This window comes from Cryptomeria japonica, chromosome 11 (assembly GCF_030272615.1).
Source record: "Cryptomeria japonica chromosome 11, Sugi_1.0, whole genome shotgun sequence".
Taxonomy (NCBI): domain Eukaryota; kingdom Viridiplantae; phylum Streptophyta; class Pinopsida; order Cupressales; family Cupressaceae; genus Cryptomeria; species Cryptomeria japonica.
The window spans coordinates 444,391,604-444,535,782 of record NC_081415.1 but is presented as its reverse complement, the minus strand read 5'-3'; the positions used below and the strand labels follow the sequence as shown (position 1 = coordinate 444,535,782).

General features: G+C 36.9%; 1 protein-coding gene across 3 annotated transcripts; it reads left to right on the top strand.

Moving 5' to 3' along the window:
- The first annotated feature begins 41,988 nt into the window (after positions 1–41,988).
- On the top strand, positions 41,989–106,113 carry LOC131041391 (uncharacterized). Of its 3 annotated transcripts, XM_057974446.2 has the most exons (7): positions 41,989–42,317; positions 42,664–42,871; positions 42,964–43,092; positions 43,744–43,879; positions 44,012–44,833; positions 54,877–55,081; positions 105,719–106,113. In XM_057974446.2, exons 3-7 carry the CDS (start codon positions 43,016–43,018, stop codon positions 105,742–105,744), a joined length of 1,266 nt encoding a protein of 421 aa, XP_057830429.2. In that variant the 5' UTR covers positions 41,989–42,317; positions 42,664–42,871; positions 42,964–43,015; the 3' UTR covers positions 105,745–106,113. The 3 variants fall into 3 exon arrangements, with proteins under 3 accessions (XP_057830429.2, XP_057830430.2, XP_059069839.1); XM_057974447.2 differs by lacking the exon at positions 42,664–42,871; XM_059213856.1 differs by having other exon boundaries at positions 42,664–43,092.
- The last annotated feature ends 38,066 nt before the right edge of the window (positions 106,114–144,179 follow it).

Sequence of the window (144,179 nt, the reverse complement as noted above, 5' to 3'; positions counted from 1 at the left end):
ATTTTGTTGATTTGCATTGTCTTAGGTAATCTTCATATGTTATGGTGGATCTTTGTTGTTGTTAGGCTAGGGTTTTGTGGTTGAATTCATTTAGTCTTTCAATATTGTTGTTTCCATTATCCACTTTTCGCCATACACACCTTCATCTTATATGTTGGTGGCAATACCCTTAATAATTTTGAAATAATCTCTTCCTCGCTTAGAGATCCACCACAACACTAAATTCCTAATACAATTTCATTTACCCTTTCTATGAATGCAGAAATTCTTTCATATTCCTCCATCTTCAAGCCTTCATATCTTACCCAGTAACATTCAAGTTTTACAATTTTAACAGTGGGATCACCTTCATTTAGAGTCTCCAACTTGTCCCATATAGCTTTTGTTGATGATTTATTTGATAATCCCATGATCTGCTGATCTGATAAGGCGCTTAAGAGGGATTCTCTAGCTTTGGAGTCATTTCAATGTTCTTTTCGAAGTCTGCCGATGCAGGATTGCCAGATGTTGGATCATGAGGAGTGTAACCTTTCTGAGTTATTTCCCAAATTTCCTTTCCAATGCATCTTAAATGAGTCTCCATCCAAATTCTCCATACTCCATTGTTTGTTCCATCAAGCCTAGGGTTGTCCTTCTGGTAAACAGTAGTTGAACTATTAGTTGCCATAGGATCTTCCTCAAGCGGTTAAGCTTTTGCAAAAAGAGGACCAGACTCTGATACCAATTGTTAGGATAACCGGTGGACAACTGAGAGGAGGGGGGTGAATTAGTTTTCAACAGATTATGTGAATTAAAGCACTTAAAACCTTTTACCGGAATATATGAAAACATATACTGGAATAACTGATAAAGCATTAAAGCATAATTGCAAACTAGAGAATCAATACCATGCAACCATAACACATAACACCATGATTTGTACATGGAAAAACCGGTAAAGGGAAAAACCACGGTGGGAAACCCTACCCACGATCAGATGATACTTCTGCAGAAAGTATATGATTACAATAGGGCCTTGCACATGCAGGAAGGCACACTGCCTAGAGTGCACTGTTGATCACAATCAAGTCTCATTGACTGCAAAAGAGGTCAACCACCTCAAAATATTTGGACAACAATCCAAAAAGAAGAACTCCTATGATAGCATCAAACATGCCAGATTACAGTTCCAGTTAAGCTCAATATCGGAGGTATAAAACCTCTTACATAAACCCAAATTAATCACCTATGATCAACCAAATCCTCTGTATAAATGATTATTATATTATTCGCTCCTTGCCCATACATATGATCTACAATGAGATCTTACATAACTTTTATACAAGCCCTGGAACTAAACAATTAGGTCGGTCACCCAAATGATAATTCAATAGATCCATTACATAATCCTGAAATAATATCATAAAATATGTCAACCTAAGGCCAAACAAACATCATACAATCAATAAAACATCCTAAAAGCGCATCAGAAGGATCCACCAACACGTTTCATGAAACCGGTCCCTAACCTAGATAGCACCAGACCTAAATTAGATCCACACACACCAAAGCAATGACACCAATTAGTTGAGGCACGAACACAATCACCATCAACATCCTAAATCCCTTCTAGAGGTTGCTCCAACACCACTTATGCATTACATCAAATATCTTCAATAAAGCTCTACCGATGAAACCCCTACCGGACCTATAAAGTAGGCTTACTAGAACATAAGATAGCATCCTATCATCAAATCAATACCAACTGACTGAAACATACTTCAAAAGCATATGAACCATTTATACAAACTTATTCCATCATCCAGATCATACTGGTGACAATCAATTAATAATCTTCCCAATCCAATCCTTCTACTAGAAGTCGGTAAAGAACCATAACAACTAGTGTTGACATCAATGACAAAACATCAATACAACACATAATCAATTCCTTCATATTGCCAACAGTCCCAGGGGTATAGGAGGTCATTTTAAAGCTTATGTACTCATTTTCTTTCAAAAATTATGTTGTCCCTTTCCAGTGTGTTTCGAAGAATTGTTTATATTGTCGATTAGTGAAGGTTAAGTCCAGGGGAGGTTACATCTACGGCCCTCCAAATCCTTTCTCAAAATGTCCAAAAAATTACTATCTAGAGTAGGGCCATTTCGTAATAAAAATAAATGATATCTTTCCTCATTAAATTGGTATTCAATACGTAACATGGGTGGGTGGAAACAATAGTGTGAATAATAGGGCAATTAGTCAACCAAAGTATGTTTAGAACAAAATGAATATGTAGGGACAAATTATGAGAAATGTAAATAGATATGGGTGAGATATATGGAAAGGTCAAATTACTTATCGCAATAGGTAATTAATTAATTAATTAATTGGCATTCAATACGCAACATGGGTGGGTGGGAACAATAGTGTGAATAGTAGGGAAATTATTCAACCAAAGTATGTTTGGAACAAAATGAATACGTAGGGACAATTATGAGACGTGTAAATAGATATGGGTTAGATATATGAAAAGGTCAAATTACTTATCCCAATAGGTACAAATTGTGAGACGTGTGAATTGCATCTTTATTTTATCCTCATTGCAAAATCTCACCATTCATTCCCGACACTAATTTGGGGCTTGAAGGGAAGGGAAGCAACAAATATGCTTTGCTTAGTAGGTGGAGGAAGAAAATTCATTTTATTTGAAAAAACAAACAAAAATACGATAAGAAGCAAGTTGTTATGTCTGTACATATAAGTATACACACACACACACATATGTGTGTGTGTGTGTGTGTGTGTGTACATACATACATATATATATATACATACATATATATATATATACATACATATATATATATATATATACATATATATATATATATATACATATATATATATATATATATATATATATGTATGTGTGTATGTGTATGTGTATGTGTATGTGTACGTGTACGTGTGTGTGTGTCTATATATGTGTGTGTGTGTATGTACGCATATACATATACATATGCATATATGCATATACATATACATATACATACATACATACATACATACATACATACATACATACATACATACATACATACATACATAGTAAAAGATACAAAAGTTAAAGATTTAACTGTGATAATTAAAAAATAGATATTGTTGGTGATTTACATGACTGATAAGATGCAAGATGCAGGTGAAAAAAATGTAGCTGACATGTGATTATAAAATGAGTGATGCTATTGTTAATATATTTGTACTCTAAGAATATTTGACTACAAACAATATATCAATTTAAGAAAACATGAATTAGCATCTAGGTACCAACCTAAACAACTCGTAATGTGCCTTTCTGAGCTCTAAATATTGCAAAGGATATTAAGTGAAAACAGGGAATAAGGGTACCTTTCTAAGCTCTGATAGTGCAAAGGATATTCGGTGAAAATAAAGGAGAATTTTTAATGAGAATATCTTTGGAAATTCCCTCTTAGTCTTTGATTTGTGGTAGTTGAATTTGAAATTTGAATATAAGTGGTAAACAGTCGATCATTTCATATTGCATCTACAATTAAATAGTCGATCATTTCATATTGCATCTGCAATTAATGTCTGATTTCTATGATGGCTTCATAAATTGAGTTTTATATTTTGTTTTATGTCTGAATCATATGATGACTTCAATGAATTCATTTTTGAATTTTATTTTATGATTTTTTTGGTTTATTGAGGAGCCTTACACCAATTGTTGCAAATGCAGGTACCAATGGATAGGGAAAAGACATGATGAGGTGAAAGGAAGTCTAGGCGAAAGTTCAGTCTAAATCCTAAAAAGATGATATTTATTTTATATATTGTGTCATATCATGTAGCAATAGTGGTGTACATGTAAATGTAAATTCAATGTATTTTGACATTTGAGCGAGTTGTTTTGAGTGGTAATTGTAAATATAATTTTTTTTAACAAATGAAAAAGTTACCTATTTTCTGCAACTTGTCTTGTATGGGAATAACAAATGTACCCATAGTGGTTTATTTTTTTCAATTTTTTTCGTCAACTACACATTATGTAGTGAACATGTATTGGTGTACATGATAATTTTTTGGGTTTTTTAAAAATTATGTAATGACTAAAAAATTTCTTTTATCGAGGGGTCAGATTGACAAAAACCTATCCACTATTGGTAAAATATCCACTACTGGTACTCTTCCCCTAGTTATTTCAGTGCCATTATGTGAGAATTTTATACATTGATGGTACATAGAGGGAACAACTTGCATTGCATGTATCCATGGTCTTCAAAGGAGGATGTTATAAGTTAAAGGAAGATCAAGAACTTGGAAAACCACATCCTTCACCACAGGCCCAACCTTCATTGGCAATGTAATTGATCCTTTGGATGAATGTTCCTCTTCATCATAGGATTTTATGGTAATATTTTTCTTTAGATCTATTTCATTTTCAAAGAACCCTAGTTCTTTAAGTAATTTAAAAGTACAAATATTTAGATCTGATCCTCCATCTATCAAAACTTGCTTGATCTTAATTTTGTGGATGAGAGCATCATTTTGTAACGACACATTACAAGGTTGTTGCATGGATTAATCATCATTTTTTATGAAAGTGAGTGTGAGAGGAGGCTATATGCCCCACCATAGCTTGGAAATTATCTACATGTAGGTCAGTGGGCAATGTAGTATTAGCAAGTGCTTTGTCAAGGATAGCTTTATGCTTAGGAGATATGCATAGAAGATCAAGTATATAAATTTGTGTGGGTGTCTTCCCTAAATGTTCTATAAGGTTATATCATGAAGTTGGTGTAGTGGGTTTAGAATTAGGACCTCAAAGGGTAATTGTGCCTCTACACGTGGTGAGATTGCATTTAGGTTCATTTCCTTTTATAATGAAAGTATTTGCATGATTATCTTCCTCGTTGATGTAATTTACGACATAGTCATATTGAGCATTGGTATAATTTAGACCATCACCATATTTAATGGCTTTTCCTTTATCCTTTTCATGCTTGGGGAAGGGATTTTTTAACATCTCATGTTCAAAGCTACCAAAAGGGGTGTGTTCATCAACTGTACTCTTTCCATCATCAATGAGGTCTTCTATCACATATCAGAGCCAATTGCAACTATTAGTTTTGTTCCCCTAATGATTATGATACTCACAAAAGTGATCATCATTCCACCATGGGGGTTTGACTTGTGGATTATACTCACATATTTTTAGTAGTATTATAAGATCATTTTCAAGAAGATCTTTCAGTGCTGACTCGAGTGAATATCGTAAAGGTGTAAAGTTTAATTTGGGAAAGCTCTTTTATTTTTCTCTCCCCTTGTTTGAAGATGAACCTTTAAGTTTATAAATGGGTGATGATATTTTAGCAATTTTTGCATCAATAACTCCATCATTAACCACATTCTTGTTTTTCGCCCAAAAGGGTGTCATATTGTTTGAATATTGCAAAGGATATTAAGTGAAAATAGGGAATAAGGTTACCTTTCTAAGCTCTGATAGTGCAAAGGATATTCGGTGAAAATAAAGGAGAATTTGTAATGAGAATATCTTTGGAAATTCCCTCTTATTCTTTGATTTGTGGTAGTTGAATTTGAAATTTGAATATAAGTGGTAAACAGTCGATCATTTTATATTGCATCTACAATTAAATAGTCGATCATTCCATATTGCATCTGCAATTAATGTCTGATTTCTAGGATCCCCTTTTCAACTATATTTATGTTTTTGGTATCTCCCAATGACTAGGAAAAGGTGGCATTGGAATACTTGGATAAAAAGGACATGGACATATATCCTTGATAAAAAAACTTGTGGGACGATGTCTTAATTTTCTTGAGAGTGTCCAACTCTTGTCTGAATGCTATAAAATATGATCATTGTTAGATGTTGTTGGCAACAACAATGAAGGAAAACTGAGAGGGGGGTGAATCAATTTTCACTGGATCAATAAACTCAACCACAAATACAAATCTGAGATAAGCAAAATGATAGCACAACACACAACACCAAGATTTTGATGTGGAAAATCTGGTTAAGGGAAAAGCCACAGTGGGAACCTACCCACAATAAGATGATACTCTGCAATAGTATGTGAAAATAATTACACTAGGGAATGCACCAACATTCAGGTACACTGCCTAGAGATTACAACTCAAAATATAATAACCCAGAAGGCTACAACCCTTAGGCAAGTCTGGTTGACTTACAGCAAGATTCAGACTACAGACCGAAAGGAATGAACTACAGTAATAGCATCTGCAAATGCCTGATGACAGTTCTGGTTAAGCACATTTGTTTGCTCTACATCAATCTCTACTTAATACACCACACTGAAAGATGGATCCCTTGTTCGCACATACACCATTCTCTAATAATGCAGACACAACATCAATACCTAAATTACATGACTATACCACCTATTTATACAATTCATCAACCTTGACAACAAGGTCGGCTAAACCCTCAACACCCAATTACAAAAATACATCACATGATAAAAAGATCTACCACCAGAACAATACATGATATAACATGGACCTAAATCAAATATTCAAATGTGCAACACCACCAGAAATCTCACCAAGGTCAACCGCAACATGCTACACCACCAAGAATACCGTATAACATGAAGAACATCATCGGTTCAACAAAATCACCAAGAACTTGCACAACAATCAATGCAGATCATCAAAACAGATAGGACACGATTAGGAAACACCAACAAGCACATTAGAATCATCTGTAACAACTACACCAGCACCACTTATAAAATCTTCATCAATCAACATCTGAAACTCAAGAGTACTCAAACAACAACAACTGTCAAGAAGAAAGATAACTTCCAGAGCACCAAATCATGAACCATCTGAAATGAAGATACATAAGAAAATCTTAAACAATATCCCAAAAACTCAGCTGAAGATCTAATCACACCGAAATATACTAGAGGAAATACCAAACCCTGCAAAACACTGATAAAAAAAAACAAACTGCAAACCGGATCATATGGTATGATCAATTTAGCTTCCCAGATCATCGAAACCAATACAACAAGATGTAATGACACTAGAAATACTCCATACACCAAACCATGATCCCAATCAACCAATCTGTAATCACCAGAGCAATAAATCACATGAATATGTTGACATCAATGACAACAACATATCCTAGTAGCAACAATGTCCAATAGTTGTTGGCTTCAGTGCCTTTGTATAACGTTTGTAACTTGGTTGTAAGTAAAAAGGTCTATGAACTTTTACTTTGTCATCATTGTTTGTTTTTGGTATGTTTAGATTCACTAGATATGTCATTTATTGTGAGAAATGATATGTCAACATTAGGGAGTATTTTGATTTCTTCATCAACAAGGGCTTTCAAATATTGTTGTGGATTACGTTTAACAACTTGTTTAAATAGTGTAGTAAATCTATGATCATGAAGTGCTTCCTCTACATGTTCTTGGGTTCCTCTTCATCGTTAGCTTCAATTTTTTGTTCTTCCTCATCCCCAACATTAATGTGTTCTTCATCATCAAGGTTTTTCTCCCAAGGTTTTTCTTCTTCTTGTTCCATTTCTCTTCTTTCTTATGCTCGTGCGTTAATGGGCATATGTGATTGTTTTGAATTTTGACCTAGGACTAGTGATATGACAATGTATGTGACTCAAGATTAGGAAGTGATGCAAATTCTAGAATGTGGAAGCAACTATAGAATGGGATTAGAATCTAAAAGAGGTTTAGAGACAAATTGCAAACTTGATATGATAAAGATAAATTTGCAATACTATCAAGGCAACTCTAGGTCTGAAAATAATTGTGTAGGTGAGGCTTTACTTGTGCTATGATGGATAGAGACAAGGACAAATGGTCGAGAGAGGATATGCTAATGTAGGAGATGATGGACTCCAAGCAAATTACCCTACTCAAATATGTTGATGTGCTCTCTAACTCAAGGATGATGGACCTTAATGGAAAGGATAATCAATAACCAATGTTTAATTCAAGACCTAAGGAGAGTAACCTAAGTGTAATTTAATGGTATTGTTTGACCAATGATGGATATGCAAGGACCAAATGGAATGATCTAAATATACAAGAACTGAATATTGAAACCTAAAAGATCAAAACTGAAGAATGATGCCCTAAGAGACTTGAAATGACTATGTTTTAATTTTTTTGTTTCAAAGGTGTAGGCTATGATGTCAAAAACACAGGTTCTATGTTGAAAACCACATGTTGAATGTTTAGTGATAGTTTTGCTTGTTTTTGCAATTTTGATCAAGTTTTTCTTTGTTGTATGTGACTTAGTGTGACAAGAAATCACTCAAGCACAAGAACACAATGTCTGAATGTACGATAGGAAGTAGTATAAAAGTAATGTGTATGTTTAGTAGCTCCTCAAGACCAATTCCCATAGGTATAAACACAATAAAAAACACTTGAAGACAAAACCTATCTACCTAAGGTCATTTGTATTACAATGCAAATGCGACTTTGACCACAACTTGGTATTTATTCACCTTGAATTCTTAGCACCTTAAGGAGTGTTTAACAATATTGGCATTGCGAGAGAGGATAGATAGGGGCCCCTAGGATTGGAGGCATATCCTAATCACCCTTTTTCTATAAAGTTATAAAAATCCTATACAAAGCCATAAATTTTATCTAATCTCAAGGAAATACATATGGTGAGTATCTTTGGGGGAAAACTAGCTATCCCCTTACACTGAAACTGTCGCACCAACTCAATCAAAGGGTGGGTTACTAACCTAGGTATTTAGTCAAAAGTTGGGGGGTCAACACCTTACGAGCATCCAACAAGCCACTTAAGGCTTTAATGAATCATATTCAGAGTATAATATACATTAATTACACATCCTTTCAAACTGGCACTGTATGGTAAGCGTTAATACCGGTCAGACTTGTCTTTCACCTTGTCCTTATTTTATATAGTGGACCGAATTGAAAGAACCTCTTGAGTTCATTCCCTTGGGATGAGTACCTCAATTCCCACCAATGTAGGCCACTCTAAAAACAATACTAAGAAGTTGTATTCCAAAACCCCAAAAAGTGGATAAAGAATACTTTTTTGCAATATTGTTAAGGTTCAACAAGAAAATAAATAAAAGAAGACGGGTCTAGTTTTTGATCACCCAGTTTGCACAAGGTGAGAGCATACACTTACCACCTTACAAACGCAACATGCAATGATTAATTAACCTCCTAATTAATCTACATTAAACTAACTAATGAAAACACTTGAAAAAGAAATCTAACTAATATAAAAACACTGTTAGTAATTTGATTTTCTATCTCGGACAGTCGAGACAAGCTGCACCAACTCATCAATCCATTAGATTTAGTCTAAACCAAAAATCAATTAAAAATAACTACTCAAACCAAACGCAAACTAAAAAACCAATCTAAACTAAAAACAAAAATAAAAACCAATCTAAACTAAACAAAAAACAAAAAATTAATCTAAACTATTAAAAAAAATTAAAAATATAATATAAACTAAAAAAAACTAATCTAAACTAAAAAAACATACATACAAAACAAAACACAAACTAATGAACAACCATTCAAAACAAAACATGATGGAATGCAATGGCTATTGCTTATGCATAAATGGAATTTTTGAATTGAGTTTATTGAATATTGTAGTTGTTACTGCTTTGGTCAACCTACATGCAAAACATGAAGCATAGACATGGCCTATGAATTGCTCTAAAGAATGCCTCAAAGAAAAATGATCGCATGAATGCCATGATTGAAAAGTATGTATGCGATGGGCATGCAAATTGTTTTAACATAATGCTTCAAAGAAATGTCAATGCAATGCAATACTTATAGGAAATGCAAAAAATAGATTTTTTGAAGCAACTTCAGAAATCATAAAAGATGTACATTGTTTGACAAAATGCATAAAAGAAATGTGGTCTTGTGGGTGGCAATTATTCCAGAAAATGAATTTGTTTAAAATGCTTTATAAACTTTCAAGCAATTGTATCATCGTATGTGAAGCCTACATTCATATGGAATATTGGAACAATGTCAGGACAATCATCAAAATGGAGAATGTTTGTCAGGTATTACACTTACAAATGCTCTAGTCGAGATGCATGCAATATGCAAAACAATTAACAAGGCACACAAACTATTTGTGCACAACACCTCAAAAATATATCATTGTGTGGTATGCAAAGATAGTATAGAATGGTTGTGTTTTAGAAGCTATTAAAAATTTCAAGTAAATACAACATGCAGGTGTAAAGTCAAATACCTTTGGTTGTGTTTTAGAAGCTATTAAAACTTTCAAGTAAATACAATATGCAGGTGTAAAGTCAAATACCTTTCCATTGCCCTGCTAGGCATGCATGTGAAATATGGAAGCATTTAACATGACACCTCAAAGATTTGTCATCTTAGTGAATGCATGATTGCAACATATACATGAGATAGATTTTTTTTTAAAGGCTCCAAAGAATTTCAAACAACGCAAGAAAATAACAAAAAGATGTGTTCAATACTTAATCTATGCATTTGAATGGTTTGTTTATGCATAAGATAATTGTATTTATGCATTTGCCTCTTTGTTTTCACCGTCTTTTGTTTTTAAGATGGTGAAAACAAAGAGGCAAATGTGTAAATACAATTATCTTATGCGTAAGTGAACCATTCAAATGCATATATTAAGTATTGAACACATCTTTCTGCCTACAAATTTAAAGAAACTACTTATACCAAGTGAAAACTAGATTAATAAATGGACCTATGTCCCACCAGGCATGCCAAATGTATGATGGTGGAATTGGAAAACTAATTATCAAACCTTTAAAATCCCAACCATGAGCAAAGATTCAAATGTTATTCTGACATCATATCAATGGAGCTCTTCCTCAAGAAATGCAAGTATAAACAAACATAAACATATAACTACAAGCATTCAAGAGACACTTGAATCCATTGCTCTCTAATCTACTAAGATCTTATACTCAACAATATTTTCTTTTAGTTTTGTAAGGACAATGCACAAGAGGCTATGGAAAATGGAGTTGGTTGTTTAATGCAAAAATAGTTGAAAAATGTGGAGATTGCTAGGATTGTCAAAGTATGCAAAAATGATCTCAAAATAACATGAAGACCATTAAATTTCAAAGAAGTGAGAGACTCAAAAATAAGGAGCATGGATTTATAGGCATCCTCATGGGTGGATCCAAGTTTGGGAAGGATGTGGGATAAAAGAATGAGATGGAGATATGTGTTATTTTTCCCACATTTGTTGGGTAGATGTGATTGGTGGGGATTGAAGGAGATAAAAAAGATGGGTTTATGCAATGATGAAAATTAGGGATTTATTATTAAAAATGGATTTATGCTGATTGAGTTTAATGAATTAGATAAATATGTAAATTAATGAATTAATAGAAGAACAAAATTAATGAATTAATTAAATAGACAATAATATCTATTTAATTAATAAAATAATTAGATTAATTATGAAGACTTTGAGAGATTAACCTTAAATTTTATTTTTCATCCAATCTCTTGAGGGGGCATCATACCTCCTTATCTTGGTCCTTCGGGGCATACCAGGGCATATTCCTCTGAATCTTTTCTTATTCATTGTGGTGATGCTTAGAATCGCATCACCTCAAAGAGGGGAAAAATGTTGACAGCAAAAATAAACCCTTCTTCTAATCACCAATTCTTTTCCATAATTTAATTTCCTTACTAATATTTGCTCACTGCAAACAAGACATGAATCTACCCTCTTTTCTGCCCCATTTTCATATTGTACCATCCATAAATTATCCATATGACCAAGTCTAATAGGTAATTTAGCAACTACTCTTGGATCAACAAACATTTTGTAGCTCCAATATCAATCAAAATAGAAACATCATGGCCATAGAGTTTACCCAAAAGTTGGATAGGCACAACTTGAAAATAAGGCTCACGATTGTCTACAACTGCACGAATCTAGTGTTGTGGTAGTCCTTGTTGATTCCTTCACCCAACTACACGCTGAGGACAATTATTGGCATAGTGTTCACCTCCACATACATAACATCCATCATGGGGTGCTTTGGGTCCCTTAGCTCTATCCTTTTTGTTATTGTTATTGTTGTTGGTCCTCTTATTACTCCCATTTTGGCTACCATCTAGCCTATCCTAGAAATTATTGCCTCTCTTCATGTTTTGAATATGTCGAGTGTTACCACCTTACTGGTTGTTACTCTTGTTCTTATTCTCAAGCATGGCTTGACGGTTTTTGCTTAGTTGCTTTCTCAAAAGCCTCATCCATTGTCTTTGGGTTAAGAATGTCCACCACTCCTCCAATCTATGGTTGCAATCCCAAGATGAATTTATGAACCTTGGATCATTCATCCATTTGGTACTACGACGCATACTTGAGCAAATGGGAGACCTTTTCCCAATATAGTGTCACTGTGATACAGTCTTGGATTAGGTTTTGAAATTCGGTCATCTTTTGGTCAAAGAAGAGTTGGGGTAACCACCTATTTCTAAATAGTTGGGGAAAAATATCCCAAGTGATCTCCTCTGGCAATAACTTCTTCTTAGCTTTCTCTTTATCCCACCAAGTTTTTGCATCTCCAGTAAGTTGATATGATCCCCACATTGCCTTGGTCTCATTGGACAAGTTTCGAAGGTCAAAATATTTCTCCATTTCAATAATCCATGCCTTAGCCCCATCTCTAATGTTCTTACCATCAAATTTGGGTGGAGTAACTTTCCTCAAGTCTTTTAGCAATTCCTTTGCAATCCTATCCTAATTGTTCTCATTGCTAGTTCGTTCTCTTGATTGCGTTCAATATCCCTTTGTTCCTCGATCCTTGGGTTCTCATTGCCGTGTCCCACATTCTGGTTCTAACCATCCCAAATTCCTCTTACCTCTTGCTCAAGGCCATCCATCCTAGCTCCTTTTTGGGTCAAAAGGTTGAGGATTTGGTCAAACCTCTCATTCTAATCATTGTTCAGCCCACTACTAGATGCACCATCCCTAGTGTTCACCATCGTTGATTGCGAAAAGACTTGTGTCAAGTTTACACCTTATCATAATGGACAAAGGCCCTAGTGTTAAACCTAGCACTCTGATACCAAAATGTAAGGAACACAATCCTTAAAATAAATCACAATTAAATAATTGTTCATAATTACAATAATATAAAAAATGATAGATAATATCTCAATGTCCACAATTGATTTCTTTACATCTCAATAAAGTAGAGTTTAATTCAGGTGTTAGCACATGTACAAGATAATTAATAATTACGTCACAGGCCCTCATGCCCAAGAGATAACTCAATACAAGAATATCATACACTATACTAGCATATACAAAAAATAATAAAGATATGAAAATTAATCATGTGCCTCTGAGTAACATTGACCACATCTATGCATCCTTTTTCCTATTGTGAATCATGCACAATTTCTTAAAAGGAATACCTCTTTTCATGCACAAGAGGATAAACTCAACTATCTAACTTTCATGCTTTTAAGGAATCTACATGGTTGTATATATTTAATCATTTATAAGAATAGCTTAATTTATCCATTCCTATATACATATGCCAATCAAATCCCATTAATACATGCATGTTAATTTTTATACCTATTGAAAAAAAAAATCGACTATAGAGCAACACAAACTGGTATGTGCTAAACAACATAAGTGTGCATATGCATATATATGGTTATGTGTATATATTTCACCTAAAATAAAATAAAGCATTCCACATGTCTTTATGCTCTTATCTACAATAAATAATCCATTTTTCCAAGCAATTTTGGTTTATAAAATATAGTCGCATAAATCTAAAAAATAAAAGTTTATGAGATTATTTTTCCTTTCATTGTATATAATTATAGATTTATAAGGAATTATGCATTTCATTATCCTTCATAATGCTTGAAGCATCAAGGGTGCTTAGTTTATTTTATGCACACATTTGTATATAGTCTTGTATATACAAATGTACATACTTCAATTTGAAAAAATACAAACTGATGAATATCTACCCATAATTTTAGTTTTCCTAATTCAAACCATATTTCCACTCCAAAATGAAATAAATTCAAGAAAATAATAAGAAACAAGGGGGAAATTAACTTCTTACGGATTTGATATTTGCTGGAAGAGTGCCTAGAAGTGATGTTTCAGCTCCTCCAAAAACCCCCCAAACAACTAGTAAATAGAACCCCAAAGCTGAAAAACTAAGACTCCTAATAAAAACCTTTCAAGAGTGCTTAAATATTTGATGTAAATAAACTCTAGAGAATGCTGAAAATTTTAAACATAACACTGATGTAAAATCCCCAATCTATCCTTCTAAACCCAATAAAAAAACTCTTTCTAAAATAATGGTTCTGCTATGTAAAAGAAATTTGATATTCTGTGTATTATCATGCCCAAAATTTTCTCTCCTCTAGTTTTAAACACTTATGAGACACTAATAATAAACCCCCCCAAAAAATATTGGTTGGATGCACACATGGGAGTTGATTTCTAATAAAGAAAGTGCTAATTCTTTTTCTTTTTCACACCTTAAGTGCTTCTCACACTTGAAATGTTGCTTTCTCGCGCTTAAAATACTTCTCTTCACACTTTAACTGTTGCTCACACAAAAAATATTTCCTCATACTATAAATGTTGTTCATGCACCAACCAAAAAGCCTAAAACTTTCATACAGTACCATATTAAAAAACAAAATACTTATTTTCTATGAGAATTCATTTACTTTTAAGAAAAAACTGCTTAAATCGTTTATATCAATGATTTTCTTATGAGGGCTTAACTTTTTTTTTTTTGAAATAATAACTAAAACTTTCAAAGTCAATTCATATTGACTTATTTTAACCCAAACTAAACTTCTAATAAAAAAATATCAATTCCATTCTAAAGGAAATAAAAGTATCCTTTATTGAGGAAGGATAATATTCTACCAAAATAATAGCCTTCCTTTTACCTTTTTGATTATCTTTATAATTTATTTTTTAAATATATTTATTTTACTAGCGCTTGCACCAACTAGAGGTGCAATGGTAAAACCGATAGTAATATATGATATAAGTTTACTAGTCTTAAATATAAGATATGATATTTGTATAATATAAAATGTGAATCATTATGTTTTTTGAGTTGGGTACATTTAATAAATTTACCTTTGGAGAGTAAATTATCATTGTTGGTTTCAATGCTGATCGTTTGAAAGATATGAATCGCTTTAATTTTGATAATTTTGTAGATGATCTTTCCTTGCAAAGAATTATAGACATGTATGCATTAAAAATACTCTCGAAAATATATACATATATAATAATATTTTATTTATACGTAACACCTTCCAAAAAAATTCTTCACATAAAGAACATGATATGAAACAAACCATTTCCAAATACTAAGCTGACCACATTCATATTATGGAAACTATAATTAATGTATATATTTCTATATTTCTAATAATATTTTATTTATACTATAAATTTAACACCTTCCAAAGTGCATAATATAGAATAGACCATTCCAAATACTAAGCTGACGACATTCATATTTTGGAGACTATATTTAATGTATGTAAGTCTTCACAATTTGCATTAAATATATTGATTGGTGTGCTTTAAAGACCAAAATGGAGGAAGATAGGGTGCAAGTGAGTTTAGTGTTAGTGAGGTAAGTGCAATTCCTAACAAAGTATTTAACGAAACGGTGATTAGTTGAGGGCAGAACATCTTTATAGCTTAAAGTTATTAGCCCTTTACAACACATAGTTTATACACTGCATCTCAAATTTCTCCACAGTTTAGTGCTAACACTAGTCCACCCTCATATGTTGAACTTACATTCTCTTTTGTACATTTTATACAATGTATTTTCCTCATATTTATGTCACTATGTTGGCTCTCTTTTCATGAACTTATATAAATTCGAAATTCCATTATTTCATTTTTCACAAAATTTAACAACAAAATTTGATAAATTAATATATATGTTGAAGCCATAATGGTAGTGGCTACCAGTGGTGTCTTCACACATAGCAAATAGCTGGGGTTAGAGTATTTCACATGTTAAATTTTTTACATTTTGTTCACAAATTTATACATCGTATATCTTTCTTTTTTTATTTTAAACAGCTTGAGCCCAGTTTTGTGCTATTAAGCCTGCATTTGAACCATTAAAATATATGAGGCCTAGTGACATAGGCAGCTCAGGATACAAATTTGAATATTTACAATCTCGAAGGGAGGATGAACAAAAAATTGCTTTTATTATAAACAATGCAAATGAACATTCTACGCATGAGTAGAAAAATAAACATGCGCATATAATGCTAAAAGGTAAATTCATACTCTAGACTATATGAAAGACATTCGTATAACAAGAATAAACCTTATGATCAAAGTTTCATACCTGATTTGGGTGAAATGTGTTAGGTTTGCAATAGCTTTTCCTTCTCTCAAAGCTCGTGCCTTAATCCTCAGCTAGCTCCTCCTCCCGTCGAATCTCTCACCATTCTTATTTTAACCGCTTTCCTCATATATTTTTCCAACTTTGGCGTTTAACTCCTAGTGGTGATTCATGGTGCTGAATAATGGAGAAGAGATAAAAATCAATCTAAATTTCTTTTGCCAAGATTTAGCATGTAAGCCCCAAATTAGATTCATTTTTACCTCTCTTAGCCATGAATGTAATTTCCTGCTCCTTCATTTTACTAAAGCAATATATCATTGTTGTTTCCCAATGGATATTCTACCACTCAGCAACTGCAGGATGCGTCAGGCGTGAGAATTAGGAAAATCTGTTCAAAAATTGGTGTGAAAAAAAAAACAATGAGCAAAAATAGCATGAAAATAAAATCCATGAAGAAGTAATTTTCTGGCGTGAGACACTTCAGGCAAGTCCCTTCCATGCCCGAGGCATGCTTAAAAGCGTACTACTCTGTTGCAGACCTTTTTGCTTTATTTAAAGTGGAAGAGCAACTTTGATTTTTGAAATAGTGGAAAATACTCTAAGAAAGATCCTGATTGAAATCACCTAGAGCCTATTGACAACTGAATACCATTTGCATTAATTGGTATTGGATCCACTACTGCCACAATATATGAAACAACTGGATTTGCTTCTACCATAGGTGCTCTTGCCTCTATTATTGCAATTCTGGGGGATATGTAACTGCACATGGGAGTGAAGAGCTTTCATCAGAATTTGATTTTCCCGGTGATGGCATCAAAATTTATCAGCGTGAGCTTTAATAAGAAATACCAACATGCAAATTTATATATTAAGTTTAGATTATTAAAATAAAAAGTATTATTTTTATAATACAATATGTATTTAGTTAAAAAAAATAAAAAATTCCTTTTTTTCTTGAATAATAAATAAAAATCATTTTTATGATTGTTTTATAATAGTATTTACTTTTAACAAAGAATTTTGTTATAAAATGATAAAATTTGTTTTATCTAATATTCAATGTATATATTTGCACTAAGTAAAAGTGAATATATACATATTTATTTCAATTTTGTAACTTTATAGAGAATAATTAAGATTATAAGTACTTGATTTCATACATAACAATAACATTAATGCATAAAAGTAGCAATTTAGTAATCATGCAAAATTATGACGTATTCTAAAGGTGGCAATTTTTTTATTCTACTATATAATTTCAAAACAAAACATAACGTAAACAAGGCATCTTCATAAATATCATTTGCATTCTATATTCAAGCTACACATCAAGATCACCAAGAATGCAAAATGCCATGAATACAAAACTTAAACATCCCAAATGCAATTATGAATATACTATGTGAGTGTGTGCAAGTATGTCGGGTTCCATCATGCTACTTACCAAGTAGCTAAGGCACTTCTACCTCAGCCAAGTTCTTGTCTTTGACATGTACTTGCACTAAATTGCACTCATGTTTGCATTAGTGGGTCAATATCATAAACCATATTCAAAGCATGTATAAGATATTAAGTTCATAATCATAATTTAACTTCATTTTAATTTCAATTTTATTACCATTTATTTGAATTTAATCATCTAATCTTACCAACCACAATCATGTTAAAATTCAAAATAACCAAACAACATGAATTATATCTAATAGTCTATCAATTATACTAATAATATTGTAAGCATATGATCGAGATGTGACAATGGTTCAAGTGTTCAAAGATAATCAAGATATAAGCCGGTCTTTCTCATTTTTATTAAAAGAAATCTATTTTTTTCATGATTTTGCGGATTTTTGAATATTGTGAGCATGTCTTCATTTCATGAAGACAAGTTTATCACCCTCTATTTCATGAAAATGTTGTCCATGTGCCTTCTTTCTTGCCATATCAAGTTGAACAAGTTGCTACCGTTAACCAAAATAACTCATTAATAGTGAGTTATTAGCAAGATCAATATGCTTACCACCCACTCACCCTTACTCAATCTTCTTGGCAACCAAATATTCTCAAATCCAATCCCAAGAAGGCTAATTTTCTCCAAATCAACATGCTTGTGTATCGTTGTAAATTGTACACCCTTGCTAGGGCGGTACAATTCCATGCTTGGTTTAGCACCCGCCTTAGTTTGTTTTGCATCTTGCATTTCTCATCTCCTTTAAGCATTTAATCAATTAATTTAATTAAATCTAAATTCATATTTCATCACTTCACACATTATAAAGTTGGTCCCTTTACCCTAAGTGTGCCCCTTTTCATCTCATTCCTTCAATTAATCATTTAATTAGAAACCCTAATTATCCATGCTTGGTTTGACTAAGGAAAAACCCTACATAGCCACCCAAAACCCTATTTTTCAGCTACAGGTGCAGATTCAAATTTGAGCGACGTTGCAAGTTTCAGGACCGACAGAGTGCGCAGAGACTGTTCCAGAGGGTTGAATTCATCAAAAACCCCTGGAATAGGGCGTGGCACCCTGGTACTTCCCAGGACAGGGGCGTGGCACCCTGGTCCTCCTTGTTTTCAGCAAGATTTGGCAGAGCAACAGGTTTCAGGTCTCATATTCCAGTTTTATAGGTACAACTTCAGGTCTACAGAATCAGGACAGTGGCGCAACACCCTGGTCCTGAACATTTTAGCCCAGATTTCTGACATAGGTGCACCTCTGAATTTGCCTCTTAATTTGTACTTTTCAGTAGCATATCAGTTATTCTCAATCCTGCATTTTCATATTAGGGTTATTTATATATATTTGCATCTTTCCTATCTCTCATTTGCAGCAAGGGAATAGAAAACCTAAGAGGTAATCCTCGACTCTCTCTTCCTCACAAGAAGTAGCTAAAGTGTGTTACCTCCCTAGGCTCTTTCGTATTCCATGAGTGTGTATGTAAGAGTGGGATTAGGGTTTGTTTGCCTAGTCTTACTTTTTCCCCTACACATCTTGCTTGTAAATCGAACCTCAAAATACTGAAGATGTGGAGCTTAGAAACATTAGATAGATGCAAATTATGTTACTAGAATTCACTAAGTAGTTGAATGACATTAAGAGGCAACAAGAGTTTAGTCTATAGCAGGAGGAGTTGGCTTACTAGACTCACTTCCATCAACAGGAGTTGGAGAGGCAAAGAAAGTAGTATGAGGAGGGTATTGCATAAGAAATGGTTGCAAAGGAGTAACACATGAAGTAGTTGCTTTCTAAAGTATAAAGGTTAGAAGATCAATCGATTTATTTTCCAAATCCATTATTTGTTGAAGAAGAACTCCTGGATACAAATTTCCTAGCTTCAAGCAAAGTAAGCTTCTCAAATCCTCAAGTAAGTGTGCTAAGTTTGAAATTCCTAGCTTTAAAGAATCTCATTCATTGCAAGATTTTATGGTCACACCAACTGAGCCTAACTTGTTTCTCAATAACAACCAACATTTATTCAAGAGACTTCTCAAATTTCCCAAGTTCCCCATCTAGAACAACCCCCTAGCCCTCTTGTTATTCACATTTATCTAGGTAGACCCATTGTGTATCAAGAAGATTGGTTCACTAAGCAAGCAAATGAAGATTTCTCAGGTAGAACAAGTTGAGTCTTTCGATGTTAATACACTTGTTCATGAGGTTGAAAATGACAAATCATACATGTTGCAAAAGAGTATCAAGAAAAACCAGTTGAAACACTAGGTTGAAGACCTTGTAAGAGGTGGCGAATAACAAGTTTTGACAAATTTGTTTGATGAACTACCTTGTTTTGTTGACAAGGAGGAAGAGGACACAAAAAAATTACCATCAATGCAATTTTTTTAGCAATTGGAAGACACAAATGAACATGGTAAGATGTTGGTTAATTAAGAGCGGAATGAAAAGTCTATAGTTTTGATTGATGAGATACCTTATTTTGTTGAATTTAGTGAAAAAAATATGGATGTGGTCTCACCAACATTAGGATTAAAAGATCAAGAGGGTGTGAATCATTGTGATGAGTTGGTCTCCCATGATGATAAATGCGAGAACACAACTTTGGTTTATGAAGAAGACCTCAATGATAATTCTTTGTTAGAGTTTAAAGAAGACTTTGAGGAAAATATGTTTTTGGATGAGTTGAAGGAAATTTTTTCAAACTTAGATTTCAAGCCAAAATCTCATAATTTTGAAAATTATAAGCAAATCGAACAAGAAGTTGTTTTCCAAGGTAAGGGTTTTAATATTTTTTCATATTCTCAAGAAAGTTGTTCTAAGGTTGAAATAGAAAATGCTATGCACGAGGAATCTAACAAGGAACTTGAGGATGATTGTTTTACCAACATCATCGAGGGTTTCTATTTGAGACTTGATGAGATTTCAACACTTCCTAAAGCCAAAGTTTGTAAGCAGCATAATCGGGTGGAGAAAGAAGCCATATTTCCATTTGTTCCACTTGAACCAAGTAATTTTAATCAAAGAAATGTAGTTGAAGGAGCATCTCATAAACAAGAAATAAGTATGAAGAGCTCAAAGTTTTTTCTTTTACGAGGATGCCCCATAAGGCATTTAGCTTGGTTGGAGGCTGATAAAGCATCACAAGCCAAACTTGCACCCAAGAATGAAGCTATAGTTAAACATGAAGTTGAAAGTGAAATTTCAACTGAACAAGGGCACTTTCAACTCACTTATCCACTTTAGAACAACAACATGTATGATCAATTTGGATAGGTAAGTGACCTTGCTTATGGCTTTCAAGAAGTTCTACGACAGTTCATTGAGTTTCTATTTGTGCTCCATCTCTTACCAATTGTCTTAAAGCATGAAAAACATTACAAATTGGGAAGAAAAAGGTAGCTATTTCAAAGTACCTATTAATGGTTTTGTTTAGTTGGTTTTGTCATTATTGGTTAGCGTAGGTTAGGATAGGTGTCCTTTCTAATAAGTGTTGTTGCACATAGTCTTGCCAAGTTTTCTTTCCTCCAAGTGTTGATGCACATTGTTTTTAGTTTGGGCCAATTATAAGTTAATTTCAGTTAGTTTCCTTGCTGATTAGAGGTCCTAAACAATAGTGGCAAGCAATGATCGCCAATAATCTCACCCATTTTTGTATTTCATGCCAATATGGATCTCATTCCATTTTATTTTTGTCATTATCACTAATTTATCTAATAGTCTTAACCTTTTTTTATGTTGAAAAGTGGGTATTTTCATTTAACAAGTGTGGTCAAACTTGGAAATTTAGTAAAGTTACCAACTAGCTCATGTCCCCTTTGTGTGGGCTTAATCATAGCCTTTAGCTTGGTTAAAGGAAAATAGTTTAGTATTTCAAGCTACAACAGGTTAAATAGTGTCATTAATTTCCTTATGAAAACCAAATGTTTCCTATTGTAGATAAACCACAAGCATTCTAGAAGAAATAAATTTGTCTTCAATTTGATCATGTAGCTAACATGTTAGAAGTTTGAGTTTTAAAACCCTTTTCCCTCTTCTTGCCATAATGTTGCAACCAATAATCAGTAACATGAACTCTTTGGCTTATGAACTGAAAAATAACATAAAAATATGATGCAAGAGCATCCCCAATTCGTGGATATCTTGCATCAACCAAAAATATTTTCTTTCTGTTTTGCAGTTTCAGCATTTCATTATGCATTTTCTGGCATTGGCTAACCGTATCTCGAGGAGTTGGATTTTGCTTGAGGACTTGATCATCTACCTTATTCCCAAACCATGGAGCATTTGGATCATTTTTCGACAAGTTATCGCTACTGGTTTCCATGACAGTTTTCTGGTACCGGTTGCTTGGACCTATTTGCATTTGTAATCTATCGGGATCTACCAGATCTCTTTCGTAGCTTGCAGAGCCCTGAGCATTGATTTCAATGTTCCTTGGTGTGTGGTCGACCTTCCCTTTGATCCGCACTTCATCCTTTGGATTTTTCGAAGTAATTTCTTTGGCGGAGGTCGACCTTGTTGTTTTTACACGTTAGGTCTTGTTCTTTGGCATTTGATCCTTTTTTGGCCGACTGGATCCCTTTAGATCATATAAATCATTGTAATTGAGCATTAGAATGCAGATGAGTTAAGATATAGAATACAATAGATCGATCTGAAGATTTGAGGTCCCGGTTGTGACTTGTTCTGTAATTAAGCATGTTTTAGCAAGCCAGTGAGCCGATTTCTATAACCTGGTTGTTACCGGTAGATTGTAATCAGTTTTTCATGATATAATTGTTCAATTATGCATTGCCTCCATCATATCCTTGTGTTTCTATTGTGTTTACTCTTTTTGACCGGTTCGGGATTGATCTCTTTGAGGTCCCTCCTAACCGGTGACTGCACCAAGTGGTATCCGAGAGAGCTTTCATTCCAGAGATTGCACTGTCTTGAGGAATTTTGTTGTAGGGTGGTGGACTATGGATCCAACCTACAGCTGTAGACGACTGGCGTGAAGATGGCGCAAAGAGGAAATAGGAATGGTGGAGCACATGGGAATGAAAAACCTATTGTGATGGAAATGTTGCGAGGAATTGTAGCCCGATTGGAAGTCATTGAGATAGCCCAAAGAAGAGGCTGACCTATTGAAGATGTAAGTGAAGATGAAGGAGAAGAAGCCCCGACAGAACAAGTAAACCCACCGATGATTAATCCAGACGAATAATGGTTTTTGAGTAGGGCGAATACTAAACCTCATTTTACGCCACTAGAATATGATGGAAAATTGGATTTAGATGAATTGATGGATTGGATCTCAAAGATGGAGAAATATTTTGATTTTGAGAAAACCGCAAAAGAAAGAAAGGTGAAATATGCCTATACTCGGTTGAAAGGTCATGCATCTCTTTGGTGGGAGCATTTGTAGGTTGATAGACAGAGAAGGGGTAAAGAGAAGATCAAGACATGGGATCAGATGGTTGCTAAGTTGAAATCAAAATTTATGCCAGCTGATTATCAAGTGAATCTATTTCGGAAGTTGCAAAATTTGAGGCGGAAGGAATCTAGTGTGAAGGAGTACACTGAAGCATTTTAAAAGCTGAATATCTAATCTAGACATCTTGATGATGAAGTTTAACAAGTTGCAAGATATTTGAATGGATTGCAGGTGTCTATACAAGATGAACTCGGTTTGATCAAATTGCAGAGTATTGAATAAGCTTACCAGTATGCCCTGAAAGCAAAAGAGAAGCTAAACAAAAGACATGACCAAAGATAGAGAGGTAGAGGTGGAAGGTTTTCTGGAGGAAGATTTGAAGGAGGAAGAGGATATACCGGAGGTAGAGGAAACTATACAGATCAGAGCAAGGATAAGGAAGTGAGCAAATAAGGTAATTCATACCGGAAAGATGATATACATTTTTACCAGAGGAGAGAACCAGATGGCTACTGAAATGAGAATTTTGGAAAAGATGATAGAACACAAGACAAGAGAGTGTTTAGAGGAACTTGCTATAAGTGTGGAGGAGAAGGACATCGTTCTTTCAAGTGTAAGAAGATAGAGAATAATGAAAGAGCAGTAGTGGTGGAAGAAAACCCCACCGGATCATCTAATAAACCAGAAGATGGAGAACTGTTGATGATGAGGAGAGCTTTGTGTCATAACGAAGGAGATGAAGAGCCCTTGCAGAGGAAGAATTTGTTCAAGATTAGGTGTAAGGTATTCGGTAAGTACTATAAAGTTGTTATTGATAGTGGTAGTTTGGATAATCTTGTTTCAGAAGATATGGTGAATAAGTTGAATTTGGAAAGATTGAAACACCCTAATCCTTATCAGATAGCATGAATTCAGGATGATCATAAGTTGTTAGTAAGTGAGCAATGTTTGGTGAAATTGAAAATTGGGAATTATCACGATGAAGTCTTGTATGATATTATGCCTATGGATATTTGTCACCTTTTGTTGGGTAGACCTTGGTAGTTTGATAGACATGCAATACATGATGGGAGGAAGAATACATACACTATTGTGGCCAATGGGATGAAACAAACCTTGTTGCCCTTGGAGGAGCCTTTGAAGAGCAAAGTTTGTACGAATGCTATAATTTGTTTGGTGGATGGAAGGAAATTCTTGGATGGAATGAGACATGAGAATGTGTGTTTTGCCTTAGTTCCTAAGACTACTGAGAATCCAGAGCATGAAGAAGAACAACTAGAAGAGATAAAAGAGTTGCTGACAAAGTATGAAGACATCATTCCAAAAAATGTGCCTAATGGATTACCGCCTGTGAGAAGTATCAGTCATTGCATGGACTTGATTCCTGGAGCTAGTTTACCAAACAAAGTTGCACACTAGATGACATCGACAGAGAATGAAGAGTTGAATAGACAAGTGCAGGAGTTGTTGAAGAAAGGTTTGATCAGAGAAAGTCTGAGTCCTTGTGCAGTACCAACAGTATTAGCACCTAAGAAGAATGAAGGATGTGTATTGATTCCAAAGCAATAAACAAGATCACAGTGAAATACTGGTTTCATTTGCCTATGATGGATGACATAATAGATTGTTTGAGTGGAGCCAAATACTTTACAAAGATAGACTTGAAGAGTGGATATCATCAGATCAAGATCAGAGAAGGAGATGCGTGGAAGCCAACATTGTAATGTTCCCTCCTTGATCATTATTTTATCCTAAATGAAACAATTACTATTATTAATTAATATATTTATCAATGAATGATTAATTGAAATTATTAACAATTTATTTATTTATTATTATTTAATTAATATTTATTTAAAAAATTATAATGATATTCTTGAAATATTCAAATAAAAATAAATTAATATTATATTAGAAACATAATTTGTATATGGTGAAAGTGAGATTGCAAGTGAAATTAAATCCCTGCTTAATCTGGACCACAGCCAGGCTAGGCAACGTGGTACTTTTAATCATTATTTCTAATGCCTCTTCTGCTTTTCTCAATGCAAGGTTAATTCAGAGGTAATGAGCATCTATATAGGTGTCTTATCATAATTGTCTGGCACGGATTCTGGGAGTTTTTACAGGGAATCCACAAAAACTAGAGAAGAGGTTTTGAAGCCGAGAGAAGGAATTTTAAGGAAAGTGCTGAAAAAATGGGAGGTAATAAGAAAAGATTCGAACCCACCTCTTTCTCAAACTGGAGAAAGAACAATGAAGTTTGGGATATCCTTCAACAGGGGGGTCTGAATGTGTTCATGGAGAGGCTAAGTGGGAAAGATCCCACTATTACCAACTATTTCATCAAGAACTGGAAAAATGGCAAAATCCTGGTGGGGTCCCAGATGATGAATGTTGATGAGGAGGTCATTGTTGAGGCTACGGGGATGATTATTGAGGGCATGAAATTTTATAGGGACCGTAGCATATCAGATAAAGCAACAGACAAGCTCCCAGTCACAGATGATGAGAGGAGAAAGATGGTGAAAATTAACAACTCCTACTATGCCCCAAAGAGGATTTGCAGGCCATGGAGGTTTGTTTTATTTGCTTCTATCACCTACATTACTTTGGATGGTAGGTTTACTAGAACCAATGGTCATCACTTTGTCTTGCTCAACCATTTCCGCCATGGGGAAAAGGTGAACTTGCCTTATTACCTAGCCTATTCTATGGACCACACTATCAAGGAGGTTCAGAAAGATCCCAAAGGTGACCATGCCCTCCACCAGGGGCTTATGGTTCTGGTTTATAAAATTCTTAAGGGAAAATGCATTGAAAAGCCTATTAAAGGAAAAAATGCAAGACATGAGACCACAGAGAGTGAAGCCAGCGGATTCAACTTTGATTCAGAGATTGAGGGAGATTCGGAAGAGACTAGCAAAAAAGGGAGGAATAAGGCTAAGAGGAAAAGGATTGTGGTGGATTTAGATATTTTGGAGTCTGAAACTGAATCCTTTGAGAAAAAAATTGTTAAAAAAAAAGAAAGGGAAAGCAATTGGAAAGCAGATTTAGAGGAAGAACACTAAAAAGGGTAACAATAAAGACATCAGCCATATTCTGGTTGATTCTGAGGAGGATGTTGAGGAGAACAATAAGGACGAGGGTCAGGATAAAGAGGGGGAGGAAAACCCGGTGATGGGCAACATTGAGGGTTTGAACACCATGAGTCTGCAAAAGGAGGATAAAGGGGATAAAAGTGGTATCGATGATAATGATACTACAAAAGCTTTATGTGATACCATTGGAACCATGGTGAGGGATATTAGCAGTTTGAAGACTGATACGAAGGCTATCACAAGAGTTACGGTTGGTGATAAGCCCCTGGCGGAACATGTTAAGGAACTGGTTGTTGTTCTTCACAATGAGGAAGCAATTGAATGTATGGTGGGTAAAATCATAGCAACGAAAAAAATGTCAATGAGATGGAAGATAACAAGGAGATTAAAGGAATTGAAAATAAAATGAACAGCTTGCGTAGCAGAATCGACAGACTCGAACTCAATGTTAAGAAGATTGCAGATCAAAATTTTCAGATCCTCAAAGCTTCGGTGGATAACATGAACATCCTGATCAATAGATTTGAGAACAATGCAGAGAAGGATGGTGATAAAGAGTAGCCGGACAAGAAGGGTCATGAAAAGAGGACCAGAGCGAATACAAAGATCAAGGGCGACATCAAAGGTCGTGAGCTGGAGGAATTAAAGACCTCGGTGAACAACATGAAACAAATGGTTGTTCATGCCGAGGAAATCATGAAAAATATTTTGGTCTCTGTCTTTGTTTCTGTAGGGGTCCTAGGTTCTGTCTTTTTGCTGTCGTTGTGCTATCTTTTCATTGTTTGTTTCTAGTTTTTTATGTTATGTAAGCTGATCCCTTTTTTCAAGTGGGATCTTTCTATTTTTTTGAAGTGATCAGGCAAGTTTCTTTCTTGTTCGTTTGATCTCCTGGCATGTACAAGGTTCAGGTACCTTACAAATACCTGCTTTTACTTAATCAAAACATAATTTGTATATAAGTGCTTAACAAAATGAATAATAAAGTATGACTGAACTGCACCAATTCCTAAATTGATTTAATAACCCGATTCATAACAAATTGTTACTACCATCGAAGATTCAAGGGACATGTTGCAAAATGATGAATATGTCTCTTATTAAGAGACATCTTGCTTGGTGGGGATTAAAAGGGATAGGACCTTCCCTTGCAAGACACACACGAAAGGAAGACAAAAAACAAAGAGAATACGATAGAGAAGGATGGAGTGGGGAAAAAGGAGAAATAAGAAAGAAAGGAAAAGTAAGGAAAAGAGGATACGAGAATAGTAAGAAAGAAAATAGGAAGGGGAATAGAGAATGAGATAGGAGACCACACTCATACGGGGAATAGAGAGAATACAACAGGCAAACAAAATAGTCATATTGACTGTTAAAACATCACAGTATGAATATAGGGACAGTCAATGAATAAGTAGGATGATATACTATTAAGTCAAGACAATAATAATAATACAGTTAATACTAATAATAAAATATGATCTTATTAATATTGACAATGCTAGTATAATTAAATATAGTTAATAAGATAAATATTGTTAATACAATTAGTGCCAATACAATTAACATTATTAATACACTCAATTCTAATGACATTTAATGATACTATTACTATAATGGATCCACATAATAAAGTAATCTAATGTCATCATTGTTAATAAAAACGGTTACGATATTAAATATGGTATAATCTTATTAATTATAAATTTGATATTGTTAATGTAAGACAAGTTTGTAACATTGAATTACTACCAATATGGATGACACACATTGATTAAATGATAATACAAATTAATGTTTGGTCAGACAAATAACAATATTAGAAATTAAATCAGAAAGGACTCCTAAGTTAATAAGATTAAGAAGAATGTGTTTGCATATAATGTTTATTGCTATTGTCAGCATTTAAGAAAGTTGGGGGATGGAGTTGTTTCCAAAGAGGGACAATCTAAATCCAATTAACAGGATGATTCCCAAGATAGGGTAAGAGTTTGGATCCGTAAGCTTTGAGGAGCCTATTGTATTTTGGTCTCAAGCGCTTTGGTAACATGGACATTCTCTTCTTCCTTAGAATTTAATAAGTAAGAAGGTTAACACTTGCATTAAGAATTATGGATGATATTATTAATTTTCTAGTATGATAGAGTTAATTATCTATTAAGGTAGATGAACAATTTACTTAGTAGCAAATCGATTGATTGAACTATAGAACAACACCGATTCGATTCACGTTAAGATAGATTGGTCTCCTAATCAACTTAGTTTAAGTCAGAAGTCTATTGAAATAACTTAATCATGGTTAAATCAAGCCTAAACCAAGTAGGAGACACTACAAGTGGTATCAGAGCATAATCATGCCATCTTGTGGGACAAAGCTACAACATTGCTCTTTAATATGTGTGTACTTTCCAAATACATGTTTTATTTTTTATAAATGCATTCTTCCTACCTTGTGAATATTTGTGATTACTAATTTTATTCCTCATGTATGTTCCTTACCTAGCGGGTATTCTTAGGTGTATGGCTCATGCCATACATATATCCATATAGGTTTCATACCTTGCCATGTATATACTCATGTTCCATGTGTATTTATATGCTTCTTGCTTTAAAGTCTATTTATGTGAATGCTTACATATGTGCTTAATTCCTTGCTTGTAGTTATGCGCTTTACATGTATACTTCATACTATATGTGTATTCATTTGGAATGCTTCTTGCCCTTAGTAAATAATTGAAAATGTAGTTCGAATAATGCCATACTAAATTGAATTCTTAACCCATAGATTGATATGCTTCTTCGCCTTTCTCTATACTTGCAAAGATAGGGAATGTGTGGGGGAAAGGCAGAGTAAATTGGTCACATGACGAAAATGTCCCAAGACGGGTAGCAAACCTTGAGGGAGCCGCATGTAGATTGTGTCGTGCACCCTTGGCATAGTAAATCTTCCATCTTGTAAGGTTTAGCAGAATAGGGAAGAGGAGTCTCATGCGATCTATGGGAAGTAAATTGTACAACAAATGAATATTATATTATTATATATGGTTCCACTTTTGGTTGACCTAGAATAGTCCCAAAGATATGAATTGATTAGCAAACGTGGATCAATCCCATGTGCTTTAAATTACACGCTTACTCTAAGTGTACTCTTCATATGTGTACTTGTGTTTGCCTCACACTTGTTTAGTCCATGAGGACATTTCTTATGTATGCTTAATGCCTACTAGTGTGTATTAGAGTGTACAAATTCATGCATATTCATTGCCTTATGCCTGACATATGTACTTGATGCCTTATGTGTATTTATGATTCATGACTTGCAGCTATTCAATGAGCATTCATTTTATATGCTTTAAAAATATTTGTATGCCTTGAATAAATGCTCATCTATTTGTATGTATGCTTCATGTCCTAGATGCATTGTGTGTAGTCATATGTGGTTTCACACCTTATGTATATTCGTATGTATGATTATGTCATAAGTGTTTCCATGTGTATGACTTGGGCTTATGTACATTCATGCCTTGCAATGTATATGTTTCATGTTCTACATGTGTATGAATGCCTACACCTTGCTCATATTTTTGTGTCGTACATGTATAATTTATACTTCATGTGTTTTCATGGGAATGCCACTTTCCCTAAGTATATTCATGTGTATTCTCTATGCCCTATGTGTATACATTATGTTTTATGTGTGTACTTATTGCCTAAGTGTACACCTCATGCTTTAAGTGTTTTCATGTGCATTATGTATGTTCCTCTTAGATATATGTTTCATGATAATTATGTGTTTTCTATATTATTAATCATTATTCCATGGATAGTAGGGATTCAATTCTTCTTCTTTCTCTAATACTTACAAAGATAGGGAGTGTGTGGAGGGGAGAGGCAGAGTAAACCGGTCACATAATGATAATGTCCCAGATGGGTAGAAAACCTTGTGGGAGTTGCATGTAGATTGTGTCATGCGCCCTTGGCACAACAAATCTACCATCTTGTAAGGTAGAGGAGAATGAGGAAGAGGAGACTCATGCAATCTATGAGAGCTGAGCATACAATAGATTAACAACTATTCACTCACCATATTTGATAATATTTTAACATCTCATTATGGGTGTTCTGTATGGATGTTTATGAGAATTCTCAATGTTATGTTTTCAGCATGTATGCTTCAAGCACTCCTTTCTTATATACTACGTATATTCATGTGTTTGTTTCATGTTTGATATGCTTTCAACATGCATGCCTTGTGTCTTTATGTGTGCCTTATGATTGATGTATCTTTAGCATGTTCACTCCATGAGTGTCTTTCTTATACATACGTTGTACCTCATGTGTATTTGTGTATTGCTTCAAGCCTTGCATGTCTTATGTACATACTTCATGCCTTAATGTATTTGCATATTACTTTGTGCTTACATGAATGCTCCATGCCTTATGCACACTACTTCATGTTTACATGTGTGCTACTTCATACTTTGTGTATGCTTCATGATTTTTGTCCTCTACATGTCTGATATGTATTTAAGTGTATTGCTACATGCTTACTTGTCTTCCATGTATTTATTGCTTCGTACCTTTCATGTACACTACATGTTGTGCATGTATTTATATGTCTGCATGCCTTGTGAATGATTCATGCCTTAAGTGTATTCTTGTGGATGATTCACATATATTTCCACCTATGATTCATGTGTGTGCTTATGTATTCATGCTTGGTATGCTCTATGGCATACGTGAATTCATGTGTGAATTTCATATTACTTACCTTAAACGAATTCAAGTGTATACTCCATACTTTATGTACTGTATGCGTCTCACATTTAGGTAGCATGCCTTAATTGTATTTATTTTTTACACATATGCTTCAAACCTTGTGTATATTCACGTGTATACTCCATGCTTTACGTAGATGCTTCTTACTTTATATACTCTGGATTCACACCTTATGTGTATTTTTATGTACGACTTATGCTTATGTATTCATGTGTATTAAATATATTCAGTTTTCATGCCTCATTACCTTGCATGTATTGTATATATACTTCATGTATGCTTCGTATCCTCATATATACATACGCATACCTTGTATTAGGGAGTGGCTCAGTTTGAGAAACTTGTCAATTTCTTGAGGACAAGCAATTTCGGGAAGGGCAGACTGTAATGTTCCCTGCTTGATCATTATTTTATCCTAAATGAAACAATTACTGTTATTAATTAATATATTTATCAATGAATGATTAATTGAAATTATTAACAATTTATTTATTTATTATTATTTAATTAATATTTATTTAAATAATTATAATGATATTCTTGAAATATTTAAATAAAAACAAATTAATATTATATTAGAAACATAATCTATATATAAGTTCTTAACAAAATGAATAATAAAGTATGACTAAATTGCACCAATTCCTAAATTGATTTAATAACCTGATTCATAACAAATTATTACTACCATCGAAGATTCAAAGGACACGTTGGAAAAGGATGAATATGTCTCTTACTAAGAGACATCTTGCTTGGTGGGGATTAAAAGGGATGGGACCCTCCCTTGCAAGACACACACGGAAGGAAGACAAAAAACAAAGAGAATACGACAAAGAAGGATGGAGTGGGGAATAAGAAGAAATAAGAAAGAAAGGGAAAGTAAGGAAAAGAGGATACGAGAATAGTAAGAAAGAGAATAGGAAGGGGAATAGAGAATGAGATAGGAGACCACACTCATACGGGGAATAGAGAGAATACAACAGGCAAACACAACAATCATATTGACTGTTAAAACATCACGGTATGAATATAGGGACAGTCAATGAATAAGCAGGATGCTATACTATTAAGTCAAGACAGTAATAATAATACAATTAATACTAATAATAAAATCTGATCTTATTAATATTGACAATACTAGTATAATTAAATATAGTTAATAAGATAAATATTGCTAATACAATTAGTGCCAATACAGTTAACATTATTAATACACTCAATTCTAATGACATTTAATGATACTATTATTATAATGGATCCACATAATAAAGTAATCTAATGTCAACATTGTTAATAAAAACGGTTATAGTATTAAATATGGTATAATCTTATTAATTATAAATTTGATATTGTTAATGTAAGACAGGTTTGTAACATTAAATTACTACCAATATGGATGACACACATTGATTAAATGATAATACAAATTAATATTTGGTCAGACAAATAACAATATTAGAATATAAATCAGAAAGGACTCCTAAGTTAATAAGATTAAGAAGAACATGTTTGCAAAAAATGTTTATTGCTATTGTCAACATTTAAGAAAGTTGGGGGATGTTGTTGTTTCCAAAGAGGGACAGTCTAAATCCAATTAATAGGACGATTCCCAAGATAGGGTAAGAGCTTGGATCTGTAAGCTTTAAGGAGCCTATTGTATTTTGGTCTCAAGCGCTTTGATACCATGGACATTCTCTTCTTCCTTAGAATTGAATAAGTAACAAGGTTAACACTTGCATTGAGAATTATGGACGATATAATTAATTATCTAGTATGATAGAGTTAATTATCTATTGGGGTAGATGAACAATTTACTTAGTAGCGAATTAATTGATTGAACTACGGAACATCACCGATTCGATTCACGTTAAGATATATTGGTATCCTAATCAACTTAGTTTAAGTCATAAGTCTATTGAAATAGCTTAATCATGGTTAAATCAAGCCTGAAACAAGTAGGGGACATTACAAACATTCAAGGCAAATGAAGGACTATATCAATGGTTGGTGATGGCTTTTGGGTTAACTAATGCACCGAGTACTTTCATGAGGGTATTGAATGAGGTATTGAAGAAATTCTTGGGTAAGTTTGTTATTGTATATTTGAATGACATTCTGATTTTCAATAAGACAAAAGAGGAGCATTTCTTGCATTTGAGACAAATTTTGCAGAGGTTGAGAGAAGAAAAGTTGTTGATAAACCTTAAGAAGTGTACTTTCATGAAGGAAGAGTTAGTCTATTTAGGTTTTGTGATATTTGAGGATAGTTTGAAGATGGACCCTGAGAAAGTAAAAACAATTGTTGAATGGCCTACACCGGAAAGCATTGGAGAGGTAAGATCATTTCATGGATTGGCTAGTTTCTGCCAAAAGTTCATCAGAAGTTTCAGTTCAGTTTGTAACCCTATGACTAAGACAATGAGGGGAGTTAGGAAGGAATTCAAGTGGACCACTGGAGCAAACAAAATTTTTGAACTGTTGAAGCAGAAAGTGACTGAGCAGCCTGTGTTAGCTTTACCGGATTTCAACAAAGTATTTGAAGTGGATTGTGATGCAAGTGGAACTGCAATAGGAGCAGTCTTGAGTCTGTTGGAAAATGCACACTCCAATGAGAAATTGTAGGTGATTGAAGGTGTTGTCATTGATGGCAACCTTACAATCATATGATACTGGCAGGCACCAGCACCAATAGACTCTACACCAGCATACGTTCACCGGCACCGAAAAGATTTATTATCGACACCCTGGCCGACAGGATTTTATTTATTGCAAAATGTAATTAATTGTAATATCTTTTTGAAAGCTGACAAGGCATATTGTAACAAGGCTCATATATAAGTATGAGATCTTAGAGAACATTTGTAGAGAGGATATATGATGGATAATATATGCGAATATTAAGGCAGATTGTAAAGTAAGATTTATGATTATTGCAAAGCTTAAACTAGTACCAGATCTAGCATAACAGATGCCCTTTTGTAGCAGTACATGACATTGGATTTTCATAATCCACTTCTGTAAGTTAGTGAGACTTCTCTTTTGTATTTAAGCAGTGAGCTTTAGGTAGTTGGCCTTTGCATGTGCAGGCTCCTATTGTAATAGTAATATTCTCTTATTAGCCAGTAAGCGAATATTGTGGGTCACAAATCCCACTGAGGTTTTTCCCACACCGGGTTTCCTCGTTAAAAATATAGTGTTATGGTGTGTCTTTCATGTTGTGGTTATTGTTCTTATTTGTTGCATTAATTATTGTTTACCGGTACACAATTTTGGAATGCTTTTCATTTAATAAGTTAAGAAAATCAACTAACTGGTTAGATACCGATTCATCCCCCCTCTTAGTATCTTTGGGAAAACTAACAGAGTCAGGAAGGGAGAGCAGTAGCTAATTTAAGTGAGAAATTGAATGATGCCCGAAGGAGGTATTCAGTGTATGATCAAGAATTTTATGCCATAGTTCAAGCCTTGAAGAAGTGGAGACATTACCTATTGCCTAAGGAGTTTGTGTTGTATATGGATCATCAAGCTTTGCAGTATTTGAAAAGTCAAAGTAAGTTGAATCAGAGACATATGAGATGGGTATAATTTTTGCAAAGTTAAACCTTTGTGTTGAAGCATAGAAGTGGAAAATATAACAAAGTTGTTGATGCATTGAGTCTAGAAGAAGGAATTTGGTGACAAAAATGAGAGTGACGATATTGGGATTTGAGGAGTTGAAGACCTTGTATGATTATGACCCAAATTTTGCAAAACCTTGGAGAGCATGTAGAGAATCGATTACGGTAGACAGAAGCAAGTGGTTGGATTACTTCATTCAAGATGGGTTGTTATTTAGAGGAGTTCAATTTTGCATACCTAAGAGTTCTATGAGGGAGAATCTGATAAAGGAGAAATATAGTGGAGAATTAGTTGGACACTTTGGTGTTGATAAAACAGTAGCAGTGGTGAGTGAGCATTACTTTTGGCCTCAGATTCATAAGGATGTTAGGAAATATGTGCAAAGTTGTAGAGTTTGTCAAGTTGCAAAGGGTAGTAGTCAGAATGTGGGATTGTATAAACCTGTGGCAGTACTAGAGAGACCTTGGGAAGATATAAGCATGGATTTCATACTTGGATTGCCTAAAATGCAGAGAGGGAATGATTCTATATTTGTGGTAGTGGATAGATTCTCAAAGATGGCTCATTTCATACCTTGTAAGAAGACATCAGATGCAGTGCATATAGCAGACCTATTTTTCAAGGAAGTAGTGAGATTGCATGGATTACCTAAGAGCATAGTTTCAGAAAAAAGATAGTAAGTTTGTTGGTTATTTTTTGAGAACACTTTGGAAGAAGATGAAGTCAGATTTGAAGTTTAGTTCTACTTTTCACCCGCAGACTAATGGACAGACAAAAGTAGTTAACCAAAGCTTGGGAAATTTGTTAAGATGCTTAGTTGAAGACAAAACCAAAAATTGGGATTTGATTCTTGCACAAGCAGAGTTTGCCTACAATAATTCTGTAAATAGGAGTACTGGAAGGACACCTTTTGAGATTGTTACCGGAGCACACCCTAGAGGTATATCAGAATTAAGAGATATTAGCAGTGAAGATGAGAGAAGTTCGAAAGCACAAGAATTTGCAAATCACATGAAGGACTTACATATTCAAGTTAAGCAACATTTGGAGGACATGAACAACGAGTATAAGGAGAAAGCAAATGAGAAGAGAAGACAAAAGGAATTTAAAGTTGGCGATGAAGTGATGGTGTATCTAAGAAAAGAAATATTCCTGGTTGAAACTTGAAACTTTTAACAAGTTGCAGACGAGGAAGTTTGGACCTTGCAAGGTTTTGAATAAGTTCAGCTCCAGAAATGCATATGAAGTGGAGTTACCAGATAGTGTGAGTATTTCACCTATTTTTAACATTACAAATCTACATCAGTGTCAAGAATTAGAATTCAGTGAGAACAATATTGTAGACTTGGAGAAACAATTGCCCCAGAAGGAACCAGATCACATTGAAGACGTTTTGGACAGTAGGATTGGGCGTAGTACCCGTAGCAGTCAGTATAAGGAGTATCTTGTGGAGTGGAAGGACAGACCAGTTGAAGATTCGTCTTGGATTTCTCAGGCAGAGGTAGACCGCCTTGGTTTTCCTTTGACCCCAACAAACTATGAGACTCACTTTTTTCAACAACCTCAGATGTCTGATGCAGAAGCATCCTTGGTTCGTGGTAATCTTGCATCAACAAAAAATATTTCCTTTTTGTTTTGCAGTTTCAACATTTCATTCTGGATTTTCTGGCATTGGCTCATCGGATCTCGAGGAGTTGGATTTTTCTTGAGGACTTGATCATCTACCTTATTCCCAAACCGTGGAGCATTTGGATCATTTTCTGACAAGTTATCGCTATCGATTTCCGTGACAGTTTTCTGGTACCGGTTGCCTGGACCTATTTGCATTTGTATTCTACCGGGATCTACCGGATCCCTTCCATAGTTTGCAGAGCCCTATACATTGATTCTGATGTTCCTTGGCATGTGGTCGACCTTCCCTTTGATCCACACTTCATCCTTTGGATTTTCCGAAGGAATTTCTTTGGCGGAGGTCGAATTTGTTGTTTTTACACGTTAGGTCTTGTTCTTCGGTATTTGATCCTTTTTGGGCCGACCAAATCCCCTTGGATCGTATAAATCATTGTAATTGATCATTAGAATGCAGATGAGTTAAGATATAGAACATGGAAGATAGATCTGAAGATTTGAGGTCCCGGTTGCGACCTATTCTATAATTAAGCATGTTTTAGCAGGCCAGTGAGCCAGTTTCTGTAACCCAGTTGTTACTGATAGATTGTAATCAGTTTTTCATGATATAATTTTTTCAGTTCTGCATTGCCTCCATCATATCCTTGTGTTTCTGTTGTTTTTACTCTTGCTGACTGGTCCAGGATTGATCTCTTTGAGGTCCCTCCTAATCGATGACTGCACCAAAATAGAAACCTAAAACACCTAATAAATGAATTTTATCTACTATTTTTAACAAAAAAATGTAGTGTTGATTTTTTGCAAATGCATGATAGGATGTTGTGTATACATTGAAGAATCTTGCAAATGTGTTGCTAATTCCTACAAAGTGTTATAAAAACCTGCAAATGAGATAGATATTTATAGATACGTTAATAATTTGAACAAATGTAGTGATAATTTCAAGAATGCAATCATAGATGCAACACATGAAACTTGTAACGTACAAAATTTGAGAACTCACAAAACATATCCGCTTAATATGTGATTTCACATTAGGTTCACAAAATTGTACACATGAAATATTGGGGAGATACTATAATAGATCAAATGAGCAACCACGAACTCAAATCTACTACTAGATTCTCAATTGCAATCAATGGAATAATACAAACAAATTCAACAAATGCATAAATCAATAATAAAGCAAGCCCAATGTTGAATCCATGCAAGAAACTTCCATTACTATTCTCGTTTTTGTGTTGTTTATGATGACTCTTAGAATCATAACAATTTTCCTACAGTACGATAGCATAAAAAATCAAAGATTGTGTTTGTTGATGAATGAGAATGAGTTTTACTTTTATAGATTTGATGATATCGATCGACGATTCATATTGAAAGATTAGTAGAATGATCAACGATGGAGGATTGTTGAGACAATTTGATTGAGAGTTGATTGCTCATGTAATTGGAATTGATTAATTAGTCATTTGCCTTGTTTGATCTGCCATGAAAGATGTATGGGCTATTAAGTAAATTGATTGGGAGTGAGGTGGATTGATTGACTTAGTAAAAAAAAAGGTGATTGTGAGTTGCAATGAAAGTTAGTGGTAGTTAGCAAAAGGGAATAATTAGATATTTTAAACATGTGTTGTAGGAGAATAAATAAAAAACATTTTATTTATTTTGAAGAATTTTTTTTTTCAAAAAGGGATGGATAATTAAACAAAGTAAATAATTTATTAAATTGTGAAGACATAATTATGAAATTAAATAATTTGAAATAATTATTTAATTGCGAGAAATTGATAGGATTAGGTATCTAATTAAATAATAAATATTATTTAATTAAAGGATCTAGAAGAGGGGATTAATTGAATAATAAAATTACTTAATCAAGATTAGAAGAAAATAAGATGATTAAATGCTTAAAAAATATTTAATTACGAGGAGAGGAGAATTTAATTTTTGAATTTAGAATAGGAGAAAAAAGTTAGGTTAATTAAATAGTTGATTAAGAATTTCAAACAAAGATGCAAGTTCAAATAAAAAGCAAAAATAAACTTACTATGCTCTTTCTATGTATTTAAAAAATTAATTAAAAAAACTTGAAAAAATTCAAGACAAATTGAAAAAATAAAAATAGGATGAAATCGTTACCTCCATTGCAATGGCTTTGATGTCCTAATCTCTTGTTTCAACTACTACTCACTCCTCTTTAACTTGCTACTCTTCACCACAACTTTGGAAATGTTAAATTATGTGTGTGTGTGTTTTTTCTTTTCTTTTTGGTTGTTTAGATATGTAAAAATAGGTTTAGATTTTTTTTGGAGGGGTGGGCAACAAGTGGTCCTTGAGGGCCTATTACTCTATTTTTTATTATTTAAACATATATATATTTTTAAACAAGGCAAAATAGTGCTGGGCTATAGGGGACTGCTAACCATCCCTTGCATCCCGTGCCTTTGCTGCCAAGTTTTTTGGATGTTTCCCTTTTTGGTCCTAATAGGGGATGAGAGGACAATTTTGAACGATCTCATAGTCTATGAAAAGTATCCTATAGGGGACAAGCCAAAAAAATATAAGGGACACATCCTCAGGGAGCACATAAGATAACACATTTGCACTCTTATATTCAATTAAACAGAGAGAATTTGAATTACAAAGCCAAACTTTATTTCTACATGCCTTAAATCTGCATTCTTTTTTCATCTTTATTGTTGTTTGAAAATAATTTTTTTACTGTTATTGAATAACATCTTGAACTAGCTCTTCTCTCCTCATTCTCCTTCTTTTCCCACTTCTTTTCTCCTTATGTCCATCTACACTATCTCTCATCCCCTCCTCTCAAAAGCATGCAACTACTTCTTTTTAACTCCATGCTATGTATTAATTACTTGTTGTAGGTTTAAATATTGTTTTGAAGTTTGAGATGAGCAACCTCTTCCATGACTGCTACTCTTTCATTGCTCCTTTATATCTCCCTTTTTTCATCTAAAGCTTCTTTATTTTAAAAGAAGAGGAGGCGGTACATAAACTTATTTAAACCTCACTTTCTTAAATTTGAAGATTCTTTATTCTCTTTAAAGAGGTATGAACATTCACCCATTTTCAATTTCAAACTTTTCCGACTTCTTCATGTAATGAGAAGATGAAGTGTAAAGGGATCAAAACCAAAAAATTAATTGCAATTATCTCCATAATACCTTTTTAGAATAATTTGATAAATTTGGCACTTTATAAGTGCATAGTCGAATGTTGAAAAGTGACTTTTGATGTAACTTTTATTCGGAAGCTCAATCTCATCTAAAAATTAGTGAAGATGCATGGAATGACCTCTCAAAGACTCCAACGAAGTCGTTTCATTCCAACTTTTAAAAATCTTCAAAAAAAATATATTTTTCGTAAATTACCAACGAAAAACAAAGAATTTTATATTGTCCCAATTGGTGAAGAATATAGCTATGAAACTTGGCCACATTTAATTAAATACATCTACGAATATCTATGTTAAAAGGATTTTTCTCCAACTGTCATGAAACTCTAGAAATTGAATTTCCCATAAAATGACAACACAAACTTTAGGCATTAAAATATCCCAAACCAAAAGGAATTTGGCTACGATTCTTTTTGCACATTTGGTGAAATGTAATCAAGAAAATACCATTGAAAGGAATTTTGTCCAACTCTTATGGATTCTCTCGGAAAATTATTTTTTCAAAACTATATCCATGACAATTGAACAAAAAACTTGATTTTTCTAATTTTGATGATATGAGAGAATTTCCAATGTAGAGAGATGCTTGAAACCAACACAAAACACCAAAAAACTAAGAAAAATGATTTTTTTTTGGATGATGTAGGATTTCCTATGGCCCTTGATGCTCCTACATTAGAAAAGGTCTAATATCAAGGATTGAAAGAAGGAAATCAATTTTAAACAAAAAAAATTGCCAATTGAAGAATTAAGGGCCCTTATCCAACACCTTCTCTTTGTCTTCAAGAGAGTGAAATTTCAGGATGAAGAAATCCCTAGCATAAAAATAAATGCACACTTCTACCTCCATCTAGACCCTTCTAATTCTTAATTGTCTAACAATGGACGTTGCATAATTTTGACCATTTTTATGTGAATCTACATATGAGGACATGTTCTTGCAAATATTCCTCCCTATCATTAATAACTCCATCTAGGCAAGTCTCTGAAATCGAGTTCGAATGTCAAAAATGAAGGGGGCAAGACACAATGCCAGTCGTGCTGAGTGGAGAAGATAAGAAGGGATTTTTGGTGAATGAAACTGCCTTCCCATAAAGAGACCCTTAACTACTATCACCCAACAACTCTTTGAAGCTCCACAAGCCATGGGAAAAAGGGAAGATCTTATATGGGTGGCTAGAGGAAGAGAACATCAAAGAGCTTTTGAATGATTGAGACGACGATCCCCCAACATGAAAGTCTTGGGCGCCATTGATCAAGGTCTCTCATAGGACCTGCGAACCATCCAAATGCCAATGATTCCCTTTGCCAAAGGAGAACAAGATAGGATTTATGGTGTACAAAGAAGGGGAAGGACACATTTTAAAGCCTACAATTTTGATTATTTATGTTATGCCTACCTTTTTTTTTTCTCTTGATTTTGACTAGTTATTACAACTATACTTTCAATATGTCATAAAGTAATTATAACAAACATTATTTGTTTCATTTTAACTAATTACAATCAATTATACTTTCAACATTCATAAATCAGCTAATCAATCTACAAATTCTCTCTACTGACAGATTACTTGATCATGAATATTTAACAAGTATTTATTGTAAAAAACCAGTTTTAATATAAAACTCAAATCAAAACTCTTCACTAACAATTCATTTGCTTATCAATATTTAATAAATATTTGATCAAAATAACAAGCTCAACTTCAATTATACTAATCATAATTATGTTTGGTATGAATCAAACTTAAGACCAATGCCAACTTTAACAACTATAAATTTCATTCACCCAATGAAATTGCGATACATATAACTTGCAAGAATCTATTGATCTATTTGTAATAACATAGTATGGTGGTTAAATCGTGACATTGTGGTTATTGTTACTAAAGTCCAATCCTCTATTAAGGTGATATTTTGTTGAGCGTTCATGTTAGTTCGATGAGATCCTCTATTTGTGACCTTATTGATTCATAGCTTGATCAAATTTTTTTTCCTTAAAAACAATCTAAATCTATTGATGTCAAACTATTATCCAATGTTATTCAATTTAATGTGTTATAAATCATCTATCGACTAACTAAATATTATTACTTTAATACTAACAAACAAATACTCACCACTATATAACACTTATAAATATTAAAAATGAATAATTCTTAAACCTTGCCTCAGTAGTTTAATTAGTCTAAATCTATGTAAAAGGATTTTATTCCCTTACAGTATCTACTTAAATTTTGATTCCGAACATTCTCCAAACATAAATAAATAAATAAATATCAGCAGTCCCGACACCTGCTTTTGATATATTCGATAAATTGATACTCCAAGCTGTCCACTAAACCATTCGCACGTCTTTTTAATTCCACGGACGGATGGAGTCCAACAGTTAAAATCCACTTTTCAGAGAGCTTAATCATTGTGAAACATACGCATGGTTTATTATCGAGCTGCGGCTAATGGTACTCTGTTGAAATTTCTCCATCTTTTCCTCCGAAACCCTCGGAAGGAGATGAAATCGCTTACTCATCTCCATTAATATTGTAATCAACTGTTATAATCCTTGCCGAGGAGCCGTGGGTTTTAATTTCAGCTCTGAACGTATTAAACTTGGGGAAAATCGGTGTTTAATTTCAAATTCGCGGTAGTAGATCCGAAATTTGACGAGGTATGTATGACAGTTTTTTCTTATTTTACCAAATAGAAATTGAATCGAGATTTTCGCACTTGATGCCGTTCTTTTTTGAGCTTTCTCGGGAAGTTTCAGCCATTTCACTTCGTTTTAATGTACATTTCTTCTATTCTTGAAAGAGTACTATACTGTTTCTTCGTATTTTAACTTTTCTAAATTTATATCTAATTCTATTCTAGCATCGTGTTAGAGTTTGCGCTGAAAAGATTGCGAGTAAAAGGCTGTTTCTTTTGTTTTAAATTGTGGAATGGCGTTCCATTTTTTAAATTTCCCTTTTCTGCCTGCATTTCATGAGAAGATTTTAAGTTCTATTGTGCAACAGGTTCGTTCTCCGATTCAGGCGGGATCTTGAAAGAAAACGGCGTGTTTATCGCCAAATTTGAAGTGGATTCGTTTTACTTTGGCAATAGTTGTGTGCTTGTCTATGAGATGAGCGGATGAAATACTTGAACGCTAATGGATTTGGCAACTTTTATGATAAATCTTTTTTTTTTTTTTCAACTCGTCGGGAGTACGTGACGTGCCTTAGGGTATTAATCACAGACAATTAAGTGAAATTTGTGAAAATATGGCTTTCAGATGTCGATAATCCGAAATTGCGTAAAATGTTATAATATTGCAGAACAATATTGGTTTCGGCATTCAGTAAGGTTCTTTGGTATCTGAAATTGGAGATGACTGCTGATTTCTATCAATGGGAGGTCGATCCCTTTTTTGCGGCTGCTGAAGATGTGCAGGACTCAGCTGACAGGTTATTTCCCAAAACGTTCTCTTTGGTTTTCTTTTGTGTAGCCATCCAAATAAAAGTAGACGTTTGGTTATTCTCATCTTGTACTAGAACTTGGCGGACTGTAGATCATTGGTCAATTCGCCTTCATTGCACTCACAATAGCATGCTTTATTCCATTGACAGAGCTTGCCATACTGACGATGTTTCCAAGGGGTGGGGTGGTGAGGTGTGTGGGGTGCAAGAAAATTTAGGAGTAATTTACTGTTAAGTGGTCTTATAGCAGACGAAATTTTATGCTCTGCCACAATTTTTTTTTTGTGTATAACCGGACTACCACTTATTATTTGTACTCCATAGAAGCTGCCTTAGTGCAAAAATATTTCCTTAAATAATTAAGTGGTGCTGCAAACTTCTAGCTCCTATCTTCAGCTCCTTGAATTTTCAATTCATCCCTGTTCCCCCTTTTTAGCTCAAAATTCCAATTTGTTTATTCTCTCAGTCTGTAACTCTTATAGCATTGGGTAGTAAAACTAGGAGTGATAGCCCCTTTCATGGGAACCCACCCTATGTTTCTCTTTTCATGCATTATCCATTCCCACGAATAAGTTATCTGAATTTCTATTTCTTAATCCAAGTATTGAAGCTTAAATTGTTTTTTTTTGTTCCGTGTAGAATGGAATCTGCACACAGAACATGGCTACACGATCAGAGTCTTCTGGAGGCTGACCCAACTGACACAGAAGTAGCCAATTCGATTGAATTTCGAAAGAGGGAGCTGTTGATTGCTATTGGGACTGCCAAATGGCAGGTGGTTTACAAGAGAACTAAAATAATTTCTTTCTCTGAATGCCTTTTATTTGTATCGTATCAAGTGCAGATATATTTTTGGGTATTTATTTGAGTGCTAATTGCTAGTTTTGTGTGGTCCTTCTATCAACAGCTGGAAGACTTTGAAAGGGCTATCAAGGCTATGGCTTCAAGTGTTAAGCTGTACACAAGGGAAGATTCTTATTCTAGGCACATGCGATTTATTGTGGCTATTCAGAACCAAATTGCAGCTATTGAGCAAACGTTGCATGATTCAACCACAAACTATGGAAATGAAAGCATGCGGGAGGTGAATCTCAATGATCAAGAGAGAGATGATTTTGCCACATTTCTTTCAGGAGGAGGATCGTCTACAAATTCCTTGAAATCTAGCATATGCAGAAATGCTTCTGAAAAACAAATTAAGGGAAAAATTGCAATTCATATTGATTTACAGGAGCCTGAAGAAATGGATGAGTTGAGGCTTGATGATAGACCATTGCTGCATAGAGAAACTGGGCAGTCAAAATTGCAAGGTGCAAGGCACTCTAACATTGATGGTTCTTGTGTACTGGATAACCGTGCAAATGGCTTCATTGAAACTGGATTAATGGGAAAGGATTCTGATTTTGGTGTGGAGTTGTCTAATAGGGTGTCAGAAATAAGAGATTGCCACACTGTAGGCTCTGTAGAAAGATCAACAGGGCATAAAAGAAGTGCAAGTATGGGCGCTGAGTTGGGAACTTGGAAGATTGCAATTGCTGACAATGACATTATTAAAAGATCTCATGGTATTCCATCTGAAAATTTTGCTAATAGATTCAACTTTTGGGGTTTACTAGGTAACCTGAATATTTTGTCCAAGTTCAAAGTTTCTAGGAGTGGCATGAAGAGATGGAAAGATGGGGAAGGAGATACCAATCACTCTAAGGATGAGAAACTTTCTGCTAATGGGGTATGTCAAGTGGACCTGTTCACATGTTAATTTTCTTTCTGTATATTTCTTCACTTGTTTTTGTTGTAATAAAAACTCATTTTAGGCTTCTTGCAGAGTATTCATCATCTTGTCTGCATTGAAAAAGTTATAGATTCTGAACTATAGAATTAAGAGTATGGAAGCACCTCAACAAAAGCATTAGTGAAGATACTCTCGCTTCAGCCATGGTCATTTCTGCTGTCTATTTACAGTAAATTACAAAAGTTTAAAATCCAAACCGTGTTATGTGCCATAGAAAACCTAAAACCTTTGGGATGACTAGGATTACAAACAAGAATAATATCTTTAAATGGAGAATATAAATGCTCGAGCATCTACACAGTATCATATTAATGGAACTTGAAGTTTGGTTGGGCTTGGAATTTCTGACACTGCAGCCAACTCAGATTCGTCAAAAAAAAAGTTGGCCATAAATCAACAAATTTTATAACATGGAAAATAAAGGATTTCATAAATAAATGCTTTTCTTTTCAGCCCATGAGGATTTAGCTCCAAGTGCATACAATTATAATCGAATACCATAGCTTAAAACCTTGGGCTTTGCAATAACTTGGCTGACCCAGTTTAAAAAAACTTGTCTTGTTATCAAATTGGGCTATTTCTCGTTCCACATGCCTTCAAGTGATGTTCTTAAGCTAGACGGTGTCTTGTATGTTCCTGGTTTATTGAAAGAGTCTTCTTTCAGTTTCTTGCATAATAGATCTACTTTGTTGAACGACCATTATCCCATTCATTAATTGCATACGTGATAAACTTAGTGATGACGGCTTCTATCTCTCCTACGGAGACACTTGGCACACTTTCAATGTCGAACTCCACCAAGGTGATTTCTTCCTTGCTCTTGGAAAAGAAGTTCTCCCACTCCACCATCATTTCTTGTGTTTTCTTCATCGTGTTGGAGAATGAAGAAACATTTGAAAAATGTTCCTTGGAATACGAACCTACGAACAAGAATTCTTTCAGTTGGGATTTCAGGGAGTTCATTGTCACTCCATCTTCACTCAGCTTCTTTGCGAACAATGTTTCAATCCCGCTGATAATTTCTTCCTGCACCCTTTTAATCGAGTCTTTTAAAGTTGAAGGCTCCATGCTAAATTTTTCAAAGGTATTCCTTCTGGAGCAAACGGCGCAGAACTATTGGGAAAAGTCATAAATCTTGTTCTCCTGAATTACTTTCTCATCAATTTGTGTTTGCTTTGGAACTTTCATTAAAGCCTTGAGTTGCGGAATGGTTAAGTCTTGATAGATGCGAACATCTTCCCACAGACCTTCCGCTACCTCCAATCTGTTTAGAAGAGCAACAAATTTGGAATGAAGATGAGCCAAGTCTTCAATGAACTTTCCAGCTGCAGTAAAGACGTCTTCCACCCATTCCCTGGAACTTTGGGCCATTTCTTTGATTACTTCTGTGTCATCAACGACTTCCTTAGGGAGAGAGGAAGGAGGAACGAATGAGGGATTTGCTTCTTTGAGCGGGTGCTTGAGACTTCTAATGTATTCACATAAGGCCCTATTTTCTTCCTTCAGCCTTTTACATTTTGCCTTTGTTTTTTGCATCTTTTCTGTCATGGCCAAGGAAGATCCTTCGAAGTCTTCGATTATCTGCCCGATGGAAGCATGCCCTAGATCAACCTGTCTAATCACATAATCTTTTGGCATAATCTTATTCCCGTCTTTATCTACTGCAGGCTTAGCTATATGTAAGGTTCGAGATCTAGATTCATCCCTTACGACCTTGGAGAATTTCCGGGGAGCCTTCTTCTCTGTCGCTGATCCATTCTTTTTAACAGCTCTTCTAACTTCTGTGCTGGATCAATTTATTTTTCTGGCTCTCTTCTTAATCTATCCATCAACCAATCAGGATTGGGACTAGATTGACTATGAATTTCCATTTGCTTGTGCTCCTCCGATACTTCATTTATTTCCCCAAGGATGGCTTCCATGAAACTATCCTGGCGGGTTCTTCCTGACGAGGGGGAATTTCCTGTCTCTGACTTGCTGGTTGATTGGGTCTATGTGAAGTACTGATGCTGAGGATATCTTGTGCTAGAGCATTGTCAGGGATGTTGGCTGGAGGTGGATTTGCTGGATTCTCTTGTGAAAACATTTATACCTCCTGCACACTGGAAGAACTAGCTGGTGACTGCATCCTTTCTACCCTTGCTCTTTTTTGCAGTGGTTCTTCCTACTAAATTTCTTGCTAAATTTCCTGATGGAATTCCTATTGGACTTCTTGCTGAACATTCTTCCTTTTCACTATTCGCGGCCTTTTCGAAACATTCCTTCCTTTTCCTGGATCAGCCTCCTTTTGTTGAACTTCTCCTTCTTCACCTTGGGCTTGTGAATATCCTCCCGCAGCCTTCTTGTGGGAATCAAGATTTCCTATTAATTGGAAAGTCAGGGGGACATTTCCTTCTTTTAGGCTTCTTATATGCCGATCAACCCAATGTTTAGTAAATTTCAGAACCAGTCTGGCCAAAATATCCAGATCATCAATTTCGGGCTCCGACCAATCTGGAGGCTGAATGGGTTGATCTTTCACCTTTTCAAATTCAGGTTGCACTAAGTCTAAATCTTCCTTCACTTGATCCGGCACCTGTATTACTTCACCTACTCTGATTGTTTGCAAGGGCAGCCTGAAAAACATCTTCCGTCTGACATCAAAATCGTCCCTTACATCTTCCAACTAGTCCTCCAGGTGAAATTTGTGCAAAAACTTCACTCCAATAACCTTTCTGATTTTACGATATGGATCGTAGTGAGACTTGGTGGTGTAATATGCCAAGCGGTAAAATGCCAATTCTTCAATTGCCTTCTCAGCTGTTGCCAAGTTCGGGCACACTTTCACATAGTCCTCGAGGACGATTGGGAATTCAATAGACAACTTCTTTTTCTTCTTCTGAATTTGATCATAAGCTGTCAACTGCCTCATAAGTTCTAACAGTATTAGTTTGTCAGATGGATACTGTGTGGCTGGAAAGCGAAACCCTGTGTCCTGATATATGTGAATTTTGGAAATTGCAAAAGGTGGCCCCAAATTGCTGCACTAGAGCCTTCGCTTGTGGCGACACTCTCATGTGGAGCTCATTCTGCATGAATTTGGTCAGGTACATAGTGAAAGCGTCATTCACCAACTTGAAAGAATTAGTATTGTAGAGGTGCAACTGAGGATAATTCTCATGAACTTTTAGCTGTGTCGGTCCGCAACCCATAACTCCTTTTCCAGGCAAACCATTAAAGCCTCCCATCCTTGCAAGAATGTAAATTACATAGGAGTTCATGTAGAAGGATTGGGACTTCTTTTCTTTCAAATCTTTCAGCTGTTCATGGACGTAGTGGATGATTAACCTGGTCCAGTCCCCCCAACCCATTGGAATTCATAACCTCGCCGATGTAGAAAAACATCCATGGCTCAAAATTACTGGTATGTGGACACCCCATTATCATGCTCAGCATTATTATTAGGTCCACATATTCCTGTTTGAATTCGAAGATAGTGAGTGTCTTTGGCATTTTGGAGATGTGCGGTCTAGGCCTTAGTAACCAATGCTTGTTGATAGTCTCTGCACAATATTGCCTTAGCTCCATTCATGGTCCGGTAAGTCATTGAATGATGTGAAGGAATTCTGAAGGCTTCACCAATTGATTCCGGAGTCAAAGTGGCTAACAACTTACCACTTGATGTTGAAATTGTCCTCCTTTCCGGATTGTAGTGTTTTGCAAATTCCATGATCAAGTTTGGACACTGGATTGAAGGAGGAAAACTGGCTGCCGCAACAATTCCACTTCTGACTATCTTTGAAACTATGGGAGATGGACTATGCTTTGCTGTTCCAAACATCCCGATCTTGAAAGCATCCAAGTTAAATGTTCCTAAATTTGTATCACTGATCTCCTTCCATTTGGACACCATTTGGGATCCAGAAAGAATCCCTTCAGCTCTGCTTTTATCTGTATGACCTTTTCACCTCTTCTCCAACTCTTCTTTCTTGAAACTTGCACGTGAGAAATGAAATGTATCTTCATACTTATATAGAGTTTCTCCTATGTGCTGCTAAGTTTTAGGGAATCAAATTTGGCAATCGCATTAATTATGCGTCATACTTTCCCTTCCACCACGCCATGCAAATGGAATTTTCCTTGTAGTTGAGTTCAAATTTGGAAATTTGTCTTAATGCATTAGGTCATGCACCATACTTAGAATATTCCTTGCCAACTCACGAACTTTCCATTTTTTCAAATTTTGGATGGATTTTGGAAGATTCTTCAAGATTCACCTAATCCATCCACTTGGCTTGACTTTTCTTGCTCTGGAGGGAATTTTCCACGCTTTTCAACCATCTCCTATTTTTTAGGAATTTTCCTAAAATTTAGGACTCGGCTCCACAAGAGAGAGAATTCTCACTAGTCTAAGTTTGCAAAAATTTTCGGATTCCGACGAGATTTGGTGTCTAAAATTAGATATTTCAAATTTTTTACCGAGGGGATTTCTGCTTTTCATTCATCCTTGACCCCTGGATGTTCATGCCTTAGAAGATTTCCTGAATTTTCAAACTTAAGCGTGGAATTCACTTTGTGAAGGAATCCTTGATGAATTCATTTCTTTGATTTTCCTTCATCTCTCTTGTTTGGCGCCTTACTCCATCATTAGGCGTTGAAGACACCTAGGCGTGGAATTCATGACTTCTACTATTTTCCATGCATTATCCATTTTGGCGCCCTATCCAGAACTAGGGCGGAATTTTCACCAAGGCAAGGAAATTCCATTTTTCATGCTTTCCATGAGCATGAGGTTTTAGCGCCCAAGCTCCTTCTAGGGTGCTATTTGCATGTGCTTGAGGAATTCTATCTTTGGGAGTTTTTCCATGACTTCCTCCCTTTAGCACCCATCTTTGCCTTAGGGTGCTAATTTGCATGCATCATGGAATTCATCCGTGTTTCGATTTCTCCAAGACCCCCTTCTTCGAGCGCTTTGATCATGGTTTGGGCACTAATTCTCCATGAAGGAGGAATTCATTGACTTGGGGAATTTTCATTCATCTCTTGAATTTGGCGCCCTGAACTCCACATGGGCGCTATTCTTACTTGGTCAAGGAATTTGACCAATTTTGGATTTTCCCTGGAGTCTTCACTTAAGCGCCCCTACATGGATTTGGGTGTGGATTTTACTTAGCCAAGGAATTTCACCCGTTCCTTTCCACACTTTGCCAATTTGATCATTCTTGGAATGAAATGCGATTTTAGGAGAATTGAAGAAATTTCCTGAATTTAGATGATTTTTAAGCTTTCCATTTCTGGACTGATTCCCACACTTAGTCAAATTCTGCTTACTCTGTCTGCTTTTCAAATCTTCCGAATTTAGAAATAATCGTGAATGCTCAAATCTTCATCGTTTGTCTGAATGGTCCTGTGAAAAATGAACTTTCCAAAAATAGAAACATGTTCGAGTTAGATCCCAAAATAGAAACTTACTAAAAATAGTAAGTTTGATTTTTGGCAAAATGAAGACATTCCAGGAGGCAGTAACATACTAAAAATAGTAAGTTTGATTTTTGGCAAAATGAAGACATTCCAGGAGGCAGTAACATCCCTAAAAAATAGGAACTTTCTAAAAATAGAAAGTTGCTCTGATTTTGCTCAAATTTCACTGGGAGGTTCCTTGAAGGGTCCTGATTCCAGTTCTAAGTTCAGTTTTTCCAAAACCCTAAAAGAAACCCCTAAAATCTAGGACTGAAGGTAGAAACTCTAAAACTGACAAAACGAGCCCTAGACTTAACCAAATTAGCTCAAACGAAAAGCAGACTTGACCATTTCGATCCCCAAACACTTGCAAAGTAGAGAGATTGGAGAGATTGCGACCAAAAGACCCAAAAACGAAAACCAAAGACCGAGAGGGCCTAAAAAGTAGGGGGTCCCCATTTGCAATGGAGCGATGTGTGATTAGGTCACAACAAGACCTTTTTACTGTATGAAGAGATTACCCATGGAACATTTTTAGGATGTTTGTATTAGAGAATAACAATAAGGTATAATTTGGGCTGACAAAATTTATTGGTATGATCTGTAAAAACTAGTGTCATTTTCAGTTCATCTATGGTCAGGGCTTTGAAAGTTCAATACTAAATTGTTCACTTAATAGTTTGTACAGAGCTGGTATTGCAAGAGGAACTGAAACATTGTATGCAGTGCCACTGTAACTCAGGATTTATGGTGACCCCTGTTATGGTAGTTGTTTGAAGTACTCAAGACAAACAGCAAGACTACTAAGACTTGAGATGTCATGCTCTGCCATGAAAACATTGTTTTTACAGAATTTGCAGCCATTAGCAAACCCTTAAAATCGCAGACTATTTATACTGAAACTGGGCAATAACAAATTATTGGAGGCTGACCTCATTCAAGGAAATGATACCCAAGGCTGACCAGTGAAAGGAAAATATAATTATTAAATTTAAGGTAATGATAGCAGTATGTTCAAGGACGACCCAGAATAAAAGAATTAAAGATGGCAGCGATTATTTTAAGAGGGCTGCTGAGTGGGATTAATCAAGGATTATTGAGGGGAAGCAAACAACATATAAAAGGCAGTGATTAATAGTTAAGGGGTGTATCCCTTGTAGAGGATTTGATGTTAATAAAAGGTGCGACTTTTCCCCTCCCACAATGATAGATATAAAAAGGTGAGATGGGACTAAATTATGAGGGCATCAAGGAATGAATGAATTCAGCAGAAATAAGAATAAATATCAATCAAAGTGGAAGTTGGAAAATAAAAAGGAAATTGAGTCATAAAAGGCAGAAATAAATATTGTCTTCAGCAATAATAATATTGTGAGATAAGTTACCGATAATTTTTTTTTGTTGTGAGATAAGTTTAAGAATAATATTAGATTACAAATAAATAGATGCACAGATATACCTTGCAGAAATTAAGTGATTGGTAATTGTAAGTAATTTAATTGTATTTCTTTTTATGAGTATTTAATAGCAAATTCCTATAGGAAATCAGTTTTGAATTTTTTAGAAATGGCTTACAAATAGAATTAATGATTGGCCTTTCAAGTTCACAAGATATCAAGCATGCCACCCCGAGATGGATGGATGAGAAATCCTGCCATGCTCATGGGCTCAGGGGTGTTGAGGACTAGAAATAAAATCATGCCTTTGGGCTTGAGGATCTTATCAAGCACACCACCCTGAGGTGGATGGTCCAAAAATCCTGCCATTCTCATGAGCTGCGAGGTGAATGAGTGCTCCTAGGCTTGATTATGGAGGACGACCAGCCTCCAAGGTGGATTCAGGGATTGAGTGAACCTGAGATCCTAGCATGTTCGTGGGCCAGGAGGTGAACAAGTGCTCTTGGGCATGATGGTCTTCTCAAGTATGCTACCCCAAGATGGATGGATAGGGAAATCACCCATGCTCTCACAATACAGGGACAACTGTCCTTGAGGTTGCGGTTTGCAAACATTTCCAATGAATTCCTAATACAATTACTACAGGAATATGCCTTGGAATAATTATTAACGCTATTGAGGTACTTTGATTTAAATGGATGGATGCTCATAGGGATTTATATGTTATCGTGAAATCTTGATATTTAATGTTAATACTTTGTAAATTGAAATGTTATCACATATTCTTACTTCCTAATGATTATTAATGAATATTGTTTGTAGTACCTAAACCAGGATCATCTTATATAGTGCATTATGATTGATAATATTGTTGAAGTTATACTTGTAAATGAATTGCATTCTTCAACTTAAGTTGGAATTGTTATTTTAGGGCAAATTTCAGGAAGATTCCAAGAAGGGACATTACATGAGACTATAAGGATTTGGTTAATTCATTCACCATAAAGTGGTAGCTTATAGCCTTTTCGTGATGGCAGTTTATACTCGAATTGGCTTGCTGTGTGAATAATGTCCTTTTGGTGGTTCAAATTAAAATAACAATTGTATTTTATAGCATGCTCTGCTATAGCTTCAATTTTTAAGGTACTATGAATAACCATTTTATGGTCAAGTACTTATTTGATTTTTAATTGGTATACTTTAGTTATGCCATTACGAATAATTGTGACAAATGCAGTTTAGGAGGCATTACCTGTTCTAAAAGTAAATTTTATGTATGGGGCCATGTAGTTCCTATATTCACTTGTTTAGAGAGTGATTTTTATAAATGTTTGGTATCCAAGAATTCCATCCAACACATACATTCCATATTGTGTTTTGAAGTGCAGCCAATTCCACTCAAAAGATCAGTTATGTCATCAAGATCTCTCTCTCTCTCTCTCACACACACACACACATACATACAGTCAGAGAGAGAGAGAGAGAGAGAGAGAGAGAGAGAGAGTGGGGTACCATTTATTTTGGAAAAAATGTTTGTCCTCTTATAATCTATAAGTAAAAATGACTGTATGTTCCAAATAAAAAACTAAGTTTTTACTAATTCATTTAGGGTTTCTTGTGTGTGACTGGAAGCTGATCTATCTTGCCAATTGAAAGTGTTGCATTAAAACAATGTAGTACAAAAATAAGCTAAGGTAGGAGTCTAGGACACAATAACGTGTTTCTCAACAATCAGGCCTAAAACATCTAGGTTTAAAAAGAGGCCTGCAAAAAAGGCTTTTATAAATGCTTAAAGCTTTGGGTTGCATATGCTGATATAACTTTTAGACTAGAAAAAACTCAAAACAAAAAATTGATAGGTTTTAACAACGTTTGGAATATTGATTAAAAAGTGAGCTATTTTATTATGAAGCCTATAGATGGACACTCCTAAAATAATATCTTGGGAAGAAAGAATATGCAAGATGTTTAATTTAAATGAAAATGATGCTTTTTTCCTCTAAACATGTATTTTAGACGATGATGGTAGACAAACACATGGATATATGCTATTATAACCTGGTTTCTGAATTTTTAAACCAGAACAGTGAGAGAAAAAATATTTACAACTGTTTGAACAGTGAATATAAAATTCAGGTAATGAAACAGGGTTTCTTCTCCTGTAAAACTATTTGAATTTAATAAATATATAATCATTTCAATATTAATTTTTAAATACTAAAAATATTTCAGTTGGTAGGTCTTTACATACAAGTGCCCATGAGCTTTACACAATCACATATATATGCTGTTACTCGTAGTTAAAAGTTTATGACTGTCATGAGTGTCATTTGAGTTCTCGAGTATTATAATTTTTTTTAAGATGTGGCATTGCATAACCTTCACCACTTAAGCCAATTCCAGATATAGCTCTAATTTCATTACAATTGTACTTGACTCAAATAATGATTACAAGCATGACGAATTATCGTTGTGTGGATTTCCTATTGGAGTGATGCTATCTGGTCAAAATCCTTGCGGCTCATCATGGTTTCCCATTTGCCTGATGCTTCTTCTAATTGACATGCACGATTGTCACTTCTATATCTGGCTCTATCTCAAATTCTTCCCCCATTAAGCCTTTTTTCTCCCTTCTAGGGACCATGATTGCAATCTCACCTACAGATTTTTGAATTTTTCTCATTGAGATTCTGATGCCTGAAGATGGTTGCATGAACTAAAAATTAAAAGTGACCAATTTTATTGGTTTTGTAAAATTGTTTGTCCATGTACAATGAGGTTTTAAACATGAAGGGCAATGTCTGAATACTTCTAATATTAGGAAAGGTGTTTTCTTATGTTGTTTGGATTGTAATCACATCTACAAATTGGATGGATGATGCTGGCGGGTCTTTTTTGGTCACTCCCCTATAGCGCTTGGGACTTTCTTCCATGTTGCTCTTGGTTTCTTGAGAGTATTTACATACAAGTTGAATCTGTCTGCATTTTTATGTTCTTGTTCTCAATGTTAGCATAGTTATATTGCTACCATTGTTTAAAGTTACGCCATACAGTTTTTGTATAAGGATTGATTTTCTTTGAGAAAGGGCCTAGATGATTTGCATAACTGTGAAATTGATAAAATGTTACTACCCTTTTGAACAGGCTATAAGTACTTGGTTGGGAGATAGCAGAACAGGTTCGAATGGCTGTCATGTACCTTCTTATAACATTTCCGATGATAAACAAATTCATAGTTGGACCGGAAATGCCCAAAGGAGGATTCAAAGGTCACAATATTTCATCCAACATAGTCGTTTACACCTTGTACGAATAGCTTCAGCGATTCTTCTGACACTAGGCCTAGTTGGTATGTGTTGATATTTTATGGTACTTTTCGATTTATAATAAGTGTCATCTGCCAAATTTTTTCATGCTCCGATATATATTTTTTCTATAGATAACAACAATTTGATTGGTGCTGCTAGCTGTTGTAAATTTTTCTTATCATGTGAATCTATAAATATGGATAGTCAGGCAGTCTTGGTTGGTTGTTTGTTAAGCTTTAGAAAAATTCAAGTAGACTAAATTGTGAGGAGATTTGTGACTCGAGCTTTTCAAATTAACTTAGATGATAGATTCCTTGAATTCCTAAGAAATCAGGAGAAAAGTCTGTCCATTGAAGAAGAATTTTTGGAAGAATTAGTTAACAAAAGCATAAAGAAATTAAGGAGAGAAGAAATAGAAAAAGAAAATAGGGCCATGCTTAACTTAGGAGAAGAATTATTTCTATTAGCTAATCAGATGTCATTAACATATAAGAAAATGAAAAGGTGCTACGAAGAGTCACAATAAAATGTTCCCTTTGGGATGATCCTAAATATTGACCTAAAATCATAAGCTCAAGACAAACTTTCTAGTTAACAATTTCCTTTTCAACATTAACTATGGTGTAAACTCTGCAATAACGTTAGCCAATATTTGAAATGTAATTCATAAGACCAATTAGGGATCTAATAGCATACAAATGTTCAATTATACTAATAATCATTTGCAATATCCCTTAAATTAAATAGCATTCCGTAATTAAGTCATATAATGTTCATTGAACTTAAAGTAAATAGGCAATCAACATCACATACTTAAATCTACAATTTTCTTCTAGAATACAACGATAATAGGTGTTGATTGAGGGAAGCATGATAGGGTGCCGAAAACATCCCTTGCACTAAGCCCAAGGGCAGAACACCACACCCCCTTGGCCCACAAGTGGCATGAATGTCATCCATCCAACATGGGGTGGTCTACTTAGGGGGAGAGTCTATATCTGCCCTACCTATTCGTGTCACCTTATTAACCCACATATGATTGTATCTATTCTTAATTCTCTTCCAACAATCAACCATTTTAGAGGTTGGAGAGGAAACCGCAATAGGGCTCGCAAAGCATTCCTCTTATCTAAGTCTAAGGGCGGGATACAACCCCCTTGGCCCCCAAGTGGCAAAAATGTCATCCATCCAACATGGGGTGGTCTACTTAGTAGGGGATCTCGTATCTACTTTTCCTCGTATTTTCTTACTAACCATGATGATTGTTTGTAGGAGAAAAGTAATTATAATAGATAAATTAAGAATCTAGATTGATAGCATTTCAGATTATTAACTATGCCAAAATATGTAAGCGATTATATGTTAAACAACATCATCCTAATGCATAGACTGCTGTATCTTGAAATGGAGACCGTTTATATCCATGATTGATCTGTTCGAATTCTTTGATGGAGCTTTCCATTCCTTTATACTTTCATATTTTATTGAGGAGACATATCTCTTTGGAAAGAGAAGTGCAATTATAGGGTCATATCTCATCACTGCTGCTTATTGTTTAAATCAGATCTGCACTTCCGGTTATAGATAAAATGCTGCTTTTCCAATCACTCCATTCCCCCTTTCTCAATTGAATTGATCTCCTCTTTTATATCTTCAATTGTGGGAAGTCACACCTGTTCATAAGAAATGAGTCATCACTCTTGAGTACTGACTTTTGAGAATAATTAGTTATTTTCAAACTGATGATTGTGATAAAGACACACCAGATGTTGAGAGGGGGGGTGAATCAGCATAAACTAAAATTTCAAACTCCAACAAATTTATTTCAAGCATCCACTTCAAAGAGCATCAAATGAAGACATTATAAAATCATTCACATCAATCACACACAAACAGCAATATTTTATGCGTGGCGAACTGGGAAAAACCACGGTGAGCGCCAGCTCACAGAAATGATCCACTATATAGAAATGTTTTACAATAGGGAGGTCACTAATCCGGACTTGCAGACCAAGGTTAATTGCTCCTGGGGCAAGATACAAAAATGACTTGCTAACCTGATCCTAACTACAACAGGGCAAGATATAGTATTACAATTTGTAGATAAGAAACTGTATGAATAAAGACATCTCAGTATGCTGATCATAGTTTTTTTTATAGCACAAATTTTGACCTGACTGAAATAAGCTGACCTCCAATTCTCCAGATCTCAATCTATGTATCAACTGTCACCTCTGTATTACAATGCCTTTTGATATAGCAACATCGCTTATATTGCCATTCTTGCATTAAGTCGCACGCACATACTCTATTGTATTCCACACACACACACACACATATCAATCTGGAACAAAAGCATCTTCATCAAGTTGGCCTAAAGAAATTGTAACATGTATGCACATCTCTGTCCCAAAATATACATCCAGACCAAAAATATGAAATGCATGGAGCTTAATCCGGACCAAAACTGAAAACAAACGTGTAACTCCAGACCAAAAGGAACAACTAGATCATAAATCAATACATGAAAGTGTTTTCTGTAAACTCAGAAGACAATATCTATACACAAACTTATGCGGATCAAAATACAAACGCACTGGACCAACTTCAGACCAAAACACAGCTTCCGGACCCAAAATCCTACTTCCGGATCAGAATGGTTGACATCAATGACAAGATAAAGACATTTGTAACCGATTGCTGATCTAATTTCTGAATTGATCCTCCTTTTATATATTCAATGGTGGAAGGGGTGACCCTTGCAAAGTGATGCACCTCTTCCAAACTAAACACTGCCCTAGCCACTGCCCTTAATGGTTACTAGTTGGCCCTTCCAAATAAATATCCTTAAACTAGTTGGCTCCCCCTCTTCAATAGAGTTCTAATAGTTAAACTCTTTAGTCTTAGCCTCTGGTCGGTCCTTCACAATTCTCTCTTGGTCAGCTTCATTTTCTATCGTTGTTGGTAATTAATTCCCTCTTTCCTTGGTTGGCCTCTTACAAGGAAAGCTATTATAATTTCTCTGTTTTACTTATAAGGCTGTGATTTGTTTATTAATGTAGTGTTCAGCATGGCAGTATAATATATTCTTAATATGTTTTACCTTTCTTCTTACTGGGGGCATGACACACAACCTCCGAATCAGGACCCATTCCCTATGCCATACAAAACTAGGAAGATATCAATTGAAGATACCACATAAAGAAGAAAAGAGCAAGCAAGAAGACATGACAGTAGATTGGGGAGAGATTTTGGGAAAATAATACTTTGAGATAAAGTTAGCAAGGGATAAGGGCAGAGAACATAAGCCTGCTATGGCTATAATATTTATGATAATAATAAATGATTAATCAAACACCGATTAATATCGGGTTATATGTGCTCCGATATATATCGGGTGGCATGATAAAGTTTACCGATAGTTATTAGTTGTTAAGCATACGCCGATAGTTATCGGCTGTTAAGGCTAAACACATGCCGATAGTTATCGGCTGTTAGGATTATGCAAACACGGATAGTCATCGGGTGTTAAAGTATTTACATAGTTGACATTAGTAATGAACATGCATTGTTTGGTATTAACAAAGAGGCCCGATCAAGTAATGTCTTGATCGGTCATGACCGATCAAGGCATTGCTTGATCGTACCCCACTTGTTATATACATATAATGAATGACATTCGTGAGATAGGACATAGAAAATAACAAATTCTCCTCTCACCTGCCACAAAGAGAAGATAGTCAGATTCATATATTAATTCAGTAATACATAGAACACGATCATTTTAAATAGAATATAACTTGCATATTGAATGTAAATTGAACATCATCTACATGGTATTAGAGCTATAGTTAAATTGAACCTGAGGCTGTTCAATTTTACGTAAAATTCAAATCAAGCATATATTCAAAATCACAATTCTATCAATGGCTAGCGCTATCAGATTTGAAGACAGGCTTGCAGGAGGTGATGACTTCTCCGCATGGAAATTCAGAATTCAAATGATTCTAAAAGAAAATAAAGTTGAAACATTTGTAAAAACTGAAACTGAAGAACCTGAGACTGAACCTGACAAAGCAATCTGGAGAGAAGGAAATGATAAAGCTATCAAAATCATAGTTGATGGAGTGAGGAACAACATTATGCCCATTATAAGGAAACATGAAACAACCTTCAATATGTTCAAAGCACTTGAAGATGCATTTGAGATATCTAATGCTAGTAGAACCTTGGCTCTAAAAAGAGAGATAAATCACATAGGCACGACAAAAAGAGAATTAGTCAATGCCTACTTCATGCGAATATCTGCCCTAAGGGATGAATTGACAACCCTTGGATATGAGATCCAAAGCAAAGAATTAACCCTCATTGCTCTAGATGGGTTGCCTAGCATATGGGAAACATTCGTCCAAGGCATCAGTGCAAGGGATAACTTTCCAATGTTTGATAGGCTGAAGGCTGATTGTCTCGAAGAGGAATCAAGGCAAAATAAGAAAGGGATCAAACATAAGAATATAGATGAAGATCTCCAAGTTCTTAATACGAACTCAAATAAGAAAGGCAAGCAGAAGCAATTCAGAAAGAGAAAAGGGCGTCATGGCAAAAACTCCTTCAAGAAAGACCTTTCTCAAATTCAGTGTTACAGATGTGACAAATTTGGGCACTATGTTGCCAAATGTCCAGAAAGAGCTAAACAAGCCACATTTGCCAAAGCAAGAAAATCCAAAAGGGAAGAAGACTCCGAGAAGTATGTACTCTATTCAGCACTAACAAATCATGCATCAAACAAAGTGAACTCCTGGGTGATCGACAGTGGCTCATCCAGACACATCACAGGATTCAGAGAAGTACTAGACTCCATGAAAGAAGAGAATGATGAGGAAGTAACTATCGGAGACAATTCTACACACCCTGTCAAAGGAGTTGGAATCTGCACCATCAAACTAAAGTCGGGTGTTTCATTACAACTTAAAGGAGTGCTATATGTTCCAGGTATCAAAAGAAATCTAGACTCAATATCAGCACTGAAGGACAATGGATACAAAGTAACCTTCATGGACAACAAAGTACTGACTTGGCCAAAGAACTCATCCATCAAGAAAGCTAAAACAATTGGTCAAAGACAAGGCTATTTGTATGAGCTATGTATAGAACCCAACTTAGCCCTAATTCATGAGACCACAGATGCAAATTAAATTTGGCACAGAAGACTAGGCCACCTAAATTTTAGAGTTTTATCATCAATGGGGAACCTTGTCACAGGTCTACCCAAGTTAAAGCAATATCATTCAGGGGCATGCACAGGATGTGCCCTAGGTAAGAATACTAAGGGTGCTTTTCAGAGTAGTACTAGGAAAACAAGTAAAATTTTATAGTTAGTTCATTCTGATGTATGTGGACCTATGTCCGTACCTTCATTGGGGGGATTTTTGTATTATATAATTTTTGTTGATGACTACTCTAGGAAAACTTGGATCTACTTTCTGAAATGTAAAGAATTAGAAGAGATCCTTAATAGGTTTAAAGAATTCAAATCAGTAACAGAGAACTACTCAGGGAATAAAATTAAAACCCTAAGAACTGACAATGGGGGGGAATACACATCAGAATTATTTAAAGAGTTTTGTAAAAATTCAGTGATTAAGAGGGAGTTAACAATACCCTATAACCCTCAACAAAATGGGATAGCTGAAAGAAAAAATAGGACAATCGTTGAAGCTGTCAAAGCTATGATTCTTGATCAGAATCTAAATATCAATCTTTGGGCAGAAGCAACTAGCACTGCTGTATATATTCAAAACAGATGTCCCCACTTTCATCTTGAAGATAAAACCCCTGAGGAAGTCTTTACTAAATCAAAACCTGATATCAGCCACCTTAGGATATTTGGATGCCCTGTCTATATTCATGTACCTAAGGAGAAAAGATTAAAACTAGAGCCTTCTGGAAAAAGGGGAATCTTTGTAGGATATAGTGAAACCTCCAAAACTTACAGGATCTATATACCTGGCCAAAAGAATATTGAACTAAGCAGGGATGTGATCTTTGAAGAAGACTTAGCCTTCAAAAGAGCCCAAAGCTCTCTAAACTCTGAAGTCTATATACCCACCCCTAGCATAGATAGAGATCCTACTCCCGAGCTTCAGAGGGAGAATCCTGAGGAAACTATAAGTGAAACTCAAAGTCCACCTAGAGAAAACCTCAAGAAAAGACCACTATGGGCCACCAAAACTGTAGAAGAAGCTCAGAAGTTTGTTGCTCCTTCAGGGACCTTCAGGGAAAGCAAAAGGCCCAACAGATTCACTAGCTATGTTGCCCTTATAAGTAATCTCTCTAAAGTCGAACCAAACAATGTATCACAGGCTCTTGAACATCAAGTATGGAAGGATGTCATGTCTGAAGAGTATCGGTCCATTATGAAAAATGATGTTTGGGAGATTGTTCCTAGGCCAACTAAGAAATCTGTTGTTTCATCTAAATGGCTTTTTAAGATTAAACATGCTGCAGATGGTAGTATTGAAAAACACAAGGCTAGATTTGTAGCTAGAGGTTTCTCTCAAAGGGAAGGGATAGATTATGAAGAAACTACTGCACCAGTTGCCAGATATACATCAGCAAGAGCTATATTAGCCATTGCAGCATCTAAGGGGTGGAAGGTACACTAGATGGATGTTAAGACAACATTTCTAAATGGTGAGATCTCAGAAGAAGTCTACCTAGAGCAACCTGAAGGGTTTGAAGTCTATGATGCAGAGTCTCATGTGTTTAGACTCAAGAAAGCTCTCTATGGGCTTAAACAGGCTCCCAGGGCCTGGTATGAAAGAATTGACACCTATCTCTCAGGACTAGGTTTCTCTAAGAATGATGCAGATCCTAATCTCTACTACAAAATAAATAAAGGTGATATGCTAATATTGATTTTATATGTTGATGACTTTTTAATCACAGGAAATGATCATCTAATAGATCAATGCAAGAAAGATCTATCCAAAGAATTTAACATGAAGGACTTGGGACTCCTTCATTACTTCCTAGGATTGGAAGTATGGCAAAATTCTGACAGCATTATACTAAACCAAGGGAAGTATACCTTAGATATATTGAAGAAATTCGGAATGCTGAACTGTAGGCCCATGACCGCTCCTATGGAAACCAATTTACATAAACTTAAAGAAGTAGCAGTAGAGTCACAACCCACTGACTCTACTCATTACAGACAGATAATTGGGTCCCTGATGTACTTGGTGAATACAAGGCCAGATATCTATTATGCAGTTAATGCCTTAAGTCAGTTCATGTGTGAACCCAAGGAGATACACCTGGTTGCAGTAAAGCACATCATGAGATACCTACAAGGTACTCTAAACCTTGGTCTCAAATATGAGAAAGTTGACATAAACCTCCATGGATTTACAAATTCAGATTGGGCTGTTAAGTGTAACTGACAGAAAAAGCACTTCAGGGTGTTGCTTCAGTCTAGGTTCAGCCATGATATCTTGGATCAGCAGGAAGCAGTCTTCAGTAGCTCAAAGCTCCGCCGAGGTAGAATACATTGCAGCTTCTATGGCTGCCCGAGAAGCAGTATGGCTTAGGAAGTTGCTTGTGGGGTTGTTTGGAGAGCCTATGAAACCCACTGTTATACATTGTGACAATCAGAGCTGCATAAAACTTTCAGTGAATCCAGTGTTCCATGATAGATCCAAGCATATTGAGATTCCATACCACTATGTGCGAGATATGGTAGACAAGAATGTGATCCAATTAGAATATGTTTGTACAGGAGATCAAACTGCAGATATTTTGACCAAACCTCTTTCCAAAGTGAAGGTTGATCACTTCAAAAAAGGTTTAGGTATGATAGAAAGGTAATTTGCTTTGTAATTTGTATTTTGCATATCAATAAGATGTTTAATGTGTAAACTTCTTGTCATGATAGGACATTTTGGATTTTTATCCCCTGAATTCTTATCTAAGAGGTGACGATCTCTCAAGATAATGAACACTTGTATGGAGACATTATAAGGTGACGATCTCATAATGTCCAAACCAGTTATCATGTTGGATCTCTGGTGTGTCATGGATGTGCCATGATTGTGCTGTGATAAAACATTTGTATGAAGTGTTAGTGCACATATCACAACTTGGATAAGATGAGAAGTGAATCCTCCTCATATGATTATCCTTAAGTATTGCGTGTTTAGGCAATATTGATATCACATGCTTAAGTGATATCCTGTCATCACAAGATTGACATGATGGACATCTGTATCACGTGTTTAGGTGATACTTCATATCATGTGATTAGGTGGTATGATTTTCTAGAATGTCTAATTAAGTAAAGAATGCTAACTATCATTTGAATTGTGATGCTTGAATATATTGTTTACATTCATCTTACCTAGCTAAGAGGGAGTGTTAATGCATGATAGCTTCAGTAAGATAAATGATTGAATGAGAGATAAATGAAGTCTCTCATTCAATCATTTATCATATCGATAATTATGATGGAAACCTTCAAGCAATTAATTCTTCTTTGATAGCCATTCTACATTTGCATATAAATAACCTATTCAGTTCGATCAAATCCTTAAACATTGATAATCATACTATATCATTTGTTTATGTTCATCGATTACTAAATCATGTTCATGCATTCCGATTTGTATCAATTAACATAATTGATAATAATAAATGATTAATCAAACACCGATTAATATCGGGTTATATGTGCTCCGATATATATCGGGTGGCATGATAAAGTTTACCGATAGTTATTGGTTGTTAAGCATACGCTGATAGTTATCGGCTGTTAAGGCTAAACACATGCCGATAGTTATTGGCTGTTAGGATTATGTAAACACCGATAGTCATCGGGTGTTAAAGTATTTACATACCGGTTGACATTAGTAATGAACATGCATTGTTTGGTATTAACAAAGAGGCACAATCAGGTAATGTCTTGATCGGTCATGACCGATCAAGGCATTGCTTGATCGTACCCCACTTGTTATATACATATAATGAATGACATTCGTGAGATAGGACATAGAAAATAACAAATGCTCGTCTCACCTGCCACAAAGAGAAGATAGTCAGATTCATATATTAATTCAGTAATACATAGAACGCGATCATTTTAAATAGAATATAACTTGCATATTGAATGTAAATTGAACATCATTTACATCGCTAACTCTACAAGCCCAAATCAAAGGAAGATAAGCCTAAAATGGACTCAATAATCAAGCTTCCAGTATTTGGTAAATACACTACAGAAGCTGTGGAGCACATCTTCCTCTTGGAGTCACTCTGGCAGGGGAAAGACACTGAAGAAGATAAAATCAAACTACTGGACATTGTGGCATCCTTGAGGAAAGACACCTTGGACTGGTATAAGAAAATCTATCTGAAACATGATAAAGACTGGGAGCAGGTGAAACAGGATTTCTTAGCCAACTTTGACAGTCTTGATATCCCAACCGAGAGTGTGAGCAAGATTAGGGACCTAGTTCAGAAGGAAGGCGAGTTGGTGAAGGAATATGATAAAAGTTTTAAAGAGGTATTTTGGAAATTAGAAGTGCAATTGACGAAGAAGCAAAAGATAGAATGGCTCATATCTGGATTGCAAAAAGACATTAGAGCAACATTGAACGGAAGGATCTTTGATACATATGTGGATGTGGTAAGTATGGCTTATTGCATTGAGGCATGACCATGGAGGAAGGTAGATGAAGAAGGATGAAAAGAAGCCATAGAGAGATTACAACTAGCTATTGAATAATTAACTTTGCAAAAGGACATCATGGCAAAAGAAGAGGTAAAGAAATTGAAACAAAGAGATCTGATGCTCATACTGTTCAAGAGGACACTTGAGAAATGAGTGTCGAAAGGCACAAGGAGAGGAAAGGTCAGCTGCCATCAAAGTTGAACTTCAAACAACACCTGCCAAACTAAACTTGTGATACTGTGGGACATGTGGAGAAACAAAAAACTGCCCATAGATGTGATAGAGAGATAGATAGGAATATAGCCTATGTTAAATGATGGAGGCTACATACGAGGAGAAAGAACAGGAATACCTATGCACAACAAACCACCCCTTCGGAAAACCATCTGTAAGATAGCAGACAATTTAACTACAGAGGAGGAGGAGGACGTGGAAGGGTTTACCACAGAAGAAGATGCCATTTGTTACAAATGTGATAAAATTGGCCACTTTGCCACAGGATGCTGGCATGAGAAGAAGAAAAGTTGTGCATTTTGCAGCAATGAAAATCACGATCTTTACAATTGTGAGAGTGCACAGCAGTACTTCCAGAATGCCTCACCCCAATCCAAAGGTGATGACCTTAAGGGAATAGAGGAGCAAGGGTTATCAGAAGAATTCCTCGACAAGTTGTTTGAGGATGTCAGAAAATAGACAATTGGTCCTTAGACACATCTAATGGGGAATACTTTGGAGGAGAATATCAATAGTAGATGAGAACCCTGCGAAATAAAAAATCAAGTAACCAAAAGGAGAAAGCTGTGGTATTAACCTGCCAAGGGATATATACTGTGAGGAATAAGAAGATAAATGAAGAAATCAATGAAGAATCCGATCCAGAATAGGATGAATATGGTTACTTCCACCCTATAAAGCAATAGCATGATAGAGTAGTAGAAGATGGCAAACCAAATATTATACAACAATAGAATGAAGATAGAGCTTGTTTCCCAGAAGAAGAAATGCTCATGCTAAAGTTTAGCCTCTCTAGCTCAACAAAAGATTTGTTGGTGAAGTTGAAGCAACTAGGTAAGTATTGGAGTAAACATGAGCAACCACAAATCAATAAAATAACAGAAGACCAAAACTGGAAGAATGGACTTATGTTAATCACTGCACATCTAAACAACGCCAAGTTAAAACATGTCATGGTGGACCTGAGTGCAGACATAAACATCAATTTGGCAACTACTTGGGAGAAAGTAGGGTGACCCATGCTAGTAAAAGCTCCATTTAATATAAGGTTAGCAGATGGATTTGGGATGGAGACATTAGGCACATGGAAGAATGTGAAAGTGAACATACAAGACCTGAAACAACTAGTAGATTTCGAAGCAGTAGAAATGAAGGAACCATTTAATACATTCAGGGCACTGCTAGGCCTGAAATGGTTTGTAAATGCCAATGGCATTGTAGATTCAAGGAAAGAGGAAATTTCATTTGTGGATGAAAATAGGGTGATACACATCCCTCTAGGTGATAATGAGGATAAAACCTATGTTGAAGAAGTTGCTCAAGAAGACATGAAGAAGACAATTCAAGAGTAATATATTCAATCTCAAAATTACCTATTGCAGATGAAGAAGAAGATCCAAATAATACCGGAGAAATTGAGTTGGATGTTTGTAACACCACCACAGCCAGTGGTGAAGTCTTAGGTGCCTGGATGTAGGATGAACAAGAACTAACTTTCTGGAAGGTGTATGAGTTCGGAAGAGCATTTATGGTACAAAAACATCATAAGATGCCTCTGCAAATCACCTCAACGAGGAAGGTGGTACTGCAAAAAATAGAGGCTAGTAGAAAACCTCCCACAGTTCAAACTTCTACAGGGTCTCGACAAACATATTAACTCCACACAAGACACCCCTATACTCTAGTAGCAAGGAAACAGGGAAACCACACTAGGAATAACTGTGGTGAAGCCACATTAGCACAAAAAGAGGGAATACTACAAAATAGGTTATGGAAAACCTCACTAAATTAAACATACAACAATAATTTCCAAAAGAAGTTGACAATGACACTTAGGTCTATATTGAACTTCTATTTCCTCAACCTAACCCAAACCCTAAAGACATCAAATGGGGCGTCGAGAAAATAAATGTTGCTAAAACTAGAAGTTAGCACCCTGTGTTACAATAACATATTTGTATCATAGCATATAATAATAATTATAAAGTAGCATATTAAATTCTCACTTGTTGGAAGAGAGCCATAGAAAAGTTAGCGGGCAGATAAACGTGGGAAGATGAAAAATGGCTACAACATTAAATGAATTCCCCTAACTCAAAATTTATAAATATCAAAGGTCTCTTCACAACAACAAACTTTGCTCTCTTGAATTACTTTTCTAACCTCGCGCTCTTCCATACTTGTGCTTCAAAGTCCTACTATTGAAATATGCTACTCCTGTATGTGCTCAATTTTTTTGCACCTTTACCTTTCTCTTTCCAATGGTTTAGTGTCGAGGCATGATGTCAAACAGTTTACTTGCATAGATTTCAGTTTGCAGATATGATAATTTTGTTTGCTGAGTTGAGGTTTAATGCAAAGAAATACATTGAAGTCCAACTATATAATCATGAAAGAAACAAGTACATAGACTGGAATTGAATACACAAAGTTGAATTACTTCAATCTTTGGAATATATGTATAGGCAGATTACAAGCATATAATGAAAATTTTAGAGCCTTGTTCCCCAATCAGAATAATGATGGTTTTCAGTCCACTGCTAATGAACTATTATTGCACGGTCAAGAGAGAAAAGACAACACTTAAAACTTACTCACAATTTAATAGCAGCAAAGGTATGTGTAAGATAATTCAAGTATTTCCCAACAGTGCCTTTCCTCATGAACACCATATGCAACTTTGGTTAACTCCTAAGACCAGTATGGAAGTAAAAACCTTTGAGCATTGCTTCAGGTAACTCCAGGGATCTAAAGCTGGTTATTCACTCCACCTTTCCGTCTGATTATGCTTTCATTTCTCAAATGTGTCTCCTAAACTCCTAGCAGTCAGCAATGAAGAGACCATGCCAATGAGAAAGATGATGCACTAAAGGTGGGAAAATACTCCAGTTTCAGAATTGCTGCTCACATCTTAAAGTATCACTCCAACAAGAATGAATACCACTTAGTATCCTTACACCAAACCTGTTTGAAAGCTACGCCCCAACATGTAAGTAATTGCTATTGGTTGCAGACTTCAGCACGCCCAACTTGAAACTCTTATCTTATTTTCCCTTCATGTCTAGCATCTACAAGACCTATGCTTTGATCTGGTTAATTTCCACCATTGTTACAACCTCCACCTATCATCTGGTAGTCTAATCAGCCCTTCTAGACAGAGAAAATGCACAGCATAGTATCCGCTTGCAATGAAGTATTATGCCCCCACGATTTTGTTCCCAACCATAATCCATACGCATCAAGGATATTGGGCAATATTATTAGAGTCCACATTTTGTCCTCCTATTTCCCTTTGTCTGTAGCAGCTTCTTAGGATTGCTTGATTCCTTGCTTTTTCATTGTTGACTTCTCTTTGACACTCATTGAATGCAATTTATCCCTCTATTTGCTATAGAGAAATAATTAGACCCATGGACTCTCTAATTATTCTGTCTTAGATGCTCCTTTCATAAGCACTCAAAGTTCCAAGACAAATAAATTCCCATGCCAGTATTAATTCTTGATACACACAAATATTCCGACCATTTGTTTATTCCAAAGGGTTCGGCTTTCAAAGAAGAAGCTAGTGATTCTCTCTGACTGCTATATTGGCCAAGAGACCCACTGTGGTAGCACAAGGCCTTAAAAAGCTCCAATCCTAGCTTCGACTCCCATAGTGCTAAATTCAAAGTTTAGTGCAAAATGAAGAAATTTGACTCTGCAACGAAGGTCCTCACCAAGGAAGAGACACCCACGATTTTCTTATGGCGTTTACATTATTTTAATGCTTCAAATATAGTTCAAATCCCTCTTATAAAAATCCGTCTCCAAATAAAGTCGTCTCTAAAATATAAGTAAAGATTTAACTCTCAAAAGTATCAGACATTTAATTTGCCAAGTCAATATCAAAATATCAGCAAGCCCCAATAATATGTAGATTTGTCTTTTTAAAGACTTAATCAAATTTTCAAACATTAATCTTTAAGTCAAATGCAAACCTGGGAATCTCCATGAGAACAATTGCACCATGAATGAGAGATTTCGTCCTTGTTCTAATCTTTAGCTCTCTGACGATCCCTGAATGGAACTGTTCTGTGAAGCAAAGGTTTTTCGTCTGCCAGCTCCAACACACCATTGGGGTTTCCGCCCTGCAGGCAAGGTTTGGCTCTTAGGCACAAATACTAAATCTCCGTAGAGAAAACAAGCTTTTGAATCTTCTCTGAAATGAGACCCAACTTGCCCATAAACATTCAGATAACAATTAATTAAAGCCACTTTATAATTTAATTTGTCCATATGACTCCAAAACTGATTTTATCTAAATATGTAATATCTTAGCCTTAGTCACTTAATATATAATTAATTGTCTTTTAATGTACTTTTTTTCTAAACAATTTAAAATTAATTAATTAATTAATTATTTATTTTCATCCGAAAAATGGGGATATCACAAATATCTCCTAGTTCTTCCATAGCAATGGCAGCTCCCGTCCTTGTTGATATTTCTTAGAAGCCCCGACCCATATATAAATTTTTTCTCTACAAAGCTATGGAGATAGACTCAGCTGGAGCATTTTCTAAAGTACCTGTCAATGTCATCTACATAGAGGACATTCAAAGATACTTTCACGCACCATTAACAAAGATGGTCATAAAAAGTTTGAAATTCTAAGGCTCACTTTGCTATAGCCTGGGACACAAAATTACATGCCATAATATAGCTGCATTGCAGAGAACAGGCTAGATGTATGGAAGGAGTCCCTCATCTTCTCGACAGAAGAAGGGTGGATCCAGATTATCCTAACGTGGATCCACATTGAATATCTCTATTTGGTCGGACCATATTGAATCACCAAGGAGGCTATCCAAGCAATCGCAAGCTTATATGCACAAGCGGAGTTGTCGCAGAAGAAGGCGGTAACAAATGCAGAGATAACCAAACTAATTTGGGCTGCCTATGATGGACAAAGCTTAGATGTTGCAAAGATTGGGGACCTTACAGTGAAGTATGCCACCGTGGGGGAACTCAAAGTATATTACACCAATTGAGAAGACTCCGCAACCGAGACCTCTATTTATGCATCATATTGGATGGTGTTCGAAGGAAAAGACATTGATCTTTGTGAGGGCTTGTGCGGAGAGCTGGTGGAGAATGTGGAGCGCACCAAACAGTCACACTATCAGTTCTGATATGGCATCTTCATCATCTATTTGTCATTCTATTTCCTGAATGACCTCTCAGCATTTATAGGGAAGTTTTGGGACACAACCCAACTTGTAGCCACTCAGATTTAGAAGCATGCCAAGCATTTTAAAGATGCAACCTTGTATACAGCCACACATTGGGGATTCTTTGAATCTCTCCAACAGAGAAAGGATCTTCTACGACGTGGTCCAAAAGTACATGGACACGATTATCTTCCTAGTCGACAAAGACTTCATACTTATGGAAGCAATCGAACTGCAAACCTCTTGGATCTCTAGGCTACCATATGATGTAATAGATGCAGAGATAGATTCTTATGCAATGACACTTCTTAGCCTCCCTAAGGATCCACAAGCAAAAAGATTTACAATCTGCAGGGAGTTAATGGACAATGTGGTCAAGGAGAAATCAGAGTACATGGATAAAAATAGAGAAACTCAAGGGGAAATTGGGCATTTCAAAAGAGCCAGAGGAACAAATCACTACCAGTCCGTGGAGGTCTGAGTGATTATTTGTAGAAGCTTCACTTGCAGAGTCCACTCAATTGAAGGTAGCACAAGAAGACCTAAAAGGAAACTGCTCACTACACCACTGCAGAGAGGGGCATCAGTAGAAGAGGCCTTTGAAGCATTGCTACGAATGAGTGTGGAAAAGATGAAGAGATGGAAGGAAAAGGCACACAAAAGTGTCACTAGAGGAAGAAGAGGGTCCACTAGAGGACACTTTTGCAAGAGAGCAAGTAGAACTCTTGGTGGATGAAGATCAGCTCTATAGTGAAGTCTTCCACAAAGAAGTTTTAGAAAAAACTGGGGAGATTTACAAGGATATGGCAACACCTAATTAGGTGATTTTAGAAGAAGCATTGATGTGATATATGGTGGCCTCCACACCACATTAGAGGGCTTCATGGATCGTCTCTTGGACCAACTAGTTGCCACATTAAAACACAAAAGGGAACAAGCTGCACAAGAAGAGGAGAAGATGGAAGAGATAGCCATTGTGGAGGTAAGTTCATAGATATATAGACAAAGGAGCTGAAGTCAAAGCAAAGATTGGACAAACTAATCCTTGGGAAGCCAGAGGTCACCAAGCAAGTTCAATAAAAAATTATGGAAGCTTTTGCTAAAGCCTATAAATCATAGTTCCGTGACTCGCCATGACTCTCCAAAACTCGGTGAGTCACGGGCCGAGTCACCTTCGGCGAGTCCTGGGTGGCTCGGACTCGGCAAGGCTGACCTGAGACTCGCTCTAGGCAAAAACCACTAGAAATTGGTTTTTTTGCTGAGTTCTGCCAAGTTTTTGCCAAGTCCTGTCGATTTTATGCCGAGTCCCAAGTCGGGTCAGCCTTGCCGAGTCCGCGCCGACTCCACAAGTCTCCTTTCTTTGCTATAAATAGATGCATGAGGAAAAAGCAAAATATGAGAAAGTTACTTCTTATGAATTAGGGTCTATAGACCATAGGGCCCCTTTTCCTCCACACACCATTGATACACCCTCTTCCTCCACCACCTCACCTATGCAATCTATCAATGACTTTTTGGCCAAACAAAAGTAGATTCAGCTAGTAGCATCTCCGCAACTATGCCAACTTCCATTGGTAAGGTCTCAGGTTGACCTAAGTAATACCTTTCCAATTCAAAAATTTCAATTGGGAGACTTGTTACACTAGACAACGAGGGAGGAGATTTTAAAGCTTCATGTGGATAGTTGAGAACAATTGAAGGACATTATAAAGAATATTCAAGGCAAATATCATCAGTTACAAGGGGATTCCTCTCAACCTCTTGTAGCATAACTCAAAACATTGGTAGATGGAGTCCTAAAAGAGACACAACTGCAGAAAATACAATGCAGCAACAAATACTTGTAGAGCTGTAGAGAACAAAGATGGATGAGGAAAGAAAAGAGTGCACCACCACACACTCAAATTTAGAGTTCCACATCAACAGCCTAAAGAATACTGAGGATGACATTAATGCCATATATCAGTGTTGTTTACAGTGGCCCACTGTTACAGCCCATGTTAAAGCTCAAATAGATCAGATCGAGGATAGATCAGATCGAGGCACATATAATTCAAGTGGCTACTTCCTATGATGCTTTACAGGATGCAGATGGACAAATTTGGCTACTTATGGAGGCCTTGCACGCACAGTTTCAACATTACAGGATTAAAGGGAATCAAACAAGGCATAAATTCCAGCAGTTAAGAGAAGTGGTTAGCTTGTGGTTGGCCCACAACATTGGAATACTTCAAGAAGTACAGAAACTTGTCCAACAAATGCAAATTCCTAACACTCTTCTGAATGTTAAGCGTTTGTTGATCCAGATCCAGGTACAAAACAATTGCAGCAAGCTAAGGTGCAATGGGATAGCAATTTTGCTAATTTCAAGGAAATCTAAAAGGGCAGCTTTCTTGCACAATTTTTTTGAGTTAGTTTGAGAACATGACAACATTTGAAAGGGGGGATGATGTTAGTAGGATAGAGGTAGAGCCTGTACATACGATGTAAATCATACCACAAACCACTGCAAGGATGTTACAGAGCCTTTAATCTAAGAGACATTATCTACATTAGTAGTAGTATGTCATATCCACATCCTTTACATAACCTAGCATTAAACACATATGTGATCGAGGGCAAAACCAAAGCAATGATCCTATAAAGGAAAATTGTCTTATTTATAAGACTTCATGATTTTCTTGTCTAGCATCAATAGAGCACATTGAGTCAGATGAAGTTTTGAGACCCTGTGATATAATCATGGGTCTGATGGTCTCAAGCAAATAATCTTATCAATCGCCCAACAACAGATGGCAATATCGATATCTATAAGAACAACTGATTTCAGATTCTCATCCTAGAATGAATTATGGTAACCAAACCATAGAGTTCACCAAGATAAGGAAGAGTCGGATCCATTAAGGAATATATTATGTGTCCACTTCGAATATCATCTAATTGTGCAAAATCCTTATCGTAACGATCATATGTGAAGACAAATTCCTCATCATACACAGCTATAAACCACATATTATCCTCATGTTGGAAGGAGGATCAGGAAACCGATGATTATCTTAGTCATTAAGCAATCCATGGGTGTTAATGTGGATCGCAAGGGATAACGGTTACTGTTATCACAAAAGCTTGCATCCTTGTTGAGCTATCAACTCAACAACCTTGTGAAACATGGAAACAACCCCGAAGTGTGGGACCTTGTGCAAGGGGGTTGAATCTCCGGAGAAGGTCGGCTTCCTTCTCAATCAAGATGCAGGTGTTGAACCAACTCAACACTTCAAAACTTACTCCTAAGCCTATCCTAACAACTTGCAGAGGTAAAGGGAAGAGAGAAATGCTTAAAACAAAAGGAGGTGATGCACCAAGAAGAGATTGTTTCTCTCCCTATCTGAAATGATACAAAGAATCAACCTGAAACACCCAGGAGATGCACAAACTTCAGTTGTATGAGTGACCCCAATGCATGTATGGAGGTTAGAATTCGCTAGATGTCAAGAGGGGAGAAGGTTTCCCACAAGTCACACTCATAAATAAATTTAACACAACATATATGAGAGAAGAACCACAAAACATACACCTATGATGAAGGTAAGAAACATACACAACATACATAAGTTGAAAGAAGGCAAGAATGGTGATTTCAATTAATTATAAGGCCAATGGCCAACTTACAGTTGCAAAATACAAAATAATACAAGAGAAGTGGGAGAGCTTATAATAGCTCAAGCCAGCAGGGAGAGAACCCTTTACAATGAGGCTTAACAACCTTTATATAGAAAAATGGTTACAAGAGTGATCATGACCCCTGTATGTTAGTCTGGGAGTGCAGGGAAGTGCATGCACTTGACTTCTGTGCATGCAAGCAACCTAGCCATACCCACAAAAGGCAACCCTGAGAAGAGTGGATTGGCTGACCTTACAAAGTCAAAGTATGCAGCCATGACATAAGTCACCACCATAAGCATGGCCCGTACATCCCTTGATGGAAATTCTACCAAAAACATTAAATGCACCCCGGTGGCTCCACAAAAGAAGGTGCATAAGTCACCAAAGTTGTCGGAGCATTTAAAGCTTTGAGTGTTGACCACGCCATCTAGAAGTGTCGCCAGTCGGAAAGAAGTCCGGGGACTTCGGAAACTCGGGTTTCCGAAGTGGGGAAGACAAGGAAAGAACTTGGAACCTCAGGTTTTCGGAGTTCCGGGGAAGAGGAAAGAGACGCAACAAGGAACTTTGGAACCTCGGGGTTCCGGAGTTCCGGGGAACTGAAAAAAAGGGCGAAGGAAGGAACTTCGGAACCTTGGGGTTCCGGAGTTCCGAGGGAACTAGAGAAAAGGCAAGGAGGGAAGGAACATCAGAACCTCGGGGTTTCAGAGTTCTGGAGAGAAGAAAGGGAAGGCTAAGGAAGGAAATTCAGAACCTCAGGGTTTTGGAGTTCCGGGAAGGAAGAAAGGGGAGCAAAGGAAGAGAACTTCGGATCCTTAGGGTTTCGGAGTTCCGGAGAAGGCAAAGAAAAGGAACTTCAGAACCTCGGGGTTCCTCGGAGTTTCGGAGCTCCGGGGAAGGGAAGAAGAAAAGAAAGGAACTTCGGAACCTCGGGGTTCCGGAGAGAAGGGGAAAGAAAGAGAGGGGGAAAGAAAGAGAGGAACTTCGGAAAATCGGGTTTTCCGGAGTTCTGGGAAAAGAAAAGAGAGGCAGCAAAGGGAAGGAACCTTGGAACTTCGGAGTTCCGGAGTTCCGGGAAAGAAGAAAATGAAGAGGGAACTTTGGAACCTCGGGGTTCCAGAGTTTCGGAGAAGGAAGAGCGAGAGAAGGCAAAGAGAAGGAACTTCGGAACCTCAGGGTTCTAGAATTCCGGGGAAGGAAGAAAAGGGTAAGGGAGGAACTTCCTTCGGGCAAGGCAACACCTCACACTTCATGATTCTTTTGCTTCTCCTTGATCAACTAGGGCAGCGCTGGTCCATGGATCGTATCTCTGATCGGTTCTTACTGATGGACCAAGGGTGCCATAAAATGACAACATTTTTGGCGATTTCCGTGGGTTGCTTGCCTGCTCAACATGAAGTCCAGAAGCCTTGAGCATCCATTGGGTACTGAGTCATTGAAAGACCCAAAACATGTGTGTGCCATCACTTGGAGGAAAACTAGAAACTAGAACGCACACCCTCTTAAGGAGAATGCGGAAGGTGCACAAGCACTTATGAAAGCAAAACAACTTCTAGTCTAATATTTACGTAGTCATCAACACCCTCTTCAGAAGCAGGGCTTGAGATGAATCCCATTCACTAAGATTGGAAGAACTTCACCATCTAGCCTAGAGAGATGAAATGCATTGGCCTCCTTACAACTAGTGATGACATATGGACCACTCCAAATAGCATCAAATTTGGAGTGTCGCCCAACTTTGGCTGTCCGTATCCCACTTGAGAATTAAATCTCCCTCTTTGAAGACCCTATTAGTCGCCTTTTTGTCAAAAACTTTCGTGACCTGCTCTTGATGAGTCTCAAGTGTATGCATAGCCTCACTTCTAACGCCATCCAGCTCCATCAGCTCAGCTAGCCTTACTGCCATGACATCATTCTCTGTTAATTCCAACTGATGTGCTAGTTCAAGAGAGGGTAACTCTAGGGAAGTTGGGAGTCTTGCTTCCTTCCCATATACTAGCATGAAAGGGGAGTTATCGATCGTCCTCTTGGGTGTGATCCTGTCAGCCCATAAGGCTGTCCTCAACTTAGTATGCCACGCCCTTTGATTGTCTTCAATTGTCCTTTTGATTATCCTAATGAGGTTCTCGTTGGAAGATTCAACTAAGCCATTACCCTGAGTGTAATAGTTGGATGACGTTTTCAAGTTTACACCATGCTTAACTGCCCAAGAACTAATTTGGGTTCCAACAAATGCCCTGGCCTTGTCTTCCCTGGCATTGTCTGATATGATGGTGGAGGGAACACCGAATCTTGTCACAATTCCTTCAAGGAATTCCAACACTGAGGCCTCAGTGGCATCCCTCAATGCAATTGCCTCTGTCCACCTAGTGAAGTAATCTGTTGCGGCCAAGATCCACTTATGGCCAGCTCTAGAAGGTGGGTTTACCATGCCAATGAAGTCTAAACCCCATTGGGCGAACGGTTGATCTTCTTGGATGGGATGAAGAGGTAGGGCAGCCAGTCTTTGCTTCCCAGAGAAGAGAGCACATTTTTTGCAATTCTTCACCCATCTATGTGAGTCACTGAATAAGGATGGCTAGTAATAATCAGCCCTTATTATTTTGATAGCCGTAGTCCTTGCAGAAAAGTGGCCCCCTGAAGAGCCATCAGGAAATTCTTCTAACAATCTGTTGACTTGGTTTTGCTTGATACATCTTAGTAAGACTCCATTGGAGTCTTTTCGAAAAAGAGTGCCGTTCACTAAGACATAGGGAATGGACTGCAACCTTAAATGCCTTCTTTTGGTCTGGTCCAGACCTGGGGGGTATCTACCTTCCATTAAGAAGGTGGTCATGTCACTTACCCAACTGAATTGAGTGTTGTTGCCAGTTGCTTGATCCTCTTGTAACACAAGGGCGATCTCTAAAGTAGTCTTAGAAGATGAGACAAGTTGTTCACATAGGCCCCTGCCTCTTACAAGCTTGGTGATCTTGATGTTGATGTCATACTCCATGACCTTGGTTGTCCACCCAGCCCTGTTCTCACTGATGTCCTTGTTTAGAAGGAAATCCTTGACACTTGCATGTGGAACTAAGAGCTAGATCCTATTGTTGGACAACATGTGTCTGAACTTTTTTAATGCCCTTACAACACTGAGGACTTGTTTCTCTACATAGCTATACTTAAGCTCATAGTCCTTTAGCCCCTCACTAAAGAAAGCAATGGGTTGCTTCAAATTGTCATCGTTCAGTTGTGTTAGGACAACTGAGATGCTGGATTCTCCTTCGAAGATATAGAGGATAAAATCCCTTTCATAATTAGGATTGACAAGGGTAGGGGCTTGAGCAATTGCTTGTTTGATGTCTTCAAAACCGGCCCTTCCCTCCTTGGTCCAACTGAAAGCCAAGTTTTTCTTCGACATGGAAGTGAGGGGTTTTACCATGGTGGCAAGGTTGGGAACGAACCTGCTCACAAAGTTGATCCTACCAAGGAAACTTTGCAATCCTTTCTTGTGATTGGGGAGTGGAAGAGAAAGTATAGCCTCCACTCGCTCTGGGTCAATGGTCAAGCCCTCCTTGGATACGATGTTTTCAAGCAATATTCCTTGATCAGTAGCAAATACACACTTGCTAGGGTTCAAGAACACACCATACTCCCTGCATTTCATGAACACCTGCTCAAGATGACCAAGATGGTCAGCTGCATGCTTCGAATAAACAATTATGTCATCAAGGTATACAAGCACAAACTTTGCTAATATACCCTTGAAAGCCATGTCCATTGCTCTTTGGAATGTGGCACCTGCATTGGTTAGACCAAAGGGCATTTTACAATAAGCATAGGTACCCCACTTAGTAGTAAATGCAGTCTTGTATTGGTCTGATTCTTGGACCAAGATTTGATTGTAGCCTGAATACCCATCCAAGAATGAAAATCTTTCCGAGCCACTGACCTTTTGGAGAATCTGCTACATAGAGGGAAGGGGATAGTGATCCTTGAGGGAGGCTCTATTGAGGTCCCTAAAGTCTACACATAGTCTGATTTCCCCATTTTTCTTTCTTACAGGGACAAGGTTGGCCACCCAGGAGGAGTGCTTGATAGGGAAGATGATATTGGTTTCTATGAGCTTGGTCAACTCCTTCCTCATTAGTGGCTCAATCTTGGGGTTTATTGGCCTTTGTTTTTGTCTAACTGGCTTTGCATCCGGGTTTAGCTCTATAGTATGCTGGGCTAAGTTAGGGTCAAAACCCTTACAGAATTAGACTAGAAACCAAGAACCGAACGGAATAGTAGGTATGAAGTGAATTGCTCGATGTTTCCGAATTGCTTAGACTGATTTTTAGCAGAAAATTCTGCTTCATTTTGCAAGAAGTTGACAATCTGCTGATCGCTTTTGAACACTTACCAATTTACTTGATTGTTTGGGACAGCAGGCCTCACAATAAGCTTGATGTGTTGCTCCTTCTCACTTGCAACATGCGCTGGTATGTCGAATTGAGCACCAACCGCTGCAAGCCTATCAGCATGCTTGTTCTGACTTCTAGGAATGCTCTGGATATTGAAGGCCTCAAATCCTTCAATCAAATGCCAAACCCTGTGTTTGTATTATTTGAGTAGGTTGTTTTTTGCTACACTTTGGGCTCGGATGTGGTTAACAACCAACTCACTATCTCCAAATACTTGCAAAGATCCAATCTTTCTGATTTGTGCAAGTTGGAGACCTTGGATCAAGGCTTCATACTCATCGACATTGTTGGTGCAACCAAATTGAAGCCTAAAAGAGAAGAAATATTTCTCCTTCTCAGGAGAAACAAGTATCACGTTGGCACCTCCACCATTCTTGTTTCTTGAACCATCAAAAAACATGTTCCATAACCCCTCCGAGTCTCCTTGTGTCTTGATGAGGTTAGGGATAGGAGTATCCTCTTCATGGATACAATAGGTGCCAAGCTCAGTTTCTTTAGTCTCAGCTAATGGATCAAACTGAAAAGCATTGGCCCATTCGTCCAACAAGCAATCAGGAACCCCTTGCGAAAGGGTGGCAGGCTCATGGACAGTGCACTCCTCCCCCTCTTCATGCAAAGTGCAATTCATGTTTATAGGGCTGGGGGTGTAGGGCTCAATGTGGTTTTGGCCAATGGGCGCTGCCCTTATGGTGACCTTGGTACCATACCTTGTTCGAAATAGCATGTGGGACCAATCAGAAGACAGTTACCCACCTATCTTGGCGGTGAAATCTCTAGACAGGCAGATGTCAAAGAAGGCAGGGAGGTCGATGATTGATACGTCTTGCAAGACAGTGCAACCAGGGCATGCATGCAAGGTTATTTTCAAATTTTTTACAACCCAAACTGTCTTAATAGAAGTGCCATCCAATTGGACCACCCCCTTGGTCACAGGTTCGTATTCTATGCCAAGAAGATCAGCTACCTTCTTAGGCATGATTGAGCTACTAGCTCCCGAGTCTATCATGCAGTTGTGAACTAAGTTATCTCCTATGATTAAGGAGAGATAGAAGGGGGAGGCTTTCTGATCTTGCTTGAATCTTCTTCCTCCCTGGGTTGCACCAAACTGGTGGAGACTGCCTTTTTGCTGACTGCTGTCTCATCAACTAACTGATCGACATCCTTCAGTGCCTCTTTAAGCAAATCCCTTTGAGATGGGATTGAAAGGGCCTCCCACATAGTGACATTGAGGTTGGCTTTCTTCATCTGATCAACTATGTTGAAAGGAACACCAGCTGATTTTAGGGGCCCCTTTTAGGCCACAAGGTCTACGTTTGCTCTTTGGACGACTTGGGCCTCCTCTTGCCTCTTGCTCCCCTGCATGGTATTTTGGCTTGTATCATGGACAGCTACATTGGGCGTTGGAGCTTGGGCTGATGTTGAAGGTAAGGCAGCCTCGATGGCTCTCTTCTTTGACCTCTTATACTACAACATAGACTCAGCATTTGTTTGGTTCAAACCACATAATTCTGCCTCTTGCCAATTGACAAAGGTAGAATCCTCTTGCAAGTAAGCCTGAGTGCCAACACTAGGCTGATTTGGGTCACATATTGTTGGCTAGAAGTGGTCGGCTCATCCTGCACCACTAAGGTTTGGACAAACCCTCCATTTTGGCATGCACCTTGGTTGTGTGGCAGATTGCATGTTTGACACAATCTTGCTCTTGGGCAAGGTTATTTTGCATTGGAACTATCGCCTTTGAGTTGCCTGCAGTTGTGGGGTTCACACTATTTAAAGGCCTGGCATTGCTCCATTGATTTTGCCCTTGAAAGGGCGGCCTAATCTGCTGATAGTTCTGATTTTGTGCCTGATAATGTTTGCGATGTTGGGCTTGCTGCCTCTTTAGTGTCACCAACTCATTGCTAAAGTTTTGCAATAGAGCCTTGACCTCATGGAGCTCATTGGAGGATGTAGAGGGTGTGGATGATTGTCCTGCGGGCGCCATGGGAATAGGAGCCAAGGTGGGTTGTTGAGTAGGAGCTTCCGGGAAGAGAGGCATTGAAGGTCTTGGACCTATCTTCCTAGCCTGAATCAAACAATTTTCTGCTCTTATGGCTATGTCATATGTACCTGGTAGAGAGGCTCCACCCATTGATTGTACCATGACAGCTATATCACTGTTGAGAGCTCTAAGATAATACAAGAAGGCATGGTTTGGAGATTGCTTCACTAGAGCAGGAATTCTATTCCATGTCTTATGGAATCTGAAATTGAAATCTCCCATGAACTCGTGGTGTGCCCTCTTGATTCTAGTCAACTGGAGCACAAGTGATAGGTGATCACTTTTGTCTTCGAAATGGTTGCACAACCTCTCCCCCAATTCGTCCCAATTGTGAATGGAGCTAGATGGCAACCCTCTATACCACTGTAAAGCTTTGCCTTTCAAAGATGTGGCTAAGAGTCTGATAGCAACATCATCCTGAGTGATATTATGGACGGAGCAGATGTTTGCAATGTCTTGAATGTGCTCAATGGGCGTAGTAGTTGTTTCACTAGTGAAGTATGGTATACTCTTCAATGCAACCACTGGTATGTCATTCCATTGAGTCAAAATAAGGGGACTCCCCCCATTGAAGGTAACAAAAACCTGATTTCTAGCCATGTGAAACAATGGTCTATTGATATGAGTGGTGGGAGCCCTAGACCAGACCGATCTTGTGAATGGAGGGGTAGAATGAGACCTGGGAGATGGAGTGTTTGCAACCTTGACACCCCTGACTGGTGACAATGGAGGTCTACCTCTCTGCCTTCTAGAACCTAAAGATGGGAGCTCTATGAATTGGAAACTTCCTCTAGAAGATGCTCTTGTATGAATTCTGGGCATGAAATTAGCAACCTACTTGAGTGAGAGATTGAATTGGTGAGCAGAGGCTTCAGAACCTGGGGGTTCCGGAGATGAGCACTTCGGAACTTCGGAACCTGGGGGTTCTGGGGTTCCAGGATTGAGATGGCTTAGTGACTTCGGAACCAGGAGACCTCAGGGTTCTGGAGTTAGCAACAAGTCATTTACAAGAGATTGGTCTTGTGAGCAGAGTCGCCAAGTGCTCGAAGATGGCTGCCTCTAAATGCTGAGATGCCAAGAACAACAATGAATCCTTAGCATGTAAAACGAATGAAGTCTCCACCGGGCGTGCCAAAAACTGTTATCACAAAAGCTTGCACCCTTGTTGAGCTATCAACTCAGCAACCTTGTGAAACATGGAAACAACCCCGAAGTGTGGGATCTTGCGCAAGGGGGTTAAATCTTCAGAGAAGGCCGACTTCCTTCTCAATCAAGATGCAGGTGAACCAACTCAACACTTCAAAACTTACTCCTAAGCCTATCCTAACAACTTGCAGAGGTAAAGGGAAGAGAGAAATGCTTAAAACAAAAGGAGGTGATGCACCAAGGAGAGATTGTTTCTCTCCCTACCCGAAATGACAAAGAATCAACTGAAACCCCCAGGAGATGCACAAACTTCAGTTGTATGAGTGACCCCAATGCATGTATGGAGGGTAGAATTTGCTGAATGTCAAGAGGGGAGAAGGTTTCCCACAAGTCACACTTAGAAATAAATTTAACACAACATGTATGAGAGAAGAACCACAAAACATACACCTATGATGAAGGTAAGAAACATACACAACATACATAAGTTGAAAGAAGGCAAGAATGGTGATTTCAATTAATTATAAGGCCAATGGCCAACTTACAGTTGCAAAATGCAAAATAATACAAGAGAAGTGGGAGAGCATAGAATAGCTCAAGCCAACAGGGAGAGAACCCTTTACAATGAGGCTTAATAGTCTTTATATAGAAAAATGGTTACAAGAGTGATCATGACCCCTGTATGTTAGTCTGGGAGTGTAGGGAAGTGCATGCACTTGACTTCTGTGCATGCAAGCAACCAGGCCATACCCACAAAAGGCAACCCTGAGAAGGGTGGATTGGCTGACCTTCCAATGTCAGAGTATGCAGACATGACATAAGTCAACACCACAAGCATGGCCTCGTACCTCCCTTGATGGAAATCCTTCCAAAAGCATTAAATGCACCCCTGTGGCTCCACAAAAGAAGGTGCATAAGTCACCAAAGCTGTCGGAGCATTTAAAGCTTTGAGTGTTGACCACGCCATTCGGAAGTGTCGCCAGTCGTAAAGAAGTCCGGGGACTTCGGAAACTCGAGTTTTCGAAGTGTGGAAGACAAGGAAAGAACTTCAGAACCTCAGGGTTTCGGGGAAGAGGAAAGAGACGCAATAGGGAACTAGAGAAAGGGCAAGGAGGGAAGGAACTTCGGAACCTCAGGGTTCTGGACTTCCGGAGAGAAGAAAGGGAAGGCTAAGGAAGGAACTTCGGAACCTCGGGGTTCCGGAGTTCAAGGAAGGAAGAAAGGGGAGCAAAGGAAGAGAACCTCGGAACCTTGGGGTTCTTGATTTCCGAAGAAGGCTAGGGAAAGGAACTTTGGAACCTCAGGGTTCCATAGTTCTGGGGAGTTGAGAAGGAGGCAAGGAAAAGGCGGAACTGCACAAAGGAACTTCGGAACCTCGGGGTTCCGGAGCTCCGAGGAAGGGAAGAAGAAAAGAAAGGAACTTCGGGGAACAGAAGAGAAAGGTAAAGAAAGGGAGAAACTTCAGAAACTCGGGGTTTCGGAGTTCCTGGAAAAGAAAGGAGAGGCAGCAATGGGAAGGAACCTCGGAACCTCGGGGTTCCGGAGTTTTGGGAAAGAAGAAAACGAAGAGGGAACTTCGGGGTTCCGAAGTTCCGGAGAAGGAAAAGCGAGAGAAGGCAAATAGAAGGAACTTCGGAACCTCGGGGTTCCAGAATTCCGGGGAAGGAAGAAAAGGCTAAGGGAGGAACTTCCTCCGGGCAAGGCAACACCTCACACTTCATGATTCTTCTGCTTCTTCTTGATCAACTAGGGCAGCGCTGGTCCATGGATTGTATCTCTGATTGGTTCTTACTGATAGACCAAGGGTGTCATAAAATGACAACAATTACCACATACACATACAACAAATAATGACTACCTCATAAGGTCAACTCTCCCTTCTCTCTGTAGCGGCAATCAAACAGGGAATTAATTAGACTTGGACTAACAAGGAATTAGTCACGAAGTGATTAAACAATGAGGAGGTGTGGGTGGTGACAAGGGTCACAATTTGACAGCAAGGAGACGCACCCTATTCCAAGGGTTCACAACCACAAAGGGAGACATAACTGATGGAGGGATATAAGATTTTACTACCCAGTATTCAATGGGGCATCGGAGAAGAGAAGACATATATATGTGTGTGTGTGTGTGTGTGTATACATATACATATATCATCGAAGGGTTTTGATTTAACATAGTCATTAATTATTCCTCTCAGCTGTCTGGCCTATCACCACATTTGGTATGAATTTCTGTGCATAGCATATAGTGCTGTATCCTTAAACATTATTACTGCATATTTCATGATTTATGATGTAATGCTTTATGACTGCTTATTCATATATAAATCAGTAAATAAGAATCTGATTAATTATATTCTGCAGTTGGTTTATTAAATGTCAAATGTATTCCTGCATATGTTCTCGATGTCTACCAGTATACTCGCATATATTCTGAATATTTCCAGCTAGGATAGAGGGAGAGAGGATTACACATAGGGGAACGGTGTTGGGGTTACCTTCTAGGCATGTCACCTCTTGGTATAAGATCGGGGAGTCCCATGAGGCCAAAGGGGTACAGAGGGTGCTGCTTTTGGGCCTACAAAGGAAAGACTTCCTGGGCACCCTATCGTGATGGCCTTCATGCTCTCTATCATGGTGAATGAATGTGTTAATCATGAGACATAGGCTATGGGTGACAAGCTTAAGGAAAACGGTGATAGGATACCTCACTAGGTATTCCACCTCATATGGTATGAGCCACATGAGGCCAAGGGGGAATGAGATCCGCCCTTGGGCCTAGGGTAGAGGATCTCTAGGGCACCTTTTCTAGTCACCCTCTTCTATGCCCTCTATGATTGAACTTTCAGGCATAATTTTATCTTGTAATTAGGACTATGTCTTACATATGTATGATTGGTGTTTCCTAATTAATGGATCTATTTAATGAAATATGATTATTGTATATTTTCTAACTTGCAGGGTTTCAGTCAAAGCAACAGATATATCTAATCCCTATCCCACTTCAATTAGGGCAGAAATTGGGTATCTCTAATTTGGAGACATTACATAGTATATATGGGACACATCTGTTTAGATAGATATTTATATAAGCAAAGATAGAATGTAACAGTAAGTGAAGAAGGTAGAGAGAAGGAATAAATATTGTATAAGGAGATATAAGGATATAGTGAAAGGCAAAGCCCTGCTTGTATGCGCATGAATGATCAATGATAATATATGCATGTATGTTTGAGAATTCTACATATGATGCATTATGGTTTATGAGTACTATGTTTTTTGTATTTTGTTACCTAGTTAATGTACAATCCAGATCAGCTCCTTACTCTTCTCATATAACTGTGTTTCGGGTATAAATACAACACAGAAATTACTTGGGGCTCAAAACTTCGTTATGTGTTCACCCATTTTCTTGCTAACTATCTACATGGTGCAGCCTAAAGGATTTTAGGTACTTGGTAGTTATCATCTAGTTTGTCAACTTCTTAATTCTATCTATGGGCTTAAGTAGGCTCCACAAGCTTGCTTCATTAACATTGATCATTATTTTTGATATTCTAAAGTCAAAAGAAGAGTTTTTGATCCAAATATCTATGTCAAAAGCGATGGTGATGAGCTTGTGATTCTTGTTGTCCATGTGATCACAAGTAGGAGGCGCATTGCATTGTAGTGACTGAAATTTGATATATGTTCTACTTTTAATATGATTGCTCTAGGCTTCCTATGTAAAATTCCTGATTTAATCTGTCTGTAATATATATTTATCCCCAGTTTGGTGTAGTTTAATTAGGGGTTTGATCCTTACTGGTTTGAGAATATCTAATGTACTGTTCCCAATTACTTTTCATGTTTGTGAACACGATAATTTCTAAATGTCATTCAACACCGCAATAAGCAAGATAATTTTTAAAGAGCATTCAAGTGAAATCGCAGTGCACCTGTCAATAGCTGTCTTTGCAGATTATGTGGAAGGCTGTTATCAAGTATGCAGTCTGTATCTTGCCTTGCGGAATGACGAACCTTGTCTCACACTGTTTGTTGGAAATACGCCTCTCCATGGCGTATACTGCGCCCAGCACTACGTTCTTTGAGGTTCTCGGAAGCACAAGTATTAACCCGATATCGGGTTTGTTCTTTGACCATGCTCCTGCTAAAACACCCACGTCTAATGCTACCATGGTATACCACCACTTACGTCCTTTGCAACCTGTTGTGACGTATTCACACATCGCCCCATTGCAAATGGGGACCCCTACTTTTTTTGCTTTGTGGGGTTTTGCTTTTCTAGGTTTTGGGGTTTTGTCTGTTAGCCTTTGCTTTTCGAGTGTCGCTAGGGGGATCACTAGGATGGCAGGGTCTACTTGAGCCGAGGTGAGTCTTTGGGGCCCCAAATTAGGGTTTCTTTGAAAGTCTTCCTTAGGGCTTGGTTTTGCTCTTGTTGCTAATTGTGTCTTGCTTGGTGAGTGAGTATCATTCTTGAAGGTCCGAGCTAGGTCAAGTTGGTGAGAGATGAAATTTGGAATGTCATCCTGATCTTCAAATGCCTTGAAATTTGGCTGAGTCTGGAATGTCCTGATCCTGAAATCTGGCTAAGTCTGGTATGTCCTGATCCTGAAATTTGACTAAGTCTGGAAAACTGAAGAATCCTCCAAAAACTAGATTTTGCAATATAACTCCTGGAGGTCCGAAACCACTCTCAAACATCCTGATAGTATATATGGAATAGAACTTAAAGTATAAGTGACATTTCCTTTCTTATACTTAAATGTTATATTCCATAAAATGATCTTGACAGAGAGACCAAAATGTCAAATTTCGCTCCTGACCCTTCCAAAGGGTCTAGAGCGAAATTCTCCATAAGACATTCTAATTTGACCAAAACCTAGAACTAACGCATTCCTAGGCTTGAATGAAGGTAAAAACGCTTGTTTGAATGAGGAAATGTGAAAATGAAGTCAAGATTTGAGCCCAAGGATGATTTTCGCTCCTGACCCTTCCAAAGGGTCCAGAGCGAAATTAATTTTTTTCCACTTTGTTCTTTGACATGACCAAGTTTGTTGACTTCTGGGGCGTGATGGGAAGGTTTTGATGCACATTTGTCTTTGAGAGGAGATTTGAGGTGACAAAATGATGGAAATTAGCCTAAAGTAGGAATTTCGCTCCCGACCCTTCCAAAGTGTCCAGAGCGAAATTCTTGAAAACACTCATTTTTCCTTTGGCAAGAGTTAGGACCTAGGTGGAGATGCATGAGGAAGGATCTATGTTTGCCTCCCAAAGAGGGTGAGAGATGGAAAAGTCAAGGATCAAACCCAAAACATGATTTTCGCTCCTGACCCTTTCAAAGGGTCCAGAGCGAATTTTCTCAAAACCACCTTATTTCCCAATTTTGTGCCAAGCCTAGTGCTGACTAAGGTGAGTTTTGATGGGAGAGGTCCTTAGAAATAAGTTTGACTTGTCAATGATTATCAAATGTGAAGGAATTGAGCCTAAAAAGTGATTTTCGCTCCTGATCGATGGTTTTTAGGATTTTCGCTCCTGACCCTTCCAAAGGGTCCAAAGCGAAAATCCTAAAAACCATCTTTTCTTCCAAAATTTGAGCAAAGTCAAAACCTGGACAAGGGTGAGAGAAGTCATTTGGATTATCTTAGAGTGGATTTTGGTCCAAGAATGCAAATTTTGAAGCCAAAATGAGAATTTCGCTCCTGACCCTTCCAAAGGGTCTAGAGCGAAATTCCTAGGATCACCCTTTTTTCCTTGCAAATCAAGTCAAGTTTTTTGGTTTTTATGGCCTAGATAGGAGTGAGGCGATGTGTCCTTGGTCTTGGAGGTGGATTGGAGTTGAAAAGATGAGGAAGTAAGCCTAAAATAAGATTTTCGCTCCTGACCCTTCCAAAGGGTCCAGAGTGAAAATCCTAAAAACCATCTTATCCTCCAAATTTTGTGCTAAGTCAGGCCTGGACTAGGGTGAGAGAAGCTATTTGGAATGCCTTGGAAAGATGTTTGACCTTCAAAAGTGTGAATTTTGAGCTAAAAGGTGAATTTCCCTCTCGACCCTTCCAAAGGGTCCAGAGTGAAATTCCTCATCTACCTATTTCCTCCTTGTGTCAAGTCAAGACTAGGAGTCCTAAGGCGTAGTTGAGGTTGAAATGATGTTACTTTGCCCTCAAGATGAATTGTAGTGAAGAAAATGAAGAGTTGTGACCTAAAAGGTGAATTTCGCTCTTGACCCTTCCAGAGGGTCCAAAGCGAAATTCCCAATTTCACTCAAATTGCTCATGATAGAGGTCAAGGCGTGAATCTCTAGGCTCTAGAGGAAGGAAAACTAGTGTGTGCTTGCCTTGGAAGGTATTTTGGAGAGGAAACATTATAGATTTTGTCCCAAAAGGTGAATTTTGCCCCTGACCCTTCCAAAGGGTCCATAGCGAAATTCTTAAAAATCTCTCTTTTGCCCCAAATTTGCATCAAGATTGGTGTTGGTTGAGAATGGGGGCGTCCTTGGGCATGTATCTAAGCGAGTACGGTTGCAAAGTGAGAACAATTTGAACTAGGAATGCAAATTTCGCTCCTGACCCTTCCAGAGGGTCCAAGGCGAAATTCTTATAGGGCCTATCCCTGGGGAGAATATTGAGCAAGCTTCATTTTGATGTCTTCTTGTTGATGATTTAAGGTATAAAATGCTATGTTAGAATAAATATATTATGTGTCCTTAATCATCTTATGGTTTGTCTTGCAGATGAAAGAAGACCAGGCCAGATCAAGGACGACCTTCTCCAGGCTAGATCAAGGACGACCTTCTCCAGCATCATCAGGGACGACCTCTTCCAGTCCAACATTTGAAGGAAAGGTACACCATCCATCCTGAACATCAAAGACAAAGGAGGTTAAAGCAAGGGTCCGTTGAAGAAGCAAATAGTCTCAGAAGAGTTAATTAAAGTTAGCTTCTCAGCATCATCAAATTGAACATCAACCAAGTTGCAAGTGTCAGACAAGGTGGCGTCCCAGTCATCACTCCTCCAGTCGGATTGGTCCACCTCAGCGTGTCCAGATTCAATGTACCTGACTCCTCAAAAATGACACAAACTTCGATGTACCTACCCCGGTTATCCATTGGTCGAATATTCCATAGAAGACATGTGTCCAAATAATGCAATTATTTCATTGGCAAGAATTGAGTTTGTTGTAACAAACCCTAATTAGGGTTTTCATTGTAAAATCTCAGCCATTAATCTCAAATTGATTTGAGCCATTGAATTGTATTGAGAGCGCTATATAAGCCTTGGCTCCTCATTTGTAAAGGCTAATAGTTAGTCAGTAGTTAGAAGGTGAATAATTAGTTGATAGAGGTTAGAATAGCTAATGATTGATAACAAATAGAATAGCAGTTAGAGTAGACTAGAAAGAGCAGGCAAAGATTGTTGCCAAGATGTTGTTGTAAAAGACTTGTAAAACTTCATTGAAGAAATGGTGAAATCTATGGGTCGATTCAACAATTTGCATGGTCTCTATACTTCTCAGATTTGATTTCATGTTATTAGATGAGTGGAAGAAATGTGTTTGATTGATGGTGAAATTTGTATATCCAATACTACTAGCAGTTTGTTTATTGCAGACTTGCCTTGTGTAGTCAACTGGAATCATTCAGTTTAAGCTTAACTTCAATTGTCGCTGCTTCACTGATATGCATCAGCCTGATGGTGTCTATGCCTGTAGCGATGATCTGAACATCATAAATTTTTTCCTCCGAAGATCGCACTAACCTTGTGGAGATGGTCCTGAGATGTCAAAACAAGACTTAGTTAGAATTTCATCAAAAGGTTATTCATTGCTCCTACATTCTTAGTGTCAGAATTAGATCCTTTCCTCACCCTCATCCTTTTTTTTTTTTCAAAATCTAGACTAGTGAAATCCTGTGTTCCAGTTATATTCAAAGCGAATCAGATGTTCAGTCATCGAGTGTAAGTCCCCATGTGATTCCAGCAAAATCACATCATACCACAGAGAGCTTATCCACGAGTAGAGAACCTACATACAAGAACCTTGGAGTTGCCTCGACTGATCCTTCGGCGAGATCTTCAGTAGTCGGGAAACTTTGCTCAAGAGAGGATAAGGTACCTTTAGGTATTTTATTCTATGTTTGGTCATGTACAAAATACACATCAACACAACCCCAATAGTTTCCAAAGGCTGCGTGGTTAACGCGGAAGTATGCCCGTAACCCGATCTTCCTCTTCTGCACGATGGACCAGAGTTTCTTTAGCAACTTCGTGGGCTCTCTCGCATACGAAGAATGGCTTCAGAATTATTCGAGGAAGGGTGGGAACAGTGTGACTCCTTCCCAACTCCTGGACGCCTGTCTGCTATCTACTTGTATGAACAATATCATCAACTCTTCGTACTGCACTCTGCGTCCTGAGTCTTCATTCCAATAGGCCAGTGGCTGGCGAAAGGAAACCAATTGTATACTGGATATCTCACAGATTAACCATCTTTATTTGAAACATTACTTAGTATATAATTCCCGTCTCCACATCTCGGCATCCATCCATCCTTTTATTGCATCAAGTAGTTAGAAATCCCGTAATAGTTAGACACTATTTATGGTGCTAATTAAAAGATATAAGAAAATTTCTTTTAATCATAAAGCAAGAGAATATTAATTATTTATATAAATGAATGGGAGGATTTATATAATATAATTAATATTTTTTAATACAATATTCACTCATTTTTTAGGGGACATGACATCCTATAGCATTGCTTAGGTGTAGACTTTTGGCAACATGACAATTACATTTTCATGGCTTAGGTCAAGTATACTACAAATTGTTTGGAACGGTTTCATATGATCTATTTTAATCCTTCCACTACACCTATAAAGGTTGGGCTGAAGTTGCTAGCCTATGATGATTCATAATTGATTGATGAGTCACTCTACACATCAAGATCTTTGTTTTTTTGTTAATCATCACAGTTTTTGGCACAACTGAATATTATTCATTGGATGACAGTAAAATGAGTGTTGTTATGTCAAAGGTACTCTTGAATTTGACATTCTCCGTCATAGGGCAAAGGATTTAAAGGTGAATGTATATATGTACTCTTATTGGGCTGGTTTACTTGATACATAGAGATCATCTATTTTCTATGTTTAATCTTGGGCTCAAGAGTTGTTTCACAACAAAAGTAAGCTACAACATATTGTCTTTATCCTTGACTGAACACAAGTAGAAGAAGCTTCTCGTGCTAGTTGTGAAGCAGAATGGTTATGCTTTTTGAGTGATACACAACTTAGATTAGACCATTCCACTTTTCTGTTACAGTCAAGAAATCTTGAAGTTACTAGTTAGTGAATAACACAGTTTGTCATTCTTGCATCAAGCACATCTAGGTTCATCATCACTACATTCAGCAATTGGTTGACATTGATGATATTTCTCTCCACTATTTTACATCATAGGAGTAGTTTACTAATCTAACAACTAATCCTTTTTTGTTCTATTTTCTGTCATATTTTGAGATAAAGTTGAAGTTTTCTCCTGTTTAGTCATTAAGGGGCAGGGGGTGGCCAGGTAATATATATAATATAATTTTAGACCATGCTTTGTTCACATAGGCATTTATTGCTTATGTTAGTGATGTAATAACACCACATTTATTATGTCTAGAAGGTAACTTAAACAATGTAAGTTACTACATCCAATTAACTTCATTGTACAATAATAAATAAAAGCATGCACACACTGAAGTGTGTCCCATTCAATTACTCATTACAGGACAAGTATTCATTACCTTCTTAAGACGGTCCATAATCTTGGTCAAATCTGTCAAAGGAGCAGTTAATGAAGAAAATCCCTTCACAAACTGTCTATAATATGTGCATAAGCCAATGAATCCCCTCAAGTGGGACTTGTTCTTTGGTTTTGGCCAACCACATTTATTATGTCTAGAAGGTAACTTAAACAATGTAAGTTACTACATCCAATTAACTTCATTGTACAATAATAAATAAAAGCATGCACACACTGAAGTGTGTCCCATTCAATTACTCATTACAGGACAAGTATTCATTACCTTCTTAAGATGGTCCATAATCTTGGTCAAATCTGTCAAAGGAGCAGTTAATGAAGAAAATCCCTTCACAAACTGTCTATAATATGTGCATAAGCCAATGAATCCCCTCAAGTGGGACTTGTTCTTTGGTGTTGGCCAACCAAGTATAGCTTGAATCTTCTCCTTGTGTGCTTTAACACCACCTTCACCAATGACATATCCCAAATATAATAGCTCAGCCATGCCAAACTCACACTTGAGGCTTTTGCAAAAAGAGAGTTAGCCGCTAATATGCTATACATCTCATCAAGGTGCCGTATATGCTCCACTCATGCCCTAATGTATACCAAGATGTCATCAAAGAAAACTAGTACAAATTTCTGCAATTGCTTGAAAGGGCATCACCAAATACTCAAAATGTCCATAGTGGCATTTAAATGCTGTCTTATGCACATCTTGCTCCCGATCTTGAACTTGATGGTTTCCAAAAGGAAGATCTATTTTGGAGAAATAAATTGCTCCATGCAGCTCATCCATCAACTCATCAATGTGCATAAAAGGATACTTGTTCTTGATGATATTATATAGTGCACAGTAGTCAATGCACATCCTCATAGTACCATCCTTCTTTACCAAGACAACAACATAAGCAAAGGGGCTAGAACTAGGCTATTAGAATAATATTTGCATATCTTATTATTAGTGGTTGATAATGTATTTTTATTGTAATCTGGGTTTTGCTCAATAACATGCTCAAAGCTACAATTTCAAGGTAGACCATGTGGTAAATCTGAAAACACCACATTGTGCTTGTTTAACAAGCCTTGTTTGTCAACTTGATATTCATGCTGTCCTATATTAGTAGACATATTTGAAATTAAACATTGTGCTGCCCACTTAGCCTTTTAATGCTTAAAAGCTCACTCCATCCTCTTGGCTGAAATGACTCTAGGAGCTTGTAAAGATAAGCCTCGTAATACCACCTATTGTGACCTTTTTCACACATTGCCCCATTGCAAATGGGGACCCTCTCTTTTCCTGCTTTCTAGGGTTTTGTTAGTGTCCCGTGGCCTTCCGCCTCAATTTTGCCAAGCCTTGCTCAGTTTTGAAAGGTTCGAGTCCTAGAGATTGAAAGTTAGTTTTTGCAAGTCAAGTGATAACAGAGTCTGGATACCGTCAAAGTGCCTAGAAAGGCCAAAGGACGAAGATCGCAATTGATTTGGACGAATTTGAACGACTTTCTATGTTTAGAAAGTTTGCTTTTTTGCGTTTTCCTATTTTTTAGGAAGTATCGTTTTTGGCATTTTTAGCCCAATCCCCGGTATGACTATTTTTAGAAAGTTTTCCCTATTTTTTAGGGATGTCTGCTTTTTGCTTTTTCGGAATGGAGACCTAGGATTTGCACTGATACCACTGACCTGCTTCGACCGCGATCCAATTTTTTTGAAGTTTTGACCCAAAAAGCTAAGTTCCTATATTTTAGGGGGTCATGGCACATTCAAAGGATAATCAGCTCAAAAAATCATCCAAGTCTAGAATGTCATCCTGATCCTCGAATGTCCTAAAATTTGGCTAAGTCTGGAATGTCATCCTGATCCTGAAATTTGACTAAGTCTGGAAAATTGAAGAATCCTCCAAAAACTAGATTTTGCATTATAACTCCTAGAGGTTCGAAACCACTCTTAAACATCTTGACAATATATATGAAATATAACTTAAAGTATAAGAAAGAGAAAAGACATATTGAAATACCACAAGAAAGAGAAAAGACATATTGAAATACCACAAGAAAGAGAAAAGACATATTGAAATACCACTTATACTTAAATGTTATATTTCATATATAGTCCGCCCTCTTGGTGGCCTTCCAAAAGTCCGCCTTGGCAAAGAGTCATAATGTCTATGAAACTCTGACCTATCCAAGCAAGATGATGGTGATCTCCCAAAAGTCCGCCATGAATTTGGAGCCTCAAAAGTCCGCCCTCATGAGAAGTGAAGAAAGTCCGTCATGTTGGAGGGAACACCAAAGTCCGCCATGCATGAGGAAGTAGTCAAAACTCTGCATTGGTAGAGGTCTTTCCAAACTCCGCCTTGGTAGTCATGACAAAAGTCTGTCATGTTAAAGAGGCCAAGAAGAGGGAGCATAAAACTCCGCCCTCCTTGGTGTCCTTCCTAAACTCCACCCAAGGAAGTAGATACAATGTTGAAGACCTCCAAAAGTCCGCCATGTGGGAGTGCTTCCTAAAGTCCGCCTTGAAGAGAGAGCACAAAACTCCGCCCTCCTTGATATCTCATAAAAGTCCGCCCTCCTTGATGCCTTCCAAAGTCTGCCATCCTTGGTGATAGACCAAAAGTCCGTACTTGGAGGTAGTCTAAAAGTCCGCCTAGCCAAGGTATGAAGATAGCCATGCTATCTAAAACTCCGCCCTTGGTGATACTTCAAAAAGTCCGCCCTATGAATGGGATAAAAAAAAAAGTTAAGGCAAGCAAACACGATGATAGAGGTCATAAAACTTCGCCCAAGCATCATATTAGAAGATGAAAACTCCGCCATGTCTTGAGAGAGCTCTAAAGTCGGCCCAAACTTGATAGTGAAGATGGTGAAGTCATAAAAGTCCGCCATGCATGGTGAGAAGGAGAAAGGCCGCCCATGAAGAGAGCCTCCAAAAGTCCGCCCAAGCATGAAGTTGAACACTTAAAACTCCGCTCTACTCTTGGAAGTCAAACAAAGTCAACAAGAAGCTAAGTGATGTCTTCAAATCTTCCTAAAATTCGAACTTCTAATCAATTTATAAAGTTTAAAAAAAAGAGATTTTCAAAGATCAACGAGTTGGGAAATCAAAATGGAAACTCGAAATTGAAATTAGAAAGAAGATATTTACAGATCAAGATGATTTTACAGACTGAGTCCCAAATTAGAAACTTTTTGGAAGATGCTAATTTATAAGCCTAGTTCGAATTTATGGACTAAATACAATTTAGAAACTTGCACAGGTAGAAGATTTTCAAACTAAAAGAGATGACAACACAACTCAAAATTGGATGAGAAACTTTCCCAAGATTTAAGTTGAATTTGAGTTGGATAGTATTTACGTGTTTCTAATTATGAAATCAACTTCATTACAAATGCATTCCTTGTTTCTTCATTCATACACCAAGAAGTTTGAATTTCCTTAGGAAGCTGAGGAAAACATTGAGAAGTATTTTTGCAGATTGAAGTTTATTGCTTGCAGTTGGGTGAGCTTCTTGTCAAAGAATCCACAGATTTTGGAGTATAACCAGCTAATAGGAGGCAGATCATTTGGATTTTCTGAATTTTTCTAAAGATCTTTCTGTCTTCTTGTCTTTTTCTTCTCTCCCCATCGAAGGTGAAGCTGGTTAAGTACAGATTTATTACATTCTCTGAGTTTTCAAAATCCGTTGGAGATGTTTTTTGTGGACTTGTTCAAGTTTTTAGTGAGAATAATCATTTTGTTGACTAATGGAATGAAAGTTTTGAAGTTATAAAAGGTTGGATAATTTACATGTCAAAATCCCATTCTCATGGCTAAGTATGAAAATGAAATAAAATCTCCAAACAGTTAGCCGTTCGCAGCCTCGATTTTCTTTAATCCAAGATAGATTTCTAACTTATTTTCCTTTGGTTTTACAGGTCGCAGGAGGAAATAGAAGCGGGATCATCACAGAGATCGCAATTGGAGTTTCAAGCCAAACGGAAGATTGAGGACAAGTGCACAAGCAAAGTTCATCTGAGCGTGGAGATAGCCAAAATTTGGCTAAGTATGAGAAATGTTTCTTCCAATTTCCTCAATTATGATGAAGGCATGGAGAAATTCTTCTCCAAATGCCAGGGTATCAAGAAGGAGGGCATGATCACCTCGAATGTCTGAGCAACTTGATCTTATCATTTCATATTTGCAAGAAATTACCCACAACTTTTTAACCTTTTGGAATATCCCTAGCCAATTTTTTTGAAATTTTTGATCAACTTAATTACAACAACTATATGAGTGATCAATTAGTTCTGAGAAAAAAGTATTTGATTTGCTGAAGCAACTCTAACCAGAATGGCACCGTGTGGATGAGCATTGGTCAGAGGATCTTAGTTGCTTATGAAAAGAACTCTAACCAGTATGGCGCCGAGATGGCGAGCATTGGTCAGAGGGTCTTAGTTGCTTATGCAAAGAACTCTAACCAGTATGGCGCCGGGATGGCGAGCATTGGTCAGAGGGTCCCTGAAATCTAGAACTGGAAGGAACTCAACGCCAAGTATGTGCTACCCACTCCAGACGGATAGGGGCTACCATATGACGGAGTGAAACTTAAATGCTTGAATTTAATTGATTGCAGAAACTGAAAAGACACTCGACGTCCAGGATGTGCTTTCAATCCCAACAGGGAGAGGAGCTACCATAGGATGGAGGTAGATAAGATAAGTTTGGTTAGCTTGACAATTACAATCAAGATCACAGTTCAAGACTGCCAGTACTACTGGTCAGAGTACAATCAAAGAAATTCTTTCACAACTCCCCTTTTAGAAGAGAGTTTCTGATTCAACATAAATCTGCACATTCAGCCGCGAACCCATGGATCACTGCCAACAGCTCATTTCGTCCTCGTACAATCTTCTTTCCTCCGGAGACTAATTGCAAAATGCCTTGGTGACGTGGAAACCTGCGAAAGACTCAAACAACACTGCAAAACCCTCACAATGAAAAATGGCACGATTTCCAATGCATTTAAAATGGTACGGCTGGCTGCAAAATACGATTTGTCATTAAAAATAAATGCATGAACCAAACTTGCTGAAACCCTTGGAAATGCAACGCCTAGGTGAGGCAAATGCAAAGAACTAATACCCACAATGCAATTTTTTTGTATTTTCTGGTTGTGAACAAAACATGAAATTAGTCGCGGGAATTCTAGATGCAGAAAACTGAATGAACTATAAGCCTAAATGATTACAATGGAAACTCTGATGATAAACTACGGCTAAATGCAATTACATAGAGAATATAATCACCCTAGTTGCTATTTTTCAAGCAAGAAGAGATGCCTATGCTAGAAGGCTTCCATTCCTTGAAGCATGTCCAGAGCCAGACGGCTGCCCAAATACAAATTCTGCCAAAAGATCCCTTCAATCCTCCCAAGACTCCAATAAATAGCTTCACTTGCCTCCTCAAAACCCTAATTCGATTTCCAAGGCAAACCCTAATCCCCTCCTCAACATGGCGCCATCACACCTAGCCAAAAAGTCAAATGAAATAATATAAAAATATCACCTTGGTAAGTTTTCGCCATGTTTTGACTTTGGCCAAGGATAAAATATTAAATAAATCTTCCATGAGGGCGCCACCCATAAAGTCCCCCTTTTAAGTGATGTTTTTAAGTTGTTGGACTAGGCCAAGGGGGGATAAGCAACTTTATAATTATAATGATTATTTAATTAAAATAAAGTTACTTGACCACACAACTCCAAAATCTGAAGCTAGAACCTGACCATGCTCCTGGAGTTAACTGAACAGGATGTAGAGATTGCCCGATGCCACGCGAGCCCTGCCAAAAATAGAACTTACTAAAAATAGTAAATTCTGAAAACTGCTCCAAAAACTGAGATGAAGACATCGTTGCGAAGCCCTCTGAACCATCAGAAAAAGCCGACGATGAACCCATCCAAAAAGACCTCCTCAAAAATAGGAAACCCTAATTTTACCCTCCGACTGGCCTCCGAGCTTCCTAGAAAGAGACCAACGGTTGCAGAAAGGATCAGGTTTGAGAAGGGGTCATTACACCTTTCTCTCGTGCAACATAAATTGAAGCCACAAAGAAGCAAGCATAGAGTCGTCAACAAGAAATTATTCTAAGAAGTTCAACAATTTTCTTCATGGGCCTGCCAATCATTCCTTCTGAACCAGGCAGAGAACCTCATCCAGTACTTCAGCTAGACTTGGATTTCAGCGACGAACAAGAACACGTTATCACAGAATTGTACAGCTTGGCATGGGAAGTGAAAAGAAACACTCTTGATTGGTATCACATGTGTTTTATCCTTGACGAGGAGTTAGAGATTGCTGCGCGTATTGACGCACAAAATCAGAGGGAACAACAAGAAGTTAATCCACCTCCCGTACCTGCTCCTGCACCGCCTCGACAAGATTAGGAGTGGCTTACGCTGCGGTGGCGCCTCGCCATCTTTCGACCAATCAGATTGCTCCAAGTCAGCATGTCCAGGTTCAATGAACCTGACTTATCCTGAAGCTTCTAGAAGGGCACACTTCACAATGCAACAACCTTCTATTTTCATTGATGGTTCATTTTTAGCAAGGACAAGTGTCCCAAATGTAATTTTTTCATTGGTCGAGGGTAGTTAGTTTTGGGAAACCCTAATTAGGGTTTGTAGCTTTCAATTTGGGCCCTTGATCACTGTTTGATCTCGGCCATTCATTTATTTTTGAAAAACTATATAAGGCTACCTCCTCTCATTTGGAGAGTGTGAGGTTTTTGACATATTGTTGCGTAAGGTCATTTCCGAATAATATATTGCATCTGTGCTTTCTCTTAAGGCTTTGTAATCCTTATTGTTTGAATGATTTGCATGGTTTCAATTTCCTCAACACTTAGTTAAAGTTAATTTAGAATTGCTTTCATTGTTGTTAGAATTGAATGAAGGATTTGATAAGTGTTAATTGATGGTGTATCTCCGCTCATACTTTTGGTGAATGGATGATTTCCATTTCACTGTGCAAAGTTAGTCTGAGCCCATCCTCTGTGCATCCCAACATCTCGATCATAAGCACAACCCATTGAAGATTGCACCGGCTTTGTGTAGTTGTCCCTAGTGTGGTGAAGCAAATTTTGGTTTCCTGAGAGCACCCAATTGATACCGTCTCTGGAGTTCGTAGGATTAGATTAGCTTTCCTAAACCCTATCCCTTTTTTTCTTTTTTGGAAGTCTAAATCCCGGAAAATCCCCCAAAAAAGAAAGAGCCTAAAATTGCTAAATCCATCTAAGTCCAACAATTTAAAGACATTTGTTAACGTAAGTCCCCCTTGAGATTTTCAGCATACACTACCCAAGAAGCTATTTCACTAAAGTCGCTTGTTCGAACATATAGACCTTGGAATCAGTAGTGATTTTTCAGGAGAGGATAGAATACCTTTGGGTATCTTATTCTAATGTTTGGTAGATGATAAAACAGACACCAACACCACCTTTCGACCACCTCCTGTGAAATTCAACTGCATAGTCTTAAAGTCTGTGACATATGAACTTGTAGTGTGCAGCGATTAAACACCCAACACAACATTGGTCTTATCAATGTCAACCACATAAAAGTCATTAGTAAGGGTGTAATCTCCCAAAGTCATACTCAACTGTGGAACACAACCAACACAACGCAACATCATGCCACTCGCTGTCCGCACTTGGAAGCCATCATGTTCCTCAATTTGGAAGCCACACTTCTTCACATAGGATGAATCAATGAAGTTGTGAGTAGCCCCACCATCAATCAAAATGACTGGCTATCCTGCATAATACCTCTTACTTTGAAGTTGTTATAATGAGGAGTGCTTGTGATGGTAGCAATTGTACTATCCACTTTGCCAAATCATCTTGATGCTCATTCTTACCTGTTGCTGCATCCATCTGCTCATGGTGCTTGTTGATAACCTGTTTTTCATTTGACTCATCATCACTAGGATCCTGAAAGACCTCAATCTAGTGGGTGTTGCCCCCACTTCTACATTATGTCCAAGTGTCCAAGGCTCACAACAGTTGAAGCAAAGTCTCTTCTGTCTCAACTCATCCCTTGAATCATGAGGTGCACCACCAACTGGGCTAGAAAACTCGCTAGCTGGCCTAGTAAACTCTGGTTTCTTGTCCTTCCTTTGTGGCAAACTCTGCGATAAGGACCTTTGTGAAAACTTGCTAAGAAATCTGGCTTGTGGTGTGGAAAGCTCTATGCTCCTTGCATGCTCTGTAGCGTCCTGCAAAGATGGTGGATCAAAAGTTCTAACCCAACCTTTGAGAGGTTCTGACAAACCCTGTATGAACCAAGAAGTCAACCTCCTCTTGGTCACATCTACTGACAACTGTTGAAATTCTGAAATATATGCATCTAGTGTCCCAACCTATCTCAAATGAGCCATCTTTTTGGAGTGTGCCTTTGGACCGTTGTGGTCAAAACACTCTATCAATGTAGTGCAAAACTGATCATAAGAAATTATTGCACTATGACCCTGTGTCACTAAACTGTGATACCACCACTCATGTGCTGCTCCTTCAGGGTGAAGGGTAGCAAACTTTATGGCCTTGACCGCCTTCATTTAATTTAGGGCAAGTTAAGTATCCAATTTTTAAATCCAAGTTCTAGCTGTAGCCTTGGATGATCCATGAAAGCTTGGCAAAGATAGATGGTCCAACCTTTTATGTAACGCATAATTCAGCTTGCTTTGATTTCACTGATTTGGCTTTGGTTTTGTGTGTTTGGTGACCTCCAAATAATCTAAAAGAGATCGCTGACTGAAAATCTGTCCCTAAAGCTTGATATTTAGCTAAAATATCAGCATCTTTATTGTTTTCCATGGTTCCTCCTGTATAGGCTCATCCTCTCTTAGAAAGGTAGGCATGAAAGTTCTGGATTGTGAACCTGAAGGTTTGCTAGTAGGCTGTTGTTTTCTGTGGCTTTGATACTTTCCTCTCCCTCATGTACCATATCTTTTCCATTCACTGTGTTATGAGCCAATTGACTCAAATAAAGATTGGTGTTTTGTAACTGTTTTAGCATTTCTGCAAACATTTGTTTCACCTCTGCTTCACTGGATGTTGGTGGTTGATCACTGCTATCCATTACTCCCTCCTTTTTTCCAATATTATGACCCCTCTTTCCACACATACAACCAACCCAAACAGGTTGCCAAGACTTGCAGCTCTGATACCATTGTAATATCCCCAAATAGGGATAATGCAAAAATAACAATATCTCCAAAAATAGGCAATATAAAATTCTGAAATCTTATTTACAAATAGATAAACCTTCAACAAACTGAAATCCATACTCAAAATATTTTTCTGTGAATTTATAGAAATTTCTGAATATGGAAAAGTTACAGAAAACACACTAAAACTGCACAGAAAATTCAAAAACAGCTTCCATTATTTTTCTTTTTCTTTTTTTTTTCCCTCTGAGATGAATGTAACCAGCAATATACAAGGTAATGCCCAAGAACCTCAGAAAATGTCTTCAAAACCCTGGTTGCCCTTGCCAAAACCCTCAGAAAATCAGCGCTGGGTTTCACAATGACATCCCACTTGTCCTTGCTGATGTTACCATCAATGATGCTCAAGAACATGCAGGAATATTACTGTTGGTTGTCCAAATCTGGTTCTGATTCCTTTGAATAACTCCTCCAAAATGGTCTCCAAAACCTGATATGAATAGGCAACTCTTAAAATGATGTGCTAGGGCATCACAGATCAAATCCCTTCCACCACCAAGTTATAGTAGCATCCCCAACAGTAGGCACAAACAAGAAATTGGTGACATCTAACATAAGTATCAACACATTCTTTTTGAAAGAATGGGAAGAAGTATGTGTATGTTGGCTACAAAATGAACACAGGTTGAGGTGAAAATAATGAATATATTTGTTTTTGTGATAGCTACAATGAAAACATAAATTGGGTCAATCTGTGGACAACCTAGGGGGTTGGACTTCACTGTCACATTTGAAGACTCAATTGGAAATGGATGAAGAATTCCACTAGACACTAATAGGATGGGTTGGGAATACTTGGGAACATAAGACTGTACAAAACCCTTGTATGCAAGACCACTTCTTGTTTTGGTTTTCAGAGATTTTCTAACCTGCACAGTGGGTTTTAACTAAGAAGCAACATAACCACCATGAGACATCCAAACTTATTTTTTAACCCAACATTACAGGGCAAAGGTGATCTTGGTAGAGATAGACTGACAGTGAGAGATAAAATCAGTAACCCTCTCATTTGGCCTTTGCTTACAGTGAAGAAGGTCAGCTATGTTGACCATGCTACCGATGTTTGCTTAAAACCTCGTGAGAAATGCATCCATGAGCTGATCAAATATTTTGATAAAATGATCAAGGAAGGAATTGTACCACTCTAGGGCAGTCCCCTTAAGAGATTGAGAGAATAGCTTTAAGAGATTAAAATCCAAGCTATGATATTCACTACACAGAGTCATAAAAGAATCAATATGAACATTTGGATCTCCTTCGTTGAACCGATCGAATTTCAATGCCTCAACCCCTTGGTGTTCAAGATGCTCAGGTTAAGTGGACTGCAGCGATAATATGTGGGAAGTGAAGATTGATTAGTGGCAGATGCAAGGGTGGTAAGCTGTTGCTGCAATTGCCCCATATTTTGCAAAATGGTGTTTAGGATAGGATTGTCAGGCGGAGGAGCAAATGCACAGGCACCCGAACCACTCCTAGCACCAGCACCAACACTCACACCAACTCTAGCAAAAGTGGCTTAAGCAGTGGATGTAGCAAAAGTGGAGCTAGCAAACATGTTGATGTACCCCAAGTGATTTTGAGAAACATTTATACTCGGGATAGTGCCACCTGATAACGAATCAATAATAGGTCCAACATCCAGCATGTGGAGTGACACTCCAAGGAATAGTGACACCAATCTGTGTGCTAGTGGTATCGGAATGATCATCTTGGGTGCTAGCCCGAGCAAGCGGAACATGGGATCTCATGATAATAGATAGAGCCCTTAACACCTACAGGACCTTGCTATCTGAGATAAGCACCTCTCTCAGTTTATTAATCATAGAACTAGCCTGGGGGAGGACATTCTCTCGGTTTAGGAACCCTTCAAAGTTCCTCAGGTTCTACTCTAAAGATTGAATCCAGTCAAACGTAATTGTAAGAGTAGACTCATGATCGATAGTAGGAGGAGACCTCAGAGGAGTGTTTGTTAGAGTATTGTTCCGAGTTAGGTTGTAAGATAGATGCAAAAGAGCCTCCTGTAATGATAGTCTTATGCAACAAACAAGAAGCAAAAGGATCATTTGGATCTGCATTACCGGAGAGCCTCAGGCCAGGTCTACTAGGGCTGTAACGATCCAGAGGGATACTTGGTCTAGAAGTTCGCCTCACAACAAACCTGGAGGTAGTCTGGGTCATAAAGCTAATAGACAAGCCTTACAACACTTCGATGACTCCAAAAGTGTGCAACAGAGGAATCCGACACAAACATTGAAATGTTTTGTTTAAGAAAAGTTTTCAAAGTTTAAAATGAACCAATCACATGCACATAAGACACAAGTTTCATGTTAGGTTCACCAAAATGTAGAGGGGGAAAAGTGAACCACTTTGAAAGGCGAATGACAACCTCTCGGGGACTCACTAATTTTCCTTTCCACTCATGACAAGCACAAAGCGTAAAAGCTGTCAAGTGTCAGTAGATGAAAATATTCTGATTATAGGACCCAAAAGCACAAGTCACAGAGATCTTCTGGTGATCCCCCTGCAAGCTCTTTCTCGAGGATGCACGTGCGGGTTGTGGATGACAACTCGGTGTGCTGGTGTCCTGTATGGACAGAGTACAGATACCGCACCAAAAATTGCAAAAGTTACAAGACTTCAGACTTTTATGTTTTAAATATTATGGAAAGTGCAAAGCAACTGTAACCTAAATAAATAAAGATAAAAGGAGAAGTTAAAAAAGAAAGCTCACAAAAGCCCAGAGATTGAAGCTTCTAGCAAGCACGAACCTTCTCCAACTAAGTTGGACACAAAATAGAACGGAGACCAAAATTTTAGGGCTGTGTTTAAGAGATCTGCCACAGTCAGACCCCCATTTCGGTGTTTCCACCTCCACGAACAGCCAAGTTAGATTGATAGATAAAATGATAAAAGATATATGAAAAGATAAACAATATGCTTTTGGAGATGATGGAGAATGCAATAAGGAAGAGAGAAGAAACTCCTCTTCAACACCAGGAAAGTAGAAGTCTGCTAGAGTGAAGATGAGCACAAGACCCTTGGAACACATGAAGCTGCGATAATGGTGATGGTGTGATGAACGGATATGAAAATAATGCGGGGAAACTATTGATATGCCTACGAAAGCATGAGAAAGAGCTTCAAGAGTTGCCAAAGATCAATCAGAGAGGCTAGAGAGACAAACTGAAGCGAAATTGGCAAGATGAAGGACCTAGGAAGGAATCCCGATGTTGGTTGACATAGGAGGAGGCATTACATTGCTGAAAATAGCAGGTGTAACGCTCCGACGACAACCTTTGGACTGCATTTTTGCAGGACGTTAGTGCAGCGTGTGGATGTCCCCATGGCTACAATATTGCAGATTTTAATAGGGTTTTTTAACTTGTTGATAGCAGGGCAGACAGACATTCATCAAAAAACAAATTGATTTAGTAACTTGCTACCGAGTCAGGCAACTGACCAGACTCAGGGCACTTGAATCAAGTGAACCATGCCTTGTGTAGTGAGGGGGAGCACCAACTACGTCTTTACCTCATGAAAGTCAATCCAATTGAACCAATTTTCTGTGTCCTCCAGCTCGTTTTGCTGATCACTTCTGAGACCTAACTGAACTGGAGGAAGGACCAGGAAGATTAGATAACCTTTTCCTCTACAGGTAGTAGGATGGCCCAGTTCAATCGATGATTCTAAAATAGAAAGATTAGTAAGCCCTGCCTGCTCTCATATAGTAGATCTGGAAGGAGAAAGAATCTGGAGAAGAATTAAAGCATGGTGGCTATACCTACTGGAAAAAAGGGTGCCACCTTTGCAGACCAAGTTGACTTAACAAATGATGCAGATCCTCACAAAGTGCAGAGAGAAAATGATTTATGAGAGGAAAAAATGACAAGCTTAATTATAAAACTGAATAAAAGGGAACATTTGCAGATTCAGATTGCACCTCTGACATTTCTGTTGGTTGCAGAGAGTTTGCGATGTTCTGGCACTCTGCATCTTCTCCACATTCTCTGCTGACTCCATCTTAATCTTAATCTTAATCTTCAGAATCTTGTAAAGAAGGAAACAAAAGGTGTAGTGCAGGTGAAGACCGTCACCAAGCAACATTTGAAGCTGGGTGTCCCTTGATGTTCATTGCTATGAAGGCATGATTAATTTGGGACTTAATACATTTCCTAACTAGCTCAACCGACAACTAATCAGTTCAAAAGCAAACTGAAAGGTTCTAAACAGATATTTTTTTCATCTCAAAGGAGAAGATTCAATAACAGAACTGGTCTTGTTTGCAGACCAAGAGTTCAATACCAGCCATTGATCCTATCACGGGGACAGAGCTGGAGGCCCATCTTAGGATAGGGATTTAAATACCAGAAATGAATCCAATCTTCACTCAAGAAATCTCAATTCCAGAGACCTCACCTTGGGACAAGGAGTTCAATACCATAGCTGGGTCTCATCTCAGAATAAGTAGTGTAATGCTAGAACTGGGACCTGTCTTAGGATAGTGAGTCTTAATACCAGAGTGGACTGCTTTTTAGGATTAGGGAGTTTCATACCAGGTTTGGCCTGTCTTAGGACAAGGAAAATCAGGGCTCAAATCTATTGAAACTCCAAAATTATATAAGCAATACAAATCACAACAGTGAACTCAATGTTATTGATAATCAATTTCACTTAATACAATCGTTGTTATGTTTCCAGTAAAGTAATTCTACCAGAAATCTAGCATAATCATTGTTAAGAAGTTTGGGGTGTTCAGAGGTATGTTTTGTTTTGTAGAATACCATATATTTGGTCGACTACTATATTTGTTTACCTTGTAATATTAGGTTTATATATTGATTTGATCCATGTTCCATTGTCATAGTTAATTTGATTTTCCTAAGATTGCGAACTAATAACTTTGAAGAAAATTGTATTCTTGGGAATAAGTCTACTCATAACTATGTAGGTTATGTATGCTTCTAATGTTGTTGAACTCTCTCTCTCTCTCTCTCTCTCTCTCTCTCTCTCTCTCTCTCTCTCTCTCTCTCTCTCTCCCGCTCTACTTGAAAGGTTCACAATCATGACTGGATTCTTTTGAATGTTATATAGATGTATTTAGCTTGGTTTGAAAAATTATTTCATGTAACGTAGAAGTGACCCTTAATTAATTTGCGGTTGCAGGTCTTTTCACATTTCATGTTACTTGAAAGGTTCACAATTATGACTGGATTCTTTTGAATTTAGCAAGAGTGTTCCTCCATACACTCAACGATATCTTAGTTCGATATTCTGTGATGATGAGAATTATGTGTCACTGAAAGCAATTGCACCATCAATTTTCAACCATTGTGTGGTCTACAGGCTCTCTGGAGTTAATGAAAAAGTAACTAATTACTTTCTTTTATGCAATTGGTTATTGTTGTCTGTTGAGGCAAAGTAGCCTGTTTAAGGTCCAACATATTACTTCTGATTGCAGGTCCTTGCATCATATCATATGGATCTTGCATGTATGAAATGTAATTTTTTATGTATGTAATCTAGATGATTATAGTCAAATTCCTATGGGCTGTTCTTAATGGGAGTTCTCTTTTATAAGCGTCATTGTTTTTGCCTTTGAAGATAATTGTTTAAGCCTTATATTTAATAAATTTTGCAATAATATTTTTTTTTGCTGTAGTTTTTCTATTGAAATGATCGGACTCATTGACAATCAATTTTTTATATGTAGTTAATATTTTTTATAGTATTACTTGTCTTCTCACTTGTATTTTGGGTATAACTACCCTTTTTGTCGTTAGGCTTTACTTCCTCACCCTCGAACCTACCCAAAGGTCATGTCCTTTGTAAAAGCTAACCTTTCTTTTGTATAAATTTAAATTAGCATTTACCCAAGAAAATGTCTCATCAACAATCCATACAATTTGTGGAACTTGCACTTGTCTACTGGTAATGTCTTGATTGTGTGCTTACACCAGAGGGTGCAGTCCTTGATGATTCTCCCTTCGGAACATATAAAACAATGTTGACTGATGATTTCATAAAATTTCCTCTATTTAAGGAACTGAAGTTGGGATAAACATAGAAGTACAAGGATCCCTCCAACTTTGATCAATTCTTTTGCTGTTAATACAAAATCCATTTTATTTATCCATCAGCCCATGTTCACCGATCTAGACAAATATGTTTTGATGTTTGTATGAATTATTTTGAAGTTTAATGGTTCCAGAACATAGTTAATGGAAGATACTTGATGCCTAAGAAGAAAAAAGGTGCGGTTGGCTGAGATTTTATGGCTACAACAGTATTTCGTTTAATTCTGTGAAGGAATGTATGGGAAAACTGACTTTAAGAAATAACATTATGGAAAATTTTCAGATGTCAGGACTCTCCTCGAGTCTTTTTCTGTTTTCGACATCCACATTAAAGAGTGAAAACATAATTTAGGGAGAGAGACTGGTAGTGAACTAATCAGTTACATCAACAAACTGGAGTAATCCACAGGGTACAATCACGATCTAGTTGGATGAGGGGAACTGACCGTTCCATGTGCTGATGAAAGTGACGCTTCCTCAATCAAAATGAGAACCCCTTATGTAACAATTATTGGTTGGCCAACTGGGAGTTGGGCCTAGTTAAGGTGTCATGTAATCCGGCTTGAGCTAAGGTGCCACATGGATGTTTAGCTGCTGAGTCCTTTATTTTAGGAGGAATTTTAGGTGAGACCAATGCTTGGTTTAGAGTTGGTGGATTAACTTGAGTTGTAGTAGTTTCTATTTGCTTTGGTGAAGTGTGAATTCTTGCAATGGTTATTCATATGACAAGTACATTTATGTAGAAGGGAAGTGACATTCATCATCAATATAAAATTTCATGCAAACACAACATTTCCACAAACATAATCCATTTCATCCTTGTATAAGCAAAAATGAACTTATCAACATGTCTAAATATGCCAAGTATCTTAGGGATAGAGATAAAATATTTTCTTAAACATAAAATTAAACATCACATTTTTAAGGTCAATCTTGGAGAACACATTGACTCCCCTCATTTGGTCAAACAAATTGTCAATCCTTGGCAAGGGCTATCGATTATTCACTGCCACCTTATTCAATTGCGGGTAATCAATGCAAATGAAGAGGCCCATCCTCCTCCATGAAGATGATAGGTTCTCCCTATGGGGAATCATTAGGATGAATGTGTCCTTTCTCCAATAAACCCTCCAACTACTATTGAAGCTTATTAAGCTGCTATGCGGTTATATAATAAGATGTCGAAGATATGGGATTTGCTCCAAGGACAATCTCTATGCAAAAGGCTTTATCCCAATCAGGGAGCATACCCAAAATCTTACCCATGATCACATTTGCAAATTCTCTAAGAAGAGGGTGATCATCAAAAGATACATTTTGATTTCTCACCCTCATTAAGATCACTCACTAAAATGTTAAACATTTGATAACCCTTTGTATGTTTTGTTTTAATTTCTTAGTTGAAATCATGCAAAGGAATATGGATCTCTGAACCCCAAATAGCTCTACTCGCTTGCCAAGATTGTACACGATTGATCAACTTACACCAACAATTGGTACACACTTGATGAGCCTCCAACCAATTCATGCCCAATATGATCTTGCAGAACCCCAAATGTAGGACACATAGATCTACATTGGTGGTGAAGGTGCCTAAATACAACACACAACCATACACAAGGGAGTCCATCACTACCCTAGCATCAATAGCTAACTCAACTTTCCAACTATCACTTTACCTTGTTGTCACAAGCCAACTTCACTAAAGGAATGGGGAAATAAAGGAGTATGAAGCACTAGGATAAAATAGAATGGAAACATGAACTTTGTCAAACACACCATCGATCTTGGCAATGGTGTCGTGATGCCTAGCTTGGTGGTTATCCATTGATGCAAATAGTTTGGGATCTACCAATATCACATATTATACGCTCTGAGATTGACACTCTCAAACCACTCCCTACAATTGATCTTTGAGGACAAAAAAATATAAAATGATCCATTGGCCACACGAGAAACATGCTCCCCTACCTAATTCCTATCCTAGTACTAGTGTACTCAACTAGTAATAAATCCCATAGCTATATCTGTGTTGACCACTCTAAGTTGGATGTTTAACTGAGGCTTTCTAGCACACTATCAACTATGATCTCTGAAAGGATGACCAACTGAATCTCAACCAATTTAATTGGCCATGGAGGCCTTTGCCTTTGCTTCTACTACTGTAATACTTTAGAGGGTGTTGATGACACTAGAAAATCCTATAGGTTGAGGCTAAGGGCCAGATAATATAATACATGTATCATAATTAACAACCACACACAAAACCTCTTAATTTTATTTATGTATCATAATTAACGACCATTTGACTGTCCTTTAAGCCAACACAAGTGGAAGAGGGATGTATTTCTGTTAAAGGCAAAAAAGCTAAGTCCTTTAATAATTAACGACCATTTGACTATCCTTTGACTGTTTTGGTGAGGTTGAGACAATGGTTGTTGGCTCTCACTCTCAAGATTTTGGTGCGCTGGATTGGCATGTTAAGGCAACACAAGTGGAAGAGGGATGGATTTTTGTTAAAGGCAAAAAAGCTAAGCCCTTTAAGCCTTCTTTCGATATGACTCTCCGATCCCATAAGATCAATTCTAAATGTAAACCTTGATGGTTCTTGGGTAGGGGATGGTTTTTGGTTGGCTGCAAGTTGTTCTTTTTGCAGCTTTGTTGTTTTTGGTTATGGGTGTCCTTTTTACCCATGGTTGTTTGGTGCTTTCTTGTTCCTTTTATTCAGACGACTTTATGGCTGAGGATTCCAGTTCTTATCTTTTTTTGGTTGTAAAGGGTTTCGGGTCCCTTCAAAACGTGTTATTTCCCTAATAAAAAACGACCATTTTACTGTCAATGCGTTGGATTCTACTTGTTCCTCTCATGAGGATGATGTTTCCTCCCGTGATGAAGAGTCTCTCACTGTTGCTGAACTTTCTATTGATTCTCTCACTGCTGTTCAACAACCTTGTTCTACTTCTGTTGAGCCTTCTTTTGGTGCTGCTCTGGCTTGACAACCTATTTCTGCATTTGCTCATGATGTTGATACCTCTACTGTCTCTTCTCTTGCTGTTGTTCCCCTGCAACAATCTGTCGTTGTTTCACAACATCCTGTTGCGGTTCTACAACGACACTTTGCAGTTACTTCTGATCACAATCCTGCAAAATCACTTCCACTTGATCTCTCTCTTGGTCCTAATGAATTTATTGCCTAGACTGTGGTTCGTCACAGGCAGAAGGGGAGGTCCTCCCCCCTTGTCCAAACCTCTTCCTCTCAAGGCTTGGGTGTCTCTTCCCCTCCTTGAGTTGGGTCTGGTTTGTTTTTTGGTCTGACAAGCTTCCCTATTTGCTTGTTTGACCTTGTTGGGGGGCTTGCTCCCTTGGTTAGTTTTTTCTTTTTGATAGTCTTTGACTATGTTAAGGGTCGATGCCCTAGTTATCGTTGCTTTTTTAATAAAAAATAACCACACACAAAACAAACATTATATAAGAATAAGGACATAAGCCAAAGCTCCCATCAAGTGAATACAATTTTCTAATGCTACATGTAAGGCCTCACCAAGGAGCCTATAGGACATTAGATAAGACAACACACATTTTTTTTGAAAAAATAATGCACACTTGGAAAAATCTAGTGTAAATCTTTGCAATACAACTACCTTGACACCATCATCACATGGTGACATCACACAAGCAAAAGGCTTGAACACATAAACACACATTAAACTTGGAGGAATGTTGATGACACCATACTGGACACCAACAAAGGGTTCTGAGCTTCACAAGGCTAGGAGAACACTCTCGTCGAGGCTAGGCTCAATGATAGGACATATTCTTTAGCAAAGACACACATCCCAATGTAAATGATGACATGAGTTCTCTACAATGACACATATGGATGAGATCTTAAAATTATCTAGACTCACAAGGCCATGGGGAATAGATTGTATTCACTAATTTTGCCATGAGGCTTAAAAACACTTAGTGTCCATTGTGTGGGAGAATCATAGACAACCAAAGGTCTAAAATGCTTAGATTGGACACTAGAACCTATGTGGGACTCTAGCACCCAAATGGGAAATTGATAGTTAAGTGCACTGGTGTCCTTATTTGGTATTGGTGTCCTGTTTACATGCTAGAGTCTAATTTTGGTGCTATAGTCCTTCCTAGGCATTGTAGTCCAATCTGAGCATTGGTGTCTAAATTAGTGAGCAATCAACGAATAGGGATTGGCCTCCAAGACATACCAAGCTCTCAAAGACCACCTAGGAGGGTCTACACCACAATTGAACCATAAAAAAAATGATGCTTAGTGCAATTAGAGATTTGATCTCCATAAGTACTATTGTCACAAAGTTGAACCCGCTTGATGATCACGTATGCTCATCAACCTTGTGCAACATGGAAACAACCTCCCAAGTGTGGGACTTGTAGAAGTGAGGTTTAATCTCCAGAGAAGGCTGACTTCCTTTCAATATGATGCAAAGTGTTGGACCAACCCAACACATGAAAGTCTAATCTACTGATCCAACAAGGAAAAGGAAGAAAGAGGAAAGGGATATTGAAAGAGGGGAAAAGGGGTTTGCAACTAGATTGAAACTGTGATCTTCCTGCCTATAACTGCACAAGACATTAAGAAAACTACCCTGCTGCATGAAAGTTGGCCGAAAAGGCCCTTTCATCTGAGAGCCAGGCCCACTAGCCCCACAAAACTGACAGGATTCAACGTGGCATCCGAGTCATTGTTTGACGTGGCGAGCCGGGTCCACATCCGTCGCCATTGTTTCCTCGCGAGCTTCCTTGGAACCCTGAAAATTTACCGCGGGATGGTGAGGAGCACATGTCTTTCTTGTTGTTTACCCCGCACAGTCCATTCAGACTCCACATTTGGTCTGCGAGATAGCGGGAAACCTTCCTCTTGTGCTTTGGTTACCTCGCACAGTCAAATTGCACCTTTGAAAATCGCTGCGAGGTGGCGAGATGACTATATGGTTTCAACGTTCTTACCCCGTAGGGCCCAAATGCTTCCCCAGAATCCCTTGCGGGATGGCCGAAAAGATCACTTTTCACTTGCCTTTCTATCCTGCGAGCCTTTGCCACTTGGTTGTCTGCCTGTGCGGGATAGCGGGAAGACTATCCGCCCTACTCTTGTGTTGCCTCGCAAGTCGCCCTTAGGCACATTTAAATGCTTGTGGGGTGGCGGGAAAGATCCTCACTTCTTTGTTGCTCTTACCCCACATGGACTTCGTGATTTCCATTAACCTGCCGCGGGATAGCGGGGAGGCCCTTTGCTTTCTCCGACTTCTTACCTTGCAAGCCGCCCATCTCTTATCCCCCGATAGCATCGCCTGTCGCCTTGTCGCATGAAAATGGAACATCGGAACAAGGAACAAAAAAGGAAGTGTTCTTGTCCGATGCTACCATGAGATAAGCGAACCCTGCTAGCCAGTGGAAACCAAAGGAGGAACTGTCTGCCAACGACCCCGCCGACCTTGAGCCGGTAAGCTTAAGTGAGTTGACCGACCAACCCGGTCAACACAAAAATAGAATTTGGAGCCCGAAAAAAAAGGTTCCTCTGCATGCTGCAAATACAGTGCGCATAACATGCAGGTTATGCAAAACTTTGATTTTATTTAGATTGGACTTGTAGCTAAGTTGACAAAAAATGGTCAACAAGTACTAGACATTATAAATGTGTGTAAGTAAAGATAAAAAAGAGTGTTGTGACCTCTCCGATTCTCCTCTACTCTAACCTAAGCAATAAAATCCAAGGGGGGATGGATACACCACTCCCCATTTTATACATGGTTTCACAAGAGGTCCCAAAATGACATGAAAAGACTCAACTCCCAAGGGATGAACAACTAGGGACTTGACAACTCCAAGACAAAATTATAACACCACCTAATACTATTATAAGATGCATCATATTTATTTTAAGCATGATTAAAATATTACTAAGTTTATTTTTTTATGTCAACATTGAAGAATATAATTGTAACATTATACAACTGTGCTCAACTGCAACATCGAGTCACATAAATGAGAGATCACCATCACTATCATTTGCATTATAATTTAAAATCCATCTCAATAGGAGAGCTCCAACAAACAATATTACAATTAAAATTCTAGGACTCAAATGTACTTCAAGCCAAATTTTACATTTGAATAAATACAAATGAAAAATAAGTAAACTTGTGTCTTGATGACCTCATCATCAGTCTTCATCCATGATTCTTTAGTATCTAAGTATGGTTTCCAGGCCACTAAATCGTGTGATACCTATAGGTTCACCCCACCATGCTAGGAGATGGTCAGAAGGACCAAGCACTCTCACACAAGATACATGGAGAAATCAGAACACATACACCAAACATCGAGAATACATGATGTCCAAAGTATGCAAGATATACCAATGACATCATGGAAATGAAATACAACATCTTAGGTGCTACTCAAATTACACAAGGATTAATAACTTAGAGAGAAAATATGGGATTTCATTGCAAAAGCCTAAACTACTGACTTAGAAGAGCCTAATGCTCCTCTCATAAGAGATAAGGGTACAAGACCTAGTGTGCTTATTGAGCAAGAATGTCTTCCACACTCATCTTAAGCCTTTACGAGCACACCATGTATGCCATGTCATCAATTATCTTTGTTAATTTGTTACTCATGTGTTTCATTAGTTTTCACTTGTTTACAGACTTCCCAACAAGATATCTTGGTGACCCTTTTATGCCTTGAGAAATATTGGAAGCCACTCCTGTATGAATCTCTTAACACCTAGGTCCTAGAATCATCACATTCTCTAATGAATGTGGCATATAAAATAGTACAAAAAAATACTTATGCAATAAAATTTACAAATTAATTTTAATAGCTTTATTTCAAAATTCCAGAGCTTCATTCCCCCATTTAAACAAATCATAATTTATTTCATAAATTTGATGTCACTAATATTTTTCCAACACAAAAAACCTAAAAATTCATCCATCCATCATTGAAATAACATCAATTGTTTCTTTTAGCAAAAATATGAACAAATTTGAAAAACAAAAATACCCTTTGGGTTAAAACACACAACAACAATTTTTCACAATCAATTTTGAATTCTTGACATTTCCCCCAAAAAAATGGGATTATGAAGGTGTATTTTGAAAATTTTGAAAATAATCTAAATAACAACATTCCTACTCTAATTTCAAATTTGAAAAATGAAATTAGAGTACTTGATACTCTTCTAATCACATATAAATCATTTGAAAATAAAACAATGAACGATGGAAGAGAATTAAGGAACTTACCTCAAATTTTGTAATTAAAATAATTATAACAAACTCCGCACGCATTGTGGAAGAGAAATTCCAATCCCATACATGAATACATACCCATTTCTATCCCAATGCTTTGAATCTCATACAAATCCTCCAAAAAATGCAATCCCAATCCCAAAAACAAGAATAGCTTGGAAGAGGATTTTGAGAACAACTAATTTAATCCGAGAAAAAAAAAAAATTCAAATAACACGCCTTTTCCTCTTTTAAGCATTTTAAAATTTATAATTAATATTATATATTTAAATTTTCCCATTATATTTTAATTCTATTTATTCCCATGTTGACCCAAAATTATTTAAAACATTTAATGTCATTTTATGAATTTCACCATTTATTTTGTGATTGAATTATATATAAACATGCTACTATACATTATTTGACAAAAAACATGATATTAAATAAAACATTAAATGATGCATTCATAGGGGAGTTCACAATGCTCATGGTTTTCAAAATTACCACACAATTGATTTCAATCAACATAGGCTAAAGACAATAAGAAATCACACTCAAATAAAGTACGACTGGATAGGGCAATAGATAACAATGAATGTGACATCTCCCATATAACCACTGTTAGGGTCAACTTAGACTTGAAAATTAGGTGGAGGAATACCATATACTTGCACACTTAATATTGACATCAATCAAACATGTAACATGTATATTGTAGCCCAAGCATAATATAATTCTTTGAATAGGGTACAACATAATAATCATGAAAGCAATTGTCTAAGCATACATATGCATAATCAATGAACTGATAAAAAGAAAAGTCCATCACAACAACAACAACAACAACAACAACAACAACAACAACAATAGAACTATCTTGTGAAGTGTACGCAAATCTTAGCGCCAATACAAAAAAATGATAATATGAAGCATCTTGAATCAAAATATACAAATATCAGTATAAGAATATAGTCTAAAATATAAGCGACATAATACGTACATGAGAGGCACTATAATAAGACCTAGAAGTCAATGTTTAAAGTATGAAAGATGGTCATGTTGGTGAGCATAGGTGACAAGAGTTCGAATGTAAAGGGACATTGTTGACCACTAATTAAATCACTATGACTATTAGGAGAGTTCAAGAGTTTGTAAAAATTTCTCCAATAGACTATTGATAAACCCAAAGGATATTGTTACATATTGCACAAGGTACAAAAAAAATTAAACATAAACCCAAAGGATATTGTTATATAGTGCACAAAGTTACCATAAGAGTAATAACATGCATGGACCAATAAATTAAATAATTAAAACTTCTACAAAACTAATGAAGCCACATTATAAACCTTGGACACTACCAAAACTAATGAAGCCATAATACAAACCTCAAACACCATAAAAAATACTATTAACTAATAGATATTTACAAATGAGAATATTGTTAATCGAAAATAGAGAAAAATCTAGTCAACCTAGAGAACTTTCTCAAATATACCCATCTATAGTCAAACAAGTAGGCATCGGAAATATTAGTGGTGAATAATCGCCAAGTGGCAAATATTTTCTATTAGACATTTAAAAAATGGCGAATAATCGAGGTGGCCGGATCACCCTGACTTTATAAAATTTCGGTCAAATGCATTTCAATTCGCCTTCATTTTCATTAATTATTTGTAACGATTTAAAGATTTCGCCAATAGAGTATGTTTTCACAACGGTCTATTTAATATTTTTGCCCGAATTTTCGGAAGTGTGCCTTAATGCACTGGCATAAGTCGCCAATAGCCATGAATAGTTTAATTTGTTTGAGGACCCAATTCGCCTGACATTTTCGGAAGTGTCTTAATTCTCTCCAATATTCGCCAATACCATTAATCGTTCAATGTTGTGGGAGGATTGATTTCGCGAATTCTATTATAAGTCCATCCCACTGGATGATCCATAATCACCTAGTAAATTACAATGTTGTAGATGATGATGATGCACGGAAGGGGAAAAAAATCCAAATAAAAAATGTGTCAGGAGTGGGATATGGCGAGACATTTTCAAATTGATTGCGTGTCAAAGTATCCATTCATTGAACCAATAAATAATTCAAACAAAGGTGACCCTCCAATAGAATGCATATATAAGATTTTTAGTTGGAAATATAAAAAGGAGGAGAGGTTGCAATTGAAGCTTGACACCATTGAAAAACATATCGGCAAAGTTTACTAAAAACAAATCATAGATGGAATTGAAAAATCAATGATAAGATTGGAAACAAAGGAGCCATGTCAACATGTTAAGTGTGCCTTAGAATATGATGTGCATTTGAAAAAACAGACAAAGCTCGCTGGATCTGGAGGTTTTCTTAAAGCTATTTTTAGAAAGACAGTGACATTAGCACAACTAGGAAAAACTGTTCAGTTAAGTGCTGTTTTTCATATTTTAACCAGAGGGTGTCCTATGACAAACTACCCATAAATTAGTACTTTATTATACTTTTTGGGCGTTCCTAACTTCCCTAATAGTCATTGGTCAGTAAACAGTGGTTGGGAATGGGCAAGTTGTCTTGTTGAGGTTGAAAAAAAAGATATAGTGGAAACAATTAAGAGTCAAACTTTATTGTATTGTCTTTGGACGAAGTTACGACAATAGATAATATGTCTTGGGTATGTATGCATGTTTATACCATAAAGAATCATGTCCGCCAACTTCATCTACTATGTGTTTCTAAATTGAAGGAGAGTGTGAAAGCGAAAACTCTATTTCAACTAGTTAAGAAATTTTTAATTGAATATAGAGGTATGGATGACTTAACAATTGCAAAAATGTTGGTATGCGTAGGAGAAGATGGAGCTTCAGTAATGCAAGGTCATAAGAACGGTCTTTGCATAAAGCTACAAACTTCCCGTTCATCCTACATGACTGCCATTCACTGCATGGCCCATAGAATGAATCTAGCTTTTAAAATTGTGAGCAACTATCCTGTAGTAACAAAGTTGAATATTTAATCAGAGAGCTCCACTCATACTTTTGTCGAAGTCCCAAACAATTTTTGGAATTTTAAAATTTTGCCGATGGAATAATCGATGGGAACAAGCTTCTTAAGGATGTTGATACCAGATGGATTTCCTTGCATGGTCCAACGCATCGAGTTTATTCAGAATATCAATTCTTGATTGGAGTAATGTATGAACATCGCCACACAGTAGACAAAGCTCCCGACCTGCTTCGTAGGTTAAGTGATATAGAGACAATCCAAACTTTAGCAAGTCTTCTCCCCATGCTAGAGGAAATGAACCATCCTGTGAAAAAAACCCAAGAAAGAGCTATGTATATTGCAGAATATACTAAGCTACATAAAATTACATGCATGATCCTTGATAATCTCTATCAATCACAAGAAACATTTGTAGATGAAAAAAATGCTAGCTGACATACAGTGACAGGTTTGAACAATCCTAACAATTTTTTTCAGTTTAATGCAAATGGGGAGTTATGTGCCAGTGTACGTGGATTTGAGATACCAATGCACTACCTTTCCACAATCACGGAACCAAGAAAGCACTTTAAGAAGCAAGAAGTAAGTGTCACAAAGGAAGATTTTAGGAACATTGTTGAGTCTGTAATTGGTAGTCTGAAGAAAATCGTGATGAGTTACTTGAAGCCATGTCTATTGTCTTTCCTCAATGTTGGGAACTCAACAATCCAATTGATTATCGTCATTGGGTAATGACATTGATAGACTATTTTTGCAAATATGTAGAAACCAATGGACAAACTATAGAAGGAATTTTAAATGAAAAAATTCTTAAAGAGCAATCAACCCGGTTTGCAATTACTATGAGACATCAATTTGAAAATTCGATAAAAGCGGAGAACCCCTTGGAAGAGAGATCAGTAACAAAGGTTTGGACAAAGATAGGTCAGAGCCCAGTTTTGGTTGATTCATTATCAGAATTTCTCAAACTTGCTGATTTATGTCAAAACATGATATTGGGTTTAGTGGAGGATGAGAGAGTTTTCAATGCTTTGGGGTTCTTAAAATCAAAGATAAGGAACAAACTAGACAATAATTTAGAAAACTGCTTGTGGTTGTATACATCTAGGTATAATGTCTGAAGTTTTCCTTATGAAAGGGCATTAGGAATCTGGAAGTCCAAAATTGAAAGAAGAGGGTTGGGAAACACTTCAAACCAAAGTGGGAGAACTGACACTGACATAATGAATTCCAGTGACACATGTACTACTAGTTTTGAGATGCGGTTAAGCGAAGGTATGCAGAGTGAAGAAAACACAAATAATTATCAAGGAAGCTATCGATTTGATGATCACAATGATGAGATGATATGGCAAATTTAAGAGATTTAGCACTAGCAGTTACTAGGTATTTATTAAAATTTTGGTTGCATATTGCATAATGTATTTCATCTGTCACATTACAAAATCCTAGTTATGCTTGATGATATTTTATGTTTCTGTCAATGTCATTTAATATTGATATGCAATTGCATTTTTTGAATTTCTATTTACAAGTTAATAAATTAACATATTACTATTTTTTAGTGCTGAAGAATAAGGTTGCATTAGTAATTATTTATTTGATAATTTTGATTCAACATTCAAGTATTAAAAAAGTGTAGTGTTGCATTAGTAATTACATCATGATCACGGAGGCTGCTAATTGCATTAGTATCAGAAAATATGATTAATATTTGATATCGACTATAGCATGAGATGAATTTTCCCAATTGCAACTTACTATTTATTCTCTACATAGAATCCCTTTGAATAGAGTAATCAATTTTAATCTTCAACTTTAGAAGAAGCTGAAACCCATTCAAACTCAACAACATAGTGTAGACATATGAACCAAAAAATCCTCAATTTTATTAATTCATATAAGATTTTGGATAACAATGGTGGACTTCTTGTATATTATTCACCCTTGGTAAATTAGTATATCTACTTCTATTGGAATTTTCTAGTATAAGTAGAAGTCGAAGGAGAGGGAAAAACAACGCCTTAATTGTCCTCTTATAGAAAAATCGAGGATGCAACAAGCTTCGACCCTTTTACAATATCAAAACCTAGGAAACCGTTTGACATATTAAAAAAAGTGGGAAACCAAGTATTTGAAAATTGAAAATTTTAAAATTTGAAAACTAAGGAAAAGAGAGGAAAAATGATTAGAAGTGATCAATCCATGCTTCTTGAATTGCTGAAGCCCCTTGACGTGTTCTTGGTAGCCCCTGTTTTCAATTTCTAATTTTGCCAAATATGAAATGTCCCCTCAATTTTTTTTTCAAATTTTAAACACAATAACTTGACCTATTAGAGTTAGCATGATGAAGTATTAAGAGCAATACATATTGGCGGTTGGACCAACCACTTCCACTTTTCAGCGAGATATATAAATGCTAGAAATTAACAACTTAGCGGTATAACCAACCAATTACAAGTCCAAGAAGACTAAAATTAAATAAGACAATCACTCAACCACTTATTCAGTGGGAGGACTGGAAATAACAATCATCACTCAACCACTTATTCATTGGGAGGACAGGAAATAACAATCATCACTCAACCACTTATTCAGTGGGAGGATAGGGGTACAAAATAGAATAGAGATAGGAGGAAAGCCAACCTCGCTGGCAACAACAATGAAGGAAAACTGAGAGGGGGGGGGGGAATCAGTTTTCACTAGATCTACAATCTCAACCACAAATACAAATATGATAAAATTCAACAACAAAAAAGATATGAAAATTGATAACACAACACCAAGATTTTGACGTGGAAAACCCGGTTAAGGGAAAAACCACGGTGGGATCCTACCCACAATAAGATGATACTCTGTAGCAGTATGTGAAAATATTACAATGGAAAATGCACCATCATTCAGGCACACTGCCTAGAGATCATTGCTCAAGATACAATAACCCATAGGGCTACAACCCTCAGGGAAGTCTCATTGACTTACAACAAGATTCAGACTACAATCCAGAAGGAATGAACTGAAAGAATAACATCTCCAAATGCCTGATGACAGTTCCGATTAAGCACAATTGTTTTCTTTGCAACACCTAACTCTTCTCAATACACCACACCGAAAGATGAATCCCTATTCACACATACACCACTCTATGATAATGCAGACACAACCTCAACACCCAAATTGCATGACAATATCACATATTTATATAATTCATCAACGTTGACAACAAGGTCAGGTAAACCTTCAACTTCATTTAATATGTTCTTGAATACCCATTTAATATGTTCCTGAATACCCATTTAGTACCAATCGCATTCTTATCTTTAGGTCTAGGCACAAGTTCCCATGTGTTATTCTTCTCAATCTGATTCAAGTCTTCTTCCATAGCCCTCATCCAATTTTCATCTTCATAGGCCTCAACAACATCTTTAGGTTCAATTTTAGAAATCAAACATACCTCTTCAACAACTAGCCTTCTTCTACTCATCACACCTTTATTTTTATCTCCAATAATCTGATTTTCAAAATCTTACATACCTCGAAGTTTTTTGATTATTTTGATTTTCAGGTTCCTGGACCTCTCCATTGGTAGCAACAATATTTGGATTAACTGTCTCTACCAGATCATTCTGCTTCAATTATTCAGTCTGAATAGGCGTTATAACAACATGTTGACCATCATCATATCCGCATGCTCCGATCTCCTTTTCAAGGTTCTCATCAACTTTCACATTTTCTCTTTCCACTATCTTTCTCAGTCTCTTATTGTAGCACCGGTAGGCTTTTCTCTTTGTTGAATATCTCAAGAAAATTCCTTCATCACTTCTTGCATCAAAGTTTCATATATCCTCATCTCTCTTGATATAACACATGCTACTAAAATTTTTGAAATATCTCATAGTAGGAACATGACCAAACTATAGCTCATAAGGGGGCTTACCGGTATCACCTTTTATATGCACTTGGTTGAATTTGTAAACAACAATGCTAACAACTTCTCTCCAATATATCTTTAGAACATTCCCTTCAATCAACATAGTCCTTGCAACATCCAAGACAGTTCTTTTTTCCTTTCAACAACTCCATTCTACTGAGGGGTTCTAGGAGCAGAGAATTGTCCTCTAATCCCATGCTTCTCACATAATGGATCAAACTCACCAGAACAAAATTCTCCTCCTCTGTCAAATCTCGGACATTTCACCTTTAGTCCTATCTCAGTCTCAACCTTTGCTTTGAATATCTTGAATTTATTTAGTGCTTCTGATTTCTCTTTCGAAAAGACAACCCACATCATCCTGGAATAATCATCAATCAACAACATAAAATATCCGTCACCCTGCACACTTCTAACGTTTGTAGGTCCACATAGGTCAGTATTCACAAGATCTAGCAATCCATCAAATGTATACTACTTTCTCTTGAAAGAAATTCTTATTTTCTTACCCATTTGGCATTCCTTACATACCAGATTAGTAGGCTTAACAATTTTAGGAAAATCTCTAACAACTTGTGTAGAATTGATCTTAATCATTGAATTAAAAATAACATGACACATTCTCCTATGCCACAACCAACTTTCATCAATCTGATCAATCAAACAACTTTTCTTACTAGCATTCAAATGAAAGATATTACCTTCAGTCTTAGTTCCAGATGCAATATCTAATCCGAGGCATTTAGGATCTTGCATTTACCATTCTTGAATTGCAAATCATAACCTTTGTCAACCATCTGACCAACACTCAAAATATTATGCTTCAAACCTTCAACATACACGACATCATCAGTATTATGATTATAACCATCAAAGGAAATAGAACCTCTACCACGGATCACACAGGCTTTCTCATCTCCAAATCTTAATATTTCACTATTATACCTTTCCATACTCACAAATTTACTTTTATCACCAGTCATATGATGTGAACAACCACTGTCAATCACCCATTCATCTTCCTCTTCAACTTTCACAACTAAATATTTCTCATCAATAGTGCAGCTTGTGGAATCAACAGGTAGTGACCCATCTTCTTTAATGGCAATAAACACAACTTCATCTCCTTCTGATTCTTCATCTGTAACACCTTCATCAACAACATAATAACAATTCTTCTGATGCTTATACTTCCGGTTAGGTTTGTAAGGCTTATCATACTTTTCATGCTTCTCATATCTATCATTCCTATCATTCTTATCAAATTTATCATGCCTATCATATTTAGACATTATCTCTAGGCATATAGAAGCAAAATGTCCTATCTTATTGCAAGAGAAACATTTCAGAAGCAATTTTCCATCATACTTACCATCTCCCTTAGGCAATCTCTGGGCAATCAATGCTTCAAGCTCATCCAATTCTCTTTTTTGCTCTTCCATCTCTCTTCTCTCTCTTTCATATCTAGATATTTTGCACTCTTCAGGATCATACTTCTTATTTCCGGATACAGATTTTCTAAATGCTATCTCAGACTTTCCATGTGATTCATCAAATTTGCTCAATTCAAATGCAACAATCTTCCTGACTAGCACATCTCTTGTCATAGTAGTCACAATTTGAATCTCATCAATAGCAACTACCTTATGTTTGTAAGCAGGAGGCAATGATGTCAACACTTTAGTAATGATTTTATCTTCTTCAAGGGTTCCACCGGTAAATCTGATACCTAGGACAAAATCATTCACCTTAGCCATGAAAGTGTTTATGTTCTCATCTTCTCCCATCTTCAACATCTCATATTTTCCTTTCAAACTTTGTAGCTTAGCAACTTTGACTTGTTTATCTCCTTCATACAAGTTCTCAAGCTTCTCCTAGATCTCATGTGCAGTCTGAAGTCCCATTACATTAATCATGTCTAAATTAGGCAGGGTGCTCAATAATTCTTCCTTAGCTCTAATGTTATGTTCAACTTCCTTGATCTCATCAATAATAACCGGTCCATTCTGAGGAATAAAATAGGCATGCTTTGTAATCTTCCAATAATCTTCTCCAAGACATCTCAAGTGCACATGCATCCAGTTCTTCCATATAGCAATATTTACTTCCATCAAATCTGAGACTCTCCTTCTTAAAGATAACACCTTCAGTTGCCATTCTGGATCTCCTTAATTGATTAAGCTTCTTCCAGAGGATCTATCTCAGATACCAATTGTTGGCAACAACAATGAAGGAAAACTAAGAGGGGGGGGGGGGGGGTGAATCAATTTTCACCGAATCTACAATATCAACCACAAATACAGATTTGATAAACTACAACAACAAAAGAGATAAACAAATTGATAACACAACACACAACACCAAGATTTTGACGTGGAAAACACGGTTAAGGGAAAAACTACGTTGGGATCCTACCCAAAATAAGATGATACTCTACAGTAGTATGTGAAAATATTACAATGGAGAATGTACTAGCATTCAGGCACATTGCCTAGAGCTCACTGCTCAAGATACAATAACTCGATAGGCTACAACCCTCAGGGAAGTCTCGTTGACTTACAATAAGATTCATACTACAATCCGGAAGGAACGAACTGAAAGAATAGCATCTCCGCATGCTTGATGACAGTTCCGGTTAAGCATAATTGTCTACTCTGCAACACCTAGCTCTGCTCAATACACCACACTGAAAAATGAATCCCCATTCGCACATACACCACTCTTTGATAATGGAGACATAACCTCAACACCCAAATTACATGACAATATCACCTATTTATACAATTCATCAACCTTGACAACAAGGTCGACTAAACCCTCAACTCATAATTATAAAATTACATCACATGATACAAAGATCGACCACCAGATCAATATAATGATATACATGACATAACATGGACCTAAATCAAATCTCCAAACACACATCACCACCGAAAATCTTGCCACAATCAACCGCAACACGCTGCACCTCCAAGAATACCGCATGACACGAAGAATATCACCGGATCAACAAAATCACCATTACTGCGCACAAAGATCAATTCGAACCACCAAAACAAATAGGACATGATAAGGAAACACCAACAGGCATGTTAGAATCATCAGTAACAACTGCACCAACACCACTTATCAAATCTTCATCGATTAACATTTGAAGCTCAAGAATACTCAAACAACAACAACTATCACAAAGAAAAGATAACTTGCGGAGCACCAAATCATGAGCCATCTGCAATGAAGATACACAAGACCATCCCAAACAATCTCCCAAAATATTAGCTTAAGATCTGATCACACCAGAATATACCAGAGGAAATAGTGAACTCTACAAAGCACTGATCAGAAAAACAAACTACAAACCAGATCATATGATATGATCAATTAAGCTTTCTAGATCACCAAAACCAATACTAAAAGATATAATAACACTAAAAATACTCCATACACCAAACCATGATCCCAATAAACCAATCTGCAATCACCAGAGTAGGAATATGTTGACATCAATAACAACAATATATCCTAGCAACAACAATGTCCAACAAGCCTCTTCCACTTGTGCAATGGGTGATAGAAGAAGTATAGTGCAAAACTAAAATGGACTGTTTTGGTATTACTAAATACAACCTTACAATGACAACTCTACAAAATACTTGTTAGTACATCAAGCTCCAATCTCTAAGAGATACAAGAAGATACTCCAAGAATCTACAAACACGAATATTGAAAAATAGAAGCCAAAAAGAACACTTTACCAAATTTGAAATAACACACCAACAACTCCACAAATCATACCAATAGATTTGTGAAGTCAACATCTCCTTCAAGACACCTTCGAATAGCTCCAAATCAATGGCAAAGAAGAGCTAGAAAGGGGACGCCCAAGTCTCAACCATCAAATTAATCCAAATAGCCTTCAAACATTAATGTATGTATCCCAAGGTCACTTCTAGCATGGTATGACCTACCTGGAGAGGGGCGATCTACCTTAAAAATCCAGCTCTTCGCTATAATTCATGAAACTTAACAAAAAAGGACGCCTAGCAGAGAGGAATCCAATGAGCCAATGCCCAGAATGATCAGACAATTAGGTAGGGAGATATGATCGAATAACTACTTTAGCCATGGACAAACTAGCAACATTCAAAAACTAACACTCAAAAAACTAAAAATAGAATAAAAAAATCCATCTCAATGAAGCTCATTGTATTCCTTTGGATGAGAAATAGGCTCTCCAATAGCTAGGTGCTATCTCTCAAGCACAAAACTGGCACAAGCTAGGAAGCTCTCAACTTCGAAGCACAAGTTTGGCACAAATTTGACAACACTTCATTGCAAATATTCATGTATATCCAAATGAGGAGTAGAGCCTTGTATTTATAGAAAAAATATCCTCAAATTCAAATTCAACTCCCTCTAAATTGACATGAAATAAAATGAAATCCAATGCCAATTTGGATGCCCAAAGCAATATAATATTTGTCTTTATTTCAAATCATACATTCCTCTAGAAGGGACACCCAATTAAATAATTGTTTACACATTGCACATTATAATCTTTTTAATGTAATAACTCCAAAGTGGACGTCCAACCTTAAGTCATTAAAATAATAATTTTAGCACCCAATTGACCCCTTAAGTCATAACATAAGTCACATTCCTAGGCTATAGGGAAACATTAAAAAGTATTAAAAAATACTTTTTTCATATACTGAACACTGCCATAGAGAGCTAAAGGCCAAAATTATTGAAAAATGCACTGCCAGAAATAGCCTCTAAACTGGACCACTAAAACCTGCCAAAAATAGCATTGCCAAAAATAGCACTTAATAAAAATAGCATACTGCTAAAAATAGTAAGTGTGTCCAATGTATTTTAACCACATTTTGAGCATCCATCACAAATTACTAAAAATCGTAAGTCTGGGAAAGTCTTCGGATCTAGTTGCATGTCACACCATTGCGAAGCTCTCTGAAAACCCAAAAAAACCTAGAGAAATGAGCTGTCCTCGCCCCCACTTACTAAAAAGAGTAAGTTTACCAAACTCCACTGCTTGCTACGTATGTACCCTCATTGTGAAGCTTTTTGAAAACCCAAAAGGAATCCATAATCAAAACTGTAAAACTCCAACATGCAAGCCAAGAAAATTGCCAAGACAACCTCCTAGAAAGTAGGAAACCCTAATGTTTGGTCCCAACTAGCCTACACATCTTTGAAATAGGCTAATGGCCAACTGAATTGATTATTGCTAAGAAGGGGACATTACAAAATACAAATTTGAAAATTTTGAAGAACTCAAAAACAAATAAAAAGAAGATTAGGAATCATCAAATCCATGTTTCTTGAGCTCTTGGAGTCCTTTGAGATGCTGCTGGTACTCTTTGCCTTCTATTTTTGATCTAACTGTCTCAAGTCTGGTCATTCCACTATCAAGCCTTGACAATGCATCCATGCATGATCCCAACTTCTTCAGGAATTGTGCATCATCTACAGTAACATCTAGAAATATCTGGTTATTATGGTTCTAAGGTCTGCCTTCCACTCTGATTTAGATCTAAGGACCTTTCCACCTTCTACTCTCCTTCTTTCTCTATCAAACCATGTAGGCATATGACTTATTACAAGACATTGAAGACTTATGAGCTCATCTCCAGTTCTCTGTGCATACATTCTATGGATGATGAAGATCTTCTTGACCACCTCAAACTTTTCTCTGAAACTCATAGTAATGATATGCAACTGGTCATGAGGAACTCTGATTGATAAAAGCTCGAATACTGCAACTGTCTTGCTCATAGGATAATGAGCATGCTATGAAACGTTGCCATCTTAAATGCTCCTTAGAAAGTCTCAATAATTATCTATGCTCATCACAAGCTATATCTGCATGCTCCAAAATCTCACTTATTTTTGACTCTAGCAATGATTTAGCCATGTCCACTGTAGAGCCCCTCCCCGATCAAGCTTTGTAACTTAGTTGACCATGGTTGACCGTATTAATAAATGTTATAATTTAATAGGATGGGCTATGTTAGATGGATAGATTAGTGGGAAAAATAATTAAACTAGGTTATGGAATCATTTTACCTTACGGTGCACATTTTGATGTGTTATGGATTTAGATCCTATATGATCCACTGATTTGATAATCTTGATATGACGTATGTCAGCTATCTTAGAATTTGCAATACTTCTTTTTGATATTTGAAAACATGGACGCATGATGTATTAATGATTAAGTTTCACGAGGATTATGAGGATGCCTTTTGAGTAAATTGCTTTATGTGGATTTTATTGGATAAATGATAAATTTATCGTTATGATTGAAATTGTATGCAAAGTGTCTAAATTGTATTATTTTCATATGTTGATATTAAATGTGATTTTTGGAATTACTAATGTGCAAAATGAGATGTGCAGGAAAATTATTCCATGTGACCATGGAAACTATTCGGAGAATCAAGCCTAGGCCTATGTGCGTTTGTGAAGCCAAGGGTTGTCTATTTGGAGAAACAACACCTCGTTTGTAAATGTGTTTTAATTTGTAAATGTTATGCTTGGATGTGTGTTTAATGTGGAAATTGTTTAATTTATAAATTCCAAAAAAAATGGACATTTGCCATGTGTATTTTAGTGATGTGTAATTCTTTTTGTGGTGTCACTTGACATGTGTTGCAAGATGAGTTGGAAATGACATGTCTGTTTTGAGGAAATTTATTTTACCAATGCATATTTTTCAATTATCCTAGAATGGTCCCAAGAAAGCCTTGGATAGGGAGCCATTAGAAAGGTCAACTGAGGGTTGACCCGTAGGTAAACTTTGGGTGACTTTCTAGGGGGTTAAGCTAACTCCTAGGGTCAAGTTAGGGGCATTTTTAGTGGGCCATATGATTTACTTATGGATCAAGGCCAAATTTAGCCATGTGTCCACTCCCTAGGGCCTTTTTAGCCTTCCCAAAAATTGAGTTTCCCAAGTTGGTCGAATTTCAACTTTAGAGGAGCCTTCCTAGGTTGGATAACCATCCTCATGAGTGACATTGCTCTTCCCCATTCCTTTGACCTTTTTGATGTGTCTTGGCTAGAGAGTTTGTAAGGTATTGGGAAGACCAACCAATGAGCATCCTTCACCCTTCCCAAGTGGGTTGGAAAGAGTGAGGAGTGTCTTCATAGGGAATAGTTTGGGAGGGAGAAGTTTGATCACCCACTCTCCATTTTGGAGACTTAGATTTTTGAGTAGTTTTTATAAGTTTTTTTGGAAGATTTTGGCTAAGTCTTGAGGGGAAAAGATAGTGGATTTTGGCAGCTCTTCTACAAGATTCATCATCCTTTTTGGCATATTTAAGGTTGGTTGTTTTCTAGCTCATGTATGTTGTTGTAATTTTGAAAAGAATGCCTGTTATAGTTGTTTTTCATTGTTGATATCTTAATGCGTTAGGAAGATTGTTGAGTTCTTCCTTATGTGATACTTTTCTTTTGTTATTGTGTTTCTTTTGAGTTTTGTTTTAGGAGTTTTTCAAGGCCAAACTCACCCTTGGGAGGGTAGACTGGCCTTGGGGTGAAGGGTTGTTTGACAGCCTGTGCGTGTGGAGGCTCTCTTTGGAAGATAGTGATTTACAAGGGGTTATGGGACCCTTGCTGCATAGTATTTTATTTATGCAATGGGGGTCATAAGGGGAGTTTGTTGGCTTGTATGCCTTGGGGGACATAAGGAATTGTATGGACAAGTTTGGAACTTGTGGATGTGCTTATTTTGTAGCCTTGCAATGACATTATGTTCTCCTACTTTTAGAATTCTCCTCTAGGTATATGGTCCACCTTCACCCCACTTGAAAAGTCACACAAGTGACATTGTTTATCCTTGGGATGGGAGTGTTAATGTTGTTATGAGTTTTCTTGCTTGTATGTGTTTTGAATGTGTGTTACCCGTCTAGCCTTGGTTCTCCTAGCTCGGGGGTGGCTTCTTGTAAGCCTTGGTTGGGAGGTGAGCCTCCATGGTCACAACCTGAAAGCTTTTAATTGTAGGTTTGCTTGGGAAGAAATTGGAAGGGAAGCTGATATGGTCCTACTATTTATTGTATTTCATTTGCAGAAAAGAAAAAAAGGAACTTCTTATTGTATTTAGTTGCAGAAAAGAAAATGTAACTAATAAAGATGTATTTTACATTTGAAGTATTTATATTTTTGCAAAAAGAAGGCTTTTGAGTTATTTCATTGTAATTGTTATTGCTTGAAAAGATGGAAGAAATCTGTTTCTGTTTTATTTAGTTAATAAAGGATAAATATATTGGAAATGGAAGAGAAAAATAGTTGTATAATTAAGTAGTTTCATTTTGGCTATTTACGTTAATCTGCAAAACGAAATAAGTGCTAGAGATTTAGATAAACAAAAAAAAAAGAGAAATACTATTTATGTCTATAGTTTTGGAAATGAAATGTAGAAAGAAAAATACCTTTAAAGGTAGTTTTATTTAAATCTTCTTAAAGTTTGTATCTGGCTGTTTTATTTATCAAATGAATGTGGAAGAAATAATGTAGTTGTTAAATAATTTACTTCTGTTATTTGTACTTATTTATAAATTTGTGTAACAGAAAGTAAAAGTGCAGATTTAGAAATATTAATACATTTAAATAAATATATTTGCATGTAGGATCAATTAATCTAAAAATCTACTATTTTGCATCTATCAAATATGCTATTGTAAGAATGATTTAATGAAATAAGTGCTGCATCTCATAAGCATGTAAAATCAGATTTATTCATACATTTAACATTCTGGTTTAAAAAAAATAAAATAAATATAGATTATTAAATCTGTGCATCTATTTTGTAACATTTGTATAATCTGGTTAAATAGACTAGAGTCTCTAAATTGGATTAAATATATGGGCATATATATATATATATGGGCATATATATATATATATATATATCTGTGTGTGTGTGTGTGTGTGTGTGTGTGTGTGTGAACATATATAAAATACATATATATATTTTAAATATAAACATAAATAAAATACTCATATAATTGACACACACACACACACACACACACACACACACACACACACACACACACACACACACATATTTCACACACACACACACACACACACACACACACACACACACACACACACACACACACACACACATTTAATATATTAAACCCGCTGTTTCGAAAATAAATGTATATTTAAATAAAACAAAAAAAATAAATTATTATTTTTTTGTTGCATGGCAAAGGAAGTTGGGCGATGGGTTCCCTTGAGGAAGTCGTTGGTCGCGGCCACTGAGCGGTCCACGACCCCCACAGTGGGCCGTGGCCACTGAGTGGTCCACGACCCCCACAGTGGGCCATGACCCACATGGCGGCCAAGGCCGCTGCGTGGGTTGCAACCCACCCAGTGGAGCATCCCACTGGTGGCGCTGCAGCCACCAAGGCTCTGCCTCGGCCCCCTCTGTGCAAATAAAAAAGAGGGAAAGAAACAAACTTTCGGCCGCCGCCTCCAATGAACCCTTTGGCCCCTGCAAACCCTCGCCTCCTTCGGCCTCCTCAACCATCTTTCACCTGCACACACACAAAATAAAATGTATTAAGCGATATGAAACTGGTAAAATAAAAATAGAAAGAGAAAAGAAAAGACGGAGTGTAAATATATTTTTTTAAAAATGAAACCCTAGTTAGGTTAGAAATAGAAAATAATAATAATAAAAAAAAGGAGATAAAATAATAAAGGAGAGGGAAAGAAAGTTCTTTTAAATTTGAAATGAGAATTGCCCCATTTGTTTAAATTTATATTTTAAGTTAGTTGACTTTTTCTTTTATTTGGGATTATAACTGAAATTGGGAATTAATTATTTGTATGGCAATTTTATACTCATGTAGGGTAAATTTTAGAAGAGTTTTTTTTTAATGGAAACTTTTATATAGTTTAATGATTAAATTTAAGCCGAGGGATAATGTAAATGTGCATTATTAAATATTTAATCTATAGTGTTTGGAGGAGAAATATATAACAACTTGATTTAAGTTGTATAAATACATTTTAGAGATTTTTATGGTATTTTATAATTAAATGGAATAATTTAATAGAGGTTATTAAATGTTTATTTGTGAGGAGGTATTGTAGTGGAATATTATATTTTTCTAAAATAAGTTAATGGACTTAATCTTGTGAACTTATTTAACCCAAGTTGAACCTTTTATTAAATAATTTAATTATTATAATGACGATGACACTTTAGTTTTATTTGCTCAACCAATTAATGTTAATACATTCAAATTGTATTAATATTGAATTAATAGGTTCAAGAATTAATTAAGATATAAATGAAGAAATTATAATATCAATGATTGGGGAAACTTGACATTAGATAAATAATTATTGATACAAGAAGTTGTATTAATGTCAACTTAGTAGAATTTGGGTCATTTAAATATTATAAAATGTAACTAAAATCGAAGGGCCTTTTGAGCGAATTTATTTAATATCTAAAAGGATATTGTCCTTATAAAAATTAATTTATTTTGCTTTGATGATAGGAGTATCGTAATTGATATGCAAGTAAAAATCTAATCCTATCACTTAGGAGTTAAGTTGAAACCTAAGACTTCTAGTTAAATTTTAATTCTTCGCTCACCTTAGAATCCCAATTTAATATCAATTAAGATTTCATTTGGAACAACTTGTTATGCTGTCACATCTAATTAAGCATACGTCACAAGTAATCAAGTGTTCAAAAAAACTTTTTTGTTGTGTTTTTTGCCCAAAAGTTTGGGCATGACATCCACCCTTACTCTTCCTTCTACTTGTGAAGTGTTCGCCCTTAATATATCTATTTTGTTATTCAACCTTGTTACATCTAGCCTGGCTTGGGCCAGATCATTCCATTAATCTTATCACCTCCTCAGATGAATACTCAATCATGCCGGGAGGCTGATATGTAGGTCCTACATACAACTGCTCTTGTGATGATGTCACCTTTTTTGCTAGAATGACCACTTCCTCCTTTGTCTTTAGAGATACATTGTGGGAAAACTTTGCCACATTCAAATTTAGGCCTGTTGCCTCTATGATGGAAGTATCAAATACTCTCTTAACAAGCAGACTTCCAAATGACTAGTCAATTTCTTGACTCATTCTAGGTCTCTTTGTAACCCTATGAAGGAACCAAATTACCAGTTGATCAAGGCGATCATTGAAGATCACTCCAGAGCACCTTTTTTCTCTATTCAAGATCCATTGACTCCAAATCAATGTCATGCCTCCTTCTAAGCTCATAAATAACAATAGCGGATGAGCTATCCCATCCTTCCAAAAGAAGCACTCCACTCCTCTTCACAATTTCCCTCCCCACCTCAGGGGTCATAGTTGCCAATTGCTGATTTGCCACCTTCAATATTTCATCCTTCAACTTCACCCTTTCATTATACTCAAGGATGTCAAAATCAATACCCCTTTTTCTCTCTATTTCATTTGTTAATTTCCTTATTACAAAATTTCTAAACTCTTTGGTATTCACAAACTTATCATCACTCATGAATTCTTCACAGACATTTAGCCTTACATGCTCACTGAGATCACCCCAAGCTTAAATGCATCAACAACCCACTCCTTAGGAGGATCCTGAACCGTGACACCCAATCTTGTGTCAAACCTATGAGGGGGAAAAGACTCATCTGCTTTTAATTCAAAACCCTCATAAGATTGAAATGAAATTTCTCTCCCTAGGGATAACATGTGTAGAGGGGTTACAACTCTTGGGATTTATAGAATCTGAGTAATAGGGCCACTCGAGGATGATGCATCCATAGGATTTTTTATAGCTTCCTTTTCAAGAAATATCTATGAAGGGGAGGGGCTAGAAGATATATCAACTATAGTAGAGTTCAAAGGGGGATCATCATAACTTGGTGGAGAGGAGGCAGGACCAATAGGGGAACCAATTGATTGAGGAGATTTTGGATTTTCCTCCCCTACTCTCTGAACCGGTGGCATAACTTCCAATTGAGGCCTCTCATGAGGCAAAGGAATTCATTCAACATCAAGATAAGTACCAAAGATGGCCTTTACTCTGACTTTTGGAACTCTCAGCATTTTCCATGATGGAGAATATGTACTATCCTCCCTTTTCTTTTAGTGCTCCATGTACTAAATTTTGTACCACCTTTCATTCCTCTTTAAAACATCATTGTAGTACTCAACATTTCTAATGATATCTTCTTCATCATCCCATTCATGTTCTGGTACCTTTGCTTTCCCAATCTTCTTGACAAATCACTGAGAGTCATAAACTCGGGGCAATCTATACTTATTCAATATGGAATCAAGAATTTCATATGCTTTCCTATTCAGGAAATGATACATCCCAATCACAACTTGTGATGGGATCATTTATCCCTTCTTGTGAGATCCACCAACCAGAGACTTGTCAGCTTCAACTAGTTGATGCAAAATCTCTAACAAGGCAACCCTATCTTGAACAATAATAGGTAGCTTCTGAGGAGTAAAAGGCTACCAAATACCCTAATGACTATGTGGTCTTTGAAGTAGAACCATGATACCCAATTGTGAGGGATATCCAATTCAGGCTTAAGGTCCTTGGGTCTTAAAAATTATTTGGCTCTTTGGCTTAGACCCCACCTAACCTCCTTCTGCAAAATACTCAAGAGTTTTCTAACAAATATATTTTCAAAAACTAAGTAATTAGACTCATTCATATGAGAGTCCCAAAAGTAAGTCCATTCTTGGGCTGGGAGTTCTTCTCCTCCAATTATGACTGTGATCTGCAAGTTTGGATACCAAACCTTGAGACCCTTGTACAAAAATATATGCATTAGAAAAGAGTAGTACTTGAAAATTGATGATTTTCCAATCTTGAAGTCACAGAGGGTATTATGAAGGCCCTTAGCCACCACATAAGCAAAGTCAAATGGCCTGTTGATATCCCTACTTTGGATATCCATACATATCACAAGAATATTATTAGGAATTAGGTCTCTTTCATCTAAAACACATACTTGGTAGAGGGCATGGTAAGTGTTTGTGAAATAACTAGCAAATAAATTAACATTATAGGGTTTTTTTTGTTGTGGAGTCAACCTTTTGTCATCCCCCTTTATCCTTGGAGACCTAAATGAAGCCAACCTCTCCCTATAAAGCTTTTCATTGCTCTTATATTATACATCCAACTCCTTTGGATCAATGACCCAATCCGTATTGGGATTAAGCATGAAAACCTCATTTTTTACGTCCCTTGTGATTTAAGTGAGCTTGCCACCCTCACTTGCCACAATATCTCTATAGTGTCTAGCTTGTAGTTTGCAGCAATGGCAGTGATCAATTAAGTGTTTACACACACACACACACACACACACACACACACACACACACACACACACACACACACACACACACACACACACACACACACACACACACACACACACACACACACACACACACACACACATATTTGGGACCACTAGTCTACCCAAGTTTTAATTCCACATGTTTGAAACTAGAACCTTTTCCTTCTTCTTGTTATAACCTTTTCTCCATAGGCTAAAACCCCATGGTGGAATTAGTGCATCCCTGATTCCCACCAAGTGATCAATGATAAATCCATCTAGCCTAGACCTCGATTTCAACCTCTTTTGTGTTTCGGTTGAGCCAAGGAGCTGAGCAATTAGCTCTTCTATAAACTTTCTTTTTCCCATGCTGGAAGATTTTGCCATTGTTGGGGTTAGGGTTTGCCCGAGCTTGTGGAGACAACAACTTAAAACATCAAAATTCAAACTCAAATTTCAACCTTAATGCTCAAGGACTTATACACAATTAAGGGAATACACAAAAGGCAATGGGTGTGGTATAACAAATGCAGGGAGAATATCATGACAACCCTTATCACATAAACCTTAATTATGATAGCAATAAATTACAAACAGATTCAAAACATATCAAGATCGTGGTTAATGTAAAATTGACCAAAAGACAGTGCTGATATAGCCGGGGAAGTCTGGATCATAATGAACAATTGAGCTCATTAACTACATGCACGTAGACTGGTGTGATGGTCTTATTATTTTTTATTTTTAATCCCTTTATAAATCTCCTTGGCATCGCAGGATTAGCTTGATCATGTATCTTTATTCAATTGTGCAATTGTGCGAGCATCCCAACCATTGATTTTCTTTGAAGATACCACCTCTTAATTCTCCTAGACAATGAGACAATGGGACCCTCACCCTTTCTGTGTGGCATAAACATCCAAGTGTCCACAACTTTATTGGTCTAGGCATTAGTTATCATCATCTATGCGAGGACCACATGCCACGTCCACAACAAAGTTGCAAAATTAATCTTTGGGTGCAATTTCCATCAATTGCATAATCACGCGAGCATCCTGTCCATTGATATCATACATGATGTCTTCTTAATATTATAAGGTGTAAGGACATTGGGCCTATAATTCCACCATTTCTTCTTGTCTTCCATTTGTCACTTGCTTACTTGTCCAGACATATACAATCATTGTGAGTAGGTCCCACCACCATGTAAGCATTGAGGGCTCTGAGTTGATACAAGAGAGCAACTTTGGTCAATCGTGCAATCACATGATGATATGAGTCACTGACCTTGCTAAAGGTAAAACAAAGACAAAACATAGTTAACTGAAGCCACCACAAAACATTAAAGAATCATAAAACAAAGATAGAACAAAGTTAATTCAAGTGACAAAAAAACATTCATAGTATCATACAACAAAGATAGAAAGAGTTAATATAATCCATGACAAAACATTCATAGAATCATAAAATAGAGTTAATTCAAACCACGACAAAACATTCATAGAATGATAAAACATAGATAAAACAAAGTTAATTCATGCCACGAAAAAATTACAATATTCTTGAAATTACAAACAAAGTAAACTAGAAAGCTTGAATATATTTGGGAATACAAATTATACAATACATATTATAAAATCATTGTATGAGCTTGTGTAGCATGCTCCACTCTCCATCTGATGGAACTCCAAATTGTTCTAACATATAGTAAGTGACTTGGAAATGTGTCAGCAATTCATAATTGGAAGTGGAAGTTGACATCAATGTTTCATCCAAAGCTGCATTCAAGGTTATCAATGATTTGGTCATGGCCAGAAAGTTAGCCCGATTTTTGTCCTTAGGAAACAAGTCCTAATCAAGCTTCATTTTCTCCTCCATATTATTTTTGAAAGAAGCATCTCTAATGTATTGCTTTGTTGTATCAAAAATCATTGGCAAACCAAGTTCTGACAATCTCAGCACCTTTCCATGCAACTTCTTCAACGTTTTTACAACCTTATCCAAACATTCATGTGATTCCCGTTGTTTCTTACATTTTTGAATGATAGATGAAGCCTTTATTGATGCATCAATGTATTCGTGAACTTTCTTGGATGCCAAATATTTGCCATTGGATTTGTAGACTGTTTGCAAAATTTGATTTTCAGTTTTCTCTCTTGAATTCAAATTTCTATTCTGAGCAATGTATTCAGTTAGCTTCACATAATGTACACGAAGATTTCCAATCAATTCAAACAACTGACACAATTGGTTAGCCTTCTGCATTATTTTCTCCCAAATAAATTGTTTTATATACCTCATTGTTTGTTTCCAAGATTCGCTCAATTTGTCTTTGAGAGAGTTAAAATCATTGCATGCCTTCTACAGCTCTTGTGTAAGTCTTTCATTGTTTTTTCTTTCTTCTCTTTCTTTTTCTTCCCACCGATTTTGTCTTTCCTTCTCTATGTTCAATTAGTCTTGTAATTTTTTTTTGAGGTAGCGACGTTCTCCAGATTTTTGTATAATTGTACTGAAGAGGCTCTTTCACTTTCAAAATTTTTGATGCTTTTGGCTAAGCTTTTCTTTAGTTCATTTAGTTCCACCTCTGCCTATTCGTTCTTTGTACTTGTAGATGTAGAGGCATCTTTTTTTATCCTTTTCTGTAATTCACTGCTATTGTTCTCTACAATTTTCTTCTTTGCTTTCTCATTTTCTCGATCTCTCTATAACTTTTGTATTTGTATCCACTTTTAATATCTCTCTCTCTTTCTTGAGAAATGATGTGTATACCACTTTGTTGGTCTTTCTTTACTTATTAATTTTGTCCACATTTTTAACTCCTAAGAAATCCATTTGGATGCTAACGTGAAATTGCGAGGGATCAATTTGATTTGGAATTGGGGGCATAACAACCATATACTCCATTATTTATTTATCTGGGTCATAGGTGAGAAATAACCCGTTCATTGTAGGTTGTTCCTCTACAACCGTAGTACTTGCAACCTTCATCATTAGTTTCCTTTTTTTTTTTTTGCTCTCTCTCTAAATTGATCAATGAAATTATTGTAATTTAAAATCTAGGATTGCTGACACAATTGAATGTTTGAATGGTGAAATAGCACTTGCAGTGATGTAGGAACCTCCACCTATTCCTGTGGCTCTAACTATTTCATTTTAAGGTCTAGCAAAAGATGCAAAACCCATTCCTAATCCTGTCCCACTCTTACTTACAGTTGGGGTTATCAGACTCATTTGACGGTCGTGGGCTTGTCCTAAAGTTGGAAACAATACCTTCATGGTAGAACTTGATGTAGTTGGAGTTGTACTCATCATTGTTGTCATATGCTTTTGCTTCTTCAACATGCCTTGATCAGTGGAATTCTGTATATTATCTTCTACTATTGGCCTCTTTTGAGTGTCTTTTTGTTCTTGCACTTGTTGACCACAACTAGTACTCTTACCATACCATCCCCACCAGTGGTAGTAGAATTTGATTCTCCATCATGTTCTAGTTGTGATTGAATATGAGTGTCAAGATTTGAAGCTATAACAAAACAGGGTTCAGGTGTATATTATTACCTTTCCTCGTTGATTCAACTTCAATGCTTCAATGATATGCACCTTTTCTTGGTAACTCTACCTCCAGTGGCATCCAAGGGCCTTGTCCTTTGGACCCCAGACCACCAGCTTGATAACCTAATTTTTCCATTATGGTTGCCCCTGAAGAATATTTTTCTAACATGGTCTCACTCAAAATAGATGTTTTTACAGATACTGTAACAACTGTTGGAGTTTGAACTGAGGGTATGTCATTATCACAATCATAACCTCTATCATTATCACTATCATTATATGCTTTAGAGGGATTCTCTATATTCCACAATTTGCTAAACTTAGAATCCTCTAGGATATCTTTAAATCTGCAATAGTCTTTGGTTTATCTAGATTCTTCCTCATAGACCAAAAATCTTTGATTTTGTTTCGTGTGTAGTTTGCCTCTACACAAGCCTTTGATAGAGATTATGGGATGCTTTGTCTAGTAGATGGACCATTATCTCTTTTGTAAAAATTGTTGGGCCTCTTGGTTTGGATCTCTTGCTCTATTTTTCTCTATGGGTGCAATGCCTTAATTTGTGCTGACAATTGTTCTAGAGAAATACTTTTCTCAGCAACAGTTTCCTCCATCACTTTTTTGACCTCATCCCAAGAATTCTTGTTTTTTAACATTTCTAACAAGGGTTTACTTTCATGATGGATTTTACTTGCAGAGTTATTATTCGCCACAACCATTGCTTTAATGATATTGCATGGATCATACTACCAGTAACTGTCAACATCAAAATTAAAATTTTTCAATGTTTCATATACCACACTAAATGATTTTCTCTCAAATGTGTACCCTCCACATGAAAAAGGTAACGAAGGAAATATGCTCTTCTTTTGTTGACCATAAAAGTAGAGCTTATATGTACTCTCCATCTATAATACATATTCCAAATACAAAAACCCTCTTTGTCACATATATTGGAAGTTTGTAGGTGAAGCAGTCACCGATGAGGAGGGACCTCAAGGAGATCAGTCCAAACCGGTCAGCAAGAGTAAACATGATGGAAACACACATATATGATGGAGGTAATGGAGAACATATAGTTTTATTGCATGAAATTTGATTACATCCAATCGGTAACAACCGGGTTACAACATACCGACACACAGGCCTTGTAGAATAGGTCACACCGGGACCTTGAATTGAAAGATCTATCTACTAGGCACAGTCTATCTCTGATTGATTCTAATTGATCTTCAATTAAATGTAAATTGATTACATTATAAAGAATGATAATAAATATATATCAATCCAAAGGATCCAGTTGGCCCAAAAAGGGATCAAAACCCAAAGAACAAGACCTAACGTGCAAAATGAACAAGGTCAGCCTCCACAAAGAGATTCCTCCAGAAAATCCAAAGGATGAAATGTAGAAAGTTGACCACATGCCAAGAAAAATTGATATCAATGTCCAAGGCTCCACAAGCTTCAGAAAGGTTTCCGGTAGATCACCAGAATAGGTCTCAGGCAACCGGTAACAAAGGAACAACTGGTAACAAGAAACTGTCAAGGAAACCAGTAGCGATATCTTGCCGGAAAGTGATCCAAATGAGATGCAGTTTGAAAACAAGAAAGATGATCAAGTATTCAAGTAGAATCCAACTCCATAGGATCCAGTGAGCCAAAACCGGGACACAGAGACAGGAAAACTGAAACTGCAAACAAAAAAAAAAACAAAAAACAAAATGTTTTTGGTTGATGCAAGATTGTTGTGAACCGGGGATGCTTCTGCATCAGACATCCACGGTTAATTTTTTAATGTAAGCCTCTCACTTTTCTAGGGTCAGAGGGAAACCAAGGCAGTCTACCTCTTCCTGAGAAATCCAAGATGAAGCTTTGACTGGTTTGCTCTTCCACTTCATGAGATATTCTTTGTACTGACTGTTCCGAGTACTACGCCCAATCCTACTATCCAAAATTTCTTCATTGTTTCTCAAGGTCTACAACACTGTCCTCACTGAATTCTTGTTCATGATACTCATGAAGATCTACAATGTTGAATATAGGTGAAATACTTAGACTATTCGGTAGCCCTACTTCATATGCATTTCTAGAACCGAACTTCCTCAAAATCTTATAGGGTCCAAACTTCTTCATCTGCAATTTATTATAAGTTCCAACCAGGAATCTCTCTTTTCTGAAGTATACAATCACTTCATTGCCAACTTCAAATTCCTTATGTCTCCTCTTCTCATTTTCCTTCTCCTTATATTTGCTATTCATGTCCTCCAAATGCTGTTTAACCTGAATATGCAATGGTGCCATGTGATCTGTAAAATCTTCTGCTTCTGAACTCTTCTGTTCTTCACTGCTAATGTCTCTCAATTCTTCTATTCCTCTAGGATGCACTCTGGTAATAATCTCAAAAGGTGTTTTTTTGGTACTTCTATTCACTGAATTGTTATAGGAAAACTCTGCTTGTGCAAGGATCAAATCCCAACTTCCAGTTTTATCTCCCACTAAACATCTCAACAAGTTTCCCAAACTCTGGTTAACTACTTCTTTTTGTCCATCAGTCTGTGGATGAAAAGTAGAACTGAACTTCAAATCCATCTTCATCTTTTTCCAAAGTGTTCTCCAGAAATAGCCAACAAACTTAGTATCTTTGTCTGAAACTATGCTCTGAGGTTATCCATGCGATCTCACCACTTCCTTGAAAAATAGGTTTGCTACATGCAATGTATTTGATGTCTTCTTACAAGGTATGAAATGATCCATCTTTGAAAATCTATCCACTACCATAAATATAGAATCATTCCCTCTCGGTGTCTTAGGCAATCCAAGTACAAAATCCATGCTTATATCCTCCCAAGGTCTTACCGGTACTGTCAAAGGTTTATACAATCCCACATTCTGACTACTACCTTTTGCAACTTGACAAAATCTACAACTTTGCACATATCTCTTAACATCCTTATGAATCTGGGGCCAAAAGTACTGCTCACTCACTAATACAATTGTTTTATCAATGCCAAAATGTCCAGCTAAACCTCCACTATGTTTCTCTTTGATTAGGTTCTCTCTCATGGAACTCTTAGGTATACATAACTAAACTCCCTTGAATAGCATCCCATCCTGAATGAAATAATCCAACCACTTGCTTCTATCAACCATAACTGGTTCTCTACATGCTTTCTAAGGTTCTGCAAAATACGGGTCTTCATCATACAAGGTCTTCAAATATTCAAAACCTAATACTATTACTCTCATCTCTGTCAACAAATTCCTTCTCCTACTCAATGCATCAACAACTTTGTTAGATTTCCCACTTCTATGCTTCAACACAAAGGTGTAACTCTGCAAGAATTCTACCCATCTCATGTGTCTCTGATTCAACTTACTTTGACTGTTCAAATACTGCAAAGCTTGATGATCTGTATACAACACAAACTCCTTAGGCAACAAGTAATGTATTCATTTCTTCAAGGCATGAACAATGGCATAAAATTCCTGACCATACACTGAATATCTCTTCCGAGAATCATTCAGTTTCTCACTGAAATATGCTACTGCTCTCCCTTCTTGACTCAAAACCACTCCTATTGCTGTTCCACTTGCATCGAAATCCACTTGAAATACCTTATGAAAATATAGTAAAGACAACATAGGCTGCTCAGTCACTTTCTACTTCAACAATTCAAAAATTTTGTTTGCTCTGGTGGTCCACTTGAATTTCTTCTGATCTCTTCTCATGGTCTTTGTCATAGGGTTACAAACTGAACTAAATTTTTTGATAAACTTCTTGTAAAAACTAGCCAATCAATGAAATGATCTCACCTCTCCAATGCTTTCCAATGTAGGCCACTCAACAATGGCTTTCACTTTCTTAGGGTCCATCTTCAAACCATCCTCATATATCACATAGCCCAAATAGACTAACTCATCCTTCATGAAAGTGCACTTCTTGATATTGATCAACAACTTTTCTTCTCTCAACCTTTATAAAACTTGTCTTAACTGCAACAAATGCTCCTCTTTTGTCTTATGGAAAATCAGAATGTCATCCAAATACATAATAACAAACTTACCCAAGAATTTCTTCAATACCTCATTCATCAGCCTCATGAAAGTGCTTGGTGCATTAGTCAATCCAAAAGGCATCACCAACCATTCATATAGTCCTTCATTTGTCTTAAATGTTGTCTTCCACTTATCACCTTCTCTGATCCTGATTTGATGATATCCACTCTTCAAATCTATCTTTGTAAAGTATTTTTCTCCACTCAAATAGTCCATTATGTCATCCATCCTAGGCAAAGGAAACAAGTATCTCACTATGATCTTGTTTATTGCTCTTGAATCGGTACACATCCTCCATTCTCCATTCTTCTTAGGTGCTAATATTGCTGGTACTGCAAAAGGGCTCAAACTCTCCCTGATCAAACCTTTCTTCAATAGCTCTTGCACTTGTCTATTCAGTTCTTCATTCTTTGTTGGTGTCAATTGGTGTGTAGCTTTGTTAGGAAAACTAGCTCTGAGAACCAAGTCCATACAATGACTAATACTTCTAATAGGTGGAAATCCATCAGGGACATTATCTGAAATGATGTCTTCATATTCTATCAACAAATCTCTTATCTCTACTGGGTGTTCTCCTTCGTGTTCTGGTCTCTTAGTCTTCTTAGGAATTAAGGCAAAATACACATTCTCATGTCTTAGTCCATCAATGAATTTCCTTCCATCTACTAAATAGATTCCGGTATTCGTACAAACTTCACTCTTCGAAGGTTCCTCCAAAGGTAACAAGGTTTGCTTCATCCCATTGGCCACAATAGTGTATGTATTCTTCCTCCCATCATGTATTGCCTGTCTATCAAACTGCCAAGGTCTTCCCAATGAAAGATGACAAATATCCATAGGCATAATATCACACAAAACTTCATCATGATAATTCCCAATTTTCAATTTTACTAAACATTGTTCACTTACTAATGAATTATGTTCATCCTAAATCCATGCTATTTGATAAGGCTTAGGGTGTTTCAATCTCTCCAATTTCAACTTATTCACCATCTCTTCTGAAACAAGATTATCTAAACTACCACTATCAATAACAACTTTACAATACTTACCGGATACCTTAGATTTGGTCTTGAACAGGTTCTTCCTTTGCAATGGTTCTTCATCTCCTCCAGTATGACACAAAGCTCTCCTCATCATCAACAATTCTCATTCTAGTAACCATCTGGTTTTCTCCTCTGGTAGAAATTTCTATCATCCTTCCGGTATGAATTACCTTCTTTGCTCACTTCCTTATCCTTGTTTTGATCTGTACTAGTTCCTCTTCCTCTGGTATATCCTCTTCCTCCTTGAAATCTTCCTCCGGTAAACCTTCCACCTCTACCTCTCTGTCTTTGCTCATGTATTTTGTTCAATTTCTCTTCAGCCTTTCAGGGCATACTGGTAAGCCTCTTTGACACTCTCTATTCTGATCGTACTAAGTTTCTCTTGTATAGACATCCGCAATCCGTTCAAATATCTTGCAATTTGTTCAACTTCATCATCAACATGTCTGAATCTGATGTTCAACTTGTAAAATGCTTCGATTTACTCCTTCACACTAGACTCCTTTTGTCTCAGATTCTGTAATTTCCACAACAAATCCACTTGATAATTTGTTGAGACAAACTTTGATTTCAACTTGGTAACCATCCTATCCCATATCTTAATCTTTTCTTTACCTCTTCTTTGTCTATCAACTTGCAAATGCTCCCACCAAAGAGATGCATGACCTTTCAACCGGGTATAGGCATATTTCACCTTTATCTCTTCTACAGTGTTTTCAAAATCAAAATACTTCTCCATCTCCATGATCCAATCCATCAATTCATCCAAATCTAACTTCCCATCATATTTTGGTGGGGTAAAATGAGGTGTAGTGTTCTCCCTACTCAAAAACCTTAAAAATATTTCTTCATCCGGATCAACTGTTGGTAGGTTCACTTGTTCTACCGGGGATTCTTCTCCTTCATCTTTGCTCACATCCTCAATATGTCAGCCTCTTCTCTAGGCTATCTCCACGGCTTCTAACTGGGCTGCTATTCCTCGCAACATCTCCATCACAATAGGGTCTACATTCCCATGCACTCCACCATTCCTAGTTCCTCTCCGCGCTATTGATTCACGCTAGTCCTCTACAATTGTAGGTCGGGTCTGCAATCCACCACCCTACAACAAAATTCAAGACACGCAACCTCCAGAACAAAACTTCGCTCTAATACCACTTGAAGCAGTCACCGGTGAGGAGGGACCTCAAGGAGAAAAGTCCAAACTTGTCAACAAGAGTAAACACAACAAAAATACACAGATATGATGGAGGCAATGCAAAACAAATAGTTTTATTGCATGAAATTTGATTACATCCAACCTGTAACAACCGGGTTACAACGTACTGACACACAGGCCTTGT

Bases quoted from the DNA above. Each gene is read 5' to 3' on its own strand.
- LOC131041391 (XM_057974447.2), top strand. From the start codon at position 43,016: ATGACTGCTGATTTCTATCAATGGGAGGTCGATCCCTTTTTTGCGGCT. The intron at 44,834-54,876 runs GTATGTCAAGTG...CCTTTTGAACAG, and splicing joins AGAAACTTTCTGCTAATGGG to GCTATAAGTACTTGGTTGGG. The intron at 55,082-105,718 runs GTATGTGTTGAT...TTGCGGTTGCAG, and splicing joins TCTGACACTAGGCCTAGTTG to GTCTTTTCACATTTCATGTT.